Source organism: Cavia porcellus, unplaced genomic scaffold (assembly GCF_034190915.1).
Source record: "Cavia porcellus strain 051 isolate PalLab524CR breed Dunkin Hartley unplaced genomic scaffold, mCavPor4.1 scaffold_18, whole genome shotgun sequence".
NCBI classification, from domain to species: Eukaryota; Metazoa; Chordata; class Mammalia; order Rodentia; family Caviidae; genus Cavia; species Cavia porcellus.
In genome coordinates this window covers 50027078-50136451 of record NW_026947501.1, presented here as the reverse complement: position 1 = coordinate 50136451, position 109374 = coordinate 50027078, and the positions used below count along the sequence as shown (strand labels likewise).

The following is a 109374-nucleotide window of genomic DNA, read 5'->3' as shown; positions in this document are numbered from 1 at the left end:
GCACCACTCTTCCAGGTGACATCTCAGAGCCTTTCCAAACTCTTCCCACAAGCCATTCCCAAAGGCTCTTGAACCACATGATTCTGTACAGTTACAGCCACAACCCCACTCCTGGTACCAAATTCCATCTTGGTTACCTTTCTCTCATTGCAGAAGATCAACACCAGGGCAGCTCACCTCCTGGATGGGATAAAATGGAAAGAGGAAGGACATATGAGCCTCTGTTCTTCAGAGGAGCTCTGGTCTTTGCCTTCAGCTTGGTTGTCATCTCCTGGTTTCCAATGCAGACCCAACAGCCTGTGGGGGGGGACTTGCATGAAACACTGCAGTGAACTCCAGACCTTGGATTGAATGCTTCAGCTTCTGGCATGCAGATACCATCTGCATGTTTCCTCATCCAACCCTGTGGCTGACCATCATAAGCCAATCTTGTAATTTCTTATACATTTATATATCTCATGTTATATCTGTTTCTCTAGTAAAATGGTAATACACTTGTCTTTAGTTCTCACAAAACTAACTTTTCTATAAAATGTACACATTTCTACCATTGTATTTTTAATTTCCAACAGCTATTTTTAGCAACTATGGTAAATTTCCTTCTGCCTTATTTTTGAAATCCAATATTATTCTCACTGTTTTGTCCTTTTACTGTTTTTGTTTTATTCAATGTCCTGTTTTGATTTGTTTTATTCTGTTCTGTTTTGATTTTATTATGTCTGATGGTATGGGTAGCAATTTTGAAGAAAACAGGAGGCATTGTGGAAGCAATGGTTGATTTCCTAGTATTCTGTTTTGAAGCTCTATATCACTTTCATTGTTTTGTTTTGGTTGGCTTTGTTCTATTTTATTTTGTGTGGTTTTATTCTCTTTAAAAATAAATAAATAGTAAATGAAAAAATAGACTGGGCATAGTTTTAAGCTTTAGGAGTGAGCAAAAAAGGTCACCCCATGCCAGGGTCTGAAAGTTCGCGTACTCCCCAAACCCTGGGGGTGATACCACCTTACTGAGGAGATGGCCTTAGGGGTGGCTGGGACATGGAGGTGGGGCCTTCACAAATGAGATTAGTTCCCTAGGGGAAGAAGCCAGCCCTCACACCCTGAGAGGATGCATCAGGAAGATGCTGCCTATGGAGTGGACACAGGACCTTCGGTCGTGGATCTTGACTGTGGACTTTCCAGTCTCTGAACTGTGCAAAATGCTTTTCTTCTGATCATAAACCCCCTCAGGCATTTTCTCATAGCGGTTTAAATAAACAGCAGGTGTTTGTTTATTGCCCCACACTGGGCTTGATAATTCATCATGAGGGCTGTTTTGTAACTCTGTAGGGACAGAGGTCAACTTAGAGATGTTTATCTGGTGGAAATGCCAGTTATTTCTTATCAGTTAAACCAACAGCCACAAAGATTATGGGTCATGGCCCTGTTGGACATAAATAAGCCACCTTCTTAACCCAGCAGTGGGTAGAAATCCCTGTGTGTACCCAGCCTCTCAAGTGCCAGTGGCACTCATTTTGCCAGCTCAGCCTGTATCATCATTCATTACTGAGTAGCAGAATGTCTTGCATGCATATGGTGATGTTGCCTTTCTGAGAATTAACAAACATTAAGATTAAATCTATATACAAATCAATAAAATCTATATACACATTTGAAAGCATCTCTTCAGAAATTAAGATATTTCCTTTATATTCAAACCAGCTAAGTAGAAGAAATTGATTGGGTTTTATCTTCCTTTCTGATCTGGTTTGGAGGAGTTAGATTCGGTCTATCCAGACAATGTTTCTAGGAACAGCTGTCTAAACTGGGATGGAGCCAGTCTAGCTTTTCATGTTTGGTTTTTTGTTTTGTTTTTGTTTTTGTTTGATTCAGTTTTTTGAGACAGTCTTGCTATGTAGCCCAGGCTGGCCTGGAACTGATGATCCTCCTGCCTCAGCTTCCTGAGCACTGGGGTCACAGACATACACCACACCTGCAAGAATTGTTGGGGGAGAAGAAGGCAAAGCCTCTGCCCTCTGGACTCTGACTCCTAAACCCTATTCTTGGCCGCCTCTCTGCCTCCCGACCTTGAAGGATTTCAGGGTTATCCAAGTCCCCTCACTGCTCTTCCAGGTTGATTTTTGAAGTCAGGCTAAGGGCGGGCGCGGGATCATCTTCCTGCCGTTCTGTGCCCAGCGCTTTCTTCCATTTCAGAGGAAAAGCTTGCTCCCCGCTTCTTCGCTTGCCCTCCACATGCACAGCTGGGCTGAAGCTGCCTGCCCTGAGAGGCGCCTCGCCCGGCTGCTCAGGTTCCTGCGCCGCCTCTGATGGCATCACCGGCTGCAAGCCCAGACTGACTCTGCAGAGGCAGTTTTGGTGGACAGAGGCCCTGGACCCTGCAAGAGGCTGGCTGGGAAACACTCTGGTGGCGGAAAGAGATTTTACTGCCCCCACCCCACTCCAAATGGCAAAACCAAACCAGATTAATGTTCATTTCTAATAGCAAACTATGAAATTTTTTTTTTTTTTTTTTTTTTTTTTGGTCTTTTTGAGACAAGGCCTCTCTATGGAGTCCAGGCTGGGCCTGAACTTGTTATGTAGCCCAGGTTGGACTCGAACTCATGGCAATCCTCCTGCCTCAGCTTCCCTAGTGCTGGGATTACAGACATGTGCCATGCCCTCGTTTGCTTTTTGAAACTGGAAAACACATTTGGCATGGGCTGTCAACTGCTTGAGGTGGTGATAAACAGACAGAAAAGGACCTGTTGGGTCTGGGTATGGGCTCCATGGTCCACCTTTAAGTCTGCTAAATTCCCCCTTTTTGCTTAATCCACCTCAAATTAGTTTTGTTATTTGTGAACAAAACTCCTTTTTTTGTTTTGTTTTGAGACAGGGGCTCACTATGGCCTTGAACTCATGGTGATCACCCTGCCTCAGCCTCTTGAGAGCTGAAATTAGATGGGTGTCACTGCCAGACCCAGCTGCATTTTATGTTCCCAAGGCCCATGTTTCCGCATGGGTAAAATAAAAAACGACTCTAGGAAACCCTTGTGGAGGAGCCACTAAGCGGCCCAGAGCACTGGAAGGGATTGGAATTATGGCCCTAGGAGTATCAGGAAGTTGGGTATCAGCCACACTTCAGGCCACTGGGGTAGCCAGCTCCAGTCACTGCTGACCACACTGACCTGCAGCAGGACTGTGTGATCTCAGAATATTCGCTGTCCTTGGCAAGGGTGGTTTATGGTGACGCCACCCAGCAGCTTGCAGCGCGCTCTAGCTAGGCCATGTAGTTAGAAATAAGTGCAGCAGTGACACCAAGAAGCATGTGAGAACCTGACGTGGGGCCAGCTCTGCACCCTCTCCACCCCGAACATCCAGAGAGCAGAGCAAAGCCAGAGCCTTGGCATCCGAAGGCCTCAGGGAAAGGAAAGAAGGGGGCCCACATTATAATAGGAACCATGATTTTAAAATTGAAATTAGGAGCTGCAGCGTAATCTTAGCACTGGGGAGACTGAGACAGGAGAATGACCGCGAGGTAAAGGCCAGTCTGGGCCACACAGCGAGTCAAGGCCCTGTCTCAAACGAACAGGCATTGGAATGACAGTGCACGCACAGGTTTTTCCTCAAAGCAGAACAGAACAGCGAGTGGGCACCGCGGGGAGAGTTATCCTCCAGCACTCATAGCTCTGATCGGAGCTGGGGGCACTCTGGCTGAGGGGCAGCTGGGCAGCTCTCCAAACTGGCATTCCTCAGATGTCCCTGAGTGGGGGCACCGAGAGCAGACTGTTCACTAATAAAAGTGACACCCCTCTTTCTTTACCTTCAGAAGAAAAGCTTTGTCCTAAGCCCCCAAGACCAGGATGCCTGTGTGGGAAGGGATGCCTCCAGGTAAAGGAGGGGTGGGGTCTCTGCAGAAAGGTAGACCTGCCAGCCAATCAGGAGGCTGCGCACCACACCAGGGGATGATGGACAGCCCATCTCCTTGACGACGGGGGGGGGGGGGGCTTCGTTACTCTTTTCCAGTAGGAGGGGCCCTGTTCACCCTCCAGAAGCCCAGAATGACAGAATGTGATTCAGTTTTTCAAAGATAAGGCCAGCCTGGGCCACAGCAAAACCCTGCCTCAAAAAACAAGCAAACAGAGGGCTTTAGCTCAGCATCTCCCAAGAATCAGACATGCTGGGACTAGGGGGAGCTCACTGAGAAGCCAGCCAGCCCTGCTAGTAAGTGGCCTAAGCCACACGGAACCAGGAAGAGAGAAGCCAGCTGGTACCTCCCGAGAGTCCACCCTGCGTGGGCTGACCCCCACCTCCACCCCGCTCCCGTGGGCAACTGGTGGGTTTGGAGGCCAGGCTGAGTTGATAGCAACTGAGGTACATAAAGCAACTGAATGCTTGTACTGTTGGATTGATTTTGCAGGCCTGGGCCAGCAGTCTGAGCATCTCTTGGGAGAGTGACAGTATGCAATATAGCAACTATAGGGGATTCCCTTCTATCTTGTCTTGAAATCCAATATTGTTCTCACAGTTTTGTTTTGTTCCAATTGTTTTGCTTTATGTGTTGTTCTGTTTTGATTGGTGTTTGAAAGAGTTTTCAGCACGATTAAAGAGAGAACATAAAGTAAAAATAGCCTTTACTCCAAGGACATTGAGAGAAGTCCATGACCACCAGTGGCCTGGCTTTCTCTACCAGAATGTGGGGCATGGGATCTACATATTACCTCTAAACAGGGGTGGTGCTTAGGGTGGGCATTGATGAGGCATGAGGAGCTGATTGGAGTTTTCTTTGCACACAAATAGGAAGGGGAGTTGCAATTAAGGCTGAGGAAGAAGCAGGAAGAGGTGGGCGGTCCTGCTCTGGCCTTCCGCCACATTAGACCACCACCATAACCACACGGTAGTTTATTCTAGGGCAAGAACCTTTCATTGTCATCTTTGTATTGTTAGGAAAAGGGTGAAGTCTCTCTCTTACTACTTCCTGCTGAAAGGGGGCACCGTATAGGGGTTCAGGAAGGTTGATGCCCATGTAGAAGCTGGTACCAGGTGTTTTTGGCCAGGACAATTTCATCATTGGGAATGCCCGCATTTTAGACTAGAAAAACAAAGAGACAATGTGCTATGAGGAGGTAGGCTACTATTGTATCTAAGGACCCAGGAGAGGTAGAAGGAAAGGTGTGTTTGATTTCTATATGCCATTCTGAAAAATAAGTGTATTAGGAGGAATGAAGTTATGAGAGGTAAATTTCCCCCATATGAAAGGGTAAAAGTGTAGGTAGGTAGGGCTTATCTCTGGTCCAGGAGTTGAGCTGGAAAGAATAAGAGGCATGAGAAATATAAGGCTTGATTGAATCGTACTTGGGAAATTACACAGTAGAGGAGGGAAGGGCCACGGCTGTGTCACTTTAAGGGAGCTAAGAGCCTAGCCCCACAGGGATCTCACATTTGACTAAACAGCTGAGGGCAGAGGAAACTAAGACAGTTGTCACATAGAGTAACATGAAGACAATCTTATGCATGATGTGGGAGTCTTTAGGAAAGACTGTCAAGAGTCCTGCTGTAAAAAAGATAATTCACAGAATATAAGGGATTAGGAACTAAATTGGATAACAAAACATGACTTAGCCTAAGAGTTGTGGCTGTGAGGCCTTGGTGAGATGGAGATGAGTGAGTGATAGAAGATGAGATGACCACGGTCATTGACCCTGAGACCCATCGCAAGATGGCAGCACCCTGTCATGTGGCAGAGCACTGTAAGATGGCAGCTGTCTCCACACAAGCTGCAGCAGAATGGCTGCTGATAACCATGTGGCCTGCCGGAAGGCTGGAATGCATGAGACAGATGGAGAAAATGGCCACGCAGGGGAAGGGGACAAAGAACCCTCCGACAGAACAGATGGATTGGGTGGGGGGGATTGAGAAGTTGAAGACTAGAAGAGAAACTAAGGGAAGGAATAGAGGCCACTGTGGGTGAGGAAGGTGGAGAAGACGTGCAGGGGGCACAGAAACCTCTGGCTGAGATGGCTGCGGGGTTTGGTCTTGGAGATTCAGGGGAGGAGCCGCATCATCTAAGGGGAGGGGATGGGGAGAGATCCTGGGGGAGCAGAGCGAGCCAGAAGTATTTGGGCCATCACAGATGACAGAGAGAGAAGGACACGGCCTCAAAGTGAAAAAGGCCTAAGGATGAAGAGTTTCTGCCAGCTTGCCGCCACTGTGACAAAAGCATAAAGGAAAGATCAGCTTTTCGGTTTTCATGGCCTTCTAAAGGCCAAGAGCACCAAGGTTATGAGCCAGGCACCCCAGAGGTGTGCTTTTCCGGGGACAGGAAATGGTCCCCATGACTGAATTATAAGTGAGCCGAGAGAACAACTTCGCCTCAGGGCTTAAGAGCTGTAGCTCCCTCCAAGGAACGTGGAAGCTGTCCTGGGTCACACCTATCACAAGAGGTCGTCACTAGTTTTGAAAGTGTGACACGGAAAGTCCCAACACACATTCTTTTTTTTGTCTTTTTCCTTTTTATTGGTACCGGGGATCAATACACATTCTCCTCAGCCGGTCACCAAAGAGTGCAGGGTGGGGTCCCAGGGAAAAAAATATCAAGCCTCAAGCCGTGTGGCTAAGGAGCTGAAAACCGGTATCCCTGTTCCAGAAGGCAGGATGGGTTTTCCGACCAAGCTTGCTAAAGGACAGCTCACCTGTGATGAGTGAGGAAAGTCGCTGTTGCATGTGGATTATTGGTGGCAAGTAGACAGTCCCAGAGGAATAAAAAGGTGGTTTTTAGGTAAGGGGACTCAAATTGGGAGGGGGCCCCAGGAGCCACTCACTCTGCCATGCAAGTCACATGGGCACATTATGAAAGAGTTTTCAGCAAAACAAAAGAGATAATATAAAGTAAAAAATAACCTTTATTCCAAGGACATGAAGAGAACTCCATGACCATGGGCCTGGCTTTCTCTACCAGAACGTGGGGCACAGGGTCTACATATCACCTCTGACCTGGATGGTGCTTAGGGCGGGCATTGATGAGGTGCGAGGAGCTGATTGGAGTTTTCCTTGTGCACAAACAGGAAGCAGAGGCTGAGGAAGAAGCAGGAAGTGGTAGGCATCCCACTTTGGCCTTCCGCCACCTTAGACCACCGCCATAACCATACAGTAATTTATACTAGGACAAGAACCTTTCAGTTTTATTCTATTTTGTTTTGATTTTGCTATTCCTAATGGAATGGACAACTATTGTGAAGATAACAAGCTATACTATGAGAGCTATTATTGTTTTCCTATTGTCCTGCTTTGAAGTTCTGTACCAATTTCACTGTTTTGTTTTGATTGACTTTATCCTGTTTTGTTTTGTTGGGTTTTGTTATCTTTAAAATTAAAAATTAAACTCATGTTTTAATCAAAAGTGTCAGTTTAAAGCTGGGCATGCTGGCATGTGTTCAATCCCAGCACTTAGGAAGCTGAAGCAGGAGGATTTCCATGAGTTCAAGGCCAACCTGGACCACGTAGCAAGATCTTGTCTCAAAAAAAAAAAAGTATCAGCCTAAAACTCTTCCTTGATTTACATCTTTAACTTTCCTTACAAATCTAGATTGTTCGAAGGAACAACAGAAAGCCAGGCTGAGTGGCACATGCCTACAATCCTAGCATTTGGGAGGCTGAGGCAAGAGGATCATTGAGAGTTCAAACCCAGCCTGAGCTACATAGTGAGTTCAAGGCCAGTCTGAACCACATGGGGAGACCCTGTCTTAGCAAACCAAACCAAACAAACAGGACAGAAACTGGGTGGTGATCACACACACCTATAATCCCAGCACTCTGGGAGACTGAGGCAGAAAGACTGCACGTTCAAATTCAGCCTACGTAATTTAGGGAGACCAACATAACAATGAATTTGAGTCAATGAATGAATGAAAGTGGACAGAAGGAGGAAGAGACAGACAGAAAGCAAGCAGACAGGCAGGCAGGCAGCAGGTTGGGAATGTAGGTCAGAGCAAAGGCCATGGGTTCACCACAAAAAAAATGTTTAAATTTCTGGCATGAGGTGAATGTGTGTGTGCGTGTGCGAGCTGTGACCACAGTGTGACCCTTGGGCCTTGCGTGCTTGGCAGGAGCTCCGCCTCTGGGCTGCACCCCTGCCCTAACATTTGCGTTGGACTTCTCTTTCTCCTCACCACTTCCCTCTGCCTGAGCCTCTCAGGCTTCCAAAGCTCAAAAGAAACCAACCTGTGTGGGTCTGCCTGTGACAAACACTTCCTTGCTGTTCTGGACTTCTTGTTTTTCAGGGTTTTTTTTTTTTTTTTTTTTTTTTTTTTTGCTAGTCTCTGACTTTGGCAATTTCCTGGCAATAATATTACAGTTCACAATTTGGATAACAGGCGTCTTTGTCTCTGAGCGTGAGCGTAGGCAGGCGGTATGGTATGACATTGCCCTCTGTCAGCTAGTAGGTGACCGGCTGGGCTCGGACCCTGGCAACTAGGACAGGGTAGTTCAAAGCATATTGGTGCTACAAAGATAGGGTTTTGCTTGATTTAGTTTTAATTTTCCACTTTGAAAACATTTGGTTAGTTTTATGAAGTCTCTTGTAGAAGCCGATATTAACAATCACCCTAGTTTCTACTTATTGTAATTATTATTATTATTATTTTTTTTTTTTTTGGTCTTTTGGAGACAGGATCTCACTATGCAGTTCATGCTGGACTTCAGCTCACTTTGTAGCCCAAGTTGGCCTCAAACTCACAGCAATCCTTCTGCCTCAGCCTCCCAAGGGCTAGGATTACAGGAATGCACCAATATGCCCAGCTTATAATGATTTTAAAGAGTTACTATATAAATAGGATTTACGTACCACAGAGAGTACACTTATTGAAGTGTAGAGGTCAAACTGCATGGTGGTGCATACCAGTAATCCCAGCACTCAGGAAAATTACTGAATTTGAGGCCAGCCTTGGTTACAAAGTGAGTTCAAGGCCAGCCTGAATTACATAGCAAGACACTATCTCAGAATAGAAAGAAAGAAAGAGTTAAGAAGTCAGCGAATTTTTTTTGAGGTCCTGGAGCTCAAACCCAGGCCCATTGGACTGAGCTATATTCTTTACTTTTTTATTTTGTACTTGAAGACACAGCTTTGCTAAATTGCCCAGGTTTGGCTCATAATTTGTGATCTTCCTGCCTCAGCCTCCCAGTGCTAGATTACCAGGCCCCACCCCACACCCAAGAAGGTGATTTTTGGTTTATTTACAAAGCCATAGGACCACTACTACCATCTGATTCCAGATTTTCTTCATCTCCAAAAGATGCTCAGTATTCCCGAGCAGTCCCCTCTTTACTCCTCTCGTGGGCCCCTGTCAACCATTGACCCACTTAGCGTTCCTGTAGATTTGCCTAATCAGGACAGTATACAAAAGGAGCCATAAAAGGCATGCGTGTATGCAGCTTCTTTTACGTGGCACAGCGATTCCATGGTTCATCCACTTTGGATCATGTATCACCGCTTCATTCTTTTTTATGATCACATAATATTCCGTTGTGTGGCTACTCTTGCTTGCTTATCCATCAGTAGATGGATATACGGGCTGCTTCCCCTTTGGGCTACTACGGATCATCCTCTTATGAAGTTTTTGTGCTGCCATCAATTCATTTCTCGCGGTACCTAGAGTATGGTGGGTGAGTCCTTGGTTGGCTCCATATTTAGCTTTTTGAGCACTGACAGATTATCTGCCAAAGCAGGTGTCCCTCTTGACAGTCTCCGTGGGAATGCGCAGGGGTCCAACTCCCTCACATCAGAGCAGATGCTGGGCTGGGTCACCTTTCCTTAATGGGGAGAACCCAGTGGGAGTGCAGGGGTTCCTAACTGTGGGTACAAGGTGCTTTTTTCTGGTGGCTAACAGCTTTCGAATCTCTTCCTGTTCTCCGCAGCCATGCGTGTATCTGCCCACTTTCTTGCTTAGCTGGGTTATTTCTCTAGGTTCTTCTAAGCTACTAGAATGTTCTGCATATGTGACTGTCAGGCCCGTCAGAGACAGTAAGCATAAACCATGTTTAATGCTGATTATATCTAATTTTTTTTTCTCGCTTGTGCTTCTAATATGCTGGTGTCGTACGGTGCTTATGGCCACATGTGCCAGCTGCCAGAATCTTATTGGATCTCCTGAGGACCTGAACACTCCAGAAAATACTATTACACGATGTGTTAAGAGAAAACTTTAAATCTCAGCACTCAGGAAACTGAGGCAGAAAGATTGCTTTAATTCCAGGCCAGCCTGGAATTCAGTTACGAAGTGAGTCGACGAGATTTAACAGGGCTTATTTGAGCAGAGATCGACAGAAGTGGAACGAATCCCTCGGAGCATGCACGCTTCAGAGACTCCGCCCACCGGGCTGACCGCGAATGTATAGGCTGGGCTCAAGCAGGGTGAAATAGCCTGATTGGGCATGGCGCATCCCTCGGCTGATGTGATTGGTGCGAGGCAGCCTGTGGTGATTGGCTGAAACCTGGGCTATTCTTCTGGGGTAGCAGAACTGGTCCTGGCTTGCACCATTGTGAGGGTGCTCAGTATGGGGGTGGCCCCAGGTTCGCTGGCTTGTGCTTGATCAGGTTAGCACGTGCTCACTGCTGCTCTTGCGCTGTTTCTCCTTGCAGGTGGCACTTACAGCAGCGTCCTTGAGTACTGTTTCCAAAACCTCTAGAGCCAGGCTGTGATGCAGGAACGTGGCACTGCTTCCCGCTTGGACTTCCCCAGGAGTTTCTCCATCTTCCCAGCCCATAGGGTGTCGCTTCCCCTAAGTAGATCCTTCGGGGGTCAAGACCATCCTGCCCAGCCTGGCCAGATTTGTGAACGTGCGCTGGGATTGCCAAAGCTCTGAAAATTCCTACAGTATAGGCACAAGTTTAAACCAAAGCTTCACAAATATTGCAAGAAATAAAGTCTATTACAGACAAGACACTTTTTGAGCTAGTATGCTCCTGGCCGGTCAGAGGGGGAGGAGCTGCACTGACTGGGGAGGCCCAAGCAGCCCTGACGTGGTGACAGCGGACCTGCCGTGGTCCTGGGGGTCCAGGATGAGTCCCAGGACCTCCCTGCTGGGCCAAACACTCCCTTTGGAACCTGGGGACTCAGAGGACCTCAGGCAGGAGCTGCAGGGACAGGACATACCCTTCTGCCCACCCTCTTGGCCTGAGCTGCAGAAGGTCCCCAGTTTACAGTGGTTTACCTTCTTTTGTTGTTGTTTTCTTTTGTTGAGACAGGGTCTCACTGTGTAGTCCAGGCAGGCCACGAACTCATGGTGACCCTCCTGCCTCAGCCTCCCAAGTGCTGGGATTATGGGTGTGCACCACCATGCCCCCTTTCAATTTGTAGCTTTTCCACTGTACAATTTCTAGCTTCCACTGTGTGAAAGTAGGATTTGTGTTTAACAAGAGCCATGCTTCTAATCTGGAATTTGGATCCTTTTCTGGGAGTGCAATATGCAGTGTGCTCTTCTATTGCTTGACTGGACAGTAGAAAGTGAATCCAGCTTGCACTCAGCCCCAATTACAAAGGGAAGCAACTCCCTGGGCTGGGCTCCTAAGAAGCCTAGGAGACTCAGTACGTTTTTTTAATTTCCTTTTTTTTTTTTTTTTTTTTTTTTTTTGGCAGTGCTGGGGATTGAACCTAAGGCCCTGGCATTGAGCTACAAATCCAGCCCATTTTATGTTACTTTTTTAAAAGTTTGAGACAGGGTCTCACGAAGTCACTACATTGCCTAGGCTGGACTTGAGTTTGGGATCTTCCTGTCTCAGCTTCCCAGAGAGCTGGGATTGCGGGAGTGCAGCACCATGCTCAGCTCAATGTCCTTTCGATGACAGTGAGCTCTAAGGGGACACAATCCCAAGCCTGTGGAGGTGCGTCTGTGGCATTTCTCAGGGGCAAGGTGGCCCTGGGGGTGGGCGTGGGATTGTAACACTGTGTGGTGTGGGTAGCAGCTCCGTGTCCTCCCTTAGTGCCCCAGCCATCTGAGTTTCAGTGCTAAGCTCGAAGGCACACACTCCAAGACTTCTGTTCAATTTCATGTCTGATGGAATGAAAATGTAAAAATTGTTTGACATGCAATCCTTTTGTTTTATTTACTTGTGTTTTGTTTCTAGAGACAGGGTTGGTCTTAAACTCACTATGTGGTCCAGACTGGCCTCTAATTTACAGTGATCCTCTCTCAGCCTCCCTGTAGCCTCAGCTCCGAGATCTTGTTTCTTTATTTTTATAGAAACACAAAAGAGAAGGGTAAGGTAAGGTTCCCCCAGCATCCCCAGTGCTCTACAATATCAAGGGATGCTCCAGCATGTGAACCTCATAGCTAGGTGTGGTGGCCCACACCTGTAATCCCATTACTCAGGTGGCTGAGGCAGGAGGATTATTGCAAGTTCAAGACCAGCCTTGGCTACAAAATGAGCTCAAGGCCAGCCTGAACTGCATAGCCAGACCCTGTCTCAAAAAGACAAAAAAAAAGTAATGTTTATATTTTAAGCTTTAAAATTTTTTAAAGACAAGGGTTTAAAAGAAACTAAAATTCTTTCAAAATAACCTCACACACTTTAGACTGTTATTTGTTTCATCCGCTTTTCTCTAAGTAGTGTGAAATCGGGGCTGTGCTCACGTTGGAAGCAGTTGCATTTTTACAGCTGATACTTTTTTTAGCTTAGTGGTGAAATGAACGGGAAATAACAGGGCCTTCATTAGCTAAGGGCTGGACTTTGAGGCTTGGGCTGGCGACATGGGACCAGCTCCTGGTGCCATCTAGTGGCACTGACGTGTACCTACCATCTTTAGGGGCAGCCTCTACTCAGAGACTTCCAACGCAAACCGAGAGGAACCAGCACCTAGGCTCAAGGACAGCAGCCTTGACTCCCAGCGTGCTGTGCGCACACAGGCCTCCTGATGCCAGCTCTCTGCGCAGTCGGCGATCGTCTGTCACTCCCAGCACGGCCTGGGTGCTCCAGGTGTGCACAGCCCCTGTTTTCACGAAACGCGTGATCAGAGAGGAAAAAAGCAAAGCAGCAAATGAAGTCAAAGAAGCTGTCAGGTAGTGATGGGCACTGCGTGGAGAACTCATTTTATAGCCCGTGCTGGTCTCAAACTTGCAATAATCCTCCTGCCTCAGCTTCCCAAGTGCTGGGATTACAGCTGTGTGCCGCCACATTCGGCTGAAGCCATAATTGCTAAGTGAAATAATCAGACCCACAAATTTAAATATCACATGATTTTTCTTGTATGAGTTACTAGAAAAGCTAGATGATAAGAAACAGAGAGGAGCCTGCCTGCATCCTCAATTCTGGAGACTGGGCAGCCTGGGATGAGTGTCTCCATACCATCCCGAGCCTTTGGGAGTTTAAGATTGTTGTTCCCTGGCCAGGGAACTTCACGGTTTCCTGCTGCACTCTACCAGTTCAGCAGGTCTTGGGCCTGCCTGCACCAACTTCGAGGCTTCCTGCCATGCACGGCCAGCTCAGGGGATCTTGGGCCTGCCTGTACCCTCAATTCCGGAGACTGGGCAGCCTGGGATGAGTGTCCTCACACCATCCTGAGCCCTGGAAGATTGGGATCATTGCTCCCACCAGCCAAAGAACTTCACAGCCTCCTGTCACACTTGACTGGCCCCGCAGGGCTTGGGCCTGCCTGCCCCACCCCCCAGTGACCCTCTCTCAATCTGGGGAACTGGGCGGCCAGAGTCCCAGGAGCTGATGGCATAGAAGAGGGATTTCCAACAGGCACAGGTGAAGCCTTGGAGTAGCACTTGAAACGTGGAAATATAGGAAAATGACAAAATGAAAGACCAAAATACAATCTCAAGCCTCCAGCCCATCCCAAGAAACCTTAAGAGGATTGGTTGGTGATCATGAAGTTCTTCAACTGTTCTTTGTCATGAAAGTATCTTATTTCTCCATCCATTTTGAAGAACATTTTTGCAGGATACATCAGTCTAGTTGGAAGTCGTTTTCCTTTAGGATCTGAAATACTTCGCTCCATGCATGCTCATCTTCATTGTTTGTGTTGAGAAGTCTGCTGTGATTCTGATAGGTTTCCTTTATAAGTGATCTGTCTCTTCTCTCTAACTGCTTTTAATATTCTACTCTTATGTTGGGTTTGTGGGATGGTGATTATTGTATGTCTGGGTGTAGTTTTATTTTGGTTATGGCTATTTGGAGTTCTATATGCTTCACTAATCCAAATGTCAGTTTCCATTCTCATGTTTGGGTCATTTTCAGCTTTTACTTCTGTAAATATCCTCTTGATATCATTTGTGTTGTCCCCTTTTTTATTTATCCCTATCAATCTTATGTTGTTTTTCTTTGAACCATCTTGCAGCTGTTGAATTGTTATTTCCAGATTCCTTGCTATTTTTAAAAGATCTTTCCTTCTCTGTTCATTAGCTGCAATCTTGTCTTGGCGGTCTGAAATTCTATCTTCACTTTTGTTGTGGCGGTTTTGAGAACTTTCAATGGAATTTTTGACTTCCTGTGTATCTCTTTGATCTCTTTGATCTATCTGCTCATGCATTGTTTGTTTTTTATATTGTTCATCCAGGGAGTCTATCTTTTTGCTTTGTTCCTCTAATTTTTTAACTGTGTCTTCTTTAGATGTATTCAGCATTTCTTTCATTTTTATCATTTCTTTTTTTATCTGGGAGATTATTTCTAATTTTAATTCCTTTAAAGCTTCTGGACTTGCTCCTTTATTTTAGTTGCTATTATTTCCGGTGTATGGCATATATTTTCTTCTATGCACATGGCTCCTAGGATTTCTTGGGATGGGTTGGAGGTTTGAGATTGCATTTTGGTCTTTCATCTTGTCATTTTCTTGTATTTCTGTGTTTCAAGTGTTGTTCCAAGGCTTTCCCTGGGCATGTTGGAAATTGTCTCCTGTGCCCTCAGCTCCCTGGGACTGAATGGAGGTTGCTGAGTGTGGTCCAGTCAGGCCCACAGGACCTCCTGTGTCACCTCTTGTGTTGCAGGAAGCTGGCCAGGCTCCTAACCACTGTGGGTGATGGTCAGAGGTCTCCCTGGGCCAGCAGTGATGCTCTGGAACTCACTTCACGTGCCCTCAGCTCCCCTGATTGAAGAAGGTCCCTGGTCATGGTCTAGTGGGGCCCTCAAAACCTCCCAAGCCTAGTCTAGTGTGATTGGAAGCTGGGCGGGCACTTAACCATTGGGAGCAATGATCTTAAACTCTCCCTGGGCTGGCGCTGGTGCGCTCTGTGGGACTGTTTTTATTTCATTCCATAAATTCTGATATGTTGTATACAAGAAAATTTGAGTGACTCCCCTTGAATGCAGAACAATTGGTATACCATTATTAAATTGAATCTCATTTCCATATACTGATATGTACAGAATGAGCTTCGCCTTTTCCTGTTATCTTCAGTTGGCGCTAGGTAAGGCCTTTCAGGCTAACTTGACTGTTTCCTGCTTCCTTGGGCAGTGCTCTGTGTGACTGATTGAGGGTGTAGGGGATGGCAGAGCCGGTCATCTCCAGGGATAGCAGCTGGACATGAGTCTCAAAGTAAGAGATTATGACGCTCCAGGGCACAAACATTTACACATGAGAAACTGACGCAATGGGGCCAGGGATTTAGCTCAGTGGTGTAAGCTCCTGCCTGGCAAGTGCATGAGGTCAGGAGCTCCATTCCCAGTACAATTTTTTAAAAAAAAATGGAAAAGAAAAAAAAAAGCAACTGAAGCAAAAGCCTCCTAAAACAATTCAAATGCTACCTTCATCGGAGCGTGCAGATTGATCCTGGTACACATCTTTCTCCCTGCATTTTACACATACTTTTATCCCTACCTGGAGAGCCAGCAGAAACTGTAGCAGAAACATTGCTCCTGCCATCCTGCCTGTCACTCATCCTCTAGCCACCCCCTTCTTCACAAGATAATAAATTGTTGGAGAGGCCTTGGATCAGGGCCTCTGTCCCCACCTCCTCACTTGCATTGGGTTTAGGAACTCTTGGCTGACATAGATTTGAATTTCTCCTGGTGTCTTTACACTCACTGTGGGTTACCTTAGAAGTAGTAGATTAGAATTCACTTGCTGTGATTCCAACAATGTTTCAGTAGGATTACAAATAGAGTTTTCTGAATTGTAAGGCGGTTTATAAAAGGGATTACAATGCTGGATTACAATTTACGGTATTTGTATTACAATATTTACATTTGAATTGCAATAATGCTGTATTAGCACTGTCATGCTATCCTTGGACTTTCATTCTAGAAATTTCTTTTTGAGTCAAATGTGCCTCCTATAAGTAGCATATTGTGGACACTTGCTTTCTTTTTTTCAAGGAGGCTGGTGTTTTGAGACAGAGTCTGTGTACTTCAGAGGGACCTTCCAACTTAACATGAAGCCCAGCCTGGGTGTGAACTCACAGTGGTACTCCTGACTCAGCCCCCTAAGTGCTGAGATTACCGGTTTGCACCACCACGCCCAGCACAATCTTAGGTCTTGATGTACTGTGGCACTCTGTTTCTTTTGGTTGGTGCATTGTGACCACTCACAATGAAGATGAAAACTGCTCTCTATTGACTGCTCCTTGCTATCTGATTTTCCTGTTGTTGGTTTTCATTCCACCCCCTCAGTTTAGCTGCTTCCTTTGTCTGGTTGACTCATCCTGTTTTGTCTTGCGGAGTTGTAGCCTGTGAGATAGATAGATAGATAGATAGATAGATAGATAGATAGATAGATATTCCTGGAGAGCATTGCAAAGGGCTGCTTTGGTGGTCATCAATTTTTTCAGGTGTTCTTTGTCATGAAAGGAACTTATTTCTCCATCAATTTTGAAAGACAGTCTTGCAGTATATATCAGTCTAGGTTGGGAGTCATTTACTTTTAGGGTGGGCAATCCTTCATTCCGAGTATTCTTCAACTAGAGTGTTTATAGTGAGAAGCCTGCAGTGATTTTGTTGGCTTTCTTGCATACGTGAGTTTGTTTTCTGTAACAGCTTTAATATTCTGTTCTACTGTTTTTGAATTTTGGAATTGTGATTACTGTGTTTTGTAGATAATTTTTTGATCATGGCTAATTGGAATTCTATATGCCTCTCTCTCAAATCCTTTTCCCTGCTTGGTGAGTTTTCTGGCATCACTTTTGTGAACAGATTTTTCAGTGTGATTTGCACTATCTCTTGCTTTGTCCCTGACTCTAATCAACCTAATATTATTGTTTCTTGCATTACCTGGCAGCTACTGGATTGATGTTGGTGCAGGACCATGTTATCTTTCAGAGGTCTTTCTTTTCATGGTCACTAACTGCAAACCTGACTTCTTTGTCTGATCTTCTGTTCTCATATTGGTTCATTCTGCTGCATAGATGGTCAGTGGCATTTGTAGTCTGGAGATGTGAGTCAGGTTCATGGATTGCATTTCTTTCCTATGTTGGGTGTTCAGAGTTCCCATCGTTTTTCTAAACTCCTCTATTATTTTCCAATCTTTAGGTTGTCTGGAGTGTCTAATCATTTCTTTTATAAAGATCATCTTGTAGCTGTCTCAGAAACCATTTCCGATTTAACTTTTTAACCCATGTTTCTTCTTTTTTTCTTTCCTTGTTGTCACTTAAGAGTCCCGGTGGGTGGGTTTCAAATTCTTCTACCTCATCATCCCCTGGGTTTGCCTGTAGTGAGCTGGAGGTCTGGGGGTTCAGTGCCTTGTCATTTTATCATTTTGTCATTTTTCAGTTTTATTCCTGAGTTGATGCTTGTAAATTGTGTATGGCAAATATCTTTTTTACTAGTAATTAGATCTATGAGGGAATGACGTCATCTCAAAGATATGTGCAAAGTGAAGCTTGCAATTGTGTTTTGAGTCTGTTGCAAAATCCTACCTCTTCAATTTATTGCGGATGAGAAGTTGCTTTCTATTTACCCCAGCCCTTGGTTCTTTGCCACTGACCCGTAGCATGCTTTGTGACCCTCAGGGAACCCCCAATCTTGTCTACCACAAAGAACAACTGACTAGAACAAGTATATCATCTTTGGAAAAGCAGTGCATTCAGCACTAACAATGGTGTCACACACAACCTAGATAATGACAAAGTGTGAGAACTGTTGTGATTTATCACCCTCAGCCATAAGAGCTGTCTTTGTGGTAACATAAGAAAATCTGAAACAAAATAGAAAATTGAATACAGTAAATAGCCATGAGTATGCGGATTACACTCACCCTCAACTGAGAAAATTTAAAAGGGAAAAGGGAAAAAAATAAAGACATAGAAGAGATCACAAGCAAGGCTGGAGGACAGAGGCAGGTTGCACAAACTGTGGGACACTGATGAGGAAGACAGGAGGGAAACAGAGGAAGAAGAGAAGAGAAAAATAGCAACAAAAACTGGGCTTGTAAACTTGCCCAGCGTGTGTGAAGTCTGGGCTCCATGCCCAGCACCATGAGGAGAAAGTAAATAAACACACAAATAAAATTTATGAGAAGAACACTATTCTTTTTTGGTACCTGGGAACAAACTCAGTGCCTCACGCCTGCCAGGCAGGTGCTTATGCCGCTGAGCTACATCCCCGGCCCCAGAACACTTCATTTGTTTATCTTTATTTATTTCTTGGTTGTTTGAGACAGGGTCTTGCTATGTTGCTCAGACTGGCCTTGACCTCACTTTAGACCACAGGCTCACATCCGACCTCTGGCAGTCCTCCTGTCTCGGCCTCGAGTGCTGGGATTGCTGGCAGGTGGCCCTACACCCCGTAAATCTCTTCCCTCTGGCCTGCACCTGCCCCCCTTCTGATGACAGGACACGGTGCCCGTGTGACGAGGTGAAGTGAGGGAGATGCTGGCTCCATGCTGCCGTGTGAGGGCAGCACGTGAGGGTCACTTGAGGACAAGTCCTGGGCACAGTGACACTGAAGTGAGGAGTCCCTGAGAGAGGGGGAGCTGCTGTCCCCGTGAGACAGAGCACGGCTCACCAAGATTTCATCCTGCTGCTCAGACGCCACACAGCTGAAGACTCAGGGTGTGCTTATTTCTACAATTCTCCCCTTAGCGTTTCTGAAACTTAGTTGAACACAAGGAACTGAAGCCACAGAATATGGAATAATGGGTGAGAGGCGACAACTGTGACTCATTTTACCAGGAGTCTGTTCCTCTCTTTACTCACAGGAAGTGTGATACGGCCTTGCTGGGAGTATTTCCGAGGTCAGAAAGACATTTTAAATCCCTTCAAGCTTCGATAAAACTGAATCTGTTGAGCGAGTTGGCCTTTGCTTGACTCTGCCCTCCCTATTTTGCTAGCCTTAGCACTGTGGTGCGGATCTGAGACTTCCCTGAAAGTCTCACGTTCAGAGGTGGAGGCTGATGGATGAGGTGTGTCACCGCGGGGCTCCCTGGAGCACAGGGCCCTCTCAGCAGGTCCTCTGCTGGGCTCCCGCTGACTGCCATGAGATGGACTGCTGTCTCCACCGTGCTCTTCCACCAAGCTGCTTCTGCCTTGCAGCCAGCTGATCATGCACGGAACCCCCTGAAGTGTCAGCTACTTTAAATTGTGTGTGTTGGGTATTTTGTCGCAGTAGCCAGAAACGAGGGTGATTCTTGGAAAGACTCAGAGCATGCACAAGTGGCCCTTCCTCCTCCCCTTCATCTCTGCCTTTAGCAGGGGAAAGGACAAGAATGAAGTGAGTGTCTTTATCCCCCTCCAACCGGAAGTCAAACCCAGGGTCTTGTGCCTACTCAGCAAAGATTTTCCCATCCTCCCGGCCCCGAGGCCTGAAATTTTCCCTTAGGCACATGCCCTGCCAGAATTCTGTGCAGGACTTCTGGGTAGATTATGGACCATAAACTTCAAATTAACCCCAATCTATACTGCTAGTGACAAGATTCTTCCAGAAGCGGTGCTTCTGTGTACGTTTAGAACCATTACCGGAGGCTCAGGAGAAAGACTGAATCACGTGTGGTCTATCAATGTTTATCCGCTGATGCCTGTGTCCTCTAGCTGTGGGGGGGTCATTGGTAAGAGGGTGGAAAGTGAAGTCCTGCATGAGTTTGCCACATAAACCCTGGGATCAAGTCAGAGAGAAAGAAGTGCAATACACCCAGTCTGCCCAAATCCTTCATCTTTGCAGGCCACAGTGAAAGGGTATTTCTCTGGGAGAACGCTGCCTACCCAGGAGAGGAGTGCTTGTCATGGTGTTACGACTGTGTGCAAGTACTTAAGCTCTTTTTAAACTTTTTATTTTCTTGCGTTTGTCTCCTGAGGGCAGGGAGTCCTTAAGTGCTTGGTCCCAGCAGATGTTTCCTGCTTCTTGCTAGGGTTTCCTGGTGCAATAGAGAAGCAAATGGAAAGGAAAGGAGGCCTTTACTGAGGATGTGGGGCGCACAGCTCATGGGGCTGGCTTGTCCACTGCTGGGTACAGAGGGGCTGAGGTTCTGTGACCGCTGACCAGAAGCAGCACTTGGGGCGGGCAGAGGTGACACACAAGGCAGTGACTGGAATTCTCCTCATGGGCACGGGATAGGAAGGAGGAAGTTGTAGGCAGGGCTGAAGGAGGAGGAGGAAGTGGTCATCAGGTGAAGCGTTGTTTTTGCTGTGGCCTTTTGCCATGTTAGACCAACATACTATCCAGTAATTTACACTAGGGCACAAACCTTTCTTTTCTGAACCATTAGAAGGGGCTTAAATGACTTATCTCTCCTATAGCTTAGGATTCTAGCAAAATAAGAAAGTTCTGGAACTTTTCCTTAGAGTATTGCAGAAAAGTTCCCAAGCCTAACTGTTGGGGCACAAGCATAAGGTAAGAATGGATGCATGAGACTCAAAGCTATAGGTACTTCATGGTCAGCTAGAGGCCTCTGACCCAGCCTCTGTCCTGCTGGTTCTGCTGAATTCACTTGACCCTGATGGTGTCTACACCCTAGTTGCACATATATGATGAGGACGGAGTCAGAGTAATTGTCTAACCCTTACGGCACCTGGGCTAATTCAAGGGCCCTCTCCGGGATTTTCCTCCGTTATGGTGGTACCCTTAATTGTGCTCACTCTGTAAGTCTCCCTCACCTCCTTCCGGAAGCATTTCTATATTATGATAAATAATTTCAGCTTGTCGTTATGACTCAATGTATGTCACCAATTATGAGGCATTCTGTGACTTTGTGCCTCACACTTCTGAATTGTGTATAAACTGAATTGCTGCTGCCTTTGAGAAATTACCCCAAAGAAGTCAGCACGTATGAGACCAAGTACAGTCCTCTCAACACCTCAGTGCAAAGAGTCTTCCTCTCAGTTGTGTTTGGTCTGTCTTGGCTTCGTAACTTTCCCACAGGAATATCAAACTGAAGGGAAGAGTCTTTGTACCGAGGAGAAAAGGCGGCAGCGTTCAGTCTTTACAGCTGCAGACGGTTGTGTCTTCACGCCAGCAGGATGTTGTGGGAGAATCGCACAAACACAGTAGCAGTGAGTGTACAGAGAGCTCAGTTCATACAGAATTCAGAAGTGGGAGGTATAAAGCAAACGACGAATCATTACAAAATTGGTTATAAGCACCAAGTTCATTTATGGACAAGCAGGCAGGTCTTGAAACAAAGGAATTGTTTATCATAATTTAGAAATCCTGGGCGAACCAGGGGAGGGGCCCTAACAGTGAGCACAGTTAGGGCAATACAGACCGTGTTGGTGAGCCGGCCCTCGGAGGGTGTTCTCGACTAGATCAGGGTGCCTTAAGGTGTACCAATCACTCGGGCTCTCTGCTCATCAGAGGCGCAGCTCGCTTTTAGACACTGTCACTGTCAATCGAATTCAGCAGAAGCTCCAGAACAGAAACTTGGTCAGAGCCCTTCAATTGACCGTGAAATACACAGAAGTCTTCTGTTTCATAAATGCATTCTTCCAGTACCCTTACATACCACCAAGAGGGTTAGAGTGCTTGTAAAGTGCACGCATGTGATCGCTCCACTTCTCATCCTGTGTGAGCGGTGTAAATTTCAGCTTGAGAAAGTTCTACCTGTGTCACATTTCCCAGCAATGCTAGTCATTCCACCGAGCAAGGCCTGGGAAACATGCGGGAAGGCGAGGCTCGTCCTGCCCCAGTGGTGTCCTTCTCCCTACCGACACAGGCTGTTCCCAGAGCGCAGCTGGTGTTGTCCTGGTGCACCCCAGCCCTTGCTGATTGCCCTGCTGCCCTGTGCCGCACACCTCCTCCCCTTGCTGTTTTTCACCTAAGGGGCGCTCTTGGCTGTCTTTTCAAACTAAGTGATGCTAAGTGACTCCTTTTCCCCAGTCAGGAGGCAGGAGATGAGGTCTTGCCAACACGGGAATCTCCAAACCCTGGTGTCAGAAAGCACCTACTAATGGTAGGCAGTTGTATGAGGCCTTGATGGTAGATGAGAAAAGAAATGGGGAGAACACCCTGATTCTTCCAGGCACAGACCAGGCTGCACTGAAGAAAGGCTGGCACTTTATTTGCATACTCTTAGGAAGGAGGTAGCTGGAGTATTTTTCAGGCTTTGCATCTCTAGCACAAGTGACCAAGATTCCCCTGAGTAGCACAGTTTCATTCGCAGGACAGAAAGTACACGTTGCCCTGGGTGTCTCCCACAGCGAGCCGCAGGGTGGAGTCAGGGCCCAGCCAGGGCTGCAGGCAGCTCACTGCCCCTTCGCATCTGAACAGGCCGCGCTGAAACAGGAAGAAAACCGGGAGGTGAGGGCCAGCTACACACCCAGGCTCTGCGTAGGCACTTAATTTTTTCTTTCACAAACAAAAGCCTTTTATTTAGAAGCAGGTATTATCACTCCAAAAAGAGCGGAAGGAAATGGAATGTTCATCTTGTCCCTTCCCTTACCCAAGCTCGTACTCACGCTACTATACACCAACAGAAACACACTTACCAGCCGCATACTGGATCTCTCCCACAGTTTGACATCTCTGTCCTTTGAACCTGTCACCAGCAACTCAGGCAGCACATGGAGGGCTGTGACAGAGTCTGAGTGAACCTACGGGAGGAGGAGAAGAGTGTCACCCTGAATTCTGCTGTCAGCTCACCACCTCCTCCCCTACCTGTCCTTAAACTCACCTTTCTACACTGCTGCATCTTTAACTCTGTACTCGACGAGATGTCCATGCTGGCATCTGATGGGTCTGGCCCTGAAACCTGATCTTCAAGTGCTTCTGTCTGCCAGATGTTACCTGTGGTCCATTTTCCTCCACAGGTGCATCCAGCCAGGGTCCACAGCACTCCCTCAGAGGTGGCAAGCAGCAATGAGGACTCTGCCGTTGTGAGGGCAGAGTTAGGAGCCTGCCTTGCCTCTCCCTGCACCTGCCTGCCTCCCCAAGGCATCTTAGGCCCCTCAGGGCTTCCCATTCTGCTCACCAGATTCGGGTTTGGCCTGCGTGACCATTACCGAGGTCCCACTAGGATTTTTATAGTGCATGTAGAAGTGCACATTGCTCTGAAACTCTCCTGTTTCCTTTTGCTTCTGTGAAAGCACAGGTACCATTGATTAGTCTGCACACAGCTCTGCCTGTTGAAGCAACAGTGCTCTGCTCTAGGATGATCAGAACTTTCTAAAGCCAAACTACAACATCGACATGGTAGAGGATACAACGGTTCAACGTCCAGCTCATGGGACTTTACATAACCCTAAACCACCCAATGGGCCCCAGTTCAAAAGATACACAACGCTGCCTTCAATCACAAGTTGCCCTTCCCTAGCCAGCACAGGGCCACCCTGAGAGGTAGCAATATTGTGACTTCTGTCATCATATTACAGTCCTGCTTATCCTCAAATTGAATTTAAAGGAAATCCTGCGGTACAGACCACTGTGTCTGGCTACTGTGGTCCAGGATAGGGCCTGAGGTAAATCTGCTCTGTACCTGTTCTCCTTTTGGAGATAGAATAGTACCACATAATGCAGGCTGGGCTTGAACTCGTTTATGGAACGGAGGCTGGCCTTGAACTCACGGAGACCTTTCCTGCCTCAACCTCCCAAGTGCCGAGATTACAGAAATGGGCCACCATGTCCACTGTGTGGCTACTCTCCTTTACACTCACTGCCACAAGCTTTCCTGAACAACTCTGCTGCTTAAACACACTGAAATGCTATACATTCTTCCTGTTTACAGACATGTTAGGTTGTCTAGGCCTTAATGACCAACACTGCTCCAGAGAGTCTTGTGATTCTCTTTTGGAGAACACATGCACTTATGATGCACAGCTGTGGATTAGCAATGGCGATACTGGGTCAAGGATAGCCTCTGTGAATAACTTTACTAGGTGAGGCCAGGGTTCAGGCAGCTTCCAGAGGACTAGAATGTCCAGCTTGGGCACAAAAAATGCATGTCCATGATTTAACTGAGACACATCACAACAAAGTTAAAGTGTTTGCCCTTAAGTTGGTAACACAGCAATAAGACAGAGAGAGAAAGGAAAAATGCGATTAGAAACACTTGTAGCTGAGTGTGGTGGCGCATGTCTGTGTTCCCAGCACTTGGGAGACTGAGGCAGGAGGATTACTGTGAAATGGAGTCCAGGTTCAGCCACAGAGTGAGTTCAAGGCCCACCTGAACTACACAAGGGAGAAATAAGATAGTGTTTCAGAAAAGAAAGAAAGAAGAGGGAGAGAAAGAGAGGGAGGGAGAGAGAGAAAATTAAACTTTTAAAAAATTTTCTTGAACTCTCTTGATTGAACTCTAACAGGAAACACCAGTAAGTCACACTCTACAGCAGAGCTGCTTGACAGAAGGATTAGGGGATGTGGTCCCAGCGGCCATGCCTTCCCTTGATCCTCTGTCATGTGGTCCAATATATAAGAACACTGGTTCTCAACAAATGTGTGACGCATAGCTCTATACAACTTACCAGGAAAAAAAGAATTTTAGGATCCTTTGCATTCAGGTAGAACACACCATACTCCTTGTGTGTGGACAGCAGGATGGGATGAATCCCAAACTTGTGCCTGGGGTATAAGAAAGTGAGAGGCTGACCCAGACTACCTGGATTTAGGGTTCCAGGCTTTCTTCTAAGTTAAACTCAGGGAAATACTAAATCATAGCTTTCCTTTTTTAGCTCAGGAGGAATAAGCCTTGTGGATCTTACGCAATCACCCGTGGAGAATTCCCAGGTGTCATTTGCAGTATTTTCAAATCTGCAGTGACCATGATGAGAGAAAGACCATCGGGGGCCAGTTCCAGACTTGTCAAGATTCCAACTTCTTGCAGAACTTGATTCAGGTGAAGACTATAGCTCAAAAAAAAAAAAAAAAAAGATCACATGAAGACAGACTTCACTTTCTACTGGCTTCCACAGCTTTGCATGCATCCTTCACACGTGAAGGACAAAGCAAAATGCCTGCCTTCCCACCCGATCTGTTCGTTTTCCTTGTTTTGATGCTGCCAAGAATCTAACCCAGGGCCCTGAGCCTGCTAGATAAGCCCATTTTCCTTTATCAGTATTAATATTCATCCTCCCCTCCCTTTCCTTGTCTAACTAGGACTAATAGCATTCTTATCTCTTCTTTCCATTCCTAACTCCAGCTGATCAACAAGCTCTGTGGATTCTACCTGCAGTGCACTCACGTAGCAGTGTCCTTCCTCTCATTTCCACCTCCCAGGTCAGGGCCTACAGTGTGCCTTTTCTGGGCTACAGCACCAGCTGGGAAAGGTCTCCTTCCCTTTGGTTACAACTACTGTCCTGTGGAGAACCAGACACTTTCCACTGATGTGTTATCCGTCCTAGGTGCTCCATGCTCTGCCTGTCTTGTGGGCTGGTTTTGGAATGTGGACATCACCTTCCTCTAGGTCAGTGAGTTTAGCACCCACGTGTGGGGATGAATCCTGGCTTGTTTCCTTTATGATGTTAAACTTGCCCAATGTCCCACTGCCTGTGTGTCCTTCCTGGAGAAGCACCCACCCCATTTCCCCTATACTGGCTCATAAAACGGTAGCTAGTTGGAGATTTAGGGCCTTTTGTTCCTAGAGAGCAACTGGTGGCCCCATCCCTGCTATGCACCCCTGTACTTTGTCTCTTGCTCTTTTTCACGTTCCCACTCTGGGCTCGAACTTCGGCAGGAGACTGGAGCCCCATCTGGGATCCGTGATAAGTGGCCCCGTGGGAAGGGTCTTGTAGAGGGCTCAGGGTTCCACCTGGCAATGTGGCTCAGAGATGAAAAGTGACGGGAGTTCTGCAGTGGATGGAGCTCGGGGCTGGCCCAGTGCCCAGGGTTTTATTGGTACCAATAAGGGTGGCGGGTCGAGGTCATGGCACAGTGCACGGGAAGAGAAACCTGACAGGCACGGCCCTAAGGAGACAGAGCCACTCGTGCACCAAGCACCGAGGCTCCCCAGTTAGCAATACGATGGACAGTTCGATATATGCAAACCTGGCACTTGTAATCCCAGGAAGATATAATTCATTTAGAGTTTCATGGGCACAGCAGAGATGTCATCTTATGTCCCAGCCCTGGACTCCCACAGACTCCTGCTGGAGCCCCATGGCACTTATCAGCGGGGGGGTGGGGTGGGGTGGGGGGAGGCTCCTCACATCAGGTGTAGCCACTTTGCTGTACTGAGACGCACTGGTACACAGGCTGGGCTTGATCAGGTTCTTCCAGCCGTTTAAGGGAACAACTGCTTTAATGCAGCCAGCTCTGCACATCTCAGTGTCAGGGCTAAAGGAAAGCTAAAGAGCAGCTGCAACCGTTTCAGATAAACTTGGCCCTGGCTCCATGTACTGACAGGTACAGAGCTGGCTGGGCTAGTTCTCTGTCAGTTCCATTGGCTTTAAGCAATGTAAATTGGGCTGGCTGAGGAGCTGATGTGTAATCTCTGAAGCAAAGGGACCAGGCAGTGTTACCCCACCCGGTGACTCCCCCAAAATGTGGTTGAGTCAAGCATGATGGAGAGCTGTGCTCCACACTGTGAGCTAGGATAGAGCCTCGAGAAAGAGGCTGATTTCTCAGGGGAAAATGGAGTGTACACCAGAGCTAAAGCACTGACCCCAAATTATTAGCTACTACCTCAGCTGCATTATGCAAATGATTCCCTCTGCAGTTCTTACCCCCTGCATATCGCAGAGGCGATCTCAGACCCCCTACCCAGCCCAGCTCACCACAGCCACTCTCACTGTCGCTCACCCCTGAGCCACTCCCCTCATGGAGAATCAGTAAAACCCCAGCTAGGTCTGGGTGTGGCCTCTGGTCCGGTGCACCACCATCTTGGCTGGACTTAGGACTCACTGGCTCCCCGTAACTGTATGTCTGTCTCAGTGACTTTTTTTATCCCCCTGGGATGCACAGGAAGTGCTAGATTGGAATTACCTCACTAGAATTCCAGTAACTTCTCCTTGGGATTATAAATAGAAACCTTCCTGGACCAGGACGAGGATGGGAAAGGGTTTTCTATATACCAGAGTTTCTCTCACTGGAATTCTCTTCTTACATTTTTATTTCTTTACTTCTTTATTCTCCATATGCTCCTGTCTCATCCTCCCGAGTGCCGCCATTATAGCTGTATGTGCTCCATCATATCCAGCGTCTGTCACTAAAGTTCTGATTGCTAGGATTTGGCAGTGTCATTCAGGGGCAGCCTGCATGCTTATGCTTATTATCATGTCAGGCCATGGGTTTGATTCCAGCACCAAAAAAGCAATCAAGAAAAGAACCCAAACAGCATGAAATTTGTCAATGTTCATTTCTTTCTTCCTTTTTTTTGGAGACTTGGTCACTTGAATTCACATGTAGTTTAGGGTGTTTTCAAATTTACAGTGATCTTTCTGCCTCAGCCTCCCTAGTAGTAAGATTGCATGTGTGTGTAATCCTTTCTATTCAAGTCTTAGTATGCTGCCCTCTACAGCTTGGCCTCAGTTTATCTTTCCAATCTAATGCTCTCCCCTCCCTTCATCCTCCCCTACTCCTTCCAGGAGCTCAAGATCTCACTATACCACAAAGTACAACACAAACTCGTGCTCCATGCTCTCCACTCATGCTTCTTTTTCACCAACACCAACACCTTAAATCACTGGTTTACAAAACTCCTATTCCTTCTTGTGCCCAACCTCAAATATCAATTCTTTCCTATAATTTCTCTTCCTCTACAGCCTCTCAAACAATAGCAAGCTTCTTTAGTTAAAAATGTAAAGGTGGATGGGTGTGCTCCTAGATGCCTGTAAAATATCAGTTCTCTAGGAAGCTGAGGCAGGAGGATTTTAAGTGTGAGCACAGTCTGGGCAAAGTGAGACTTAGTGAGATCCTGTCTCAAAATGAAAAGCAAGATAGCGAAGAAAAATGCACTACTGATTCTCTTTAGTTCAGGGAAACAGACTGTGATTACTTACACTGTTTGATGTTTTCCATGCCTGTATATATTTTGTATTCTGAGTGACTATTTTGAAGATAACAATATGAAATGTGTGACTATTGTCAATTTTGTTTCAAAATCCTGTATCATTTCTATTGTTTTGTTTTCTTTAATCTCTTAGAAAAAAAATGACCTGGGGATGTTGACCAGTATGGCCTTGGATTGAATCCCTAGTACTGTTAATAAATAAAACTGAATAAAATTCATTTGGAACTGGTTCACCGGGCCCAGACCTTGGCATCAACTAGATGGTTGAGAATTCATTGAAAATGACATGGCCAGGAGCAGAAGGCATTTCCTGCCAATACCTAGCCTCCCTCTGACCCGTTCAAGCAAACCAGCAGCGATCTGCCGAGAGCCCCAGTGAAGGAACCTGCTTTCCTATCACCTTCCCCAGCCCCCCGGTCTCACCTGAGTCTTCTGGAAGTCGAGCCTGTCTGCCCCTCGAACCCCTCCACTCGCCACTGGCTAATCTTCTCATCACCACTGAGAACAAAGAAGGTGTCCGCTGAGAACCAGAGCAGGGTGCTCACTCGGCCTGGAGCCTGGTATGTGGAACAAGTTCACCTCAGTCCTTCTGAAAGCCCAGCTGAGCTTCCATCCAAATGCACATGCAGCCTCAGCCCCCGCCACCAGCATGACACAGGCGGCTGGGAGAACACACACAGACAGAGGAGGCTGCCCGAATCACCTGCGCTGTGGCCACGGCCTTGGCTTCTTGCCACAAGGTTAATTCCCCAGCTTGATTTCCAGACACGGCCACAGAGCCATCCGGTGCCCAGGCCACAGAGGTGATGGCTGCAAAACTCCTAGGTGTGTTGCTGTCATCTGAGGAAGAAAGGATGTGACCCTTAGAAGCTGGGCTCATCCTAAGATACCTGAGGTACCAGCCAGGTGGTCCCGGCTCTTTGCCTTGGCAGCCAACCCTCTTTTGTACCTATCTCTCCAGGTCTCACTCACCCGCTTCCTTAGGGACCTCGCAGAGCCGCACTGAACCTTCCTGTGAGGCAGTCAGCAGAAGACCTGAGCTCTGACAGATGGCAGCTGCACTGACCGGGCCGCTGTGTCCCGGGAGGATGTGCGTCTGCTGAGCCTAAAGGAGCAGAGATGCTGCTGCACCCCTGGGCAGTGACCCCACAGAGTGCTGCCACCCATAACCCCCCACTGCCCCAGCCCCAGGGCTTGCATAGCACTTACTGCGAGTGGATGCCACAGCCGTGTGGCCCCATCCAGTCCAGCAGTCACCACCAGAAGCTCTGAGCCAGCCTGTCCGGCTGATACGACAAGAAGACAGAGTCAGGAGGAGGAAACAAGCAGGGCACAGAGAAGAGGCCCGGGGAAGAGCAGGTGGCTGACACTGCGCTACCTGGGTGGGGCTCCAGAGCAGCTGCACACTGACTGATGGGTCCTGAGTGGGCAGGGATGCTGGTCAGCTCCACACCTCCACGGGTCCACACTTTCAAGGTTCCGTCCTGGCCCACAGACACCACGTGCTCTTCCTGCCCCAGAGCATAAGATCAGAACACATGTGGCAAGTGGGACTCCTCTACAGAGAGGAGGGCGAGCATCTGAGACTTGGAAGCCATTGAAAAGGGAGGAGAACTCAGGCACAGTGGAGCTGTGAGGCTCAGGACCGCACTCCCGCCCCCTGTCCTGACACTGAGATGCTCTTTGCATGTTCCCGCTTCTGCCTCCCACATTAACCCCCACACCATAACGGAGTTTCAAACATGTCACTCTTCCCCCGCCCTTTGCTTTGCGAGTATACAGCCAATGCACCCAGCTCCCAAAGACCCCATAATCCTCGCAGACAAGCCCAGTCTGCGACCTTCCCAGTGCTTTCTCACCACAGCCACCACGGCGCTCACAGCACTCAGATGACCCAGGAAATGACCAAGCTGCTGTCCCAACTCTGGGTCCCACAGCCCCACAGCGCCATCACTGGAGCAGGAGATCTGCAGTCAGAAGGCACAGGAATAAGCCCTGGGCACCCCTCTAGCATTTTCTTATGTCATAACATAATGCGGGGCACAGGAAGCTCCCCGATGAGCAGCAGGGGCTCTCCCGGGGCTCAGCCCTGGCTCCTGCACTCTACACTTAGCAATCTTGACAGCATCACCTCTCTGAGCTGTGGTTTCCTCTTTCTCAACTATTAAGGAGGAAAACGGTAAGCTGCCCGTGTGGCATGCTTTGTAGAGGGCTCTGTGTACCTCTAAAAAGGACTTAGCTCTCTGTGTCTTACTCAGTGGGCACGGACAGTCACAGCAGTACCTGTTAATCAAACAATGTCATCAACAAATCCAGATAGAGGCAGAACACCCCAGTGCCAAGAAGAGCACAGACTGGACAGGACTGATGGAGACAAACCTACTTCAGATCATGTCCTCTTTTCTCATCTCTTACTGAGGACGACATGGGAGAGGACCACGTGGGCACTCCACACTAGGACCTGGGCTTTGCTAGCCCCAAGGATGGAATATGAGACTCATTTTGACAGAGTGTGGCAATATATGCAGACAGCTCAGCTCAAGTCGGCTACATACATGGTCCTCAGGAGGAATTACTGTGCCTACGAGAGTGGGTACATGAATAGAATGCAGAGTTCTGTCTTCTGCCAGGAAGCCTTCCAGGCTCTGTGCTATCCCATGCCTCACTCACCAGTAGGTTATCTTTGGTCCAGGCACAGCCAGTGACCCAGTCATGGTGACAGGCACGGAAGGTGTGAATCAGCAGTGGGCTCTGTGGTGTCCTCACATCCCAGCAGATGAGACTCTGGATAGGTTGCAAGGAGAGCAAGCCCTCAGGACCACAGGAAGCAGGAAGGAGCACCAGACCACACTGAGCCAGAAGCTTTCAGGGAACAGGGAAAGGGGGTAACAGAGTGCCAGAGGACAGACTGGCCCGAGACTGGGCAGAGCAAGAGGCAGGAGGAAGCGATGGGAAACGGGTTTTAAGGGTCTAGGAAGCAGGGGGCAGCAGGAGCCAGGGGTCGCATCCTTTGGCAGCTCACCCGATCCCTGCCTCCAGTGGCCAGGCTGCCTCCGTCCACGCTGAAGCTACAGCAGCTCACAGGGCCCTCGTGTCCCGGGAGCTCAGTGGCACAGGGCACATCTCCTGCCTTGAGCCGCCGTGTCAGCGACTGTTTGGGCCAGAGCCGTACTGTGCAGTTCTCTGCGTGGGGAAGAGGAAGGAAGGCTTGCTGAGGAGGACACAAGAGAGGCCTGGGAGTCGGGGGCAGAAGGCCATTGTGAGGCTGAGCATGATGCCTGAGGTAGGGCTCCGGGAGAGGCAAAAAGTGAGTTGAAAGGATGTGGCGAGGTGCTGGGCCAGGGCCAGTCATCCTGGGAGAATGAGCAGCGTGGAGCTCCAGTTCCACAGGGGCACTCAGCAAGGGGGCGTCTTGTGGCTGTCTAACTTCCACCCATGCCCTCTTCGCCCCGCTCCCGAGTCCTTTTCACGAGTGGACCAGGCCACTCTTTCTTGTCACTTCCACATCTGCAGCTCTTCTCAGGGAAGCCCACCTGTTTCTACTATAAATTCTCCCTCCACAGACAGAAATGCAAGGGGGCTACTGGGGGTGCAGAGGTCCCAGAGAGGGACGTAGGGAAGGAGAAGGAAAGGTCTAAGATGACTGGAGAAGATAAATGCATCCGGAGGACTTTGCAGTGTGTAAAAACAACACCCATCTGCACAAATTCACACATAAAGTACCAGGAGAAGGACCACATTAGTGAGCGTGAAAAGACAGCCTCAGGAAACCCTTGCCTCTCAGGAGTACCTGAGGCAGAAGCCAGGAGCTGCGGGGAGGTGGCCAGGCCCAGCACTGGCTTCTGGTTTCCAGGCAGGAGCCAGAGGGACTGCAGGGCGCTCTCCTCGAGCAGCCAGCCCCGCAGGGTGCCGTCTTCTGCACCGCTCACCAACACCTGGGGGCTCAGCCAGGCCAGTGCAGACACCGCCGCGTCTAGCATTTCAGACTGGACCCACTGGGAACCTGGAGAAAGACACAGAGGCGGGGAGGAGGACACTCGGAACAGGCTGAGGTAAACGCGCCCGCTTTCCAAGGTTGTGACAATCCATCCACCACTACTTCAGTACCTGAAGGGATTCTGTAGATCTTAACACCATCTGTTCGGTACCCAACTGCCACCTGCTTTCTGTCTGGGCTGAGAGCCACCGAGAGGGCAGGAGACAGGGGAAGGGAGCCCAGGCATCCCCGGGGCTGACCCAGAGAGCCTGACCACACCTGAACCTGGGAGCGAGGAAAACGGATTAAATACACCCCACCTTGACCACCTGGTCCTTCACTCAGATGACAGTCACGCACGTATCCCACCATAACCCCCTGCAGCCAGACCTTGCCATCCTCGCCAGCCGTCAGCAACTGGTTTTGGGCATGAAGGAAAAGCACAGCAGAAACACAGCCACAATGGGCAGGCAAAGTGGCTAGCCGAGCCCCGTCTTGCCAGGCCCACAGCTCCACTGTTCTGTCCAGCCGGCCCACAGCCACAAGCAGCCCAGGTGCATTGAAGGCCAAAGTTCGAACAGAGGCTCCGGGGGCCCCCAATTCCTACACAGGAAAGTAGATATGGAAATCTCAGGGCTCACATTTAGCAGAACCCAAAACTCAAAGTGGCACTGAGGCAGACATGCTTCCTCCCCAAGAGCTCCTGGGAGCCTTCGACCTTTGTGGCTTTCAGTCCGTCCACCTGGAAGAAGGTCACGCTGCCCGCCCAGCTGCCAGTGGCCAGCGCCTGCCCCTCTGGGTGGAAGGCAACGCAGTTGAGGGGCTTGGCGCATGTGTACTGGAAGGTAAGCTGCCCATGGACCGCGTCCCAGAGCTGGAAGAGACAGAGTGGAGGATTGGGATGCTAAGTACAGATGCTGAGCTTCCAGTCTCATAGCCCAGCCGCCACCTCGTCCAGGGCCCTGCTGCAGCAGGCGAGGGCTCCCCAGGCCAAGCAGGCAGCAGTTCAGCCACGCTGAGGGGAAAAACGTGCAAGGCTGATTTGCAACGGTCATTCTGTTATCACCTTTAGGCAGCCTCCCAGGCACACGGTGGCCAGCAGCCGGCGGTCAGGGCTCAGGCAGCAGCCCGTGATTTGGTACTGGTGAGCCTGCATCTGCAGCAGCCTGGCCCAGAAAGACAACAGTCAGACCCTGGGTCCCAGTGCTCACAACTGCTTCCTCGTTCCTTTGCTCCTGGGCTTCTCAAAGGGAGAAGCCTCTCCCAGAGCCATGAGGTACCACTCACCGACAGCCACGCTGCAGGTCCCAGAGCTCCAGCAGCCCATTGAAGGCAGTGAGGAACAGGTCACTGTCTGAGAGGAAAGCGCAGGAGGAGATCCCATCACAGCCACTCATGACAGACTTCTCTTCCTGTAGGGCAGGACGGGCAGGGTGGCTCAGGCCTCTTCCTGACTTTCCCTTACAACCACTCCAGCCCCAAACGAAACCAAGGCCATGGCAAGAAGGACTTGAGGCCCAGCTCTCACATTCCCAGCCCGGTGCCATCTTGAAGTGGAACTCCCAATCCAGGTGAGTCTGACTCTTCCCCTACACCCAAACCCCACACCTATTCCTCACTTGTGGATTTTCAGGGCTCTTGTGGTTTGGGCTCCCATGAATGCATATATGTATAGATCCTGGAGTCAGGTAATCGGGGTGAGGAGAAAGGAGAGGCTCTGGCATGAGTCCCCACCCGCACCTAATCTACCACTGCTCTCCCAACAACCTCTGGTGCAGTCCTTCCTGGCAATGCCCAGAGGACGCTGTACTAGGGCTTGGCTCTGGCTCCTCACTCAATCAGAGGCCTTTCTTCCTCCACCCTGGGCCTTCCGCTTTCCACTTGACTACCTGCTCTCAGTGATGGCAGCTGTGTGGGTTTAGTTTCCTGTCTTACCTTTATGTCCCACCACCTTTTTGAGTTTGGAATGGGCAGAGACACACTGACCACTGTGTTTCTTGTCATGTACAGCACTGTGAGGGTTGTGTCTGAATGTTCCCCAAAGCCTCATAGGTCCTGGGGGACAGACTTTTCAGAGGCAGCTGAATCTAGAGGGTGTGACTGATTCATGGTCCAGGCTGGGATGAAGGGTTGACTGCTACCCTTGCCGTAGGTAGCAGTCCACATACAGCACAAGGGACACGAAGAGCCTGCTCTTCTCTCCTTCCTTGGTTGCTGTTGGTGTCTTCGGGCAGCAGGAATGTTTGCTTGGCTACTGTAAGCCCCTCTGCCTTGGAACCACTGGATGATGGACTAAAACCTCCAAAAACCGTGAGCCAAATAAACCTTTTGGTTATCTTTGGGTGCCGAGTATTTTGTCTCAGCAATGAGAGAAAAGTAACTAAGACAAGGGCATGGAATAGGCTCTGGGTACCCAATATTGGCTGGATGGATTTTTCTTTACTTTTTCTTTTTTGTCAGTACTAGGAATTGAACCTAAAGCCTTTGTACTGAGCTACATGCCCAGGCCTTTTCATTCTTGTTTATCATTTTATTACTGAGAGATTTCAGTACATTGCCAAACTATACAGTCTAGGAAGTTTTGGTTCACTTGCCTCAGCTTTATCGAGTGCTCGAATTGGGTACCCAGCTGTGTGATTTGCTTTTAGGACTGAGGCCTTGGATCTAAAGTGAAAGGGGTAAAGTTGCTGAATATACCAGGGAGATGAGAGCGTGTGCCCAGCTGTGAGGGGCTGAGCGTTTTGTGGGGTAAGTTCTGCCCCATCGCAAGTGTTTTACCTGCCAGGTTCTCAGGTCCAAAAGATAAACCGTCCCATTGGCAGTTCCCACAGCTGCTCTTTGTTCATTAATAGAAAAGGCCACAGCAGTGGGGGATGAGGAACTAGCTAGAGACATGCTGGACCTAGAGGAAGAGCAGGAAAAGAGAGGCACTTAAGGAGAGTCTGGAAATTGACTTTGGTCCCTCTCAGTCAGAATCCTCCATTCCACTGTGATTTGGTCTGTCCTTTCTTTTTGGGTTCAGAAAGACTGCAGCAGTCCTGTGGTTTCCAGGGACTGCAGTCACAGGCCTCACCTCTGTTGACCCCGCGCACTCTGGGGTTTATTGAGCCATCGCAGCATGCCCTGGAGGTGCCCTCGCTGGGAGAGCAGCGGGGCCTGGCAGCATACCGGCGAGTCTGCAGGCTGGTTGGCTGCCTGCTGGCGCAGGAGTCGGGGGTAGCGACTGAGGACTGGGGCCTGCTGCCTCAGGAAGGTGTGGAAGGCTGCCACATCAGCCTCAGGGAGCTTTGGTTCCTCCTCAGGGACTAAAGAAGCTAGGAAAAGAGAAAGACACAGTCACTGGGAGACAGGCAGATCCTATTACCCAGAGCACCACATAAAATCATCTCACTATTCTAAAACAGCCTCTGAGTGTGGTCGTCTGGTCCCACATCAGAAACCCTTGTGCAAAGTAGCACGAAGCTTTGGGACCCACTGCTGACCTAGAGAAGCAAAGTCTGGGGCTCTCATATCTGCAATTTGAACACTAGGTGGTTTCCTTGGTGATTTTCTGCCCCCTAAATAAAGTCTGAGAACTTCTGATGGAAAAGGTCTAAGCCAGAGGCCTCTGAAGAATCAAAAGCTCATCCTCCTGGCATGTTCAATTTGAGGGAGAAATCTGGCTGGTTTTCCCATTCCTTCTCCCCCTCAGCAGGGCTCCCCTAAGCACACTCAGAGAAGAAGCCAGGCAGGGACTCCTCTCACCATAGAGGGCGTGCACCTCCAGGAGCCGGGGGAACAGACCCAAGTCCAGGTGTGCGGCCACCACGTGCAGACTGGTGAGGAACTTTGCCAGGGGGCCACGGTGCTTGCTCTGGAGCTGGGGAGGTCGGGTTGGACCCGTTAGCCATGGGAAGAGGTGGTGAGGAGGGGAAGGGAGGGGCACCCTCTACTCCCAGACCGTGTGTCTGTGGTCAGGACCCACACCCACTTACAGCACAGAAGACCTCAAGCAGGACTGGGAAACCGAAAGGGAAAAGGTGAAGGGACTTTGGGAAGGAGGTAAATGGCAGTGGGCACAGCAGTAGTGGGCTGCAGATCTGCCCTAGAAACCAGGTGTAGTGGCACACACTTCCAACTCCAGCACTTCCGGAGGCTGAGGCGAGGATGGCAAGCTAGAACCCAGCCTGGTCACTGTGAGGCTCAGTGAGACAGTCTCAAAGAGAAATCAAGGGCTGTGTGTGCACCTCAGTGCAGGCCTGCACTAACTCCCTAGAATCGCAAAACCAAACAAGTAAGAATGGCCACGGAAGGTGTTTGGGAAAGATTCCTGTGGGATCTGCGGACTGACCAGGTGGTAGGGCAGGTCTCCCAGAGCCTCTGGAGGACAATGGTGGAACAGGCCCGAAGCGTCAGGGTCACAGGTCTTCCACAGCAGAGCTGTAAGAACAGAACAGTGCCACGCATAGTGGCACACACCCGTAATGCCAGCCCTCCATGGCTGAGACACACCACACGTTTGGGGTGGCCTGGGCTACACAGTGACTTCAAGGCCAGCCTGAGCTACATGGCAAGACCCTGTCTCCAAACAACAAACACACACTCCTCCAGAACTAGGTATTGAGAAGGCCTCAGCCCTGCAGCGTCCTGAAGGTCACTTCCCTCCAGCTACAGCAGGGGCATCCACCCACTGCTATGCCAATAATTGGGGTCAGCTGACAGAGGCACCCTTGAGTGGTCCTGGCCTTTTGATGCAGGTCCCAGACCTAGTGCCCAGCTGCCTGGGGCTGTGCTCACCTGCAATAAGGACATGGGCTGTGTTCTCAAACTCTTGCCATTTCCCGTATCGATGTCTGGCTGCTGTCCTCAGGGGCCCATCTGGGAGGTGGAGGCGGGCACCAGGGCGCTCCAGAGGGCCCTCCCCTAGCAAACTGCACCCATGTGAATTGGGCAGAGGATCAGGGAGGGGAAGAAGGAGGCTGTCAGGAAGCACCCTGGGTCAGGGTTGGCCTCCTTCCCACCTCACAGGGGGTTAGGGTTAGACTTGCATCTGACGCAAAGCCTGCGAGGCAATTGTTAGTGCTGCCCCAAAGAAGGGGAGATGAAGACAGAGTCCTGGCTCAAAGATGGACAGGTGCAGTGCAGTGGGGAGTGGGAGCCGGGCTGGGACACCTGTACCTGCGCAGGCTCTGCATGAGGTAGGCGAATGGGCCCATGGGGTACGGCTCTCCAGTGTTCCCAGCAGCCACCGCTTCTTCCCAGCTCTTGGTTCCCTTGGGCAGAATCTGCCACGCACTGAGCACTGCATGCAGCTGCTCCACAGTCAGACCTAAGAACCCAAGGTATCTGAGGGCCAACAGAAAACACACAGAAGACCCACACCGAGACACATGGTCCTGCCTTGCCCTGCGTGGGGAGCTCCCACCTGAATCAAGGCACACAAGCTCTGAGGACCTCAGTCTCCCATCCCGCCCCAATCACTGACCACTGCGTGTGACTTCAAGGGAGGCCAAGACTTGGGGAAGGACATCGTGGCCGTGCTCCTGCTCCAGGGTGCTCAGGATGTGCTCCAGCAGCAGGGGCACAGTGGAGGGCAGGGAGCGAAGTCTCTCAGACACCTGGGAGAGGAAGGGGCCCAGATTTCATGGTGGTATGGGGACAGGGCTTGGGGAGTAAAGCGGGCAGGAGGCTCAGAGAGGGAGGGAGACAGGTGGAGGAAGCAAGGGTAAGGGAACACACGGCTGGGAAAGGTGTCATTACAGATGGCAAAGATGACACATGGGCATGAGGCAGGGAGCCTCAGAAGCTGGCTGGAGAACGGGAAGCAGGTTAGGACTTGGCAGATGAGGAGCAACCAACCTGCTCGTCGAAGGTGAAGAGCCTCAGGTGATCGGTGACCAGGCGCAGATAGAGAGGCAGGTCTGATGCCTGCTTCACTAGCAGCAGTTGCATCTGGTGAGATGCACAGGACACAGTGTGAGGCCTGGCGAGCCTGCCACAGCCTGCTCTGACCCTGTCACCAGGCTTACTGCGAGGGGCTCCTTCTCTGAGAGTCCCATCAGGGACAGCCCTTGGCAGCACTCGGGGTACAGCGTCCCTCCCACCTCCCAGCCAGCACCTCTGTCAGGACAAAGGCCTGGTCCAGCCTGCGCCACAGCAAGCATTTTGCTGACACGCACTCCCCTTGGGTCCTGTCCAGACATCCTTATTAACAACTTCCCCAGTCAAAAGTGCTTCAGATAACAAAGCAGCCCGCAGGGCAGAGGACAGCCTCAGAACCACAAGGGCTCCCAGCTCCCACAGCCACCCCACTGACCCAGCGGCCCTGGCTCAGGTCCAACCTGGTTGTTGAAAGGCGACTCCTCCAGCCTCTTCCCATAGAGTGCTAGCTCCTCCCGCACCAGCTGGGCCTGGGCAGATGGTTCCAGGGGCCTCAGGGCTACCACCTGTGCACCTTGGCTCTGCTTAAGGATCTCCGCAAGGTCGGAGTCACTAGACACACTCAGCACCAGGTGTACCCACTGTGATTTGGGGGTCAGGGCACAGAAGGCAGGGGTAAAGGGAAGAAACCATGTTAGAGAGGCCTCTCCTCCCAAGAGCATCCCTCCTGCCCCAACTTCCTTCTCACACTCACCCGGGGAAGGGACTTTGGGATCCATTCTGACATCAGCTGCCCATTCTGGTTCACCAACTTGTCAGCCCCATCCACGATCAGGACCAGGGTCTGGCCTGGCTGCAGGGTCTTAGTGCATGTGGGCAGCAGCCTATGCTGGAGCTCCCACACCAGGCCCCTGTGTGGGGAAGGCAGCTGGGGTCAGGGGGATGGAGAGCTGCAGCCACTGCAGCTGAGGACGGGGACACACGCACCGATAGGAGCTGGGGAGGGTGCTGGCTTTGCGCAGTTTTCTCTGCAGATGGGTACACAGGCGCCAGAGCAGGGTGAGGGCAAGAGTCTGGTCGGGGCGGGCCCCGGAGAAGTGGAAGAAGACTGTGGGTGCCACCTCAGCCCCATCAGGAGCCCTCAGGGCAGACACGAGGGATGCCTGCATAGGACAGGAACAAAAACATGGTCATACTCTGTTACCTGCACAAGTCTTGTCACCACCCCCAGCTACCTCTCATCACCCGCACTCTAGTGCGGAGGCCCCTGGGACTCCTACCAGGAAGGTGGTCTTGCCCTGTCCTGATTGCCCAGTCACAACGGTCAGCTTTCCACGGGGCAGCAGGAGCTGCCTCACTGTGTCCTGAAGCAGCTTTGGCCGGACAGGGCTTGGTGCACTCTGCAGCTCCTGAAAGGTGGCTTGCACCAAGTCATCATCTGGGATGGACACTGGCAGCTGCTGCTCGGCCTCAGGCTGAGGGCACACGGGGCAGGGGACACTTAGGTTTCCTTGCTCTGCTTGCAGTATCCCCACCCAGGAATCTCCACTTCCCTTCTCCGCTCCTGTGGCCATTAGGAATTCCGCTCACCTGTAGGTAGAGTTTCTGGATCATACCCCACACATCCTGGAGAACCAGCTGCCCAAACTCCTCTAGTCCTCCGGTGCAGGGCCGGCCAGCGGCTATGCCCTGCCATTCACAGGAGTATCTATAGGCAAAGCAAGCATGCCCCAGTCAGAGCGGGTCAGGCTCCCCATGCCAGAGCCCGCTGTACCCAGAGCTGCCAGCCTCCCCCAGCTCACCTGCGACAGGTGGTCCCTTTTTGTGTGCTGAGGTAACTCTTCAGTGCTGATATCCGCTGGGCGGCCTCTTCAGACTCAGAGGTGAAGTCAGGTCTCCAGGTCTCGGGCACAGACCTGACCACCAGACACTCAAGAATGAGCTAGAATCAGACCACAGCCTCCCTCCACCCACCATCAGATAGGGCTCTGACTTCCTGAGACCCAAGGAGGGACGGACTTCAGCCCCTGGCCTGGTGAATGCTGTAGAGGCAGGGGCCCTGTGTCCTGCTTCTCTCTCAGAGCTGTTAGCTCACCTCGCCCATGCCCATGCCACACCTGAGCCTGCCTGGCCTGGTGGGGAGGAGCCCGGGCCCTGGGGGCAGTGGGAGGCACCTGAGGAAACTGGAGTCCCGGAGGTAGATGAGGGCCTGGGCGCAGGGCTGCAGGCCTTGACCCCGGTTCAGGAACTGCATCACCTCCATCTCTGTCACGGAGCGGCCTGGCGGGTACTGCCGGGCCTGCAGGGAAAGGGCAGAGACGGGCAGCTTCACTGCCAGGCCCACCGCTCCTCCCTTCTAGACTGCCGAGGCTCCCCCTGCATCATCTCGGCAGAATTCTTCCCTCCTTCCAAGGCAAACTCTGAAGTAGCGCTAACAGCTAACACTACTTAAATTCTTGACATATTCTGTGAATCTTGCAGAGTTTAATTTTTATCAGGACCCTGAAAATAGAAGTTCTTCCTTCTCTTTACTGTGTGAGGAAACGGGGTAGGTTTTGGGAAGCTGCTTCCCACAACACTTACACACAGTAGGAGGGAGATTAGAACTCAGACCGCCTGAGGCCAAGACCTCTGCAGACCTAAACTCAAGGTCTCTCCTCATGGAAACCTCGGTCACTCGCAGAATCCTTTGCCTGCATTCACTGCACGTCTTGAGGAGAGGCCTGTGAGAGTCCCAGGCTGCTGACACACTGTGGCCTCCCCTCCCCTGGTGCTCCCCACCCTCCTCCAAGCTTGGCTGCCTTACCCAGCGGAAATGAGGGTGGTCGGGAAGGCTGTAGCTGGGGGGGACGTAGCCATAGCAGGAGCCCAGAATCCCCACGAACAGCTGTGACTTCTCCACCTCCCCGAGGCACACTTCCAGCTGTCTGTTGGGATGGTGACAGGGACACATAGAGTCACAGGGCCTCCAGGCCAGGGAACATAGACATAGAACCAGGGGGACAGGACCCTGGCACACAGCAAGGGAACGAAGGCTGCTCATGGTCACACCAAGGGAGAAGTCCCTGCCCGACCCTCCTCTGGTCCTGCAGTCCTCACCCTGCCTACCTGGGCTCCATCTCTGCAATCCTCCTCCCTGACCCACACCCCCGTCCATACCTGTTCCTCCAGGTGTCCTCCTCGGTGACGCCCCAGTGCAGGTCGATGCCATGAAGGCTGATGCGGTGGGAGGCGGCTCGGGCCTGCAGTGCTGGCAACACAGTCCTCAGCAGCAGGTCCCGCTCCCCGTGCATGTCCCGGAAGGTGGAGGAAATGAACAGCCGGATGCTGCGCCAGCTGTGGGCAAGCAGAGGGCGAGGACAGCCCACAGGTTGGGTCCCGTTTAAACTCACAGACACAGCAGAGGGTGCAGTGGGAACCTCTGTGGAACACACTGCTGTGGCCTCAGATGCACAGCCCTGGAGTCTAAGCCCCAGTGGCCATCTCTCCTGCACCCCTCCTTTTTCAGCCAGTCATTGCCATTCCTGGATTAGTTCTTCACAGCCCCGTAAGCCACACACGCTCACTGTCCCCAGCCTACCTCTCAAGTGACTATAGTTCTGCCAGCCTTGGTGATGCAGCCTGTAATGCTGCCACTGAGGAGACTGAGGCAGGAGGATTGGGAGCCTAAAGTCAGGTTGAACAATTTAGAAAAACTCTATCTTAAAAAAAAAGGAGAAAAATAAAAAAAAACAAAGAAAAGCTGCCATGTAGCGAGAAGCCAGCATCTCCTGAGAACCCACCATGCTGGGACCTAGGACCAAGCTAGAAATCAACTATGCAGTCTTCCTGGTAAGCTTTGCTCCAGGAAGAGAAAAATGAGCACCTCCCGTGAGTCGCCTGAGAATCAAAACATCCCACCTCTTAGCAACCTGCTGGTTCAGAGCACAGCCAGAGTTGATGGCAACTCAGGTACATAAAGCAACTAAATGCTTGCATTGTTTGGTCGATTTTGCAGGCCTGGGCCAGCAGTCTGAGCATCTCTTGGGAGGATGACTGTATGCAATATAGCAAATATGGGGGATTTCCTAGTCTTTGAAGTTCAATATTGTTTTCACTGTTTTGCTTTGTTCTGATTGCTTTGCTTTATTCAATATTCTGCTTGGAATCTCATGGAATGGACAACTATTGTGAAGATAACAAGATATACTATGTCAGCTAGTACTGCTTTCCAGGTGTCCGCTCTGAAGTTCTGCTTCAGTTTTGCTGCATTGTCTTGACTGACATTGTTCTGTCTTATTTTGTTGTATTTTACTATCTCTAAAATTTTAAAAAGTTAAAAAAAAAGAAACAAAGAAAAGTAAATTCTAGAAAAAGAACAAGGCAAGCTAAAGCTCATAGCAGGAGGATTTAAGATTAGATTATCAGTTAATATAATGGAGACTAAGAAAATAATACAAACTATGACTCAAAGAGTTGACTCTTGGAAAGATTAAATAAAACCTACAAACTCTTAGTAATGTATCAATAAAAGAAAAGAAATATCTGAAACTCATGCAATTAGGAATGCAAAAGGAGGGATGGCAACAGATCCTTCTGAAATCTAGATGATCACCTATACCTACCTTGAGAACTTGAATTTTTTTATTTTTTGGTTGTTTGTTTTTCTTTTCTTTCTTCTTTTTTTAAAGAGAAATTGAATTCTAAGAAGATAGACAACACAAAAGAAACACACACAGATTCCTGGATAGACAGGTATTCCCAAAGCTGAATCAAGAAGATATAAAAATTCTAAATATACTAATCTCACTCAGTGAACTTGAAAGTATAATTAAAACCTGCCAACAAAGCTAAGCCCAGGCCCTGACTGATTCACTGCTGAATTCTGCAAGTAATTAAAGAAGACCCAGTGCCAATACTTGTCACAGTCTTTCATGACACTGAAAAAGAATCAGCGCTCCTAGCTTCATTCCTGGAAGCATTGCCCTGGTATCAAAACCAGAGAAGGACCACAAGAAGAAAATGAATTATAAGCTCAAACGTGACCATAGACTCAAAACTCTTCAATAAGATACTAGCAAGGAGAATGTAGCAAATCACCGAAAAGATCATATACCATGACCAAGCTGAATTCACCCCATGGATGCAGGGATGGTTTAAAATATGCAAATCATGAAATGTAATACACCATATTAAAAGAACCTAGGATAAAAGATGCACAGTGAATGTGTCTGAATGAATTCAATAAAACTGAATTTACAAAAACAAAAACAAAAATAAACAAAAACAAACAAATAGCACGGTACTGGGGAAAAAACACAAGTCCCAGGGATCAGTGGATCAATGGAACCGATTAGAAGATTCAGAAGCAACTCCAGATCTACTGAGTCGTATCATTCAGAAATCTGCTAAACACATTTATTGGAAGAAAGAGAGCCTCTTTAATAAATGGGGCTGGACAAACGGGCTTTACCAAAGCCAATGCCAAGACCACAACGGTAGCCATGTCACCCACCATGCACTGAACTAAAATTGAAATGGATCAAAGATCTAAATATTAATACAGAAAGATTAACTCTGTTGGAAGAGAGAATAGGTAGAACTGTTGAAGACACTGATCTAGGCAAAGACTTTATGAATAAAAACCCAATTGAGGGATACATATCACAAAGAATCAATAACTGGGATCTCATCTAATTAAAATGCTTTTGCACAGCAAGAGAAACCAATAGACTAGAGACACAACCCACAGTGTGGGGAAACGTGTTTTTTCAGTTGTTTCTCAGATAAAAGACTGCTGTCTACAATACAGAAAGAACTCAAAAAATCAGACCTCAAATATAAAGACCCAGGCCAAAAACGAGTGTCTGAAATGGGTAGATGACTTTTAGATGAAGAAGCAGATATGGCAAAGAAATATATGAAAAAAATATTCAAAATCATTGGTGATTCGAGAAATGCAAATTAAAACAATGCTGAGATTCTATCACACCTCAGCAACAATGGTTATTATTAAGAAGTCAATAACACATGGTAGGATTACGGGGAAAAAGGAACCCTTCTCCACTATTGGTGGGAGTCCAGCCCAGTGCAGTAACTGCGGCAATCAGCATGGAGATTCTTCAAAACACGAGGACTAGAGCTTGTACTGGACACAGCTATTCCGCTGGGATCTTCCCAGAAGAACTAAAAACATCACAGCACAGCAAAATATGGATAACCGTGTTTACATCAGCACAGTTTCTAAGAACTAAATCTCAGAAAAAGGCCGAATGCTCATCAACTGATGAAGGGATAAAGAAGATTTGGGTTGTTTTCTAACACAATGGGGCACTACTCTGCCATAAAGAAGGATAAGCTTGAGACATTTCTAGCAAAACGGAGGCAAAGGTAAAGCCAGTCCCTTAAGGGAAATAAATCAGACACACAAGTATAAATATTGCATTGTTTCTCTTGTGTGAGACGCCAAAAATATAAATGGAAATCAACATGCATAACAGACACTGTGAAATCAGTAATAACACACTGAAAGGGAAGGGCAACTAGGGAAGAGGGAAGGGAAGGAGAATGGAAAACATGATGAGCCAACAAGGAAAAATGGAAAGAAAGCTTTTCTAAAGAGGTGAAGAGGGGCTGCAGGGAGGGTAGGAAAATGAGAATAAAACAGAATCAAGCTGTATCATGGAAAGGTACAAATTCTCGAGAATGAATGAAAGTATAATTTTTAGCATTTAAGCAAGGCTCAAGGATCAAGCTACCATGGTAAAATGGTAAAAATGGGATGAAAAACCCAAAAGATGAGTTCCTAAGTGCTTTGCTTAAACCCTGGCTCTAAGGTCACAGTGCCTGCGGATTCCCTTGCAGGTTCACCATCTTTTCCCCAGCAGAGAAAGCTGTGGGCTCTCAGCATGACTTTCCCAGTGCTACAGGATCCCCTGCCTGAGAAGAGTGGGCACATTTGAGGACTAGGATGCTGGTGTCTCAGTGGACACCAGGTCAGGCAGAGGGTTTCTCCAGACATGGAGACACAGACTGACCCATGCTGTGACAGAGGAGCCAAGGGGCTGGGAACATCGTCTTCCAGTGGCCGGGGAGTCGGGACCTGTGTCTCTCCCTGGAGTGGTGGTATCTTTAATAGTCTGTCCATCTGGCCCACATGTTCTAGAAGACGTGAGTCCCCATATTCTGCAAGGAACCTGTGAACAAAAATGAGAGGAGATAATTAGGATCAGAAAGGTCTTCCAAGGACAGGGTGTTAAGCCATAAGCAGTGCAAAGCTGTAACAGTTAAAATAAATGACACCACAGAACCATAGGAATGAGGGAAAGCAAAGAAATCCTGCTTTGCCACCTCCGACTGCATACAGCAATCATGAAGATTCCTGTTGGAGCAGGGAAATCTGCCCTGGGCTACGTGTGGAGAGCAAACCACCTCAGGCTGGGCTGTATTGCTTCAAAACAGCCAAGAAAGCCCCAAGGGAGTGAACTGACTTAAGGTCTCCTAGTGGGAGCTGAGGCCACAAGGTGGCATCCACAGGAAAAGGCAGGGAGGAAGCGATGAACAGTGCTAGGAGGTGAGGCGGTGCACCCCTGGCACCCCAGCACACTGAGAACCTGACAGAGCAGAGCGGTGGGTTCAGACTAACACTGGACTCTCCCACGTCCCTGTTCCTCTTTTCTCCTGCACGTAATACAAACTTGCATGGATACAAAGAGGACTGCAGCCGAAACAGCTATCCTGAACCATGAGGCAGAAGTGAGCAGGAAGACAGGAAGTGCCTGCATCCCCGTAGAGCTGTGCTGTTGCTAGGACTAGTTAACCCAAACAGGGCTACAAGCTACTTTGCTGCTAAAAAGGAGTGAACGGAGTAGAGGGCACCGATAACCTCTCACAGACGTTCCAAGGAAGGCTGTCCCTTCCCTCCAGGGACCGTTTTGTACTTACTTCAGTATCCTGTCTGTGCAGCCTGAGAGCGTCACCCAGTTGGTACGCCAACTTGTAAATCTGAGAAAAGAGAGCATTGCTGAGCACCAGAAGCAGTGACCACGCTCAGTGCCCAAGACTGACGCCCCAACGCTCACGACTGCAGTTTTACCGGGGTTGTGTGGCTGAGAGGTAGCTCCATGGTACACCGCACACCTAGTGTGCTTGTGCCATTCCCAGCACTGCATAAACATACACACGCACATGCACACGACTTTGTGCTGGGGTACAGTTAGGGTTGGAGCATAAAGGGTTGAAGAACGGGGATACAGACTTCAGGGAAAGGTCTGGAATCTGAAAAGCACTGTAATTAAGAAGGTAAAGAGACAGGAGGTGCCAGAGAAGTGGGATTTCCTGAACTACAGCAGGGGAAGAGGAAAAACACGGGTCACTGTCTTCTGACACTGTGCAGGGAGCTCAGGCACCTTACCCATCCGTTCTCTTTAAGAAGACAGTAGCAAAGAGACATTTGGGATTCACATGCTGCCAGATAATGTGTTCGGGTACAAGTGGCACCTGAAGACACCGTGTATGGCCAAAGAGGATGACCCTATCCATCTGTAAGACAAAAAGCCAGTGGTGAGTTCAGGAACATGGGGAGAAGAGACACAAAGAGCTCAGGATGTGCAAAAAGAGCTCTGTAGGAATGGGGGACTGGAAGAGCTCTGACGGGAGTGGGAGAAGGAGTCTGCTGAGAATACTGAAGCCTCAAGGAACATACTACATTCCGATCTGGACATCACGGTACAGGTTGGGGAGGGTAGTGGTGTGCAACACCCAGCTCACTCACTGAACAAGACCTGTTACGTATTTAGGAATTCTGTGGGCTGATTCTTGCACATCGCCATTTCTTTGTCTATTTACTTATTTATGCCTAGCATTGAACTCTAGGCCTTGCCAATGTTACGCACATGCTCTGCCACGGACACACAGCCTGAGCCAACGTGCCCCTTTTATACACTGAATTGCATAAGTTTAAAATCCAATGAAGGGCTCTCAGGTGGTAGCTCAGATGGGAAACGCTGCCCTCTCATGTATGAGACCGTGGGTTCAATCCCTACCACCACTAACATGTTAATCAACTACAACTGATCAAGTGAATAATAAATCCTCAACATCTGTCACTCCTAATTATCTTGCTATACTTTCCTATTTTTCTTCTTGACCCTCATTATACCCCTGCCAGTACTGTGGAACAGTGGTACGCTGGCTGAGCATTTCTTCCCAACTCTATGCTCAGTGATGTGACGTCACTGAAATCGGCCACGGTAGGACTATTCACACCACAGTAATCAGCAAGCATGGTTAAGCAAGACTGACTTTCCCAAACTGCTGGTGCTTAAATCCCCACCCCAGGGGAGCTTTCAGGATCCCTCAGGGAGCAGATTTAGAAGCTGCACAAACAGAATGATGAGCTCCGAGCTCCAAAAATGAGACACATCATCTGTAGAGGAAAATGGGTTAGAAGGGGAGAGAGTCACAGGGCCAAACAGTACTCACAGGGACCCTTTGGGCAGCCAGAGACAGCAGGTACTTAGCAAAAGTAAACATGGGCTGCTCATCCCCGTCCTCCAACTCCTGAAGGAAAGAGATTCACGTCACGGGATGGTTGCACATGAGATAAACAAAAACGCTCAGGTTCCCACACAGACTGTTTTTGTGTGTCCACAGGAGTTCACATGGTAGAAGTTTAATCCTCACTGTATGTACCAAGAGGCTGGAAGCTCCACTTGACTTTGGTAGAAAAGGTGTGGCCTAGTGGGAGGGTCTCAGGAGAGCTGCTTGGAGGGACTCAGCAGCTCTCATGACACCCCTAAGGTCTTACGCGAAAGAACTGTTTCCAAAGCCCAAGCCTGACCCAGGAATTGTTTCCTGGCTTGCCTTTTCTTTTCCTTCCCTGTGCCCCAAACACTATGAGGTCCTCACCTGAATGAAGCTGATGCCTGTGCCGTGCCCTCGTGTTTCCAGAACTGTGCATGAAATAAACCTGTTTCCTTTATGCAGGGACCTGCCTCACATATTTTATCTCAGCAATGAGTTACAGACTGACAATAAATAAGAAAGGTCATGGTCTGGGGAATCTCCCACACTCTGCACATTCATGCCATTACTACCTGGGATGCTCCCAGACCTGCTCCAACTATGTGTTTATAGGTGGCGGGGACAAGTATCTGACCTGGACTTGGGCCTGGAGTCTGAGAGCCATCTGCAGGATGCCTTCCCCAGCCGCCAGCTCAGCAATCTTCGGTGCACCTTTTCCACACAGCACAATCTCAGCCTGCTCTGCCCGCGCCACCATCATTCCCAGCAGTAGCAGCACATAGTTCAGCGGGGGCTGGTTGGATAAGCATCACGGTGAAATAAAATTTCCGAGATTTCAAATCCACCCTTGTCCACCCAGAGCTGAGGTCAAGCACCTCCCCAGGTTTGGGATAAAGGGAGAAAATCTGCAGTTAGGAGCAGACAGCTTTTGCAGACCTCAAAAAATCAACCAAACAAACAAACAATAAAAAAAACCCCACTGGGGAGAGGAGCATGGAGAAGCCAGAATGTTTTCCAAAATTAGTACTGGGATGCAGTCAGATAAAAATGAGATATTTTTGCTAACAGAAATTTAGTACTAAATAGTAAAAGGTGAAATGTTAGTGCCGAAAACAGGAACCCAAAAGGAGGAATCCTAGGAATTCTCCCCAGGCTGCTAAGGCTGATACTTGGAAGTCAATCCACATTACAATTTCAATCTGTGTGCCTCCGTGGGAAATGAGGGCTGGGGTCAAGGTCTTTCTCAGGCTCCCCTGCACCCTCCCAGCCCCTGGAAGGATGTTTCTGCCTTTTTACCCCTTGTGCATTGCTCTTGGCACAAAAGTGGTCTGCAGCCGCGTCTGTCAGGTAGGCCAAGAGAGTGCGGCCTGGCAGCAGCGGAAGGTTGTGCTTCACAGAGAGGTTCACGGCTGCCTCCAGGGCCTGTCGATAGCGGGCCAGCAGCTCAGGGTCGCAACGGTACTGTCTGTAGGGCAGAAAGAGGCAGACATGGCACTCAGGGCTTCTCTGCCTGCCAGGAAGAGGCAGACAGGGGATCAGAACTCGCTACTCAAGTACTGAGTCATTTCCCAGTTCCTTCCTCACGCAGGGCTTGGTCCTTCCTCAGGCCCTCTGCTCCACACAGCAGCTTCCTGTTGCTCTGTGCTGCAGGATCCTCTCTTGCCACACAGTTCCAAGGCAGGAGAGGGACTCCCTGGGAAAATCACCCCTGGAAATCAACTGTCACACTCAGCACACCAATCCTTGCTCACTTCCTAAAGGCTGATGAAGGGCTACATAGGTTGCAAATGTATTTTAAAGAACAAACACTGCCGCCACCTTTCTTGAGCACCCACTCTCCTGTCTTGAGTCCTGTGTATACTTCTAATAAATCTTTCTCATACATCGTAAAAATAAGTAAATAAATAAAAGAAACACTAACTCCTTACTGTAGTCACTGGAATTAAGATGTAAGAAGCGGAGAACCTTCATTCCACCTTCCCTATACAATCACTTTATCAAGGTAACTAAAACTCTTTAGCGGACAGCCACAGCTCCTTTAGCCTTTCCCGCTGAGAACTATGGGAGAATGATGGTAAACTGCCATTCCACAGCTACCAATAGAGCAACCAGCTTAAAAAAGATCTCAAGAAATCAGCCATGACCCAAAGTAAGAGATGAGGCTGTCAACCTCCTAAAAGCATTCAAAAATCTTAGCACCAGTACAGGTGGGACCATCTAATATTTTGTCATACATCCGTGTGTGTGTATCTGTATCTACATCAACACCTACATCTACCTCTGTGTCTATATCTGTATCTATATGTATACTTTTAGGCTTCTACTATTTGGGATTGAACGCAAAGATTCAGCCATGCTAGCCAGACAAATGCTCCACCACTGAGCTAAACCTCCAGCTCTCATTAAGTTGGCCAGACTATCTTTGAACTTGTGATCTTCTTGCCTCTGATCTTGTATTTTATCAAGAGGCACAGAGTCTGAGGATCTCAATCAGTCTATACCAGATTGCTTTTGAAATTCCTGAAGAAAGAGGAGAATAAATCAATGTATTACAGATCAAGAGGTGTTTCCAAATCAAATAGAAAACAAGGGGAAAGACACCATCAGGAATTACATAAACCCAGACATGTGACATTTTGGGGAGCCCCTGAACCTGGTTTCCACAGCAATTCAGAGATACAAAAAGAAAGATTCAATGAGATTTAAGAAATGGAACAACAAAGCTGGGCATGGCAGTCCATGTTTGTGATCTCAGCACTCTAGAGGCTGAGGCAGGAGGACTGCAAAGAATTCAAGGCCATCCTGAGCAAGACAGAGAGTTCAAGGCTGGCAGATCTTCACAGAAAAATAGTTTAGAGTCCTCAGATAACACCCAAGCCCCAGCAGCACACCTCCTATTATGCAGGCGTGACCCCTGGATGACATGCACACACCTGGCCTTCTGTACTCTCAGCTTCTCCCGCTTGAGCTGCTCATATATCACAGGGACCATCATTGTAGTTCGAAGCTTCCGGCGACTCATCTTGCAAAGGCTCCGTGGGTACTTCTTGAAACGTTTTGAGTTTCTAATCATTATCTGCCTCAGCAGCTCGGTATTAGAAGGAAAGGGCAGTGCTGTGGGTGACAGACACACACCGAGTCAGGCATCCTCTGCTCCCTCATCACAGCCCACCAGGGATGGGTTCTGAGCCCGACCCTGCGGGACAACAGGAGTCTGGCCTCTGCCCAATCTGTGCCCTGCATCTGCAAGGCAAGAGGCTAACAATAATGGGTCAGCGGCGGCCACCCCCTTATACAGCGGGAGGGGACAGAGGAAGTTGCAACATGGGAGATAATACCTTGATTGCTGAGTTCGGCCTCGAGGTCATCGATGGCATCATGGGCATTAAGGAATCTGAAGGGCAACTCCCCACTGTGGATCACCAACTCCTGTGGCCCAAGGGAGAGTCATGAGCACAGGGCCAGGGAACATGGTCCTACCAGGTCCCGGCACCAAGAAGCTCACTACTCTGTAAGGTCTGTGGGAAGGGAAGGAAGGGGACTACGGTGGTAGAATGGAGGAGATCCACAGAATAAAGGAGGAAGGAAAACTCGGTGTGTGCCAGGAGAGAAGAGGTAAAGAGGAGGAGTACTGAGGCAGGCGAGGTGGTGCGTGTCTGGAATCCCAGCCCTCGGGAGGCTGAGGCCTGTTCAAAGTCAGCCCGAGCCCCACAGTGAGAGCCTGCCTCAAAACAGAAAGGAAGCAGCAGAAGCAGCCCCGCTTCCTTCGCAGCAGACTCACGCTCAGGGGGTTCACTGCATACCGCGTGCTGGAGCCGCTGGAGGACGAGCTCGTGGTGTGCAGCGCTGATTCCCACCAGCAGCAGGTTGCGCAGGTTCCGCAGCATGGCCGTGAAGGGAAGCTTCCCGCTGTCTGCAGCAGGTGGGCACAGGAAGAGAGAGAGGTCAGTGTCCAGGGCAAGAAGTATGAGGAAAGCACAAGATGGACAGCAGGAGGGACTCAGTAAGATCCATTCAACCCAAAATGGCCAATCATGAAACCAGGATGGCCTTTAAGCGAGGAGCAAAATTTACCCAGCACTGCTCACAGGTCAGCTGGGTCAGTAAATGGAGACGCCACTGTAATGGGGGCACTGTCCCTGAGGTCAGTCAACTGGCAACACATGCTGTCTCGTTTACAGCAATGGTTTTCAAGCTCGCCACATGGCTAAAAGTTTCCTTTTGCAAATTTGTTTATCAATTCTGCGTTTTGCAGCACGTTCTTTAGTTAGTATTTCAGTGTACACTTGAAGTGTATTATTTATAACAATAATATACTTCCATCTTTCAAATAATTCTTTGATTTTTTTTATGGTTTTTGCTCAAGTTGTATTTTAGGCTTTTCTTTCTTTCTATGTTTTATTTATTTATTTATTTATTTATTGGTGCAGTACTGGAGATTAACCCCAGGACTTTCCAACTGAGTTACAGGCTAAGCCCTTTTTAAAAAAATTGTTTTTCAACCTTACATGATGGCACACACGTATAGTACTAGCATTCAGGAGGCTGAGACAAGATAAATGCCTCAAGTTCAAGCCCAGCCTGGGGTACACAGTGAATCCAAGGCCTGTCTGAGGTACATAGGAAGATCCTGTCTCAAAAAAAAAAAAAAAATTATATATATATATATATATATATATATATATACACATACATACATATTTATATAATTTGTTTTGTTTTGTTATTTGTTTTTGGAACCACAGTCTCAATGGTCAAGTTGCCTAGGCTAGGGTCAAATTTGTAAAATTCTGAGCTTTCCCCACATAGTATGTGGGATTACAGTCATGTACCATCACACTTGACTACATTTTATTTATTTTGGATTTTTAGGGGAGAGTTTCTCATTTCAACTCACGAACCACCTTCCTCATCCTCCCTAGTGCTGGGATTACAGGCATGCACCTCCACACCTGGCAATGGTGTACCATTTTTAAAGGTCATGAAAATCTTACTGCAATTGTAGCTATAAGCTTTCCAACTTCCAGAACATCTGACCTTCTCCAGTCATAATTCTTTGATGGGGACTGACCCCAGGGCCTCATGCATGGTAAGTACATACTCTTACCACTGACCTATAATCCAGCCAAATAACTATAACTACCTTTTCTTTTTTTTCTTTCTTCTTTTGAGACAGGATTTTGCTAGTGTCAGATTATCACAGCCTAATCTCGAACACCAGTGCTCAAGCCACTCCACCAGCTCTGCTCTCTGGATAGCTGGGACCACAGCTGTACACCACCACAGCATTACAAACCCCATGGGACAATTAAGTTGCATACAGACTGTAAATGATGTTTAGTAACTAAAGAATGACTGCATATCCTGTTAACTCCCCTTTTTCTGAACAGATAGATACTTTGTTTTGAAGATGCGGTGTTTTTAATGCGGCTTAGCCTAGCCCTAGATTCCTGGTGATCCTCCTGCCTGAGCCTCCTGGGTTTTAGGGGTATAGGTGTGTGCTCCGAGTGTCAGCAAATATCATATTTGGGGTTTTTTTGTGGTGCTTTTTATTTGTTTTGTTTTTTTGAAACAGGGTCTTGCTATATAGCTCAGGCTGGCCTTGAACTTGCAGTGATTGGCCTGCCTCAGCCACACAAGTGCTGGGATGATAGGTGTGCACCACTTTCCCTAGCAAACAGCATATCATGATGCTAGAAATTAGACATCTGTCAGCCACATTGAGACATTCACTGATTTCATTCTCTCCAATATTAATTTTTTGTAAGTATTCACTATTAATGAGACCTATGATCTTCAGAAAGAGTTCTGTGTACTTAACTAAATTTATATTGTATTTTATAATTACCCGTATGAATTTTTGTACTGCCTTTCATTCTTATATGTTTACTGATTGACTGCTTGAATGGCTGAGATAGGGTCTTCCTATGTAGTTCAAACTGGTCTTGAGTACACTGTGTAGCCCAGGCTGGACTCAAACGTGCAGTGGTCTTTCTGCCTGAGCCTCTGGAGTGCTGGCTTTACACACATGTGCACCAAAGTTGTCCTTCATTTATATTTATCTTTATAGCTAGATTTACATTGCTATACTTACATTTTATGTATTCCTAAAGTTTGTAATTATTTGTACAAGACTGTAACTTTTAAAAACACATACATATATATTCTCAAGTATTCCAAAACTCATTTTGTCCAAGCAAGATTTAAAAAAAACAACAACAACTATGAACTGAGCATGGTAGCACATGCTTGAAATCCCAACATTCTGGGAGGCTGAAGCAGGAGGATCAAACGTTCAAACTGGGCAACCTCAGCATTCTGGGAGGCTGAGGCAGAGGGATCAAAATCTTGAGCCCAGCCTAAGAAACCTGGCAACTTGGTGAGAGGCTGTCACAAAATAAAAAATAAAAACAGACAGAGATGAATCTTGGCAAAAAGGCCCTGGGCTCAATCCCCAGGACCATGAAAAACAAACAACAAATTGGGTGGAGACCACAGGGTTAGACTGGGGGCATTTCCCTCGGCCCAGACAGTTCACAGTTGCAGGGCCAGTGACTCCTGTGCCAGAGGGAGAAGTGACTCTGGTGCACACACAAGCACCCAGCGACACCAGCCGTCACACAGGCCCATTTATTCCATGCAACTAACCCGTTTCCACTGCCAGGTATGTGTGTGTATGTCTGCGTGTGTGCATGTATGTGCTCTCTAGCTAACAGTATTCTCACACACACACCACCAGTGATAGCCAGGAAGTGAGAGAGACACACACAGTGTCAGAGTCCGGGTTGTGCCATGCACAGAGGAAAAAGGCAAATGACCTCTTGGTTTCCCTCGCTGTAAAACAGCAAGTCTATAAAAACCACTCAGAAGGGTTAAAGGTACACATTTTTCAACAAAGAGCAACTGACTTTACATTTGTAGAGATGAAAGAAGAAGCAAAGGGAAACAAAATGGAGGCAGGACATAGCAATGTGAAACCAGAAAGAATGTCTGCAGTCAAAATGAATACGCAGTTGGGAGGTCAGTTCAAGGCCAGCCTGGGTGAGACCACAAGACCTTGTCTCAGAAAAAACGGAGCATAAATAAACAGCTGAGTGGAGGCACATGCCTATCATCCCAACACTAAGGAGCCGGGGCAGGAAGATCACAAGTCTCAGAACAACCTGGACAATGTAGCAAGTCCAAGTCTTGAAATAAAATACAAAGATCTGGAGAAGTAGCTCAGTGTTACAGCACTTCCCAGTCCCAAAGGGACAAATAACAATGAGAATTAAAATTAAAAAAACAAAGAGAACAATAAAAGTAACTTGATCCTCCTGATTGAACTGGTTTGTAATCAGTGTGATCACATTTTTTTCTTTAACAAAATTTTTATTATTAGTACCTGTGGGTAGAACATAATGTTCACGTGTCCTGTGGGGAAGTGTTACCTGCATGTAATATATCTATTTCCCTAAAACTTCCACATCCTCAATTCAAGATTCTGGAGAGATTCTAATGTACCAACAACCAGGCCTAACTTGTCTGGAAGACAGATATTGCTACATGCAGTAGGTACAGAGCTACTGCTTTTGTGACAGGTAGAAAAGTCTTGTGTGTCACCTTCCTCACTGGAATAATGACCACCTATGATGCAAGCACTACTCGGAGTGGGCACCACTGGCACTCTGTGAGGCAAACTATAGACCGTAGGTATCTAATCACTGTCAGTGGCACAGTTACCAGCCAAGAGAGCAATTGCATTACTCCACAGAGATAAATACTGGGGTCTCCAGGGTGGAGGTGCGAATGGAGCAGGAGGAAAGGACCGCTAAGGTCAAGGTAACCTCACCGATGAGCTCCTCCCAGACAGCAGCTCTGTTCCCCTGAAGGCTCAGCGCCCGGTCCCAGGTCTCGGGTCTCAGCAGCTTCATGCGTTTCCCAGCTCTGCTGGGGTCCCAGGGCCCAGGGAGGCGACTCCGAGAAAAGAGCTGGAGGCTGGAGGGGTACCTGGGGCAGAGGGAGGGCAGTGCATCATTTAAAGCAGAAAACAGAAAAGGGAGGTTGAACAGGCCAACGCTGGCTGGAGTCACGTGTGCAGTCCGTCTGCCCGACTCCCGGTTGAGCACGACCAGGACAGGGACCACACTGAGGAGCTACAGCTCAGGGGAATGCAGGCGCACAGTGGACCTGCTCACCTGCAGCCCAGCAGGGCCTGGACGTGCTGCGCAGGCTCGTGGATATGCAGCCGCTGGACCAGCTTCTTCAGGGTGAACCGTGACAGATTCCTTTGTTCCGTCTCAAACTGTGGAAATAGCCCAAGTCTCAACAGGATCACAGAGCTTCTGCAGAAAGCAGAACCTGGACCACCCTACACCTATCACGTCATCCCCTTCCCCAAATCAGACTGTGAGAGAAGGTAAAAATCCCCAGCAACAAGAGCTCCCCTGACAAGAAAGACAGCAGCCACAGGCGGAGGCAGTGGCACAGCTGCGTCCTTGCCTCTCAGGAGGCTGCAGCAAGAGCACTGCTGGACCCCAAGATTTGGAGGCCAACCTGGGCAACACGGTTAGACTCTGCCTCAAAAGAAAAGAGGAAGCCTGGCGGCCAGCGCAGCAGTAAACGACTTGCCTAGCACGCATAAAGGGAAGAGAGCTCTTACCCCTGAGACCCTGGTCAGATAGACTGAGGCAGCAGCACAGTGCATGCTGTGAAGGCCAAAAGGCCGAGAGTTTTCTATGATGGGAGAGCCAGTTTTGGGCTTTATTAATAGGAAAAGGAGAAGAGACCAGCTGAACAACTGAAAATGAGTTTTTCCCCTGTAATACTAATATTCATTTTAAAACAACTATATTTTAGTAAAAATAATAGCTTACACTTTTTAAATGCCATATATTAATAGAAATACCTTAACTGCTTGATTTAATCTTCACAACCCAACAACTGAGATTCTGATATTTTCCTCATTTTACATAGAAGGAAATTTGAGCAACAGATGTTCAATCATTTGACCAAGGGCACAAGGCCAGCCATGGAGAGTCAAACCCAGATTATGTGCATCTAGATTCTATGCTCTTTTTTTTTGTCTTTTTCCTTTTTATCGGTACCAGGGATCAAACTCACCACTGACTGCTTGCAAGGCAGGCGCTTATGCCGCTGAGCTAAATCCCCAGCCCCTAGATTCTATGCTCTTAACTGCTAGACAAAGTCTTATTTGCCTTAATAGTAAAGAGATTTTATTTGCTTCTAAAATGTGCTAGGGAAGAAAGATATTTTATACCCTACCAAACATGACACTGAACCTGTACCTATGCAGCGCCGGGGCAAGGGACTCACCTTGTCCTGTACTCTTAGAATATGCCACAGGAAGGTTGGACAACGTGTTGTAGAAAAAGAAGGGTGCTGTGGGGACAGGAGAAGCAGTGTCACACAGGGAAATGGAGTCTGTCCCTGGGGGCAAACCCTTGCAATATCCCTCAAGGCCCATCTCTGATAGGAAGGCAGCCAGAAAAGCAGAGAAGCCTGCATGGCTCCTTCAGCCCCACGCCCTTCCCAGCACTCTTGGACCTGTCCCCTGGCTCCTGCCTGAGGAATACATCCAATGCTTAATGGAGAAACCCCGGCACTATTGTGCTCCTCTTTTGTTCCCTTCCCAGAGGAGGGGCCTGGGCCATGCGTGAGCAGGGATGAGGCAGGGACTGACTGGTGGTCGGCGGGGGCGACTCCTGGCACGGTGCTCCTGCCGACTGTACGTGGCCAGTTGGTGCTCACTGAACTGAGCAAACTTGTCAGTCATAGCGGCCCGGAGGCAGGCAGGCAGCGGCACCAGCTTACTGCCCTTTTCTTTCTGCAATTCCTGTCAGAGAGAGAGACAGAGACAGAGATCAAGGTGGGGGAGAGGAGAGAGAGAGGGAGAGGAAGAAGAAGAGGGGAGGAGAGAGAGAGAGAGACAGAGAGAGAGAGAGAGAGAGAGAGCATCAGAAGTGAGATCCAGTGAAATCCTAAAAACAAAACAACAGCCTGGGGCTACTTAAAACTATAGAAAGGGAACAAGCTCCTAATCTCCACATCTAAAATCACAATTTCTGGTCAGGTCTGGTAGCACACCTATAATCTCAGCACTTTGGGAGGCTAAAGCAGGAAGATCACAAGCTCAAGTTCATCTTGGACAATGTTGTTAGACCTGATCACAAAATTAAATTTAAATTTAAGAAGTCCTGGTGATAACCCAGGCATGCAGGCACACACCTGTAATTTCAGCACTCTAGGAAGCTGAGGCAGGAAAACCACAAGTTCAAAATCAGTCTGGGCAACTAAGGAATTTTGAAAGGCCCTATCTCAAAATAAAAATTGAAAGGTATAGCTCAGTGCAAAGGCCTTGGGTTCGCGAGGAGGAGACAGCTAGTGAACCCCAAGAGGCAGCCAGCAGGAGTGTCCCCAGAGAAAAGTTCTTTCCAAGGAGAAGGCAGTCACCAGTGGGCATGAAGAAGCAGCTTCCAGCAAGGACAGTGCCCAGAAGAAGTAGGAAAAGCCTCAAAAAGCATCCCAGGAAGATCAGAAGGAATATTCCCTGGGAGTGGGAGCAGGGTGTGTCCAAAGGCGACGTCTCCCATTCAGTACCCTAAATCCCAGTCCATTAAAAAGGAAAAAAAGGTCTTGGGTTCAATTCCAAGTAACACACATACTACGCATGCATACTCACACCCCGACTCAGAAGTGGGAGGACAAGAGAAGAGAGGAGAGGGCAGAGGAAAAGAGAGAAGAAAGGACAGACAGGAGAGGACAGAAATGAGTCTCCATGGTACTTGGCAGGTCAGCAATCGTCTCTGATTTCCATTTTCTTCACTGTGAACTCAAGGTCCAGAGTTAAGATCCACTGTTTCGCAAGGCTGTGGTCCTGTCCTGTTGCTTAACCCAACCTAGTAGCAGGAAAAGCTGCCCGCTGTGGCCCTGGGCTGGGCAAGCTGAGAGGAGGCAGACTTGGCTGAGAGTTTGCCCCAGTGATTCAGGCAGCAAGAGAGGCAAGCCAGGGAGGGCCACGCTTGGGAACTGAGAGCTGTACCTGGTAGAACTCAGCGACCTGGATCCAGTCGGAAGGCAAGTGGACAATGGCACAGAAATAGTGTCGCAGGTAGGGGCGGCAGGCGGGCATAAAGGCGGCGACAGCCAAGACCTTGTTGGCCACGTCCCGGAGGTTCAGCTGCTGCCTGGCATACAAAGACGCCTAGGACACGGGATGGGCATCTTAGACCTCTGCTGTACCTTCCTGCTCTAAACTAACTCACGTTTTGCGTCTGCCTTTCTCTAGCCCTCTGTACTGCAAAATTTCACGTCCACTTCTCCTAGCCTGCCATCTATGCCCTCCATGATTTAGCACAGTGAGGGCGAACCTTCTAGAGCTGTCTGTGAGGCATGTGTGCCACAGTGATGTTTCCCATCACTTCCCTGCCTCTGCCCACCTCTGTAGCTGATCTTCCTGACTCTGCAGACTGCTTCCAAGCCATCCAGGCCCTGTGTCTATTCAGAATGCTGCTCCCACCAACATCTATCAAACTCATGGGTGTGGGTCAGAGACGAAACCTGCCATCTCCCAAACCCTCCCCAAAACACCCCCCTCTCTTCTGCCTTTCAAACATTATCTGTATCCAGCTGCTTTTACATGCTACTCTGGAAAGTGATTTGCCTTCCTTACAACCCCGGGAGCTCCCTAAGAGCCAGCTCAGCTGTTACGCAGGACACTTAGCCTGGGTTATGAAGCAAATCACACCTAACACACTTTCATGATCTCTTCTTTTTTCCACTGTCTGTGCAAACCCAGAGATAAGGGCTCCCACTCACCAGAGATCTTTGTTCTCTCCTGAGTGAAGTTGCTTCCACTCACAATCAAAACCCAGTCAGCACCCTCGTACACAGTGAAGCACATTCCTCTCTCCACTGCCACCCCAATGCCTCCTTTATCTACAATACCTTGAGGATGAATTCCGGGTCCAAGGGGCCAAGATTAGCACAGATTTCAAGGATGCAATCAGTGAGTTCCACTGTACTTTCCGTGTTTACATGTGAGGCCACAGTACAGCACAGTAACTTCATCAGCGTCATCTAGGAGATGCGATGGGAAGGAAAGGAAGAGCGAGGTAACAGACAGACCTGAACATCTTTGTGGTGCTACTTACAAAACCGGGACAAGAACAATGGACCCAGACTCGGAAAGATGTCTGTCCCTCTAAGTGTTTAGAAAATGGGACTGGAAGCCAGGCATGGTGCTACATGCCTTTAACCACAGCGCTCAGGAGCTGGGGAAGGAAGAGCACCACGAGTTCAAGGCCACACTGGGCTACACTGTGAGTTCAAAACTAGCCCCAACTACATGGCAAGATCCTCTCTCAAAAGACATATGCACCAAAATGAAAAGAAAAACAAAGCATAAAGGATTCAAGAAAGAGAAAAAAAAGCAGCTCCTTCCCCTTCCACCTGCAGAAGAGATCTGGTTCAGTTTCCTCCACCACCAAAATCAACCCCTCCCCAACTCGGGAAGTTTCACCTTGTTTTGCTGAAGGTACAGGTCTGTGGGCCCGTAGGTAAGCCGGGGGGCCACCTCCAACTCCTCCGCTTCTCCCGAGATTAGGCTGTAAAAAGGCATCTGGGCCGTTTCCCCTTCCTTCTCGTCTGACTCTTTCTCTTCCTTGAAACAGCACAGATGGTCCTGGGGACAGAGGCAGACCCAGGGCCATCACATAAATCGGAAGGCAGTCCCAGAGATGGGAAGGGTTCACCTCTCCATCTGACATCTATAAAGTCCTCTCCCCTCGCCCCAGCATGCACCGGCACTGACCTGCCCAGTCCCCACTGAGCCCTCACTCACCCACAGACCCTTTCCCTGCTCAGCCTCTCGGCCTCTGCCCTGAGGCTTTCAGATCTCCCTCCTAGTTCACACCCTTACTAATGTCACAGCCCTCGCACCACGGATACTATTAAGACATTTTTAGAACCAGAAGGGACAGAGCCACTCCCGTGTGGCCCCCTGCAACTCTAAGTTACTTAACCTCCCTGAAGCTCGGCTTCCTCCTTCACCAACACCTACCCGCTCTCACTGTTAGAAAACGAAATGGAACAACGCATTCTCATGACTTTGCAAATTGTGCAGCTCTAAATCGCTATAGGTGGCAGGAGTTGGAAGCCCAACAACTGTGTGAACGGTACTTTCAGAGACTCCAAGTGAAATGTAAGGAGATGGAGGCCACGGAGGGCTCTGAGTATTGCCCAGGGCTGCATACTTTGTAATCAGCAAACAGTATGGAGCTCAGGTTCACTGTCCCTCAGCCCAATTCCAGTCAGCACAGTGGCAGTGTGTGCTCGTCTGCCAATTCTGACCCATGTACTCAGTGTCTAGTGGATGTGCGTTTACACCAGAATACAGAGGGAAGGGAGGTCTGGGATAGCAGATCCGCCTCCTCCCTGATCTCAGTGGCACTGGTTTGACCCTGCTGTGGCAATGTCATGTCAGCTCTGCCCTGAGCAGAGGCTTTCTATGATCTGCTGTTCAGAATCTCTGAACTACAGGAAGTGTAATGTTGTGGAGGAAGATGGCTGTAGGCTAAAGAGGCCCTAAGGAGAAAGGCTGTGCCAGACACAAAGCAGCACACAGGGAAACTGTGGCCATGAACGCTACTGACAAGAGATACGTGTGGAACCAAATGAGTGTCTGGGTTAATCCCCAAGGTGCTCCCTGAACTGTCTCTGCAGGAGACAGACACTGAGCCCTCCTGCTGCTTGCAGCCTCAGAGGGCAGGCGTGTGGTGGTGTGTAGGCTGCACAAGTTAGCACGCATCCTGGGAGACAGCTGCAGATGCTGGCAGACATGTCGCTCTTTCCACTGGGAAAGGTACTCACACACTGGTTCTCCAAGAACAGGATGTCTGGGTGGGCAGCCACATCCCCATGTGGTTTTTCCATGGTCTTCGGTTCAGAACTTGTGGCCACACATTCGTTCTTCAAGGAGAGGATCTCTGAGTGAGTAGACCCATGCCCATGTGGCTTCTCCATGGCTGTAGCCCAACTAGAATGCACCCAGAAAGAGAGAGACACGTGGTGAGCACTGGCCTCCCTCTGTGCATGGGGAATGCATCTTGGCCCTGCTGGTTATGCCAGTGAAGTGTGCACAGAAAACAATTAATGCAGGTTTTTGGGATTGCGTTCATTCAGAGGTATTCTAAAATAGAGGGCTACAGAAGGGCAAGGAAAAAGGTGAAGAGCAAGAAAGCTTTTTGATAAAGGGTCGGCTGGAAAAGGAAAGAATATGTCTTCTCACAAGGCAGTAAAGGAGATTCCCAAGGCTATCTGTATGACCCTAACTCTGTAGAAAAAAGGGCTCACTTGTAATTTGAATCTGGATTCTTAGCTCCAGAGAAGTAACATCTTGACCAAGTTGTGTATGCTCACCACTGAGACTTCCTTGATTTCTACGTGCATCTTGTTTTATTGTTTTACCTATGAGACAACGAGCTCCATTCCTACCCCTTTCTTTTGGTTTCTATTTTTTTGAAAATTTTAAAGTCTTGCTAAGTCACTAGATTGCCCAGGCTGGACTTGAACTTGCAATCCCATTACCTTCAGCTCTCAGAATGCTTGAATTACAGTTCTGTACCACCGTGCCTGGTTTCTATTCACTCTTTGTCTTAGTTACTTCTTTTGTTGCTGGACAAAATACCCACCACACAGGGCTACCAGGAGAAAAGTTTATTTAGCTCACACTTTGTAGAGCCTTCAGTCCCTCAGGTCTCAGCTGGCTCCAAGGCTGGGTGGCACATGGCAGGGAAGCGACAGTTCATTGTGGCAGAAGAGAGCAAAAGCAACAGGGAAGACAAGATTCCACTGATCTCTTATATTGTATGCAGCTCACCTACCTGCTAAGGTTTGGGTCTAGAGTCCCCCCAAAGCCTCATGCAGTCATGGAGTCAGTTGCATCAGGAGTTGTGACACATTCATTGTGTAGTGCTGGGACTGTGGATGTGAGCACCACACCCATGCTAGGGTTTGTAGCCTCCACATAACATAAGGGACAGGAAGGGTCTTCTCTTGTGCTCCTTCGTTTTGTTCTTGTTGCTTTTGCTGTCTTCCTCTGCCATATCCTGCCTTGGAGCCAGTTGACTATGGACTGGAATCTCCACATACTATGTGCTAAGTAAACCTTTCCTTCCTTAATTTTAGACATTGGGCATTTTGTCTCAGCATGGCAAGAAAACTAACCACGAGACAGCCCTAGGGTGTGTATAGCACTCAAACCCTTTCATCCTAGCATTGGACCAGTTATCAGTCACAAACTCTAGGTTCAGCCATCTCTGAAAAACCTGCCCCCATGACTGCGTGAGGCTGTCTGCGGGAAGGGCACTGAGACACAAACCATGACACTCTCCAAACAACTAAATGGGGTTCTGTCCACCAAAACTATCCTCGTGAATAACTAATAAGCTGGCTGTTATACAACGAAGGGACAGATGCATCTGAGCAAACGCTTTTGTGGAAAATGTCACCATTTGCTCCCTTTCTCTCTGAAACACTTTTTACTTTGGTATCCACAATACTACTCTCCAATGTTCTTCTTACAGTTCTAGGTCCATCTTCTTTCTCCTTATTCCCTAACATTGATCTTCCCTTCCCTTCCATTCTAATCCTTCTAAAGACTTTCCTGGGATGGTCTCAACTAACCTGTGATTCCAAATAACCTTCCTGTACTGGCAAGTCCAATTCATTTTCTCTGCCAGATTATTCCCCGAGTTTCATACGGTACTGATTTATCCATCTGCCCATGAGACATCTCTACTTGGGTGACTCCAAGGTACCCCCCAGTCCTCAGATCCCAAAGGTGTCATCACTTTTTTCCTCACTCCCACTTCTGCCTCAAACCTAGTCCCCTTTTATGTCACTTCTGTTCCGAAGGGTTTGCAGTGACACACACTTAGGTTTGACTCCTGGCTCCCACACCCTGCATTCTTGGGAAACTTACTTAAATTGTCTGGATCTGGGTTTTCTCTACCCAAAATTAAGAAAAATGCTTATCTCTCAGAAGTATGAAAAGAATAAATGAGAAAAATATACAAAGCGCTCGTGGAAATATCTTGCGGGCAGTAAATAGTCAATAAATAGAAGTTGTTGTTATTCTGGAAATGACTAAATATTATTAATCCTACTCCCATGACTTCTCAGATGTTATCTAATTTTTTTTATTCCATTCTTCCTGTCACCACCTTTGTAGAAACCTCTAATCCGAGTGACTGGTGATTTGCTATATGCAAATCAGTCTGAAAAGCTCACCTGGAAACACTTCAGCCACCATTTATAAATCAGATAGTAAAGTGCTTATTACTTTTTGTCAAAATTTAAAACACCTTGTTTGCTTCTTTGAGAACTGACTCACAGTCTCTCCACACTGAACTAAATCTCCTTGCAGGGCGCGTTTGTCTCATCCCCCTCCTGCATCCCCAGCATTACACACATAACCCAGCTTCTGACACCTCCCAGCCTCATCGCTTACTGACACCTGCGTCAGTCCACCTACAGCACTTTAAGCCTCAACTACAGAACTGCTGGGCTGTCTCTTGACTCTGGACTTTGGCAGATGCCTGAAATTCTCTTCTCCTCACTTCTCCGCACTCCTCTGCTCCCCTCCTCCCCCATCTCCTCTCCGCATCCTCCCCATCTCTCCTTCACCGAGCCAACGCCCATGTAACTTCCTCTCACTCACATTCCTCAGGAGGAGCCTCAGGGACACCCAGAGCCACTTTAGCACAGGCAACCTCTCATCTTTTCCCCAAGCCTGTACTTTCCTTACCGAACCACAGGTCACCTGCTTCGTTTGGCCGCTTGACTGTAGGTTCCTGGGGCAAGATCCTTTCGGCTTTGTTCACCATTCTTTCTACAGTTCCTAATCAGGACAATTTAGAGACTTTTGAAACTCTGCTAAAAGCTACGAAGCTGGTCTATAGACTTAGTACCCCATGGTCAGGATTTCCATGCTGTGCCATTCTTAGATTTCCCAAGATTTTTGTAAACTGTGCATTAAGAACCTTTCCCTGAGGAAATGCTTAGAATATGCCATAAGAAATGTATCAACCTACTTACTTCTTTGGATGTAAATTTATTTCCCAATCCCATTTAAATGTTTTAGGAATAGCATAAGTAAACCACTTCAATCTTAGTATATGAGTAAGCTCAAGGACAAGAATGTAGAGGAATCTGTAGACAACTTGAATGAACTGACACTCCAGAAGAAGAAAAAAAAAAAAAAATAGCAGATCGCAGGACGTCAAGGTACACAGACACATAAAGCATGGTGGCTGGCAGGCACGGTGGGGCACACCTGATGTAATCCCAGCACTATGGAAGGCTGCAGCAGGGGTCGACATGTTCCAGCCCAACCCAGGCAAAGCACTAACACAGCAAAGCTCTGGCTTAAAAAACCCGAAGGCTTCTGCCCCCTACCTTACAAGCTGAGCCAAAAAGTCACAGGTCAGAGGCCGGCTGTGACAAGGGAGCAAGACTTACCCTTGAAATACAGCAACAGCTCAATGACAGAGGCCCCTAAGTTCAATCTCCAGTTTCTAACGCGGAATGAGATCTGTGGTCCCCTGTAAATCCCTACGTCCTCTGCACTGTGCCCCCCACTTCCAAAGGCCTGAGCAATCTCTGCGTTATTGTAATCCAAGGTGACAGAAGGGACGGCCTCAAAATCAAAGCTAGCAGACCTTTATGGTCGCTGGTTTTTAGGCTGGAGTTTGCCAAGACAGATTCGTGGGATCACACCGGAAAAGTTTCCCACTTCTAGTCCCTTCCCCAGAGCTGAGCGCGGCTGAGGTTCACACGAAGTTTCACAGGCTCCCGTGCACATTTCCCTTCAGCCCTCCACCACCACGGCCTCTTTTTTTGTGCGTTACACAAATTGGCCCATAGTAGCACTCTGCCGGCCCGAGGAGACCCCGGAGAGCCGGCGGCACGCACCCACCTTGCGGCTGCAGGCTGCAGGCAGCGGGCAGCGGAGCTCGGGCCCCCGCTGCGCTCCGGCACCACCAGGGCGCGCGCGGGGCTACTTTCTCCTCCCGGGGCGCGTGGGGGCAGGAGGAGGACCGCCTTTCCCGGAGGGTCCCTTCCTTCCTCCTCTCGAGGTCCTGTTCCCGCCCTCTGCCCTCGCCCTCCCCACCCGGGTCCCCCACACCCCGCGGGAAGGGCAGGCAGTCGCACCTGGCTCAGCACTCGCTCACCAGCTGAGCTCCTCGCGTGCAGCCTCGGCCGCGCGCCGGCGCTCCAGCCCGGGCTGGGAAGTTCTGCCTGCGCTCAGGTCTGCAGGACCGGAGCTGAGAGCCTGCTGGTGGCCTCGGGTTCTGGCAGCCGGAAGCAGAGGTCTGGCCCCCGCTCCCTGCGGCTGCGAGGGTGGAAGCGGAGGCGGGACCGGGCGGGGGCGCAGCAGAGGGGACCCCTGCAGGGAGACGCGGAGCACGCCCACCACCCTGCTGCGCTTCTTTCAGCCTCTGTCTCCCCTGAGCCTCTTTCCCCTACGTTAAGGCTTTTCCCCCTGCGACATTGGCTTTCTCCTTAGGAAATTCCTCACCCTTTCTCCATTTACATCTCTTCACACTGGTTCAAGGAGAATCTTCTTTTTTTCGGGATGGGGCCCAAACTCACCACCTTGCACTTTCCAGGCAGGCGCCGTGCCACTGAGCTATGTCCCGAACCCACCCCAGCCCCCCCCCCCTTTTAAGAGAAAAAAAGACACAGAAAAGAAGAACAAAAAGCAAAAGAGACAAACAACAACAACAACGAACAACGGCAAACCCAAGACAATAACAATATAGGCTTTCAAAACAAGATAATAGGAATTTAACAATTATTATTATATTGTATATTCATGTATTCAAAAGCATTGCTTAGATTACCACAGGCAATATTGATCTAATCATGACTATTAACTGTTCTTTTCCAGAACTAACAGTGTCAGTAGTATAGTCATCTTAGCTACTATACGCGCGCACACACACACACACACACACACACACACAAATTTATGTCTTGTTCCTTTTCCCTTTTTTTCTCCTTTCCCCTATCTCAGTTACTTTTCCTCTGAGTACTTTCTTCCCCTTATACAAAATTTATCGTAAATTTTAGATCTTATTTGTTTTCTTAGTTTCTTACACTAAGGTAACAGTACAGTATTTACACATGTGAGTTTGATTTATTTCACTTATGAGTATGATCTGCAGTCGTACCCATTTACCTGTGGATCAGATTCTTTTCCCATGCTTGGAAAATTTTCTGCTATTATTTCTGTAAATAGTCTTGTGTCAGTTGTGTTGACCCCTGCTTTTTCCTTGAACCCCCACACTGTGGCGCTGGAGCCTTGTGCTGTGATGGGTAGAGCTAGAAATCATCAGAACCTGCTGGCTAGGCTGGTGGCTCCCTGTTGGATGGCTCTGGGGCTCTGGGGCTCTGGGCTCGGCAGGGCTTGGATCCTCAGGGACCTATGCAGCTACCCTTGAGACTCGGGTGGGAAACTGAGTCTCCCTTAGATTTCTTTTTGTTACTACCACCAGCCCCGTTAGTTGTTAGCCGCTACAGCAGATTACAAGTTTGTGTCCTTCCAAGAATTCACACGTCAAAATGATAGTCTCCTGTGATAGTGTTTGAGGATGGCTTCCTAGGAGGCGGTGAGATCATGATGAGGGAGCCCTCATGAAGAGATTAGTGGCCTCATAAGGACAGAGATGAGTATCTAATTCTCTCTCTGCCTCTGCTTGAGAGCATACAGTAAGTAAGTCAACCATCTGAGCCTAGAAGAGGGCCCTCAGCAAAACCAGACCACATTGTCATCTGATCTCAGGCTTCCAGCCTCCAGGGTCTGTTGTATAAACCTCTCAGCCTATGGTAATTTGTTCAGTAACCTAAATTTGGACACAACCCTGTGCCAAGAAATCTTTTGTGCTCTCTTTCTTAGCTTGAAAGATGATTCAAAAATAGCAACTTCACAGACAATCTTTCTTTTCTTTCTTTCTTTCCTCCCTCCCTCCCTCCCTTCCTCCCTCCCTTCCTTCCTTCCTTTCTTCTCTCTCTCTCTTTCTTTCTTTCTTCTTTTTAGACAGGTATCTCTAAGTAGTACAAACTGGCTGTGAACAGTCTGTGTAGCCTACACTGCCCTGGAAGTTGTGGCAATTCTCCTGCCTCACCCTCCGACTTCTGGGGTTACAGACATGTGCCACTCTGCCCAGCTTTGTTTGCATCCTACCTTTAATTGCCCCATGCCCTTGGCAGAGCATGTTTCTTTTCTTACGTTCAATAAATGTAAAACCTCACTGCCTTTTTTGTTTGTTTTGCTCAGTTCTTCCTTCAGGAGAACAAGAGCCTAGAAAGCACCTCTAGAACGAGCCCTCTGTCACCCAGAAACCTGACAACAAGAGGAATTTGCATTTCACCGCTGAATTGCATGTTTGTGCTGAGAATTTGTCTTGCTCCACTCTGATTTAGTAAATGTCTGTTCAGCACTATCAAATGGAGAGGATAGAGCGAATAGCTGTGAGAAGTACGTCAAACAGGTCTTTTTATGAAATACTCAGGTCTGCAGAGACAGATATATGCCGAAGCCACAGAGCACAAGGTAGATCAGGAAAGGTGCTATATTCGACTCAGGAACCAAGGACAGGTCATGCGGTGGAGAGAAGGACCTGTACCCCAGGAAAGGCCACCCTATGAAAGAAGCTAGGGGAGCACAGTGACCAGTGGGAGTGGAAAGGCCATTAGTATCATGTGCCTTTTTGAACAGCTTCCTTTGGAATTACCATGTGTGTGTATATTTAACATAGCCATCACCAAGAATGGAGCATCATGAGAGTGATGACATAGGAACAAGCACTTGCTTGATAAGCAGACAAGCCCTCCCAAGCCCTTTGAAAGCAGCAGAAAGGGATCAGCGGATTACAAGAGCATCAAGGGGTTTTCTCTGCTGACTTCTCCCACTCCAAACTGCACAGTGTTAGGTTTTTGATCTGCTGACCGTTCCCATTGTATTTCTTCATGTTCCTTCAAGGACGTTCCCCAGTGCCTGGTCTTTCTTGTTAGTGCTGCATGTATAAAGCAGACTGTAAAGTCCACTTCTCTTCTCTTTGGGAAGTGGACTCTGATGCCTGATTTCTTGAATTCAAGCTGGCCTGGTGACTTACCAGTATGACCCATGTGTACAAAGCAGCAATCTTGAGCCCTCCACACAAGCCTAGCAGCCAACTGAGGCTCACCGTGAAACATCTATCTGTGACACAGAGAACACGAGAAGCATCCAGGGCACTGTGGGCAAACCTTTAGAGCTTTGAGTGCTCACAAACACCTGGGTGTGGCAGGTGTGACACAGCTTTGCCACTACTGAACTCATGGACTCCTGCTTCAAATATGTTGAGGCAGTAACTCATAGAGCAACATGCCTTAGGTTTTGGTAATGTATGCTCAACAAGGGTCAGAAAATATTAGCTAAAAAGTTCCAGAGAGAAGAGATTACTGAGTTTTACATAATGTTTACTATATTGTTGTAGCTTTATTTTTCAAAGCTGGGTCTTGCTGTTAGGCCAAGCTAAATTTGAACTCACTCTGCAGCCCAAGCAGGCCTCGGATTTGCAGCAGCCCTCCTGCCTCAGCTTCCCAAATGCTGGGACTACAGATCTGTACCATCACAGCTGGCTATAATTGCTTTGTTTCATTGCTAGTTGTAGTGTCAGCAAACTCTTGCTTCCATTCACAAACTCCACATAAGGTGAGAAGCATGACCAGAGCCATTTTCGGCATACAAGCAGAAATCAACCATCTTCCCTAAAATCATACAACAAGTTAAGTTCATAATTACAAGTACTACTCTATCGCCAAAACAAACAAATAGATGAGAGGCTACTGGGTTGGCAGTCAGATTTGTTCCTTCTCTTCTGCCCCTTCCTCCCTCTCCTCTTCATTACAGACATGCACCACCGTGATGACCTCTTTTTTTTTAAGACAAGTTTTTCCTATGGAGCAAGCAGTGGCTTTAAACTCTATGGACCCCAGGATGAACTCAGACTCACACTGATCCTCCTACTTCATTCAGCCTCCTAAAAGCTAAGATCCCAAGTGGGTGCCACCAAGCCTAGGCTCACAACTGGCTTTCGTGCTTGCCTTAAGACTCTTTTGGGAAGCCATTTATGCAGTTGATGTTATCACTATTCCTTTAGCGATTGACAAATCCACAAAGAGAAAATAATGAAACCATCTGCTCTATAGAGGAGAGACAGAACACACACTGTAATTCAGTAATCTCTCAGCCTTGCCTCTTTGAAGATCCTGGGAAGAGGAGCTCCACATCCCCGTGCTGACTGGCAAGCCGAGAAAGCCCTACCCGTCCCACTTGCAGCTTGCTAGCACATTCCAACATTGTGGATTTGCCCAAGAAGTATTCACACTTTGCCTCTGCTCACCTGTATCTCTTTGCACAGTCGGCCAAAATGACGCGAAATGGCTCATCCAAGTCCAGCCAGCCTGGACAGAGCCCGGCTCCTGAGGCCCGGCCTCACGTGTACCTGCTCTCTTTGCTGCTGAAGGACAGTGTGCGCTGCACTGCTGCCCCAGAGGGCGTTTATATGAGCACAGTGGAGGAGGTTGTCAGTGGAGGATAGATTTGCCTCGAAGCAGTTTACTAAAAGCAGAGCTCATGATCTTACATGAAATGTGGGCTTGACTTTAGAGTTGAAAGGGCATTGGAAAGTTAATTTTGCACCTGAAAATGATAGACTTAGGGGAATATTTTAAAGCCCAGGAGGAATAATAAAAGAAAATATAAAATTGGAATCTTAAACCACAACTCTTGAGACTGCATAATCAGTAGAACACGAAGGGCTTACTGAGCCATTTCAGACCCTAGTCAGAAGGAGAACAGGTCTTGTGATGCTTGAACAACCATCAACATCAGGGATCGTTAGCAGTTGGAAAAGTTTCATTCCAACCTGCAGCTAAGAGTATTTCTATAAGCACGAGGGAAGGAAAGGACAGTTTGCATTAACCTGCACTGACTACCGACAGGAGGTGCAGATGACCCCGGGCAGGGAGGGCTCTGGGTAAGAGGGCAGCCCACAAGGAGAAGAAAGCATCTGTTGCTCCTGGACTGGTTGGGGTTAACAGAACAGAGAGTTTCCCTGAAAACTGGATAATCTGGTCTTGGTTTTCTGAATTTTAACTGCATAAGTTAACTGATTAACTCCACTGAAACTCTATTCACCATTCCTGGAAGAATAGTGTCCTCTTTTTTTTCAGTGATTAAGGGCCAAAATCAAAACTTTTCAGATGGATGAGACAGAAAATTGAAAGTTTGAGGCCAGTCTTTTTTTCGGTGCTTCAAGGATATGAGGAAAATACCTTACCCTGAGGTATACTCACAATGCAGACCCTAGTAATTACATTTACGACATCAGAGAATTTTTCTTTTATCAAGATAATCAGGGAGGTCTGGAATTCTTGGCCACCATGTTGCAATAATCTGAGATATGGGTAGAGATAGTATAGTTTATACTAAAACAAGATCATTGAAATGTACGCTGTGTTTAAATAGCTCTGTGTTTAAATCTTTACTTTGCTACTGATTAACAGTGTAAGCAAAAGTGCAAAAGAAAATAAGGTTAGAGCTGGGGGTGTAGCTTAGCATCTGTGAGGCCTAGGTTCAAACTCTAGAGGAGAAGGAGAAGACAGACAGAGACAGAGACAGAGACAGAGACAGAGAGGGAGGTAGATTGATTAATAGTCTCATAAAGCTAGAATGTGATCAGGACTGGATTCTGAGTGCAGTGATGTCAGCTGACGCTGATGGCAAAGAGGTCAGGCATGGCCCTCTCCTTGAGGACTCTCATCTGCTGTATCAGTGTTTTTTCTTTTCTTTTCTTTTTTTTTTTTTTGTCTTTTTATCGGTACCGGGGATCGAACTCACGACTGCCTGCTTGCAAGGCGGGCTCTTATGCCGCTGAGCTAAACCTCCAGCCCCTGCTGTATCAGTTTTATACTAATGCTTGCCTCAACAGATTCTAAAAAAGTATAACAAGACTCCACTGTACAAGGGGGTGCGTGCCTACAATCCCAACAACCCATGAAGGGGCAGGACGACTACCAGAAGTCTGAGGTCAGCCTGAGCTACACAGAGAGTTGTTTTCTTTTTCTTTCCTTTTTTTGGTGTGTGTGTGTGGGAGATTGAACTCAAGCCCTCACCCTTGCCAGTCAGGTGCTTATTCCACTGAGCTAAATCCTCAGCTACACGGAGAGGTCTAGGGTGGAGTGAACTCCACAGGGAGAGACTGTTTCAACAAACAAAGTAAACAAAAAGGCCTGCTCTCGAGCGGGAACAGTATGTGTGCAGGTGATGGCAGTGGTTTCCCCTGTGGCTAGACTGGCACAGACCTCACCCTGGCCAGAGGGATGAGCCTGGTGTCTGTGAGGACCCCTGGCAGGAGGCACAGTGTGGGACCCTAGAGGCCTGCTGCTCTGGGGTTGCATGGACCAGTATGGAGGTGTAGAATGGTCTTGGCATCACTGATTAAGTAAGTCTGGGCCGTGGGTAAGTCAACACCGGGCTCCTGTTCAACCTACTGGTGTCCTTCTGCATTGTGTTCCTCAGCAAATGGATCTGTGTCCCACAACATGAGCCTGATCCTTGTCACGGATTGGGCTTGGGCCTCCGCCAGACACTAGACAACGTTGACTGCCAAAGTATACCTGCTCCCAGCTCCTCCTCCTGGCTCTGAGAGTCTGTGGCTTTGTGGTCTTTCGTAACCTCTCTCAGCAGAGTGGCACCAAGGATGCCTAGCTGCTGGCCAAGGCCATGACAGTGCTAGTGATGATAGTCATCCAGACCTTGTGCTACCAGAAGAGCTTCGCCATAGACTTCAGCTCGTACTGATTTCTAGAATATTTTAGTGTGACCCTAAATTCTTGTGATGATGTGAGGTTTAATTCCTTGGAATGGTGTTTGCTGTTCTTGGTGGTTTAGTTATAGCTCTTAGTGAAGAGCGTGTCAGGGCCACACAGCATGAACTGAGAGTAACCAGCGCAGCTGCTTCACTGCTAGTCTCCGACTCCATCTGCCATGTTGCTGGGCACTGTGCCTTCCTCTGAGACAGGGTGTGCAGTGGGAGGCATACTTGGCCCCAGGTCTGCTTGTGCTGTGCTTCTGATGTTGCTGTCTGGAATAAGTGCTTTCAAGACGAACGTATGCATTGATTGGGTCATTGGGAGCACTTTCCACACTACCTATCACATGTTTGGGTGCTTTTGGTTCGCATTCCTGTATGTGGAGAGTTTGTTTTATTTAAGGATCCAAGCCACTCCATCAGGGTGTTGGCATTTTATGTGTATTACTTGGCATTCTCGCTTATACCCACTTCAAACTCAGTGGGTATAAGAATGTACTTGGACCACATCCTTGAGCTCTTGTGAAGAAGAGAAACTTGCCCCAAGAGAAAAAATGTTAACTAAGTTACTTTGAAACATGAAAATGTTGCAGTGAGAAATTTATTGAACACTTTGTAAACAGTAATACAACTGCTTTTCATAAATACGACCTTATTAAAAACATGATGACCAAGTTTATTTGTAAAAGTAAAAGTGAAGAGTGAGAGAGAAACCGATTCTGCGGTGGTGGTGTGAGCTGGGGCCAAGTGAAAGAGGAAAAGCCAAGAGGTAAGTAGCCCCGGAGGAGGCGGGAGGGACACTGCTGAGTGCCCCCCCAGGGCGCTCCACCAGGCAGGTCCTCCTAGAGGCGGCTTAGGGGGTTTGGGGGCTGGCCATTCCTGAAGTCAGATTGCAAGTTCTTCTCTTCTGAAAGAAAACAGTGAAGGAAATGAGCCAAAAAGCAGTGCCAATGTTTATTAATTCTCAAAACCTTAAGCTGGCATGGGGGTACACAGCTGTAACCCGTCATTTGGGACCTGGAGGAAGGAGAGAGGCAAGTTCACAGCAAGTCTGGACCTCACTGCAAGAATCTGACTCGTAAAACAAAGAAGTAAAAATTCAAAAACCAAAATGGTTTGTGCTTCTTCTTAAAGATGATTATAGGAAATTTATATGGGGCAGGTCAGTTATACCAAGTGAAATACACAAAAAGTTACGTCTGGTACCAATGTTGAAGGATTCTGTCATTCAGGACTACAGAAGTACGATTTTTCAGTGTTCATATTCTTGGGAAGGGTGCATAGCACCTCTCTACTTCCTAGTAGATGCTTTTCCATTGTGTGATGTGCCATAATTTTGATCTTAGTTAAGGGTTGGTAGGGTTCAAACCCAGAGTTTTGTATATGTAAGATAAATATTCTGTCACCGAGCTATGGTGATACTTTAAGTCACATTTGAAAAAGGAATAAATTTTTGAAATATGAAGGAGATACATGCTTTCCAATTAAGCAAATAATGCCTTGTATTTAATTGCCAAAGGCTTTTCTGCCTTCCAAGATTTTGATTTTTGAATGTTGACACAAGTCAATATTTTGAATATTGACAAGATCTGACAATAAATTGAGTCAGATCATTCCTCTGGTAGTAAATATCTGTTTTCATGACCATTATAAACTTTCCATGAGAAAGCAACATAAGAAAACAGTATCAAATATACCTTCCATAAGATGATAAATTTTAGTATGTGTCTTTTTCATCAAAATAACAAATATGTACACTTTAAAAAATATTTTTGGTGTTTTTTCCTTGAGCTTTTAAAATAGAAAATCTCACTTAAAATCTATTTTGAGGATTTCAGCTTGTCAATCAGCCAGCTAATGATTAGTATGTGTGGTTTTCTGTTTTTGTTTTCAATACTGGATTCTCAGTTTACAAAGGTAACTTTGCTTGTGCTAAGAAGAACACAGGATCTCACTTCTGCGGTCCAAGTGGGATATTTTCCATCTCCAGGAATGTCCCTCTGGGCTTAAGTTGCCATACAGAGAATTCCTGAAAACTGGAGGAAAGTGTCCCCGGTGAGGATCACTGGATGTCACTGTGGTGAGCACGGAGAACTGAATTGATCTGTGCCTCGTCCAAATTCTTAATTGTAAATACAACTTGGGGACAGTGGGGGGGATTATTACAAATGAGTAATGCTTGTGGGAATGTCAAGAGGAAATCAGAGCACGTTGGGTAAGGGTTTGTGTATATAAAAGAATAAACTGTGAAATTTTAGATTGTGATGTTTTTACCCTGAAGATAATCATCACTTGAAGGAAAAAATTCCTGGGAAAATAGACCTGAGATAACTGAGACCAAGTACAGAGACAAACTAGAAACCATGCTTTGCAAACAATCAAACAAACAAACAAAAAACCACTCTGTCTTTTTTTTTTTAACACTATGTCTGGACTTGTTTTTTTCCTAAAATAAATGCCTTAAGTTTTATCTCTTAAAAATAATAACACATTGTTGAAGAGAGAAAGGGAGAGAGAGAGAGAGAGAGAGAGAGAGAGAGAGTGTGTGTGTATGGTATTTTGCTGTTTATTGATCCTTACTTATTTGAGTAATTAACTGCATAGTTCATGGTTCCTCAAAGCTGTTTCTAACTGGAGCTACTTTTTCTTCTTGCACCTTCCAACCAGAGTTCATTTACTTTTTAAAGGCTCCAGTCGGAAATAATTTCTTTGATTTTTTTTTCCTTTCAATAAACAGCAAAATACCATGCTCTCTCTTTCTCTCTCTCTCTCTCCTCTCTCTCTCTCTCTCTCTCTCTCTCTCTCTTCCTCTCTCCCTCTCCCTCTCTCTTCAACAATGTGTTATTATTTTTAAGAGATAAAACTTAAGGCATTTATTTTAGGAAGAAAACAAGTCCAGACATAGTGTTAAAAAAAAAAAAAAAAAAGACAAAGTGTCATTAAGCTACATTGTTTCTACCATTGCATTGTTTCTGATCCTGGGTGCACTGAAAGGGTGAGTACCTGAAGTGACAAAAGGGTCCATAAAAAATAGCTTAGAGACTCTGCCAGATGCAAAGGGAACTCAGCCTTTGAAAGGACCACCACCAAACGGGTCAACTTTGCCAAAAGAATCATCCTTGAAAGGGATTACGGCCAACAAAAAATTGAAATGTAAGAAATCCAAGTTCATGTCTGCAACTGGACCTGGCAGTGAACTTGATTTCATATTACACTGATCTTCCAGTTTGCATGTCTGTCACTGTCAACTTCAGGAGAAGGAAGCAACCAGCTCACCACCCTGGTAAGCGGCAGTGAGCCAGCACCCCCTACCCTTCGTCAGCAATGGGAGCCAGAGATCTGAGCGTCTTTTAGGAGGTTGACCATATGCAATATAGCAAATAAGGGGGATTTCCTTCTACCATCTCTTTTAAGGCAAATATTTTTACCACTGTTTTGCTTTATTCTGATTAATGGCATTGCTGTATTCAATATTCTGTTTTGATAAGTTTTATAATGTTCTGTATTTCATTTTATTTTGCTATACCTGAATGAAAGAACAACTATTGTGAAGATAATGGGATATACTGTGGTACCTATTGCTGTTATCCCTGTAACCTGCTATGACGTTCTGTACCAATTTCACTGTACTGTCTAAATTGGCTTTGTTCCATCTTGCTCTGTTGTATTTTACTACCTTCAAAATAATAAAAAAAATTTTTTTAAAGCTTTTTCATTAACAGTGACAGCTGCTACTTCATTTCCACTAGTCTCTTCTGAAGGTGATGTTTCAGGACTACTTCTGCTGGAGACTCCTGTGTTCAGCCTCATTTGCATGAACTGATTTCCTGTTGTGAATCTTGCAGGTGGTATTGAAGAGAATCCAGCTGAGCCTTTCCTGCTTCACCCTCTTTCCAAGTCTTCTGTTTCTTCCTGTGGGTGGTTCAGCTCTTCTCCAAAGTTGGCCAGTTCTTCATCCTAAGTAGACGTCTGTGATTCTTCAGCACTTTTTTCCAGCTTTCTGAGGTGAGATCGTATGGGCTCGCCTGAATGCATTTCATGTGGATGACTTTGAGTTTCTTCTCAAGCTGGGCTTTCTGCTCACCTAGTTCACTGAGGAACTCTGTACTCACTGCTTCTGGACCTGTAGTTTTTGCAGGTTAACACTGGGCCTTTGAACTTTACCTTGAAGATTCTGTACCTCATTTGTTTTCTGTTTAATGGTATCTTCTCTCTCCTTTAGCTTCTGGGTCACATGCTTCTTTTGCCTTTTGGGTCCAAATTCATTGTTAAGGGTATCTAGGTTCTAAATAGCAGTGAACTCTGCAGCAGGACTTGATTCTACGATGTTCTTCTGTAGTCATCCTGTCTGCTGGCAGAATCACCTCAGGAGTAACAATGTGAGGAAAGCAAACTGAATCTTTGAACCTTCCCACAGTCTTTGTGTCGCATATTGGTCCCAAGTATTGGCTAATAAGGCAGGAGATAAATGTGTTTTCAGGAAGATTTCATGGCCCTACAATCCCAACACAGGTCCAACGAATATCTGTGTCTGTTTTCAAGACAATTTCATCATATTCAGCTTTTCCTGCAGGTGATGCAACCCCTGTTTTACTCTGACATGGCATTAAAGGTGGAGGTAAGAATATTGGCAGAGGTATTATCTGTGCAGTTGTGGAGAACCACTCAAACGGCATCAAACCTCCGGGGTTTCCTTGGATGCCTAAGGATGTGACCCCGCCTACTTAGCACAAGCACACAGTTCTATATCCACGACTCACTAGCAAACAAGCATGCATGCACCAATGAAGCTGGCATGTAAGAAAATAAATATATGATAATAACTTATATAAAAATTATAAAGTGAAGACACACGATGTTCTGCTGCCTACTGTTTTTGCTGAAGTCTTACACATGTAACCTGGGAACTCACCTGTGAATATCACTCTTGGGACCCCCTTATGCACTGACAATAGAATGCCCAAAACATGGTTCTTCAGATAAATTCCTTGCACTGAAAGAAACAAATGACAATCAGAGGAAAAATTCTACAACTGCCAATTGATCACAAGAAAGCCTTCCACCATGGTCAGTATCACGCAACAAGCAAATTCCTCTGAGCGTTTTCCCAGGCAACTTAGTGTTGAGCAATACTTTGATCACCAGACCAAAATCCATTCCCTGGTTTTAAGCTATTAAAACATCATCCTTGACCTTACCTTCAGGCTCTACAGCCCATGTGAACTCATCTACAGAAGCTCCACTGTTTAGAAAAGGGCTACTTGACCTTTTATGGTAACTCAGTGGAGGAGCAGCCAGGATCGGGCTACTCAGGGAAACCTCCAGTCCATTTTGGGCACGTGCCTCAAGACCCAAACTAGCAATTCTTGTTCGGGATGCCTTTGCCACCTGTCTGCTAAATCCCAAATCCTTCCAAGAAGCTAGTCTGGAAGGTCTGATTTTCTTCAGGAAAACAACAGTATCTGAAAACCAACACCTTATCAGAATCATGCTTGATAACTGTGTCAGGAAGGTCTGGGATGCCACGGCCATGGAGTTTCCGTCATGCAGGACAGGGAAGACTTTTTTTCTATTTCTTTTCGATACAGGGTCTTGCTGAATTAATAAGCAGGCCAAGCTGGGCTCAAACTTGCCATCTCCCTGCCTCCCAGAGAGCTGTGATTTTATTTACAGCATGCACTTCCATTCCTTCTCCATGTTTCTATTTTTTCTCTCCCTTTCAAAATGTAAGCTGTGTCATTTTTCACCAATGAAAACGCACATAATATATTTTATTAGAAAACTTTAGGCAGTGTTACTTTATGCAGTCTGAAAGCTCACACCTGTATTTGCTATCAGCATGAAATACCAGAGCAGCTACATCAGAAATCAACTAGGTGAACTCATACACTATTAGGATGACGCGCATAGCATTCAGTGAGATTAAACCAACGTCCCACTCAATGATTCAGACAGAGCCCTGGGTGTCCACAAGGGGCCCCTGCCAAGGACTTTCTCCTTTCAACTCTGGGGCTCTGAGTTTCCCGTTCCAAAGATAAGGCTCCATCTACAGGCCCAAAGCAGCTGGACGCTGTGCAGACAGTGTTGCTAGACTTTCTCCTCCCCTGACAGCATTCTGCCTGCCCCTGGGATTGTGAAACTGAGACTTAAATTCAGGGGAGGCAGTAACTCCCCTTTGGACTGAAAACAAAGCCAACAAAAGAAACAAACCTCGTCCAAATTCTAAGATAATCAGAGATTAGCTGTGTATAAACCACAAGTCCCAAAGAGTTACCTCCTGGGTTGTGCACAGTATAAATCACAAACTTAAGTCAAAAAGATGAAAAAGTGGAATTTGTGTTTCAGTTCTTTACCCAACACTGGCACTTACCCACAGAGATTGGGTCAAAAACCCTGTGTTGTACCAGGACCCTGGCTAGTTTAGGTGCAGGAGGAGGGTGCTGAACTGGGGTGAGGTGTTTCTACACAGTTCTGTGACTGTGGAGGCCGGAGGTGCCTAGACCTGATGGGAGAGGGTCCTGGCAGGAGATAAGTACTTCCACTAAACAATCTTTCTGTGCAGAGGTTTTACTCTTCTTTCCAGATATTATTGCTGCTCCAGCCTGGAGCAAAACTTTAAACCCTTGGCTCTTTGCTCCCTCTGGGGCAGGGTTTCCTCTCCCCTCAGGAGGGTAGGATTCTGCCTAGTGCCACACCTTTTAATTAGAGAACCAAGAGAAGGGCCACTCAGGGGAGTGTCCTCCCTCTGTTCCCAGGGGAAGAGACATTTCTAGGGGAAGACAGAGCTTCTAAGCCACTTAGTTCCTGCAGAAAAATGTGGGAGAAAAGGATGGCCATGGAGTGTTAGCCTAATGGTAAGGACTGCTGTTTTATTTTAATGCTATATTCAAACAAAGAATGACTTCCTCACTGAAACTTATTTAAGCTCACCCTTGAGACCAACCTGCTAGAAATGGCTAATCAGAGGGGAGCAAGGCTAGATTAAAGGCACAGACACAGAGATATTTTAGAATGAGAGGACCAAAGATCTCATGTCTCTAGTGAACAAAGAGCCCCGAGCATCTGGTTCACTTTGCATTTATTCACTTAGTAAAGGGAGCAAGCAATGCGTTGAACAGAAGATTCATCTGTGTTGTGTTATCAATAGAAAGGACACAGGTCGGCATCCAGACTCAGCTGTGTTGACTTTTCTCTGGGTCTTGCACGGCGCCAGGATGAGCACATTGCCAAAGCGGGAAAAGCTTGCTGTTTTTCTCTTTTGTTCTCACAGAGAAGATCAGTTAGGCCTTGATCCTCCTCACCTGTAGAAGACTCCCTGGGTGGCTCTTCTGGAATGCAGAACCATCACTTCCACAATAGTTAAATACCTCCGTGTACTGACAGGTACAGAGCTGTTTAGCTATTTCCTTCTCCCTTCACTAGGCTCTAAGCAATGCAAGGCTGGCTGGCTGTGGTACTGAGATGTGACCCTTGAAACCAGCTGACGGTTTCCTGCTTTCTCTCATCCTGTTCCTTGTAAGCAGGTGAGCATAGCAGAATGGCATAGCCACAGAGCTCCAGGAATGTCAACTGGGTTTCAGACTCTAGATAAGACGCTATGACTTCCTAGGGCACAAAGCTTGCATATAAGACCCTGTAGCAACAGTCTCCTAAGTCATGCAAATGCTACTCCAAGTGAGCTATGCAGATTGGCCTCTCTGCACACCAGTCTCCCTGCATATTGGAGGTGCTGTCTCACCTGCTGGCCAGGTCAGCTCACATTACTCATGTAATGCCCACATTCTCAGGGCCACTCATCCTGGAGCCAATCCCTCCACCAGACAATAAATTCTGGCTAGGGCCTGGAGTCAAGGCCTCTGTTCCATGAATCCTCACCTGGTCCAGGCCCATATGTCTTAGTGTTTTAGTGTATTTATTCTTTCTGTGGGTTGTACTGGAGGTGGTGGATTGGAATTAGCTCGCTGGAATTCCAGTAACATTTCACAGAATTACAAACATAAACTTGCCAGACTGCCAGGAGGATGGGAAAAGGGAGAGCACAATGTGCTCTCCACAATGTGGAGAGCACAATGCTTAGTTAATGTCCCACATCTGCTCTCATCGTTTGTTTTGTTTTTCGTAACAGCAGAAGTTGAGACAAAGTGAAGGGAAGCGGCACCTGTCTCATGTTTTTGGGTTTTCTCTGGAGGCTCCAGAGTATCAATAAAATAATTAGACAAATAATGAAGAACCTCCTCACTCTATACACGTGCCAAGATGAGACTTTCTATAACCTCAAGGATTAAACTGATCCAAAGCCTGTGCAGTTTAAACCCATTCATATACTTATCAAACCCCTGAGTGTGTTGGGGCATAAAAAAAAATGTCCTTTTGTAAATTTTCTATATCAAATGTAAGGATCATGTGTGTATGGCTCTGTTTAGGTGCCTTTTTATAGCCTTGTGATAGGGTGTGTGGACTCCTTATCCTTTAAAGTGATAACATGGAAACTAGTACTATTGAAATGACTGCAGAGACCAGGCTGTAGCTGCAAACTATTATCTCCCAACTGCATCACAGGAGACTCGAGGATGCTAATGATAGACTGTAATTTGGCATCAATTGATCACAGTGATCTTAGTGATCTGCAGTCTAGATCCATTGGGCAGTCTAATTACTGATAAAATGTGCCCGTTTTATATCATTAGTCAAAGCAGTAGAAGCAACAGTAACACTAGAGATTAGGAACACCAAGAAAGTAATGCCTGCTATGAACAGCCTAAGCATCAATTTACTATAGTCTATCAGGTGACGAAAGGAATATTGGATAACACAGTGGGAGGGTCAGTTATCAGGGACCCATAACCCAGTGCTCCTCATAAGGCTTCAGTGAGCTGGTTAAGTCTGAGTGTGGACTTGTTCCTAACAGCCTGTCTTCACTAGTCTTAGGATGTCCTGTTGCTCAAGGCTGTCATGCTTATTCAGCAGATAACTCTTGAAGATTAACATGCAAATTTGAATACTGTTCTGCAGAAAGTCAGGGCCTAGTCAGAACTTGATGTCTATAGGAGCCAAGTGTAAAGCTCCTAGCAGTGATTCTATCAAGCCCAATGTGAAAGGCCCTTGGACTTGATTGTCCCCAACACCGGATTTCAATTCTTCATGCAACTTACACTGCAAAGGATGATGCCCATGGATATTTTCTTGTGCATTCCTGAGGTCAAGAGAAGTGTTAACTGGAAATGCACACATCCCAAGGAGCTCTCCCCTGAGGGCAGCCTGCCTGACCAACATTTGCTAAGGAGACTCTGCTTCTTCAGTGCCCACAGGGGGAAGGGAAGGAGGAAGAGGTGGCAAAGAGGAGACAACCTGGGCTCTTCACCCTCACTTCTGTCTCCCTCCAGGAGTGTACTCGGGTGTGGGACACCTTTCTTTAGTTCAAGGACAAAGAACTACCTGGACAAAGATCCATGTGGGGAAGTTTCAGGGGATAGGGGATATAACAGAGGCCTGACCATGAGCAGCTCCATGTCTTGTCCCCCTCAATCCCAACTTCCTACATGAAGCATGCCAGCCTGAGGAAACCAAGGGTTACGCTAATAACATCCTGTAACATGTGAGGGAGCAATTGGGTAGTAACGTGAGCACTGGACTGGGGCGACAGAATACGCTGTGATTGGACAGAGCACCGTGCTTCAGCCCTTGAATTCTGCCCTGTAACTCTACTTGAGAAAAAGCTTTCCTCACACACTCACTTCCACTCTTAGCCAGCCAGCTGGTCTCTGCTGCGGCACTGGTCCTCACTGCTCCTTCCTCTCGGCCACACTCTGTTCTGGCATCACATGCAGGAGACCAGCCTGCTAGGAATGGCTAAGCAGAGGCGGGAGCGATTCGGCTAATGGAAGCTTCACCTGCACCTTGTTGTCTAGCGTGTACCCAGGCAAACACCCAGATCGCAGGGGCAGTGAAACTTCTCTGGAACTTGCAGTACCTCAAACACACAGTAATTCTCCTGCTTTACTCCTCCGAATGTTTGGGTTCGAAGCGTGCCCACCATGCCTTGACTTCATCCTTTGTTATAAAACCTAAGTACCTTTTCTCATTTTGAACTATATTCCTTGCCTATCTTAAACAGAAATATAAGACAGAAACTTCCCTAAAATTATAAATTCTCAAAACAATGAACATGTGTGTGGAAGCACTCAGACTGACTCAAAACTGGGACATGTAAGCACTCTTCTGGACCGGCTTGAGGACACAAGCTTGTTTCAGTGCAGATACCCAACAGGGGACAATCATGCAACCATAACTTAACAGTGGTCAGCTATGCATGCTCCAGTGAGGCCAGAAGGCAGACTCTAAACAGGTGATATCAACATGAATAAGAAATATATAACCGTAGGGGGAGGGAAAGGAGAAAGGAATGAAGGGAAAAGGAAACATGAGAAAAGAAGCATAAAATGGAAACAAAGCTTTGTAACTCAGGAGGAGAAAAGGGCTCGAAGGAGGGGAGTGGTATGGGCAGGAAAAAAAGGTGCATTACTTACAGGGACAAATTCTATACGATGAAGTCATCATTTATTAACCTGCATTGTGCCAAAAAACTTAATTAAACTGAAAAAAAAGAAAGAAAGAAGCCAAAAATGTAAAACTTTGCTCTGAAATGAGGAGATGGAAAAGGGGTCATGTGACATTATTTAGGTAAAAACAGCCATATGATTTTTATCTTTACAAAATAGCAAGTGGATCAAGAAATTGATGAAAGGAAGAAGAAAGGGAAAGGGAAAGGGAGTGAAAAAGAAATTCTGATGTGTTATGCACATGTGTCACCTTCCTACAAGGAATGTAATATTATCTACTATAAACATGTGCTAATGAAGAAACCAATCCGAAAAAAGCAATAACAACAAAACCCAAACAATCAAGAAAAGAAATATACAACGAAATGCAGGGGCTCGTGTGCTCTGCTCTGCTCCAGGCTGCCTGCTGTTTGTGCTGATGTCTGCCATATGTGCATTCTGAGGCCTTGAAACCTCAGCCAGGAAAATCTTCCTTGGGTCTCCAGGGTGGCGGACAACTCCTGCAGTCCACAGGATATTGAGGTGAGCATTCCCGTGGTGGCGGTGGAAACAGCGCCTGAAGGCAAGGGAGAGCCCAGGAAATGTCTGGGAAGTGAGCCCTGGCCTTGCCGTGATTACTTGTGGCCACCTTCTTGGTAGTTTGGAAGTCCATGGAGGACTGGGATACATTCCATTTGGAGCCTAGAGACGCCTTGCAAACCTCAGAAGGGATGTCCAAATCTCTCTGCAGGAGATGGCGAGGTGAATAGCTCAGCTGTTGTTGATACTCCTCTGCGAAGAAATCCAGAGGCATATGTTCTTGTTCAGCATGTCAGCCAGCGGCAGTGTATGGTGGAGGCCCTTGAGTAATGGCTGGCTGCTGAGGAGCTCATGTTTGGAGGAGTGGGAAGCACTGCCTTCTCCAAAAATGAAGAAAATGGTCCCAGTGACTCAGTCAGTTGGTGCATTCTGGTCAGTGACACTCCTTCTAGATCACCCGATCCACAGTGCTGTGGATGCCCTGGCCAGGCTGAGGTGTATGTGTGTGCAAGTGATGTACTATTGTACCGGCACAGGACAAAATAAAAGGGGTCTCAGGGTGAGTGGGGCTTTCTGCCCAGGGACAGGCTGTGACTTTGGCACCAGATCTCAATGGACCTACTGGCTGACGGCCTAGTCATGGGTGAGTTAGATGGTGTTATGCTGTGTGTCTAAATGTCTCCCCCAAACTGTCCCCCAGAGCCTCATGTGTTTATACATAGGCCCTTTCTTGTAGGTGGCTGAGTCTTCAGTGCCTGATTGATGGTGCAGCTGGGGTAAAGTGTGCTGGAATAAGACAGGGATTCTGGCTCGGCCCACTCACTGCACTGGCTCTGCCCTGATCCCAACAGCCTGGATAAAGTGTAAAAGGGGCAGAAGGGTACTGTTAGCTTCAGGTATTGATTTTGATGTCTTCTGCTGCCTTGAGTTTTCGCCTCTCTGCCGTGTTCCACCTGCCTTGGAGCCGGCCAATTATGAACTGAAGCTCCTACAAACTGTGAGCTAACAAACCTGCCCTCTGTTACTATTGAGTGTAAGAAGAAAAGTAACTAAGAATTTGTACTATAGAAGTGCAGTTCTTCTGGGACTGTGTGGGATCATGTGGTTCAGGAGCCCTGGGGATTGTTTTTTATGGGAAAAGACTGAGATTTTTGGAGATGCCTGCTGAAAAAGTAGAGCTGAAATACTCCAGACTGTAGTGTATGGGAGATTCTGGTCAGAGCACTGATGATCAGAAAGCTGGTAAAGTCCAGGTTCGGGAGGTTCCTGCTGGCAGATGGACAGCACTGGCTGTAAGGCTCCAGGTGATGTACATTAAGGCTTGACAGAAAGTTTGTCTGCCTTTTTCTCGTGAGCAGAGACTTTGCCCGAGACTGAGATTATGGGCATCTGATTAAATCTTTTAGAAGAAATTTGAAGGCAATCTAATGTGGAGGCTGTAGTGTGGTTGCAGTTGTGGGCTTTTATCCAGATGTATGTGAGAATCAAGAGCAAAGAGTAAAAGAGAATGATTCAAAAATGTGATGACTTGTCTCGAAAGGAAGCTCCAGTGGAGCTGTGGTCTGCAAAGATAGAGTAGCCCAGGCTAGTTTGGGTATTGGGCCCTTGCTGCCAGGCCCATACGATGTGTTTCCTCAGGTGCTGAATACATACTGGGGGTGAATACGGACTGGTGCTCAGATGGGCACCACACAAGGAAAGTTCAGGCAGTGAGTTCCCGTGCTGAAAACCGTGGGCTGAAAGGCACCCACAGCACGCACTGCTGGCCTTTCCACAGGCCACAGGAAGGAGTATGGGCTACCTGGAGGCCATTTCAACAGACCGTGTTGAAATCAGAAGATGCAGGGTTGATACCCTCTGCACAGAGCCTTCAGCTCCTTGTTATCTTCTTTGTAGAAGTAAGACGGGATGTGGAGAATGACTGTGGATCACCAGGAGCTAAACGAAGTGACTCCTGCCCTGCATGTGGCGGTGCCTGACATTGCAAACTGGATGGAACATCTTACTCTGGTGCTCAGCTGGTATCAGCATGCTGCCGACTTGGCCAGGGCGGTTTCCATTGCTAATGCACCTGACTGTCAAGATGCCTTAACCCGGGAGGCATAAGCTTGAGACAATCATACCTACACACACACACACACACACACACACACACACACACACACCTGGAGACCACATTTTAAGTGAGCAACAATGACACATGTTTGCTGCATTGCTTCTCTGCTATGTGAAAACAGACATGTAAGTAAACACCAATATGTGCAATAGATTTTGGGAAACGGGAAGCAAATGTTCAAATGAGAAGGGGAACAAGGAGGGAAAAGTGGAAATGGAAAGAAGGGACGGGGGTGGTGGTGGAAGAGCACAGAAGGAAAAAATGGAAGCAGCTTTTTTACTGTTTACTTAGGAGAGGAAGATGGTCAAAGGGAGATGGGGGGTGGGAAAAGATATAGAAGCAGCAGGTAATGTACAGGCACACATTTCCTGTACTGAGTGCTGTCATTTGAAGTATACCAGCAATGGCTTTGCTTCCAGAAAGTTAAATAAGTAGGAGAAACTCAGATGGTACTCTTGGGTAATATGGTTGGCTAGAGTGTGGGGTCAGAGTGGAATTTGTAGTTAGTTTTTACTGGGGCTAGAAAAGTAAAATATGGCCACTCAGATAAGGGGTACTGCTTAATGGTAGAGTGTGCATAGCATGTGTGAGGTCCTGGGGTCCATCTCCAGCACCAAATAAATAGATAAATAATAAGATAAATAGATAAGTAATAATAAATAGATAAATAATAAGAATACTTCCAGTGCGTAGTGTGGTGTGTGCCTGTAGTGCTAGCACTCAGGACGATGCTAGATCAGGATCATTGTCTGAGTCTGGAAGTTCAAAGCCTGCCTGAGCAACCTAGGGAGATCCTCTCTCAAAAGAAAAGATGGGGGAGCAAGACGAGGAGGAGAAAAGGGAGAAGGACTGAAGGGGAGAGGAAGAGGAACAGACGAGTATACAGTCAAATAGCCTTGAAGCTTTTCCTTTTGTGACACAGTGACCTCCGTACTCCTTTCTTGACTAGTGGATCCAGGCTCTGCATGAAGCAGGAGGATCTGCAGGTCAGAGAGCTCCTCTCAGAGGACCAACTCGGGAATGCATATGATTCTTTTGATGAACTTAGAATCTGGGAAGCCTATGACCTCCCAGACAATGAAGGCGTGAAGGCTGCCTTGGAGTCTGCACTGGAGGAGGCACTCAGACAGGTGTAGTTTAAACTTAACTTTCTGTTTTGCCTGGAAATGCAGCAGTTTATTGGTGGAGGTGCAGCTCACTGCCAGAGTGTTTGTCTAGCATTTGGGAAGTCCTTGGTATGATCCGTAGTGTACACGCACACATGAACACACACACACAATCACAATTCACCAACTCTCTAGTTAAACAAGGGTACATTTTAGTTAGAAAGAAGTACCTGGGACACGTGTGCCCTATTTCTCCACAGAAGGAGAAGCCAGTGATCCCGAGATTCTTGGGAGAATTCTGCAGTTTCTGCAAGCCTACTCTGCCTGGAGTGTTTTGTGAAGACAGAGGGTTTTACATGTATGTATATGCCGGTGTCCAGGGCTTGGCTACATCTTTGCCCTCTGATTTTCCTTTTCTGCCTGTCCCCACAACTCAGACAACTTAAGGGAAAGCATTTTGTAAGTTGATTTGCTATTATCATTGTTTATTAAGATATCGATGATCAGAAGTGTGATGATGGAGCCTCCCTTGCCAGAAAGCACTTGACATACTGTCAGCCCCCTGAAGGGGAGGGGAGGGTGATTTTCATGAACGAGGAGCCCAGGTTAAACAATGCATGTGTGCCAACTGTCAGTAACAACAGGCAGCACAGGGCAGAGCAGAGAGGAGTGCAAGAGCCACCTGGGTCTTTATTGTAAATTTTTAAAAAATGTTTTTATCACCTGTGTGCATTCTTCCTGCTGGCCTGAGTGAAGCATGCATAGTTGTCTACTGCTGGGTCTTGGTAACATATTTATGCCCCCTTGTGCATCTGTGCTGACAGTGGGGTCGCGTCCTCATTGCTGTCCACAAGTGTTCTCACATGCTCTGAGTTTTGATCCCGTCTGAGTGGTTCCCCACATCTCACCTCCTCAAATGTCAGGCGAAAGTCATCTCTTGTCAGAGACCCATAAAGCTTCCCACAAAGATGGTAACCAGCGAAGAACCAGAAGGCACTATCAAGCTCATTGCCGCCACAGAATGGCTTGTGGGTATCCTGTGCCAGCTGGCCCCAAGGATTCCCACCATGGGAAGGCAGTCCTGCTGCAGCACCTGGATGACATCCACCGCTTGTGAGCTTTTGCAGAGTGCGCTCTGAAGCCTGTAGATTATTTGTGTGATATGAATATTTTAGCCATATTACGAATCGAATGCGTTTTCATAGATTCCATTTGATTCATTTGTGATTAGTTAAATGACTTTGATCCATTCTTTAGTTTTAAGTATACACATATTTTATTTTTTAGTATGGTTTATTCCAAAGAATGATATAAATTTCTTAGTTTTTATTTTTAACTCTTAGTTTTTATTTCTAGTTTACTTTTTGTGGAAAAAAGTAAAACAACATTGCATAACAAAATAAGAGAATAACAATTGTGAATACATTGGGTATTACTATCTTTAATCAGTCAGTGCATAAGCCATGACCTTAAAAAAATCCTCCAAATGATTTTAGTACAATCCTTGCCTTTCAATCAACTCTGCTCTAGTAGAATAAGTGTCTTGTAATTATTTTCCTTTTCCCTTTTGCTCCTTTCCCCTTCCCCCATTCCTTGTCCCTTTTGAACAGTCGCTTCCCATTTCATAAAACCTACTGTACACTTTGGACCTTATTTACCCTTCAGTTTCTCACACCAGGGAGACAATATGATACTTATGCAAATGAACCTGAATCACTTCACTTACGATTATGCTCTCAAGTTGCATTCATGTACCAATAAAAGAATCCAGTTTGTTCTTCTTTATGGCTGAGTAGTATTCTATAGTGTAAAAAGACCTCAATTTATAGGCATTTGTGTTGTTTCCAACATTTAGCTCTTATGAATTGTGCTGCTATCAATGTGACTACACATACATTGCTGTGGTATGATTTTTAAGTGTTCTGGAAAGACACCCAGAAGGGGAATAGCTGCGCCAAGTGGGACCTCTGATCCTAGTTTGTGAGGAAGCTCCACACTGATTTCCACAGTTGTTGCACCAGTCTACACTCTCACCAATAGTGGAAGTGTCCTTTTTCTGCACAGCCCCTCCAGTATATGTTATTGGTTGACTTCTTGATCATAGCTGTTCTTTCTGGGGTGAGATGAAATATCAGTGTTCTTTTAAACTGTACTTCTTCAATGGCCAATTAACATGTTTTCATATATTTATCCACCATTTGAATTTCTGCATCTGAGAAGTGTCTATTCATTTCAGATGCCCATTTTTGGAGAGTCTTTGAATTTAGGGATGGGGTCTGACATTTTTTCAGGTTTTTTTTCCTCGTACTGGGGACTAAACTCACTACCTAGCACTTGCCAGGCACTTGTGCCACTGAGCTAAAACCTGGCCCTCAATTCTTTATTCCTTTAGATATGAGTCCTTTATCTGAGTGACAGCTGGACGTAACACTTTCTCACTCTGTTTGTTTTCTTTTGACTCTGTGAGTGGTTTGTCTTGCTGTGCAAAAGCTTTTAAATTATTTTTTTTGTCTTTTTCATTTTTATTGGTACCAGGGATCAAACTCACGACCGCCTGCTTGCAAGGCAGGTGCTTACGCCGCTGAGCTAAATCCCCAGCCCCAAAAGCTTTTAAATTAGATGAGACCCCATTAGTTTATTCTCTAGTATTTCCTGTGCAGTCTGTGTTTTCTTCATGAAGTCTCTGCCTACGCTGAAGTCTTCAAGATCTCTAACTATTTTCACCTCAAGCATATTTACTGTTTCTATTTTAATATTTAGATCTTTTATCCATTTTTACGTGAGTTTAGTACATAGTGAGACACACGGGTCTACTTTTAGTCTTCGGCCTGTGCAGAGCCAGTTTTTCCAGCACTATTTATTGAAGAGGCTCTCTCTTCCAGTGAACATGTTGGGCCCCTTTGTCAAAGATCAATTGGCTGAGTGTGTTTGGAGTTGTCTCGTCCCACTGGTCCTCAGATCTGCTTTTTTGCCAATACCACGTTGGCTTTATCACAGTAGATTTGTAGCATCATTGGAAGTCAGAGATTGTGATGCCCCCGACGTACCTTTGTTGCCCAGAATTGCTTTAGCGACTCTTAAGTCTCTTTTAGTTCTAAATGAAGTTTAAAAATCATTTTTTATAATTCTGTGAGGTGTGCTGATTGTATTTTGATTGGGATTGCAATCAACCTGTACAGCAATTTTGGGAGTAGGGCCATTTTCACTGTGTTGGTTCTTCCTATCTATGACCAAGGGATATCTTTCCACTTTCTGATATGCTCTTCGCTCTCCTTTTCCAAAGCACTGTAATTGTCAGTGTATAGATCTTCCACTTCCTTTGTTAGACTGATTCCTGAGCATTTCATGTTTCTGATGCAATTGTGGAGGGTATGACTTCCCTCACTTCTCTATCTGTGAGTTTGTTGCTTGTGCAGAGGAATGCTGTTGATAGTCCAGTGTTGACCTTGTGTGTAGCTACAACACAAACCTTGGGCACTCAGTCTAGAAGGCTTTTGGTGGCATTTTTGGTGTCTTCTATATAGAGCATCATGTCATGGCTACTAATAAGGATCATTTAACTTCTTCCTTTTCTATTGTATTCTCTCTCTCTCTCTCTCTCTCTCTCTCTCTCTCTCTCTCCCTGTGTGTGTCCTTCTTGTCTAATTGGTGGGGCTATTGCTTCCAGAACTATACTGAATAAGACTAGGGACAGTGGAAACCCTTGTGTGGTCCTGTTTTGGGAGTGAAAGCTTTCATTTTTGTCCACTTAGTATGATGTTGGCTGTTGGTTGTCATAGAAGGCTTTTCTCAGATTGAGAGAAAGAGGATGCATTCCAATTTTCTGTAGGTTTTCTTTTTAACATGAATGAGCATTGGACTTTGTCAGATGCTTTTTCTGCATCTATTGAAATGATCATTTTGTTTTTGTCTTCAGCTCTGTGAATATGGTGTATTACATTTATTGATTTGCATATATTGAGCCATTCCTGCATCCCTGAAATGAATCCTGCTTTGTCATGGTGTGTAATATGCTTGATGATTTGCTGCATTTTGTTTGCCAGAATATTATTGACACTTTTTTGTGTCAATACTCTATGGAGATTGGCTTGTAGTTCTCTCGTTTAGTTGTTTTCTTGCCTGGTATTTTTTAAGAGGGTAATGCTTGATTTCAGAAATCAATTTGCTCCCAAACTGTCGCTTCTTCCTCAATTTCATTAAAAAGTGTGAGAAGAGTGATGTTTGGTCTTCTCTTAATTTCTTATAGAATCCAGCAACGAGTCAGGGCCTGGGTTTCTGTTTAATGGTGTGTTTTAAATTATGTCTTCAATTTCATACACCAGTATTGGTTTGTTTAGAATATTTGTATCTTCTTGGTTCAGCTTTGGAAATTCATATGTATTCAGGAATCTGTCCCTTCTGTGTTCTACACCTTACTAGAGGATGGGCTCTCAGAATAGGTATAAATAGTCTCTTGGATTCCTGCAGGATCTGCTGTTATCTACGTCCTTCACTCCTTCCTGCACAGATGTAAGTCTTTTGTACCAGTTTTTAAAAATAAGGTTGGCTAAAGGTTTGCCAATTTTGTTTAATTTTTCAAAAAAGAACCACAACTTCCTGATTCATTGATTCTTTACTTAGTCTCATTGCACTGATTTTTGTTCTGATGGTTCTAATTGCCTAACTCATAAGCGTTCTAGCCTTGAGTCATGCTTGTTTTTTTCTGAAAGCTTGAGGTTCAACAGAGGTTATCTGACCTCGATCCATTTTTCTGGTCCAGAAATTCAACACTATAACTTTACCTTGTGGGACTGTTTTCATTGCATTCCGTAAGTTCTGGTATGCTGTGCTGGTACTGTCATTCTAGCCTTTGACTTTCCTTCTATGAATTTCTTTTTGAGTCAAATGTGTCTCTTGTTTCTTTTTTTTTAAAAGAGAGTAAAATTAAACATAACAAAACAGAACAATACAGATCAAAAGAATACAATTTAAGAAACAAATTTCAAAGCAAGACCACCAGAGATCTTCACTGTCTGTCATACTGTCTCTTGTTTTCTTTCAAATAGTTGTCCATATCTTCACACACAGTAAATTCATACCAAACAATAGAGTACTAAACTGATCCGAACAGGATGATAAAGGCATTTTAGGTCTTCAAGACCAGACAATAGGGAAGTCAACGATGACTGCCATAATGTCTCTTGTTCTCTTCAAAATAGCTGTCCATATCTTTACGTATGTTGAAATTAAACAAAAGAAAACAGACTAATATCACTCTGTACAGAGAATAATAGTATTGCTAGATTTTATATCATGATGCTATGGAATTAGTAATGGGTATCTTAGTGTTTCTTTTTCGTCAAAGTATCTGTTCATTACATTGTGCATTACATAATCTATTCTTATAAACTGTTTAGAAGTTCTACACATGCATGAACCTCTACCTATATACCTATCCTTTCTGTATTAGAGGGAAAAACAAATCAAAACAAGACAACAAAACAGACTCCTAGAAAAACATGAAACAAAAAAGACACATAAAACCACAATACTAGGTGATCTACAGTAGTGACTATGATGTCTCTTGTTATTCTCTATAGAATTGTCTATGTCATCAGGCATAATATAATTGAACATAGCACTAGATAGCAATATTAATAAAAACAAAATATTGGAGACATTATACGACTTCAAAAGCAGTTAATAATCAAACCAGAATGGGTATCCTATTGCATCTTGTCATCTTCAGAGTAATTGCCTCTGCTCTTAGACTTGATACTATGAAGCATACTAAATTTGAATAAAATCAGTTAAGACAAAACAGTGATCTAACAAACCAGATTCAAATAAGATCAGTCATGGTAAGACAATGTAAGTAATACAGGACTCCAGTTTAAGTTATTAGGAAATTAAGGATAGTTACCGTAGTATATCTTGCTATTGTTGGGATAGCTGTCTGTGTTCTCAAATCTAGTATGAGTTGACAGATTGGAACAGAATAAAATCAAACTAAACAGAGCGATAAGACTAATATGGCTTTCAAATCCTGATACACTATTAACAGTGTCCTCTGTCTTCATTTTTTAGACAGTTCCTTCCTTTTCCCTTTCTCAGGGTGCTTTGTACATTTGGGTTCCTACCATCTCCTTTAGTTTTTAGATTAGGGGGGCAACCCATTATCTACAAAGTGATTCTGAACATTTTTACCCCTGAGCTTGATCTTGAGCTGTATTTCTTTACTAAAGCCTCAAGGTTTTCCTTCCTAATAGCTGAGTAGTTCATTGCACCAAAGTGTCATGACTTTCCAACTTATCTGCAGCTGCTGGGTAAATTGTCCCTATTTCTCTCTGGTTCCCTTATCACATAGAGCATTGTTTTCTCATCTTTGACTTTTGCTTCATTAACCCTCTCTCAGGTAGATTATATTTCCTATTCAGAGCATCTCAATGGACCCTGTCTCCTGATCTACTCTGCCTGTGTTTCTTTTTGCTAGCGTATCAATGCCATCTGTGTTAGAGATTACATATTCTCTGTCTCATCTGTGCTACGCTATTATTCTGCTGTTGGTTGTCTACTTTTCTCCTTCATTCCATTGTCTGCCCTGTTCATTGAGGCCTCTCTGCCACTGTTTCTGGAATTCTGGTAATTTTTTCTCACTCTATAAAATGTCCTTCAGTATTTTTTGTAATGTTGGATTGGTGGTCCCGAACTCCCACAGTTCCTCTTTATCATCATGGAAACATCTTGTTTCTCCATTAATTTTGAGACACAGCTTTTCAGAGTATATCAGTCTGGGCTGGAGGTTATTTTCTTTCAGGGCTTGGAATACTTTGCTCCAAGCTCTTCTTGATTTGATAGTTTGGGTTGAGAAGTCTGTTGTGATTTCCATGAGTTTTCCTTTATAGATGATAAGTTTCTTTTCTCAGTCCACTTTTAATATTCTGTTCTTGTGATGAATTTCTGCAATCTTTATTATATATCTAGGTATAAATCTGTTTTGGTTGTAGCTGGCTGGAGTTCTGTATGCCTCATGTATCTGAATATCATTTCCTTTTCCTATGCTTGGGAACTTTTCCTTAATTATTTCTATGAATAGCCTTTGTATTTTATTTGTGTTTACTCCTGCCTCTTTGTTCATGTTTTTTATTCTTAAATTATGGATCCTCCTGTCATCTTCTAGCCTTTGTATTGTTACTTCCTGATTCCTTATTATTTTTAAGAGATCTTTCCTTTCATGATCACACATTGCAAATCTATCTTCAAGTTTTGAAAGTCTTACTTTAGTTTCTGTCAAGGAATTTTGCTAGCTTTCAACGGAGTTTTTAATTTCCTGGTAATCTCTTTGGATCTGTTTCATGTATTCTAGATTTTGTTTATATTCTTTATCAAAGGTTTCTCTCCTTTTTCTGGGTTCCTCCATTCTTCCGTCTGTATCTTATTGAGAGGTGCTTAGCATTTCTTTTATTAATCTTTTTATATCTTGCTTCACTTAATTTAAAATTTTAGTTTTAAGTTCATCTATGAGGTCATGAAGGTATTTCTTTATGTCCGCTGATGTTGTGGCTAGTATTGCATGATTGCTGCACTGGATTCCTTCTGTATTTACCTCTCCTGGACTTGTTTTCCCAGGGTCAGCAGCTGGAGGCTTTTTCTTATTTCTTTCTCTTGTCATGTTTCTGATTTCTTTCAGACAAGTGTATGGTGGAGGTCTCAGGCCCTTTCCATATTGCCTACAGTTTTTCTGAAGCATGCTGGCTGGGAGCTTACTGCCCTCTTCAGTTTGCTGTTATCTGAGGTGAACGCAGGGAGATGTGTGCTGGCCCCTCTCCTCTGAGCCAGTCAACTGGCGAGTGCCTTCAGCATGTTAGTCTGTGCTGTGCAGATGTCGCAGGTTTCGTCCCTGGCTATTGGGTCTCGACCAGGGGTGTGACAGCCCAAGCAGGTTCCACCAGTCCTCTTTGGGATAGGGGCGGGCCAACTGATGCCACTGTGGTTCCAGGTTGAGGCCTGTCCTGCCCAACTCCAATATGTCGTCCAGCCTGTCACCCCCTCCATGGGACCCAACTCCCAGCACTCACCAGGGATTAATGCAGTTCTCCATGTTGGTTCCACTCTCCATTGCACCACATCCTCCTGCCAAAGGCCCTGGACTCACCAAACCCCCGATTTTGGCGGCCACAATTTCAGCGCAACCATGAGTCATCCAACTCCAAGGCACACCCAGCACAGTGCAGGACTGGTCCCAGTGAGAGTGTGTCTAGTTCCAGCTTTCCGTCCACATTTTTCCTTCCTTCCTTCCTTCCTTTTTTTTTCTTTTTTCCCCCTCAGTTTCTTCCTGGGTTGTGAGAATCCCTCTCCTTTTGTCTGGTCTTCTCCATGATGTTAAATTCTAGTGCCTGAGTTGTTTTTCTTAGAGAGGCTCTCTACTCTGCTACCTATCTGCCATCTTCCCAGGATCCTCCAAATGCATCTCTGGTATGGAGCATGCTGTTGAAACTTGCCTCCTTTTTTCAGAGAGGGGAGAAATGTTTGTTTAAAACAGAGTCTCGCTCTCTATTTCAGACTGGCTTTCAACTGACTGTGAAGCCTGGCCCGTCCATGAACGTATAATGATCCTCCTGTCTCAGCTTCTTGAGTGCTGGGTTTACAAGTGTGCACCATTATGCCCAACACAATCTTGCTTCTTGATCTGTTGTACCACTCTCTTTCATTGGTGAATTGTGACCATGTACATTGAAGATTATAATATCTATTGACATCCTCGTAACCTAATCACCCTGCTGTTGGTTCTCTCCCTCCGTCCTGAGTTTAGTTGCTTGCTTTGACTGGTTGATTCATCCTGTGGCAGTTTGTGGAGTTGTAGTCCTTGTTATCTATATAGAATACCCTTCAGAACATTTTCAAGGACTGGTTTAGTGACCATCTGTTTTTTTCATAGGTGTTCTGTGTCATGGAAATATCTTATGTTAGAGTTTCCTGGTGCAATAAAGAAGCAAAAGAAAGAAGCATGTGAAAGTGTCCATTTATTTGAGGACGCAGAGAGGAGAAGAGCCCACAACCTGCAGGGGTTTGGCCGTCTCCTTCCACGTGGATACAGAGGGTTATACGATCTCTGATCGGAAGTGGCGCACTGGGTCGGCATGGATGATGTGTGCGGCACTAATTGGAATTTTCTTCCTGTGCAAATGGGAAAGTAACACTTTGGGTCAAGGGGGAAAAAGCAGGGAGTGGCCGCTGGGTCACCTTTCTGCTTCCGCCATGTTAGCCCACTGCCATATCTGTACAGCGATTTATACCGGGGCAAAACCTTTCAGTCTCTCGTCCTTTAACATCTCATTCCTCACTAGATGTCTCCAGAACCTGGAAAGCCCTAAGACTACTGTCACTAAACATCTCGGGAAAGAGAGAACCAGAAGTTTTCCCATGTCCTCCTTCTAAGAAATAGTAAAGTAGAGGTCAGAGCCAAAGACTTCCTGAGTACTTTTAAATACTTGCAACACACTTCCTGAAATAACAATGAAGATTATTTGTTTGTTGGTTTATTTTGATTTAGGATCACATATTTAACAGCATAAAATAATGTTAAACTCCCTACAAATCCCATAAAGTAGGTCAAGTGAATAGAATATTCTGTCGTTTTCTAGAAACCAAATTACCATCATCCATTCATCATAAATGTATATTCCTTTTTCACATGAAACAACAGATGTGCCTTTTTGCATATATCATGCCATTGCAACATTGGTGGATATAAAAAGAGGATAGATAACAAACTAAGGACATATATCCATTCATTGAACTATTATGCTGCTTCCGAAGTTGAAGGAGGCTTTCTATGCTTTTCCAGAAAACAGGGAAGGGAATACTTCCTAATTCATCCATAAGGTAGTGTAAAATCAAAACCAGATATAGATTATCACCAGAAAAGTATAGACCAATGTCTCTTAAGAGTACAATTGCAAAAATCAATCAGATGTTACCAAACCCATTCCAGCCATAAAGAAATTGATTCTACACCATTACCAAACAAAATTTACCACAGAATATCAAATGGGTGAGGACCATCAACATCAACCACTGGAGGCCAAAATCCCATGGCCTTCATGGAGAAAACCATGTGGCTAATGCAGCATCCTTTCAGGACTCACATTTTCAGAAATTTGGAATCCCAGAGCCATCCCTCCACTTGATGAACAACTTCTATGAGAAACCCATAGCTCTGAGATTCAATCAAGGTGTTTGCGCAGAAATTAATTGACATCCACTAATGTAGGGGATGCCTTTCCTAGCCAGTCATACCACAGCTGTGTTTGTCCATCTGTTGTTTTTAGCTACACATTTTTTGATTTAATAGTTCACCTGTGGAAGCTACATATTTATCCTTGACCCTAAAAATCTGTCGATTATTTACAATTTCTCTCTCTACAGTGAGGTACTCTGTGAACGATGGCAGTTTTACTTCTTCCTTTCAAACACTTAAGGCATTCTGTTTGTTATCATTTTCTTTGTTGCTGAGGCAGGGTACTGATATGTAGTTTAGGCTGGCCCTGGACTCACTGTGTAGCCCAGGCTGGTCTTGAACTCACTGCAGTCCTCCTACCTCTTTCTCCTGAGTGCCAGATTATACTGCATGCTTGGCTGAAATCTTTTATTTCCCTGCTTTCCTAATTACACTACTGGTAGGACCCCCTGTACAACGTTGAAAAGGAGTGGTGCTCTAAGTCCTCCTCGCATGCAGAGGCCTTGTGTTCAATCATCAATACCTTCGAAAAACACAAAAATGGACAATCGCCTTAACCTTAAAGTGAACGCGGTTCATGTCACCAGTAAGTGACACTCATGCCAGGGCACATACTGCACAGAATCCACCCTCGCACTCATAACTTCAGGTTATTCACGAGAAAAGAGGCAAAGTAAATTGAGGCAGTTCTACACCGAGTGTTGAGATTACGGAAAGTCTGGAAACTTGTCAGCAGTGGTGCAGACTGAAGACATTAAGAGCAGCACGGTGTGCAGGGGAAATAGCACAAATGAAAACACTGCTGAAACCACTCTGTCTGGGGTTGGGCTCCTACAACTTGCCCAGAATGCGTAGTCTTGGGATCGGTGCCCAGCACCATGATAAGAAAGTAAATTCATCGATAAATAAAATTTAGAAGACTAACCATGCTGCATTTTATTTATTTTATTATTTATTTCTTGTTTATTGAGACAGAGTCTTGCTATGCTGCTCAGGCTGGCCTTGAATTCACTTTAGACCATAGGTTGGCTTCCACCCTGTAGTAGTGCTCCTGTCTCAGCCTCCAGAGTCCCGGGATTACAGGAACGTGCCACCATGCCCAGCAGTTCTCTGTCTGTTTGACTGTGCTTGCTTGTCCTCTGATAATGGATGTGGTACTGTGCCTGTGTGATGAGGTGAAGGGAGGTGTGATTCGTAACGCAGTATAAGGCGGGTATGAGAGGGCTCCTTGAAGCCAAGTTCTGCATGCAGTACACTGAGGTTGGAGCTAATGAACTCAGTGGAAAGAGGGAGGGTTTCTGTGCCCCATGGGATACAGGACAGACTCGGCTTCTCATAACATTTTTCCCTCTGAAGAAGTAACCCGAACTACCATGAACAGTAACGGCAATGGCTACTCTGATTTCTTTAGGATGAAGGCGGATAAGTTTTTGAATGTCAATTGGGGATACTCTTTAGAGCTCTGGACCAGTGGCCTTTAGTAGATAGCAGGCACTTTCTGTCTTTTTTTTAGAGTTATTCTAAATTGTCCAACCTGGCCTCAGGCTCCCAATCCTCCTGCTTCAGCCTCCTCAGTGGCAGCATCACAGGCTGTATCACCAAGGCTGGCAGAACTATAGTCACTTGAGAGGTAGGCTGGGGACAGTGAGCGTGTGTGGCTTACAGGGCTGTGAAGAACTAATCCAGGAATGGTAATGACTGGCTGAAAAAGGAGGGGTGCAGGAGAGGTGGCCACTGGGGCTTAGACTCCAGGGCTGTGCATCTGAGGCCACAGCAGTGTGTTCCACAGAGGTTCCCACTGCACCCTCTGCTGTGTCTGTGGGTTTAAACAGGACCCAACCTGTGGGCTGTCCTCGCCCTCTGCTTGCCCACAGCTGGCGCAGCATCCGGCTGTTCATTTCCTCCACCTTCCGGGACATGCACGGGGAGCGGGACCTGCTGCTGAGGACTGTGTTGCCAGCACTGCAGGCCCGAGCCGCCTCCCACCGCATCAGCCTTCATGGCATCGACCTGCACTGGGGCGTCACCGAGGAGGACACCTGGAGGAACAGGTGTGGACGGGGGTGTGGGTCAGGGAGGAGGATTGCAGAGATGGAGCCCAGGTAGGCAGGGTGAGGACTGCAGGACCAGAGGAGGGTCGGGCAGGGACTTCTCCCTTGGTGTGACCATGAGCAGCCTGTGTTCCCTTGCTGTGTGCCAGGGTCCTGTCCCTCTGGTTCTATGTCTAAGTTCCCTGGCCTGGAGGCCCTGTGACTCTGCGTGTCCCTGTCACCATCCCAACAGACAGCTGGAAGTGTGCCTCGGGGAGGTGGAGAAGTCACAGCTGTTCGTGGGGATTCTGGGCTCCTGCTATGGCTACGTTCCCCCCAGCTACAGCCTTCCCGACCACCCTCATTTCCGCTGGGTAAGGCAGCCAAGCTTGGAGGAGGGTGGGGAGCACCAGGGGAGGGGAGGCCACAGTGTGTCAGCAGCCTGGGACTCTCACAGGCCTCTCCTCAAGACGTGCAGTGAATGCAGGCAAAGGATTCTGCGAGTGACCGAGGTTTCCATGAGGAGAGACCTTGAGTTTAGGTCTGCAGAGGTCTTGGCCTCAGGTGGCTCTGAGTTCTAATCTCCCTCCTGCTGTGTGTAAGTGTTCTGGGAAGCAGCTTCCCAAAACCTACCGTTTCCTCACACAGGAAAGAGAAGGAGGAACTTCTATTTTCAGGGTCCTGATAAAAATTAAACTCTGCAAGATTCACAGAATATGTCAGGAATTTAAGTAGTGTTAGCTGTTAGCGCTACTTCAGAGTTTGCCTTGGAAGGAGGGAAGAATTCTGCCGAGATGATGCAGGGGGAGCCTCGGCAGTCTAGAAGGGAGGAGCGGTGGGCCTGGCAGTGAGGCTGCCCGTCCCTGCCCTTTCCCTGCAGGCCCGGCAGTACCCGCCAGGCCGCTCCGTGACAGAGATGGAGGTGATGCAGTTCCTGAACCGGGGTCAAGGCCTGCAGCCCTGCGCCCAGGCCCTCATCTACCTCCGGGACTCCAGTTTCCTCAGGTGCCTCCCACTGCCCCCAGGGCCCGGGCTCCTCCCCACCAGGCCAGGCAGGCTCAGGTGTGGCATGGGCATGGGCGAGGTGAGCTAACAGCTCTGAGAGAGAAGCAGGACACAGAGCCCCTGCCTCTACAGCACTCACCAGGCCAGGGGCTGAAGTCCGTCCCTCCTTGGGTCTCAGGAAGACAGAGCCCTATCTGATGATGGGTGGAGGGAGACTGTGGTCTGATTCTAGCTCATTCTTGGGTGTCTGGTGGTCAGGTCTGTGCCCGAGACCTGGAGATCTGACTTCACATCTGAGTCTGAAGAGGCCGCCCAGCGGATGTCAGCACTGAAGAGTTACCTCAGCACACAAAAAGGGACCACCTGTCGCAGGTGAGCTGGGGGAGGCTGGCAGCTCTGGGTACAGCGGGCTCTGGCATGGGGAGCCTGACCCGCTCTGACTGGGGTGTGCTTGCTTTGCCTATAGATACTCCTGTGAATGGCAGGGCATAGCTGCTGGCCGGCCCTGCACCGGAGGACTAGAGGAGTTTGGGCAGCTGGTTCTCCAGGATGTGTGGGGTATGATCCAGAAACTCTACCTACAGGTGAGCAGAATGCCTAATGGCCACAGGAGCAGAGAAGGGAAGTGGAGATTCCTGGGTGGGGATACTACAAGCAGAACAAGGAAACCTAAGTGGCCCCTGCCCATGTGCCCTCAGCCTGAGGCCGAGCAGCAGCTGCCAGTGTCCATCCCAGATGATGACTTGGTGCAAGCCACCTTTCAGGAGCTGCAGAGCCCACCAAGTCCTGCCCGGCCAAAGCTGCTTCAGGACACAGTGAGGCAGCTCCTGCTGCCCCGTGGAAAGCTGACCGTTGTGACTGGGCAATCAGGACAGGGCAAGACCACCTTCCTGGTAGGAGTCCCAGGGGCCTCCACACTAGAGTGTGGGTGATGAGAGGTAGCTGGGGGTGGTGACAGGAGCTTGTGCAGGTAAAAGAGTGTGACTTTTTTTTTGTTTGTTTCCTAACATATTGGTAGTGTAACATGGCAAAAGGCCACAGCAAAAACAACGCTTCACCTGATGACCACTTCCTCCTCCTCCTTCAGCCCTGCCTACAACTTCCTCCTTCCTATCCCGTGCCCATGAGGAGAATTCCAGTCACTGCCTTGTGTGTCACCTCTGCCCGCCCCAAGTGCGCTTCTGGTCAGCGGTCACAGAACCTCAGCCCCTCTGTACCCAGCAGAGGACAAGCCATCCCCATGAGCTGTGCGCCCCACATCCTCAGTAAAGACCTCCTTTCCTTTCCATTTGCTTCTCTATTGCACCAGGAAACCCTAGCAAGAAGCAGGAAACATCTGCTGGGACCAAGCACTTAAGGACTCCCTGCCCTCAGGAGACAAATGCAAGAAAATAAAAAGTTTAAAAAGAGCTTAAGTACTTGCACACAGACGTAGCACCATGACAAGCACTCCTCTCCTGGGTAGGCAGCGTTCTCCCAGAAAAATACCCTTTCACTGTGGCCTGCAAAGATGAAGGATTTGGGCAGACTGGGTGTACTGCCCTTCTTTCTCTCTGACTTGATCCTGGGGTTTATGTGGCTAACTCATGCAGGACTTCACTTTCCACCCTCTTGCCAATGACCCCCCCACTGCTTGAGGATACAGGCATCAGCGGATAAACACTGACAGACCACACGTGATTCAGTCTTTCTCCTGAGCCTCAGGTAATGGTTCTAAACATACACAGAAGCAACGCTTCTGGAAGAATCTTGTCACTAGCAGTATAGATTGGGGTTAATTTGAAGTTTATGGTCCATAATCTATCCAGAAGTCCTGCACAGAATTCTGGCAGGGCATGTGCCTAAGGGAAAATTTGAGGCCGAGGGGCTGGGAGGAGTGGAAAAAGCTTTGCTGAGTAGGCACAAGACCCTGGGTTTGACTTCAGGCTGGGGGAAATAAAGACACTCACTTCATTCTTGTCCTTTCCCCTGCTAAAGGCAGAGATGAAGGGGAGGAGGAAGGGCCACTTGTGCATGCTCTGAGTCTTTCCAAGAATCACTCTAGTTTCTGGCTACTGCGACAAAATACCCAACACCCACAATTTAAAGTAGCTGACACTTCAGGGGGTTCCATGCATGATCACCTGGCTGCAAGGCAGGAGCAGCCTGGTGGAACAGCACGGTGGAGACAGCAGTCCATCTCATGGCAGTCAGCGGGAGCCCAGCAGAGGACCTGCTGAGAGGGCCCTGTGCTCCAGGGAGCCCCGCGGTGACACACCTCATCCATCAGCCTCCACCTCTGAACGTGAGACTTTCAGGGAAGTCTCAGATCCGCACCACAGTGCTAAGGCTAGCAAAATAGGGAGGGGAGAGTCAAGCAAAGGCCAACTCGCTCAACAGATTCAGTTTTATCGAAGCTTGAAGGGATTTAAAATGTCTTTCTGACCTCGGAAATACTCCCAGCAAGGCCGTATCACACTTCCTGTGAGTAAAGAGAGGAACAGACTCCTGGTAAAATGAGTCACAGTTGTCGCCTCTCACCCATTTTTCCATATTCTGTGGCTTCAGTTCCTTGTGTTCAACTAAGTTTCAGAAACACTAAGGGGAGAATTGTAGAAATAAGCACACCCTGAGTCTTCAGCTGTGTGGCGTCTGAGCAGCAGGATGAAATCTTGGTGAGCCGTGCTCTGTCTCACGGGGACAGCAGCTCCCCCTCTCTCAGGGACTCCTCACTTCAGTGTCACTGTGCCCAGGACTTGTCCTCAAGTGACCCTCACGTGCTGCCCTCACACGGCAGCATGGAGCCAGCATCTCCCTCACTTCACCTCGTCACACGGGCACCGTGTCCTGTCATCAGAAGTGGGGCAGGTGCAGGCCAGAGGGAAGAGATTTACGGGGTGTAGGGCCACCTGCCAGCAATCCCAGCACTCTGGAGGCCGAGACAGGAGGACTGCCAGAGGTCGGATGTGAGCCTGTGGTCTAAAGTGAGGTCAAGGCCAGTCTGAGCAGCATAGCAAGACCCTGTCTCAAACAACCAAGAAATAAATAAAGATAAACAAATGAAGTGTTCTGGGGCCGGGGATGTAGCTCAGTGGCATAAGCACCTGCCTGGCAGGCGTGAGGTCCTGAGTTTGATCCCAGGTACCAAAAAAAAAATAGTGTTCTTCTCATAAATTTTATTTGAGTGTTTATTTACTTTCCCCTCGTGGTCCTGGGCCTGGGGCCCAGACTTCACACATGCTGGGCAAGTTCACAAGCCCAGTCCCAGCCAGTGCGCCTTCCCCCGTTTTCCCATTAGTGTTGTTTCCTCCTGGACAGCACACTCGCTGATGTGTTTCCAGTCTTCACCAGTCCTGAACAGTTTTCAGTCTCTCCGTAATCTCAGCACTCACTGTAGAACTGTCTCAATTTGCTTTGCCTATGTTCTCGGGAATAAACTGAAATTATGGAGATAAAGAGGAAATCTGAGAAATCCGTGCTCTGCTTGTTTTATGCTGTCGTGTTTTCTTTTCCTTGATTGTTTCTCTTATAGAAGCGTCAATATTGTTTCTACATTTTTGTTGCTATTTTTCTCTTCTCTTCTTCCTCTGTTTCCCTCCTGTCTTCCTCGTCAGTGTCCCACAGTTTGTGCAACCTGCCTCTGTCCTCCAGCCTTGCTTGTGATCTCTTCCTTCTCTTCTATGTCTTTTTTTCTTTCCCTTTTCCGTTTAAAAATTTTCTCCCTTGAGAGTGGGTTAAATGCGCATACTCATGGCTATTTACTGTATTCAATGTTCTACTTTGTTTTAGATTTTCTGATATTATCACAAAGACAGCTCTTATGGTTGAGGGTGATAAATCACAACAGTTCTCACACTTTGTCATTATCTAGGTTCTGTTGACACCATTGTTAGTGCTGAATGCACTGCTTTTCCAAAGATGACATACTTGTTCTAGTCAGTTGTTCTTTGTGGTAGACAAGATTGGGGGTTCCTTGAGGGTCACAAAGCAAGCTATGGGTCAGTGGCAAAGAACCAAGGGCTGGGGTAAATAGAAAGCAACTTCTCATCCGCAGTAAATTGAAGAGGTAGGATTTTGCAACAGACTCAAAACACAAATGCAAGCTTCACCTTGCAGATATCTTTGAGAAGACGTCCTTCCCTCATAGATCTTACTGCTAGTAAAAAAGGTATTCGCCATACACAATTTACAGGCATCAACTCAGGAATAAAACTGAAAAATGACAAAATGACAAGGTACTGCCGCCAGAGGCAACCGCAGACTTCCAGTGTTGTAACCTAGTTCTGACCTTTGCGCCCCCTTCCTGTTCTGTATGTGCCATTTCAACTGAGATTTAAAATTCCATTTCCAGGAAAGACTTAAGTTTCAGCTCCTTGTAAATCCCCCTTCCTTCCCCATTCTTTTTAGGTTAAGTCTCCATTTCCAGTAAAGCTTTAAGTTTCAGTTTCATGTAATCCCCACCCCCTTCAGCCTATCTGTAATAAAATGTGCTGTTTCTTAAGAAACGTTTAAATGGGGCTGGGGATTTAGCTCAATGGCATAAGAGCCTGCCTTGGAAGCAGGCCGTCATGAGTTCGATCCCCGGTACCGATTAAAAAAAAAAGTTTAACTACAAGGAAGTTACAGGAGATACCAAGAAGCCCGGGTGCTATCAAACTGGGTCAAAGTTCGCAACATTCCTGTGGTTTTCGGTCTTAAAACCCAACCCTCTTAGCTGTAAGGCGAGCAGTCTCCATATTGGCTCCCGGAGACTGTGTCACCAGGCCTGGCCTAAAATAAAGCCTTTGTTCCCTAAATTTTAATTTCTTGCTACCTTGGCTTTTATTCCGGGGTCCAAGCTATCACACCAGTTCACTAAAGTCAAACCCAGGGAGTGAAGAGGTAGAAGAATTTGAAACCCACCCACCTGGACTATGAAGTGGCAACAGGGAAAGCAATAAAGAAGAACGTGGCTTAAAAAAATTAAATCAGAAATAGTTTCTGAGACAGCTACAAGATGACCTTAACAAAAGAAATGATTAGAGACTCCACAAAACCTAAAGATTGAAAAGTAATAGAGGAGCTTAGAAAAACGATGGGAACTCTGAACACCCAGCACAAGAAAGAAATGCAATCCATGAACCTGACTCACATCTCCAGACTACAAATGCCACTGACCCACTATGCAACAGAATGAACCAATATGAGAACAGAAGATCAGATAAGGAAGTCAGGTTTGCAGTTAGTGACCATGAAAAGAAAGACCTCTTAAAGATAACATGGTACTGCACTACACCAATCCAGTAGCTGCTAGGTGATGCAAGAAACAATAATATTAGATTGATCAGAGTCAGAGACAAAGCAAGAGACAGTGCAAATCACACTGAAAAATCTGTTCACAAAAGTGATGCCAGAAAGCCTCCCAAGCAGGGAAAAGGATTTGAGAGAGAGGTAAGGAAGGCATATAGAATTCCAATTAGCCATGATCAAAAAATTGTCTACAAAACACAATAATCACAATTCCAAAATTCAAAAACAGTAGAACAGAATATTAAAGCTGTTACAGAAAACAAACTCACGTATGCAAGAAAGCCAACAAAATCACAGCAGGCTTCTCACTATAAACACTCTAGTTGAAGAATGCTCGGAGTGAAGGTTTGCCAACCCTAAAAGCAAATGACTCCCAACCTAGACTGATATATACTGCAAGAGTGTCTTTCAAAATTGATGGAGAAATAAGTTCCTTTCATGACAAAGAACACCTGAAAAAAATGATGACCACCAAAGCAGCCCTTTGCAATGCTCTCCAGGAACTATCTATCTATCTATCTATCTATCTCACAGGCTACAACTCCGCAAGACAAAACAGGATGAGTCAACCAGACAAAGGAAGCAGCTAAACTGAGGGGTGGAATGAAAACCAACAACAGGAAAATCAGATAACAAGGAGCAGTCAATAGAGAGCAGTTTTCATCTTCATTGTGAGTGGTCACAATGCACCAACCAAAAGAAACAGAGTGCCACAGTGCATCAAGACCTAAGATTGTGCTGGGCGTGGTGGTGCAAACCTGTAATCTCAGCACTTAGGGAGCTGAGTCAGGAGCACCACTGTGAGTTCACACCCAGGCTGGACTTCATGTTAAGTGGAAGGTCCCTCTGAAGTACACAGACTCTGTCTCAAAACACCACCCTCCTTGAAAAAAAGAAAGCAAGTGTCCACAATATGCTACTTATAGGAGGCACATTTGACTGAAAAAGAAATTTCTAGAATGAAAGTCCAAGGATAGCATGACAGTGCTAATACAGCATTATTGCAATTCAAATGTAAATATTGTAATACAAATACCGTAAATTGTAATCCAGCATTGTAATCCCTTTTATAAACCGCCTTACAATTCAGAAAATTCTATTTGTAATCCTACTGAAACATTGTTGGAATCACAGCAAGCGAATTCTAATCTACTTCTTCTAAGGTAACCCACAGTGAGTGTAAAGATACCAGGACAAATTCAAATCTCTGTCAGCCAAGGGTTCCTAAACCCAATGCAAGTGAGAAGGTAGGGACAGAGGCCCTGATCCAAGGCCTCTCCAAGAATATATTATCTTGCGAAGAAGGGGGCGACTAGAGGATGAGTGACAGGGAGGATGGTAGGAGCTATGTGAATAGTTTCTGCTGGCTCTCCAGGTAGGGATAAAAGTACGTGTAAAATGCAGGGAGAATGATGTGTACAAGGATCAATCTGCACGCTTCGATGAAGGTAGCATTTGAATTGTTTTAGGAGGCTTTTGCTTCAGTTTTTTTTTTTTTCTTTTCCATTTTTTAAAAAAAATTGTACTGGGGATGGAGCTCCTGACCTCATGCACTTGCTAGGCAGGAGCTTACACCACTGAGCTAAATCCCTGGCCCCATTGCCTCAGTTTCTCACGTGTAAATGTTTGTGCCCTGGAGCATCATAGTCTCTTTGAGACTCATGTCCAGGTGCCATCGCCATCCCCTACACCCTCACTCAGTCACACAGAGCACTGCCCAAGGAAGCAGGAAATGGTCACGTTTGCCTGAAAGGCTACATAACAACACTGTAGCTGGCCATGTTTGCTTTACTTAGAGCCAATTGAAGATAACAGGAAAAGGCAAAGCTTGTTCTGTACATAATAGTACATGGAAATGAGACTCAATTTAATTAATGGTATAGCAATTATTCTACATTCGAGGGGAGTCACTAAAATTTTCTTGTACACAACATACCAGAATTTATGGAATGAAATGAAAACATTCGCACAGAGCACACCCACGCCAGCCCAGGGAGAGTTTAAGATCATTGCTCCCAATGTTTAAGGACCTGCCCAGCTTCCAGCCACACTAGCCTGAGCTCTGCAGGTTTCCAGTCTGGCTGGGCTATGCCCAGAGACCTTCTTTCAATCGGGAACTGGACTGCATGAGGTGAGTTCCAGCACACCATTGCAGGCCTCGGGAGAGTTTAAGATCATCGCTTCCAGCGGGTAAGTGCCTGCGCAGATTCCCGCCACACTAGACTACGTTTGGGAGATTTTGAAAGCCCGACGAGACCATGACCAGGGACCTTCTTCAAGCAGCGGAGCTGAGGGCACGTGAAGTGAGTTCCAGCGCATTGGTGCTTGCCCAGGGAGAGCTTTGGACCATACTACAGTGGTCAGGAGCCCTCTCAGCTTCTTGGAATATCAGAGGTTGCAGGGGAGTTCCTGTGGGCTTGACTGGACCACACTCAGCAACCTCCATTCAGTCCCAGGAGCTGAGGGCATACGAGGCGATTTCCAACACGCCCAGGGGAAGCTTTGGAACATCACTTGAAACATGGAAATTAGGAAAAAGATAAGAAAAAAGGCCAAATTGCAATCTGAAAACTCCAGCCCATCCCAAGAAAGCCTAGGAGCCATGTACATAGAAGAAAATATAAGCCATACACCTGAAACACCTGAAATAATAGCAACTCTGAGAAGTTTTAAAGGAATTCAGATTAGAAATAATCTTCCAGGTAAAAGAAGAAATGATAAAAGTAATGAAAGAGATGCTGAACACATCTAAAGAAGACATAGTTAAACAATTAGAGAACAAAACAAAAAGATAGAATCCCTGGATGAACAATATAAAAAACAGAATGCATGAAGCAGATTCCAAGCGATGTACAGGGAATCAAAAATTCCAATGAAAGTTGTCAAGACTACCTCAATAAAAGTGAAGATAAAATTTCAGACCTCGAAGACAAAATTACAGCTAGTGAACAGGAAAGGAAAGATCTTTTATAAATAACAAGGAATCAGGAAATAACAATTCATCAGCTTTAAGATGATTCAAAGAAAAACAACATAAGATTGGTAGGGATAAATTAAAAAGAAGGGGACAACACAAATGATATCAAGAGGATATTTACAGAAGTAAAAGCTGAAAATTACCCAAACATGAGAATGGAAACTGACATTTGGATTAGTGAAGCATATAGAACTCCAAATAGCCATAATCAAAATAAAACTATACTCAGCCATATAATAATCACCATCCCAGAAATCCAACATAAGAACAGAATATTAAAAGCTTTTAGAGACAAGAGACAGATCACCTATAAAGGAAAGCCTATCAGAATCACAGCAGATTTCTCAATACAAACAATGAAGTGAAGAAAAGCATGGAGCATAGTATTTCAGATTCTAAAGGAAAATGACTTCCAGCCTACACTGATGTACCCTGCAAAACTGTCCTTCAAAATGGATGGAGAAATAAGATACTTCCATGACAAAGAACAGTTGAAGAACTTCATGATCACCAAGGCAACCCTGCAAAGAATACTGAAAGACAGATTAGATGAACTTAGAAAAAAAAAAACACTAAGCAAGGCAGACAATTAAACAGAATAAAAAGATAAAGATGCAACAGCAGAAAGATAACATATCAAAAATAAAGCAATATATAACAGTTATGACCATTAATGTAAATGGTCTCAATTTATCAATTAAAAGAAACAGATTGGCAGAATGGATCAAGAAACAACATCCAACCATCTGCTGTCTATAAGAAACTGATCTAATCCAAAAGGAAACTCATAGATTGAAAGTCAAAGGATGGAAAACAACTTCATGCAACAGAAACCCCCCCCAAAATGGGGAAGCTATGCCATTTGCAGACAATATGAATGTCAAACCAATCATGATCCAAAGAGATAAAGAAGGTCAATACATATTAGGGGAAAACTTCAAGGGGAAGAGATAACAATCTTAAATATATATGCACCAAATTCCAGAGCACCCAGCTATACAAAGCAAGTATTAATAGATATGAAAAATCAAATAAACAATAA

At 46.9% G+C, this 109374-nt stretch overlaps 2 protein-coding genes and 1 pseudogene across 3 annotated transcripts; 1 reads left to right on the top strand and 2 right to left on the bottom strand.

The window, feature by feature from the left end:
• Window positions 1–22370: 22370 nt before the first annotated feature.
• Window positions 22371–70189, bottom strand: LOC100721808 (telomerase protein component 1-like). 2 transcript variants are annotated; one of them, XM_063229828.1, is made up of 55 exons: window positions 70062–70189; window positions 61480–61645; window positions 60131–60292; window positions 59557–59688; window positions 58652–58813; window positions 57293–57445; window positions 56926–56991; window positions 55788–55894; window positions 55442–55599; window positions 51414–51523; window positions 50949–51039; window positions 50544–50724; window positions 48907–49075; window positions 48245–48403; window positions 47569–47646; window positions 46499–46626; window positions 46030–46089; window positions 45123–45281; window positions 41266–41442; window positions 40913–41033; window positions 40281–40405; window positions 39909–40022; window positions 39697–39814; window positions 39387–39581; window positions 39094–39269; window positions 38861–39017; window positions 38568–38747; window positions 38086–38178; window positions 37712–37844; window positions 37405–37555; window positions 37024–37157; window positions 36578–36666; window positions 35992–36106; window positions 35321–35561; window positions 35026–35149; window positions 33535–33659; window positions 33314–33413; window positions 32966–33121; window positions 32638–32850; window positions 32379–32532; window positions 32062–32274; window positions 31294–31454; window positions 30942–31055; window positions 30131–30238; window positions 29650–29782; window positions 29481–29557; window positions 29244–29376; window positions 28975–29111; window positions 28695–28828; window positions 25027–25167; window positions 24790–24886; window positions 23301–23406; window positions 23004–23197; window positions 22819–22923; window positions 22371–22606 (listed from the first exon to the last, which is right to left on the bottom strand). In XM_063229828.1, the coding sequence occupies exons 2-55, from the start codon at window positions 61630–61632 to the stop codon at window positions 22484–22486; spliced, it is 7395 nt and encodes a 2464-aa protein (XP_063085898.1). In that variant the 5' UTR covers window positions 61633–61645; window positions 70062–70189; the 3' UTR covers window positions 22371–22483. The 2 variants fall into 2 exon arrangements, with proteins under 2 accessions (XP_063085898.1, XP_013009973.2); XM_013154519.3 differs by lacking the exon at window positions 70062–70189 and adding an exon at window positions 65824–65999.
• Window positions 70190–76091: 5902 nt separating this feature from the next.
• On the bottom strand, window positions 76092–77209 carry LOC101789078 (epidermal growth factor receptor substrate 15-like; annotated as a pseudogene).
• Window positions 77210–87854: 10645 nt separating this feature from the next.
• On the top strand, window positions 87855–101496 carry LOC106028039 (telomerase protein component 1-like). Its single transcript, XM_023565871.2, has 8 exons — window positions 87855–87946; window positions 98927–99103; window positions 99336–99456; window positions 99963–100087; window positions 100346–100459; window positions 100554–100671; window positions 100786–100980; window positions 101106–101496. The coding sequence occupies exons 1-8, from the start codon at window positions 87855–87857 to the stop codon at window positions 101442–101444; spliced, it is 1281 nt and encodes a 426-aa protein (XP_023421639.2). The 3' UTR covers window positions 101445–101496.
• Window positions 101497–109374: the final 7878 nt, after the last annotated feature.

Bases quoted from the DNA above. Each gene is read 5' to 3' on its own strand.
- LOC100721808 (XM_063229828.1), bottom strand. From the start codon at position 61,632: ATGGAGAAGCCACATGGGCATGGGTCTACTCACTCAGAGATCCTCTCC. The intron at 41,034-41,265 runs GTATGGACGGGG...CCATCCCAACAG, and splicing joins GAGGACACCTGGAGGAACAG to ACAGCTGGAAGTGTGCCTCG. The intron at 29,112-29,243 runs GTGAGTGAGACC...TTTCTTCCTCAG, and splicing joins CGAGGTCCCTAAGGAAGCGG to ATGACAGCAACACACCTAGG.
- LOC106028039 (XM_023565871.2), top strand. From the start codon at position 87,855: ATGGCTTGTGGGTATCCTGTGCCAGCTGGCCCCAAGGATTCCCACCAT. The intron at 99,457-99,962 runs GTAAGGCAGCCA...CTTTCCCTGCAG, and splicing joins ACCACCCTCATTTCCGCTGG to GCCCGGCAGTACCCGCCAGG. The intron at 100,460-100,553 runs GTGAGCTGGGGG...CTTTGCCTATAG, and splicing joins AAAGGGACCACCTGTCGCAG to ATACTCCTGTGAATGGCAGG.